A 122,860-nucleotide genomic window follows, 5' to 3' on the forward strand; every position below is an offset into this window, starting at 1 on the left:
AACGAGTGACAGGATGCATCCATGACATGCATTTATTTATTTAGGCACTTTATTTTTTTAAGCACTTTGATGACTGCCTCAATAACATTTTCTTAATTTTATTGTGATCATTCATTCCAATAATTTTTTTCCTGTGTATAGTAATATATCAAAACTTTCCAATTGCATCAGACAGATTTTTACCAGGCTTTTCCACGTCAGAACTGCTAAAGGGACGAAGATGAACTACTCACTGACTGGTTAAATTCATTAATGAGTGTCAATGTTCAGGCGATGTAACATGTTCTGGAAGAAACATCCCTAGATTGTGGCATTGTTCCTTACACTGAAAAGGAAAACTGTATTGCTAAAATGAAAGCACATGACCAATTTTCTAAAATGCTTTTCCTAGATAATTTCGTTGAACAAATGTGATTAAATCTGAGAAAATGAAGGAGAAAATGGGACTAGTAGCTAATCTCCTCAATCAATAAAGCTATTCTTTAAACTGAGAGTTCTGTTTAAACATAAAGATTAAATACATGAGTTTACTTCCACTGTTTCTTAAAACCCTTCTAAAATGACAGTAAAGGAATAAAAATGCTATAAACTCACAAGGACAAAGCACAATAGTAAAGACAACATGATATAAGAGATGTCAACAAAATTTTGATGCCAAAAAGCACAGGGATGAATGGCAACTGCAAAGCAGAGCTGAAGCCTCCGTCCATGAACAGGGGCATGCAGACAATAAGGAAATGGATTCCTAGCACACAGCCGGAGACAGGCTCAGAATCTGGAGGCATCAGGGACCTACGAAGGCGAGGATAAGGAGAGGCCCCGGAAAAAGAAAAAAGGTAGAAAGTTTGACTAAAGAGCCATTAGACCCCATGCAACAAGGCAACAACTCCTCCCTCTCCCCGCCAACAGAAGAGAAAATTGATCTTTAGAGAAACTGACCCAGCAAGGTTCTAGTTCAGAGACTTCAGGGAAATGAAGCCCAGGGTCAAGTGTCACACTAAACCCAAGAAGTGGAAGTCTACACACTCAATAGTTTAACCCCTGAATATCCCATTTGGCCCCCAGAATACTGGTTGCCAGGGTCTTATTCCCAAGGCAGAAGATTAGAATATTCTCTATCAAGGAAGTGACACAAGAGAGAAGACATTGAAATGGACATTTGGAAGTCACTAAATAAAATGACTGGAAAACTTCAACAATCACTATCTTTCCACAACACCCAGTGAGCATTCTATTGACTTGAATATAAATGAACATAGAAAGATCACTAAAGGGGTGCCTGGGTGGCTCAGTTGGTTAGGTGTCTTTTGATCTCAGCTCAGGTCTTGATCTCAGGGTTGTGAGTTCAAGCCCCATGCTGGGCTCCACGCTGGGTGTGGAGCCTACTTAAAAAACAAAAACAAAAAAAGATCACTAAACATTTAGGAAAGTCTCTAACATGAAAGACAGAGATAATAAAAAATAAAATAAAATAAATTGAAATAAAATAAAATGGCAAAAAAAGGAAAAGAAGGAAGACCATAGAGACAACGTAGGCAGCAGAAAATTTAAAACCACCTCCAAAATTAATATCCTCCGAGGATAAGAGAATTCATTTATCATTCATTTAACAAAGATTTATTGAGCATCTGGTGTATGTAAGTATTGTTCTCATTTCTGAGGATGTTGAGGTTTAAAAAAGACACAAAAGGGGCTCCTGGGTGGCTCAGCTGGTTAAGCGTCTGCCTTCGGCTCAGGTCATGGTCCCAGGGTCCTGGGATCGAGCCCTGCATCGGGCTCCCTGCTCAGCGGGAAGCCTGCTTCTCCCTCTCCCACTCCCCCTGCTTGTGTTCCCCCTCTCGCTGTGTCTCTCTCTGTCAAATAAATAAATAAAATTTTTAGAAAATAAAGTAAAATAAACACAAAAATTCCTGCCTTCGTGTAGCTTATATTCTGGTGTATCATGTATTTATGAAACTAGACAGAATGCTCTATGAGGAATAATCACCTAATTCTTAAAAAGAGCTCAAATAAATTCACAACTACTATAACCATCTCCATTCCTACTGCTCCAGTTCAGCCCCCTGGATTTTTACAACAGCTTGTAAGAGGTCTCCTTGCATCAGATCTTACCACCACTGCCCCAATCCATCTTTTTCATAGCTGCTAGAATGATTTTTATTCAACCAATGCATCTTGATCAGGTTACTCCTCTTCCTACAATCCTTTAATGGTACTTAATTACCTTTGGGAGAAAATCCAAGCTACTCAGTAAGTCATTAAGGCTCTCCATGACCTGCTTCCTCCTTATCTCTTTAGTAGCACCACCTATATGTCACCCGTATTCCATCCATACGGAATTACTGTTTATAATTCTTTAAATCTATAATGCTTCCTCTTATGCCTCCAGACCAATGGTTTCAAAAACTTATTTCAACCAACAGTAAGCAATGCATTTTACACTGTAACCCAGTGCAGTGTCCCCCCACCCACCCCACTCCCCCGGCCCCATCAAACACACTCACACACACACACACACACACAAATGGGAGGGGGGTTCATGAAAGAGTGCTTATCCATACTGTGTGAGGTGCACTCTGATATTTTCTGTTTTTTTGTTTTGTTTTGTTTTGTTTTTTTATGCTGGTCATGACACATTAAATTGTTTTCATGACCTGCTAATGGGTCCAATTCAAACGTCTGAAAAACATTGCTTTAGGTCTTTGCATATTTTAATGTCTCTGCTTGGAACACCATCACCTTTTCTTCTTCTGGCTAATTCTCTTGTGTCTTCAAGACCCAGTTTAAAGTGCTCACCCCTCTCCTCGCTGCCTGGATTAGGTATCCCTCTGTGTTTCTGTGGCCCTTCATGTACATCTGCCACTCCCTATTGCCATGGTCTCTTCATTGGTTTGTTTCCCTTACTTGACTGTGAGCTTCTAGAAGGCAGTAATAGAGTTGCTCATATGTGACCCCCTACTGCCTGGGAAACAGTGCCCAGCACAGAGAAGACCCTCAATGAATACTGGCGTACGAATTCATCCATTCCATTCTTGAGTCGGGTAAATGGAAATGTCTAAAATCACAGAGCTCCCAATCCTTATTTTTTCCCTATTTGAGTGAAGCAAGCTATCTGCAGGGATCTCTCACACATTTCTATAACAGAGCCACCTAGAAGCTTCTAGCTTTAGGCAAGAGCATTTCTCTTCTCATTATGGTTTAGAACAGCAATTTTTAAACTTTCATTCCAAGAGCCCCTCTACACTCTTAAAATCAGTGAGGGTCCCAAAGAGTTTTGATCTGAGATTATATATATATTTAATATTTTAATATTAATTTAAAATATAAGATACAAAAATATTTTAGTATTTAATAAATACTTTAAATATATATTTATATTTATCACACACATCATGTAAGCCTCTGGCAGCTCCACTCCACACTTGTCAGAATGAGAGTGAAAAAGGCAAAGAACATCTTAGGATTATTAGGAAAGCAGTTTGACCTCCCCACCCCACCTCACCCCACCCCAGTCTCTGTAAGGGTCTCAAGGCTCCCACAGGTCCTCAGACCACAGTTTGAGAACCACGAACACAGAGCACCGAAGCCATAGATATTGTTGCTTGAGGGGAAGGGGGGGGGTCAAGAAATAACACCCTCTGCTGGTAGCACCTGAGCCTCGAACTAACTGAGAGGTAAGAGAGCGTCATATGGGTCAGTTTTATTATTGATAGAACCCTTGGATAATGGCAACGATGATCCTTCTAGTACTGCACCCCAAACTTACCACTAATCATAGTGCTAACAACTGCAGCTTCCCCCTGTAAGAGCAGATTCCCATAAAACTCTTGGCACGGAGCAGTCCAATATGCACGCACCCCGTGGACAGTGGCTCTTCCAACACCAAATCTGAAAAGTCATTCTTCTATTTCTGGGGAGTAGACAATAAGGAGGGCAGAGAAAAGCTGAGAATGTTGTTAGTGGAGCTCCCTCCGCACGGAAAGAAACATCAGGAACGAGGAGGAAGTATTACCCCGTAATGCTGAGCATCAGCTCTGTGGTAGCACAGCAAAATGTCCTATCTTAACAATGTGCCAAGTTTACAAAATTTCCCTATTACCACCAAAATTCTGCCTAATCGGCTAACTTCTTTATAACATTTAATGAGTGAACCACTGACATGTGATTTATAGTCACAGAAATGGGTACCACATTTTCATACACTAACATTTGCCTATGTTAATTTCTCTGCTTGGAACACCATTCACTCTTTCTTCTCTTGGCTAATTCTTAACCTTCTACAAATCCTTTCCTAACATTTTAAATCATTTTTAAAAAATTACTTTTATTATTATTTTAAATCCATGTTAGGAATAATGTGCCTTTTATTTTTTTTTTTAAAGATTTTATTTATTTATTTATTTGAGAGAGAGAGCGAGCGAGAGAAACAGCATGAGAGGGGATAGGGTCAGAGGGAGAAGCAGGCTCCCCGCCGAGCCGGGAGCCCAATGTGGGACTCGATCCCAGGACTCCAGGATCATGACCTGAGCCGAAGGCAGTCGCTTAACCAACTGAGCCACCCAGGTGCCCAATAATGTGCCTTTTAAAAAGAACTCTAAGTTTCGGAATGTCTACTTGAACTCTTGCTGTTCAACAAAGACAAATTCCAGAATGGGGGTGGACATGGTGGTCTGTGCCTTTTTGCAACTACCAGTTTTTCTACTAGAACTGGGGAGCACCGTGACCAAAGATCAGAACTGGATTGTTTTCCATAGTTAGAAAGTACTATGGAAAGTACTCCCAGGCTTCCTGTTCCTCAAACACTGCATCCGAGATTAAGCAGCATTATACATAAACAATATCCCCTGAGAATATGTGTTAATAACATAGAGATCTAGGGCGCCTGGGTGGCTCAGTCGGTTAAGTGACTGCCTTCGGCTCAGGTCATGATCCTGGAGTCCCGGGATCGAGTCCTGCATCGGGCTCCCTGCTCAGCGGGGGGTCTGCTTCTCCCTCTGACCCTCCTCCCTCTCACGCTCTCTGTCTCTCATTCTCTCTCTCGCAAATAAATAAATTTAAAAAAATCTTTAAAAAAGAAAAATAACATAGAGATCTAAATTCAAGTCTCTGATGAGCGCAGCCAAATCTTTCCTGACAAATATGAATGATTTTGTTGAATGGATACTCTTGGCCTAAGGAAGTACCTGAACTGTTCCTTTATTTTTCCATCTGTCCGAGAGGTAAAAGTTCCTACACATAACTGTGTTTCAGGCAGGAAGGCTTATATAATTTCCATTCCAATAAATGACTCTTAAAGGGGAGAGCTGTTGATAACATTAGAATTATAGCACAGTTTGGATGTCAACGCCAGAGAAAAAGGGAGAGATGGGGAAAGAGGGTTGTATTGTTAAGCAAGGTATAAAAAAGTAAATTTTGCCATGTACTTTAGAGAAAATAATTCTTTTGGAAATGAGAATTAAGGACATTTTGATTTAAAGGCAATCAATAGTCTGAATATTTTTATAGATTCCTCTGAAAAACTTAGGATAATTAAATGAATTTTTATCTTTTTGTAAAAATAATGTTATAGTGTTTTTTGAATGAAGCAATGAGATAAAAATGTAAGACTAAAATCTTCAGAATAATGGTTTCTGAGTAAATCAAGGCAGAACTTCATTTAATTTGCAATAAAAGTGTGATTATTAAAGTATAAAACAAGAACCGTAACTGTAGGCTTCATTTTACTTTTTACATTTTCCTCTGCCAAATAAATAAGGGTATGTTTTCTCCTTGTCCTTTTCTGAGGGGGTGATCTTTATGAAATGAAATGAAATGAAATGTGCTCTGAAGGCTCTTCCTTGTCTTCTACCACCTGCACTTTCCCCAAATGGGATTCACCCGATTATTTTCTTCTGCCCAATCCCTAATACCTCGGTGCATTTACTGAGGTTTCAAGCTTCTGCTTTTGGATTTCTCTCAGTGCTCAGTCCCACTGGATGCAGACGTTTCTTAGCAGCAATAATATTAACGAAGTTAAACTCCATGGCTTATTGACTGTGTATATAATTTCCTACTCAAATACAAATTTCAAAGTTAAGTGTCTTCACCAGATAAACTGAAACCCTAGACAGCTGAGAGACACAAGCATGCCTCATGTTGCCAAAGAAAATAAGAAAGACCTGACAAACTACAGGCTGAGCATTAGACAGACACATAGAATCAATGTGCTTTTTCTCATGCAAAGAAAAAAATTAGATGCAAACTTTACATTTAAAACTGCATTGTTCCCCTTTAATCTGGCCACCATCCGAGTGGTGATCTGGATGTTAGAGAAGAGATGAATGGGAGACATTGGCAGGGATTGAAGCTTGGGGATGAATGTGGAAATGTAGAATGGATGTTTCTTTTTTCAGGCTTTGAGTTGACTGTTGTTTCTGTCTGTTTTTTAGAACTGATCCGAGAGGACAGGGAAGTCAGTGTGGGCGGCTCTAAGGAGCCTCCCTCTCTACAGCTGCGGCTCAGAGGATTACGGCGCTTCATCCACAAGGCAACATAGCACAAGTAGGCTTTGAACAAAAGTCATGGATACTATTAATGATATGGTAATCCTTAATCGAGCTACCTCCCAGTAGTGATTATACTGACATGGGAAGAATATCTAAGTCGTGGAGGCAGCCCACAACAACACTGTGTCATTGTTCACCCCAGGCTTGACCAGGACTAACTTCTACCAGCATCTCTAACGTCACCTTTCCCTCTGGAGCCTCCCCCCAACCTCTGGCCCTAGCTCCCACTCCCACCCCATCATGGTAAAAAAGTGGCAAAGAAAACCCTGATCCTAAATCTTTTTTTAGATTTGTTTTTGCAAGTTCCCACACACATTTAGTGTCGTCTCAAAATTCATGCTGTCAACTGTCTCTAGGAACCATTTCCATCTGAGAACAAGACCACACAAAGGTTAGCTCGGTAGGTCTCAGGGAAGATGTTTTAATTGTCTGACAATAGATTCTTCTACCGTTTGACTTGCAAATACTGTCCTCTTGCTCTCAGATAACACATTCAGAACTAGAGAATTTGTCAACAAATTTCCAGAATCTCCTTAATTATGATACTAAGATACCAGTGGCTTCCCCATTTGACTCGACTCAAATACTCTCCTGACTCACTCTCCAGCAGAGAAAATCTTATGAGTCACTATACTGTGGGATTCCCCTAAGGGTCGAACCTAATTCACTCATAGATAATTCCTCTTAGTATAAGGAAAGTGACTTTTATGAAGAAGAAATATAATTTTTGCGTAATTTAAGTGTGGGATAAACATGTCTACGTTAACACTTCAAATGACTTGAGGTGAAAGAACTAAGATGATAAAGAAATTTCTCTAACCATGATCCTGATCTAATTGTGTCTTTTCCATGGATCATTAATATTTTAAAGTAATGCAATTTCTCTGCCTTCCAAAACAAATCTCAACAAAACCAATAGCCACTATAATTTTATGGACACTCTCCCATATGCACAAGACGACATAGATAATCTTTCTAAACCATATAAGTCATACTCAGCGCACAATGAAGTTGTGACACTGAAAAAAACTGAATTGTTCTAACAATATTTCTGAAGAAGATCACTGTTCTAAATCACTTTTTCTTTAGTCTTTGCAAAAAAAAAATTCTTTTGGAAATCATACATAATTTTAGTAGAATTGCCATCCTTAATATGTATGAGATATATACATTCAGCCAATATATGGCTATAAAGGACAAACAACAAATTGTATACATATAGTATTTTTAAAGGATATTTTCTATTCAATATAAAGGTTCATATTGAACACTATGCCAATTTATGAAAAATTTAGAACCATGAAATTAATGTGAGTGCTGACTTCTTCCATGTTAAAATTAATAATCAACTGGTTATTTTTGGAGCTGGATTGGGGGGAAGATGGTAAGGGCATCACCATCTCTTCTTTTGACTTTGTACACGCTTCTATAGCCTTTTTCTAACTTAAAAAAATAATAATAAATGGTCCCAAAACATGGATTTCTTACAATGTCTGAACCTCTTCTTTAAGTAGCTATATTTTGTGAACTTACTCACATGAAGGTGCCTTCATAATCTCTGCAAACTGCAGACTCAAGGCTCCAAAATTCTGGTGTATGTCAAAATTGGCTACACACATTCATACATCACATCAAAGAAAAGCATAGAGGTTTTAACCTCTTCTTGTTTACCTACTTCCCTCTTCCACTCCTGAGGGGAATCGTAGCTAAACACTGCCACATCTAAAAATTAAGTATAATTTTCATTACCTGGAAAGTATAATGAGAAAAATATTGACCTTAAAGCCAAGAATGCCAGATATGCATCTTAACCTCTCTGAGTCTGTTTTTAAATCTGTAAAAGGGAGAGAACACCACCTGCCCTTGCCAGCTCATAGACCTATACTAAAGGAAATGCTCATTATTAAAATACATCTGTACAGCCAGAAATGACAGCGAACCTCCACACCACACAAATATTTTGTGTATCTGGAATTCAAAGTTAGCACATCAATTTGCTAAAAGAAAATAAGTAAATACTTCAGACTCACATTGAATCTAGATTAGCTATTTATTTATATTATTCCTGCTTTGCTGGATAATTATCTAGTCTTGCGTAAACATCGGGTAAAATGACCCGATGTTTAATTACTTTTGCTCAATTTGTTAATGAAATTATATTTGTGAGGAAAGTTTAGGTTTTCTATCACATTTACAAATAGAGAAACTAAGCACAGTCTTTAAGAACTGACTTACCTGTGGTCAGCCAATGACTCAAATAATTCCTTCTTTCCATTGTGCTGCCTACTCGAATTAGAAAGATTTGCTGTCTAATTCAGCACTGTCCAAGAGGAATACCACAGAAGTAATTGCAAAGTATGTGCAGAAAGAGTAATTTAAAATTTTCTAGTACCTTTAAAAGATTTAATAAAAAGGTAAAATTAATTTTAATATTTTATGTACCCTGATACATGCCAAATACTATTTCAACATGTAATCAAATATAAAAATCATTAATGAGATTCTTTAACTTTTTTCTTAAATACTAAGTCTTATAAATCTGGTGTTTCACACTTACATAACTTTGATTCAAGCCTACTTATATAATAGTAAGAATAGCCAGACAACATGACCTCCTTGGAATCTCTGATTCTTCTATTTCATGTGCTTCAGCAGCCACACGACACCCGACTGATTAGCACAGATAGAACTGCTCTTACTTTCTGTGCAGAGGAGGGTAGTATTAGATATGTGGGCTCTGGGATCAGCCAGTGTGGGTTTGTGCCCTGGGCTGTGATTCCACCACTGTTAACTGAGTGACAATGGGCAACTCACTTTCTGTGCGGTACGTTCCTTACACGTCAAACCTTTAATAGAGTTGGTGTAAGAATGAAATGAGCTAACATTTAGTGCGTGACAAGTACTAGGCACTAAGTGTTAACTATTGTTATTGCCGTTGTCAGACGACACACAGGAACAAACTCTTATTTGTATCCTCCCCCCAGTGAAACTTAGAAGAAACCAAACACATTAAATCTATGGCAGGGTTTGTTATGTGTTGAACTGCATCCCCCCATAAGATATATTGAAGTCCTTATCCTCCCATAGCTCAGAATAGGACCTTATTTGGAAATAGGGTAGTTGGAGATATAAATAGCTAAAACGAGGTCATACTGGCTTTTTATATGTTGGTCCTTAATCCATTAGGACTTGGATCCTTACAAGAGGAAGAAAATCTGGAAACAGAGACATACAGGGAGAACAACAGGTGACCAGAGAGCCAAGACTGGGGTGATGCAGCTGTAAGACAAGGAAAGTCAAGGACTGCCAGTCACCCTCAGAAACTACGAAGAAGCAAGGCAGGATTTTACCCAGAGTCTCCAAGAAAGCGTGTCCCTACTGATACCATGATGCTGAACTTCCAGCTTTCAGAACTATGAGAGAACAAATTTTTGTTGTTTTAAGTCACCCAGTTTAAGGTACTTTGTTATGGCAGCCCCGGGAAACTAATATAGGTTCTTCACCCCAAAGGAAGCGCTCTGTCTTACAAACAGCCAAGGGTTGGAGGACTGACAACCTGGCAATCACAAAGTCTCCCAGAGTCAATGGAGGCTTTTATAAAGTCTGGACGGTCCCATCTCTCAAGGGCTCTTAGGTTGGTCCTTAACTCCACCCATATACTTCGGAAGGAGAATCCTGCCCTTGGAGATGGTATCCCGGTAGGACAGCTGCCTGTGAAATGACTGAGCTAAGTCACAAGCCTAGAGAAACAACTCCACTGGTTCTCTAGCAATGGAACCAAGCAAGAAATACCATCATCCTGTCCGACACAGATGAGGTGGACAGTTAGCAATGAATCAGTGAATTTAAGCAGAATTTGGAACACCAGTCTTTACCATGAAATGAAATAATGCATGTAAAGCTCTTAGCATGATGTGGGTCCATTTCCAACACTGTTAGATGGAACTACCCTTGCTTTGTATAATTCAGAGCTGCAATTCGGAGTGGTGGAAAGCCTGTGGACTTTCAAATCAGACGGACCTGGGTTCCACTGGCAGGGCTCACTCACAGGCTTACGTAATCTGGCCAAGTCACTTTTTCTCCACATCTGTTTTCTCACAAGTGAAATGGAAATAATAAAGAGATAAGGCATGTCAGATATCAGATACACAGAAGTATTTGTTAATGTTAATAATGAAGTGACAGGGGCGCCTGGGTGGCTCAGTCGTTAAGCGTCTGCCTTCAGTTCAGGTCATGATCCCAGAGTCCTGGGATCGAGCCCCGCATCGGGCTCCCTGCTCAGCAGGAAGTCTGCTTCTCCCTCTCCCACTCCCCCTGCTTGTGTTCCCTCCCTCACTGTGTCTCTCTCTGTCAAATAAATAAATAAATAAATCTTTAGGGCGCCTGGGTGGCTCAGTTGGTTAAGCGACTGCCTTGGGCTCAGGTCATGATCCTGGAGTCCCTGGATCGAGTCCCGCATCGGGCTCCCTGCTCCGCAGGAAGTCTGCTTCTCCCTCTGACCCTCCCCGCTCTCATGTGCTCTCATTCTCTCTCTCTCAAATAAATAAATAATAAAAAAAAAAATCTTAAAAAAAAATAATGAAGTGACAGTCTATTATCTGGTATCCTGAATCAAGAATATGAAGAATTGGGCGCCTGGGTGGCTCAGTTGGTTAAGCGACTGCCTTCGGCTCAGGTCATGGTCCCGGAGTCCCGGGATCGAGTCCCACATCGGGCTCCCTGCTCGGCAGGGAGCCTGCTTCTCCCTCTGACCCTCTCCCCTCTCATGCTGTTTCTCTCTCTCTCTCAAATAAAAAAAAAATCTTAAAAAAAAAAAGAATATGAAGAATTACAAGAGCTGTCTCCTGTCATTACATATCCACCTACAATGGAAGGGAGTAGGCCAGGCTCACGTCAACTCTCTTTAGCACCCGTCTACCTCGCTTGTTCGCCACCTCACCCCGTCCCTCTGGCTTTGCCGAGTCAGCCTAAGTGCCCTTACACTGCTGCCTTCTGGGTGTTCAGGAAACCCCCCCGCCGCACCCTGTTTGTGTCTCTATTTCTCTACAGGCTCCCCTGTTTTTAAAAACTCTCCCTTCCTTCACTTGGTTCTCTCAAACAGCTGATCTTAACTTCATAAGGTAAAGAATACTTAGCAAGATTAACTTTTCTAACTAAGGTAGTATTCCCAAATCATTTTCTGTGGAACACCAGCCTCTAAGGTGCCCCAAGAAAGAAGGTCAAGTAAGTTTGAGAAATGCTATAGAAATTCCCCCTCCCGCCGATGCCCACTTTTGGATAAGGCCCACCAGCATCTCCTCAGCACTCCTGCTTTTACACGGAGGGCTTTCTCGTGCACGCGCCTCAGCCACAGGACATTCTGACCAGGGGCTCGCTCCACCGGCCTCTGTGCACACACAGCCAGGGTGTTTGCGCTGCCAAGGGAACCTTTTTAAAGATAAGAGTTTTGATCCTATGAAACTAGTGTTTCTCTTGAAATGTACTTTGGGAAATGCTGAATGAAGCATTAATGACCCACAAACTAAAGCATTATCCCTCTCAGAGATATCATTGTCTTAATAGCTTCTGCAAATCAGTACTTTCTGACTCAAAGAACTGGGCCCCTTTGAATGAGGAGTTCAGGCTCTACAGTAAATGTGATGGAAAATAATTTGGGAAGGGTGTGTCTTGTCAAGTCTTTTAAATCAAATCAGGTTGGTAAGTGTCTGTCTACTCTGCTGTCAAGAACTAACAGGAACTTACGGATGAGTTTCTTGGCTCAAGAGTATAGTCCTGAGACTGGAGGACAGTGCAGGAGGTGTATGGGATGAAGACAGTTATTTCCTAAAACTGCTCTGGAGAAAATAACTCTCTTTAGGAAGAAGGAGCCCATTTTTCAGTGGTCTCAGCCCAAAACATCAGATGCCTAGGATTGCAATATCCCTTAAGATATTTCAGGAATAAAATGGTCAATATTGATCAGAATTTGAAATACTCAAGCCTTGAACTACTCTGTAAACTCCATAAAAAGGGGTTCCATGATAGAGAAATACAGATTGGGAATATTCTGGAAAGCAGTCTTGCTCTGATTTTAATACAACCATTGGCAACAGCCATGTACTCACTCTACTGTCCAGGCTGGACCCCACTGGAAGGAAGTGATAAGAAGCCCTGTGAATGGACAGTACTTGGGAGGTGAGTGAGGGGATAAAAGGTCAGTGGGTGCGGGAGCGTGTTTAGCACAAGCTGGGATAGTTCATCTCCAGGGCCTGACTTCTGCCACTTACAGCTGTTCTCTTCCTGACTCTGCAACACGATTTACACTATCTCTTTTGTCATTGCAGTCACATTACCCCCTCTCGTGGCTATTTTCCAGATGTTGAGATATTAAATATTTTAAAATGAACTGCCATGGATCAATGTTAAAACATGCCACATTTTTTGGTCAACACTGCTATTTTGAAAATCTCTCTCATTTATGAAACATTAATGAATGAGCTACAAATCAGTAAAGAGAAATTTCAAATAATCCGAATTCTTCTAGGGGTCCATTCTCTGTATTAAAAACAACAAGAACAGAATACTGCACAGTGAGAAAATGTGGAAAAGGAGTACCGAGAATCCAACATGGCCATGAATTGGAGGTATCTGACATTTCCATCTTCATCAAGGGGGATTCTGTCAAGTAGCAACTCAAACTCCTCACCAGTAATCTCCACACCAAACCTGAAACAAATAGCAGTTAGCATCAGTCACCCCCCAAGTTCACATCTGGGTCACCCGTACCCACAATACCCGAAGCATATGGCTGCCATTACCGCTTTGTTACTGCTGCAGTCCTCAAGATCAAGAGCACCACGTGAATATCAGAGGTTAATCAGGGTGTTGATCGCTTCAGCTTTCTCAAAGAAAGGGATTCTACCACAGAATCCCTGCATTGGTGGTGCACAGAAACAGAAATACCGGCATGTTGAATTGTGTGTGATTGTCCTCTATAAAAAGTTATTCATTACACTAAAACACTGGTATTGCTTAAACAAGTTAACTCTGAAAGGCCTTTCAATTGGACTGCTTAGCATGAAAGAAAAGGTAGAGAAAAAAGTGCCTTTCGAAAACCAGCTTCCTAATGCTCTGGCAAAGCATTTCATAATGGCTTTAAAGACATTTTGCATACAAATATTTAAAAAGTGGCAGTGTTTATTCATCAGCAAGAAAGTGTTTTCATCTCTCAAGAACAATCAAAACATAATCCTTGAGTTACTGGCATAAATAAGAATGACTTAAGCAATAATAATGAACAAGGCATTCATTCATCATTTTGCAAAGCTGATAAGACCCAGCTGACTTTTGGAAAAGAGGGGGGATAGAATTTCTTTTGGCAATGCAATGAAAGAATAACATGAGAAAGGGTTTTTTCACCCCCATTTTCATTAATACTTCCTTGATAATTATAAAACAAAACATTAACACCACCAAGAATAACACAACAAACAAAAATGGCTTTTCAGAGGCTATGAAGAATTGTTATCACATATGTGTTTCATAAGTACTTGAATGTGAATAGTGAGGCTTTGCAGTTGGATGTCCTTTTTTCACTTGCATAAAATTAGGGGGGGAAAAAGGACAGAATCAATTATTTAATGAGACACGTAACACTTTTCCTCTTATTCCCTGTTATTCTCTTTTCTTTTACATTTCCTAGCAATGAAGTTACCGGTACTAATGAATAAATCTTTGGCATTTTCCTGAGAAGTTAAAACTAATTCTCAGGTTTTATTTGCACTTAAATTCTTAAACTCAGTACTTAAAAAAGAAAATAAACAGGTTTTTCCCAGGCATACAGGAAAAAATACCAGACCGAAAGCCAAGTGAACCGAATCCAGTTTATATCTACCACTATACAGCAATGTAATCATGGCAAAATCATTTGACGGTCAGATTTCAGTTTTCTCAATTCTCAAGTGGTCTCTAAGTTCTCTGTATCTTACTTAGTAGTTATAGAATTATGAGAGAATGAATATAAAAGTGCCTTGAAAAACAGGAGAATATCATAAAAATATTGTGTATTGTGAAAAAAATACTGTGTACTGTGTATTATTATTGATATAGAGTACAGCTTCAATAATACTCAAAAAGGGGCTCCTGGGTGGCGCAGCCGGTTAAGCATCTGACCAAGCATCTTGGTTTCGGCTCAGGTTGTGAGATCAAGTCCCACGTGGGGCTCTGCTCTCAGCAGGGAGTCTGCCTGAGGTCATCTCTCCCTTTCCCTCTGCGCCTCCTGCTCACGTTCTCTCTCTCTCCAAGTAAATAAATCTTTAAAAAAATCGTCAAAAAAATACTAGAATTTATTGCTTAAACCTAACACTGGCACAAGTAGCCCTTTCTCTCCAGAGGCCTTCTTCCCGAGGGGAATATGACATCGTGGAGAAAGCGTGCGCTTCAGATTAACTGGACCAACATTTGAACCCCGGCTCTGCCACTTAGCTATATGTGGCCTTGGGCAATTTACTTTATTCCCAGAGCCTCAGTTTCTGTGTCCATAAAAAGAAAGGCTACTCAGAAAACTTAAAAAGTTAATACCTATAATATGCAGATACTCTCTTTAATGGGAAATGTATTTGTGGGGGGGGGGATGTATTTTCTTAACAGTTAGACCACCTTCCTTTTATTGATGGGTAAAATGAGGCTTTCTCTAACCACTTTACTTCACTCCCACTTCAGTGACCTAGTTACTATATCATGCTATTTTTATGATCATTTTCCTTATCATTGGAAATTACTCTTACTGCTTTATTGACTCCTAGGTGTTGTCTGTCCTGTGTCCGCACTTCTCAAGTAAGCTACACGAAAATAGTTACCTTGCCTGTCATGCTCACCGCTGTATCCCTAGAACTTACAGCAATGACCAGAAAGTGCTCAACATGTCATAAATGAATGAATGAGTAACTCATGTCTCTTATAAGGTGATATGTATTCATAGAAAGAGGAACTTTTAAAAGCTACCATTCCATTCCATTATCCATTCTAATAAAAGGTAGCTGGATGACCCAAACAGTGAAAAATTAAAGTCAGACATGTTTGCTTTGGAAAACATTTTACACTTCGAATTAAGTGTGGATATCCTATATTCACAAATTTAACCAGACTTCTAATAAAATAATAAAGCTACATTTATTCATCCTTCTGGCTATTCAACAAATATTTAGAGACCACCTACTATGTGTTAGCAGTATGTTAAATGCTTGGAATACAGTGATAAGATATACCTTCCAGTATAACAAGGAAGACAATAAACGAGAAATTGCAATAAAATGGGAAGAATATTATGACAGAAGACATATTTTAAGGATTTTAAGGAAGCTTTTAACTACATGACCTAACTCAGACTAAAAGTGAGGAAAGGCAGCTTAAGAAAAGGATGAGCTGTGAATTCCCTAGGTAGAGAAGAAAAGAGAAAGAGCATTATAGGTAGAGAACAGGCACATTCTGGAAATGAAAGGATCTCAATCTTACTACAGCACAGAGTTCAAGTGACAGAGGGGAGAGAGACCAAGTTTGACAGAAAGATGAATGCCAAGTTGTACAGGCATTACGGTAGACCCCTCTAATCTGCAGGAGACACATTCCACGATCCCCAGTGGACAGCTGAAATGGCAGATAGTACTGAACCCTATATACACTGTTTTTTCCCATACATACATACCTACGATAAAGTTTAATTTATAAATAAGACACAGTAAGAGATTAACAATAATAAAATAGAACAATTATAATAATATGCTGTAATAAAAGTTATGTGTATGTGGTCTCCCTCTGAAAATATCACAATATACTGTAATAAAAGTTATGTGTATGTGGTCTTGCTCTCAGAATATCTTATCGTACTGTACTCACCCTTCTTTCTACTTCTCATGATGCTGTGAGCTGATAAGAAGCCTACGTGCTGAGATGACCTGAGGTGAGCAATGTAAGCACTGTGACAAGATGTTAGGCTCCTACAACCAGACAATAGGGCAGAAGGAGGATTACCTGATTCTGGACCGTGGTTGACACCTGGTAATTGAAACCAGGGAAAGTGAAGCCACAGATAAGGGGAGACTACTGTATACGCAGCCACTTTTAAGAAGTATGGGCTGTATTTGAAAGGTGTGAGAAGGCCACTTGTGATGGCCTTTCTGATGTGTCAACTTGGCTAGGCTAACAGTCCCCAGTTACTCAATTAAACACTAATCTAAGTGTTGCTATGAAGGTATTTTGAAAATATGACTAAAGTTCATAATCAATTGACTTTAAGTAAAGGAGATTATCCTAGATAATCTGGCTGGGCTTGACTTAATCAGTTGAAAGACCTTAAAAGCAGAACCAGGTATTCCCTGAAGAAGAAATTCTGCCTATATACTGCAACTTCAGCCCATGCCTGAGAATTCCAGCCTGCCCTTCCTGAGAGCCTGCCCTATGGCAGTTACACTCACCTCAACCAGTGTAAACCAATTCCTTGCAACAAATCTCTTGGTATATATCTACTGGTGCTGTTTCTCTAGTTAAACCCTAACTAAAATACTATTAAAGGATTTTTAAATCAGCATACAGTGACAACCAAATTTGTGTTTTTAAAAGCACTGAGTTGAGAGGGATTTGAGGGAGAGCAATACTTAGACACTTCAGAAAGAGGCTGTTGAAATAATTCACGTTAGAGAGCGTGGTAGCTTGATTAAGATAGTAAAAGTATGAATGAGAGAAACAATGGGCCGGGGGTACTTTGGAAGTAAAAGATACAAGACTTGATTTTTCAGTTGGATGTAGAAAGTGAAGGAGAAGTCAAGGATAATTCCTAGGTTTCTGGCTTGGATGACTGGGTAGTGGGGGGTGTCATTAACTGAGATGAAGGAACACTGGAAGAGAAAAGGTTGTGAGGGTGCAAGTAAAGATTCTGAGTTCAGTTTTAAACATGTTGAGTCTGGGCTGTAAGATATCCAAGAGGAGGTGTCCAATGAGCAGTTAGAGATATGGGTCTGAAGCTCAGGAGAGCCATTGGCTGTAGATATAAATGTGGGGGTCACTGCTATATAAAGGTGATCTGAGACTATAGGATTAGATGAGATTATAAAGGAAAATACATTCAATGAGTTGAGAAGAGGACACAGGACAAAGACCTACTTGAGGGATGAACAGAGGAAGAGGTGCTGGCAAGAGAACCTAAGAAGTCGTGAAAAAAAAAAATGGCAGAAAGGAAGCCAAGAGAAATGGTAACAGGAGCCAAGAAAACAGAGGGCTGTGAAAAGGAGTCAGTGGTCAGTCATATCAAAGCAGTCAAGAGGTCAAGCACACTATGAATTTCTATTGAATTTAGAAATAAGAAGCCAGGATGCCCGGGTGGCTCAGTCAGTTGGGCGTCTGCCTTTGGCTCAGATCATGAGCCCACGGTCCTGGGATCGAGTTCCACATTGGGCTCCCTGCTCAGGGGGGAGCCTGCTTCTCCCTCTGCCTGCCACTCCCCCTGCTTGTGCTCTCTCTCACTCTCTCTGACAAATAAATAAAATCTTTTTAAAAAAATAGAAATATGCCAATGACCCTCATGAGAGTTCTGGTAGAGTGATGGGGTCCACAACCATATTGTAGTGGGTTGAGGAGTGGAACTGGAGGAGCTTCCTTTCAAGAAGCTTAGATAGGAAGGGAAAAGGAAAAAGAAGACAAACAGGAAGGAAAGGTGGAGTCAAGGAAGCTGCTTGTTTTTTTAAAGATGAATAATATGAGCCCTGTTAAATACTGACAGGGGCAGTATCAAGGCAGAGGTTGATAACAGAAAAAGAGAGGGAATTACTTATCGATCCTATGAAAGAAGGATCAAGGGGCACCTGGGTGGCACAGTAAGCTGGGCATCCGACTCTTGGTTCTGGCTCTGGTCATGCTCTCAGGGCCATGAGATCGAGCTCTGCATTGGGCTCTACACTCAGCACGGAGTCTGTTTCAGATTCTCCCTCTCTCTCCCTCTGCCCCTCCCACTCATGCTCTCTCTCTCTCTAAAATAAATAAATCTTAAAAAAAAAAAAAAAAGACCATAGTTAGACGGGAGAAAGAATACCTTCCACTGAAATGGGGAAATAAGGAAACAATGGGTTTATAGAATTTGAAATATCAGGAACTCCCCTTTTCTAATTTCTAAATTCAATAGCCTATTTTACTGAGAGTGGGGAAGAGGAGGAAGGTAAGTGAGAGGGCATGTGTTTTGAAGAAACTGAAACAGGTGTGAAATATGCAGACTGGAGACAGGGGATACAGAGTTGACTGAGAGAACACAGTAGGGAGTGACAGAGAAAGTTGAGAGCCCAGTTGAGGTTGGTGACAATGAATTTATAGTGATATAAATCTATTCAGTAGTCTGATTTTTCTCAGTAACCTGGTACAGGAGAAGACAAGATGGACAGTTGGACTTATCCATGTTTGGGAATCTGCCACACAGATGTGAATAAAAGAAACAAAGCAAGATAGTTTATGATATTGACAAGAAAATGTCTAACGTGGGAGAATAGATTCTAAGCTGTGCTCTAGCTCAGAGAAGGGGGATGGTCAATACTAGAACAGATAGAAGATGCTAGTCAGAAATAGGCTAACAATATGTGTAAAATAGAGTAAAAGTAGGTGTAGTTATTTTTGGATAGTGACACACACTTTTGGGAGAGTCAGGTAGACATAAGAATAAAAACTAATATTTACTGAGAATTTAATATGTTCTTAGCACTGTGCTGACCATTTTACATGCATTGTCCCCATATATTCCCTACAACTATCAATTAAGTATTATCATCACCAACACTGTCCTGAGAGTATCAGTGAGATCTCTGAGGTGCCTAAAGAGGGTGGGAGAGAAATGGTCTGGAAATGAAGAGTAAGGACAATGAGCTCTTCTTCTTCTTCTTCTTCTTTTTTTTTGAGATTTTATTTATTTGAGAGAGAGAGAAAGCACAAGCAGGGGGAGGGGCAGAGGGGGAAGCTGACTTCCCACGGGGCAGGGAGCCTGACATGACGTGACATGGGGCTCAATCCCAGGACCCTGGGGTCATGACCTAAGCTGAGGGCAGAGGCTTAACCGACTGAGCCACCCAGGCGTCCCAGACAATGAGCTCCTGAAAGGGCTTCTGTGGAAGCAATGTCCTTAGTGGAGAGCCAGATTTGGTTAAACTAGATTGTAACGTTTTGAAGACATCAAGAACATAGTAGAGTTAATTCCTCCTGCATTGGAACTTCTGCCAGGCACAGCGGGAGGATGTCAGAAGGAGAGGAGTGAGAGTATGGAAGAGGGAAGAAGCCCAGATAAACATTAGGATAGGAGAACACTGAGAGGGTACATAGGTTAGACAATTGAGGGGTTTACATCATGGGTAGTATAACAAGGAAAATGGGTGTGAGGCCATATGGATTCGGACTCTAGAAGAAACCTTTAAACATAACCATCAAGCCCCCATTTTTTTTCTTTAAGATTTTATTTTTAAGTAAGCATTACACCAAATGTGGGGCTTGAACTCACAACCCTGAGATCAAGAGTCACATGCTCCACTGACTGAGCAGGCCAGACACCCTTACAATCCCTATTTTCATTTCATCACTCATTCTGTCCCTACAGGCAATGGGTAAGTAGCTTAAATTCTCAGACTGTAGTAGTAGCCAATATTTATTGACCACTTACTACATGTCAGATGTTACATGTATTAATTTCTTCAATCCTAATATTATCATCTCCATTGTACAGTGAAACCTTAAATCGCTAGTATCTGATAGAGCTTGAACTTGAACCCTGCTAACTGCCTCTGGAGCCTTAAAGCTGGCCATTTGGGTATTCTTACTATTTGAACAGGGCTGTCATTTCTCTCCCTATAATTGTCTTTCCTACATTGTACACTCTCTCTAGCAGAAGGTCCCCCCACAATCCTTCCAGAAAAACTTAAATGTTAATGTATGATATGATTATGATGTCAATACATCCATAGTTAACCTTTAACACTATACTCTGTGAGTGGATCTTGAAATAAGGAGAGTTCATCTTGGACTTTATGTAAGAGAACTTACATTCTTAAGTACCCAAAAGACCGCCTTTACTTAGAAGGCAGTCTTGGGGCACCTGGGCGGCTCAGTTAGTTAAGTATCCGACTCTTGGTTTCAGCTCAGGTCATGATCTCAGGGTCGTGGGACTGAGCCCCGCATCTGGCTCTGCGCTCAGCATGGAGTCTGCTGGAGACTACCCTCTCCCTCTTTCTCTCTCTCCCTCTCTGTTCCCCCCCACATGTGTACCCACGAACTCTCTCTAAAATAAATAAATAAAATATTTTTTAAAAAGAAGGTAGTGTTGGGCGCCTGGGTGGCTCAGTCTGGTGGGCGTCTGCCTTCAGCTCAGGTCATGATCTCGGGGTCCTGGGATTGAGCCCCGCATCAGGTTCCTTGCTCAGCAGGGAGCCTGCTTCTCCCTCTGCTCCTCCCCCTGCTTGTGCTTTCTCTCTCTTGCTCTGTTCTCTCTCTCAAATAAAATAATTAATTTAAAAAAGAGAGAAAGTAGTCTTAAGGCATATAGCCCAAAGATAGTATTTTAGTACCAATCTACTGTGTTTAAAAAAATCTTCTGTCACACAATAGCTTTATTCTGTCCTCAGGGTGGAAACCAGTCTCTGATACTTCTCCCTACAAAAAACAAGTTATTATCAGGCTTATTACTTTCAATTCCATAACAGACAATATCTCAGGAATTTTTTTAGCTCCATACATTTTTCTGTATATAATAAATAAACAAGAAAAGTGGCTTTCACACATATAAAGTAAGCAGAAATCCCATTATAGAAATTCCCCTTTTCTGTTACTTAATGGTTTTAAAATATCAAAGCACAGTATTTGTATATAGAGTGCAAGAAGTAATAAAAAATAAAAACCCAGCAAAGAAACAAGCCATAGTTGGATTCTATTTTAATATCGGTTTAGCAATCAGATTTTGCTTTTAATGGGTGATATTTAAAAAAAATCTAAAAGACTTAAATAAAAAAGATGTGGTATAAGACCTCACATTAAATGAAGGTCTTTTATTTACTCCAACATGTAACAACAATGAGAAGGCTTAAAGTTGAAGTGTTTATATATCGATTATTTTTGAGCTCTTCACTAAGGACTTCATAAATGGTATTCTTCAGAAGCAAAAAAAAACAAAAAAAACAAAAAAAAAAACCAAAAAATGTATATTAGCTAAATACATTTTATAATAGAAATAATATTATGTCTGCTATTATAAATTTGGGTTTGTTTCATTGTATTTTAGCGTTGATTCTTCAGCCAAATCCCTGGAGATAGGACCATATATTTTCCTGATCAATCTATGTTTAACTGGATACTTCCATTATTTTAGTGTGTTATTAAATCATATTTAACATTCAAAAAGTATTTAAAGATGATCTCTTTCCTCTAAAGAAGTATTCGGGGCTTGTTTTAGGACTTTAATTTCTTATATTAAGCTTTTTTCCAACTAGACCACTTTATTTTTAAAATATAGACAAGGATATACAGTGCAGGAAAAACACTATTTTCCATCACCTCTGTTCCCTTCATTATTGTAGAAATCTTTACTACTATGCTCTCTCAGAAAACATCTGGGTACTATTATAAAATAAATTCTCAGGCTCTGAAAAAAGTATTTTCCACCTTTATTTCAAAATGGAGAAATAACTTAAGCTAATGTTTTAGGACTATGCTTTTCTAACATTGTTAGATGTTAAAAGAAAAGCACAGTATCAAAAAACACTGATCAAATCCAGGGTGATGGAAACCCACTAGCCCAGATCACATATGCCAGATTTCTTGGCATATGACAAACCTGCTACCTGTCCTGAGTAACACATCTTGTCTTTTCTCTCTCCTGTGGGCCAAAGTCAGGCAGAAGTTACCCTTGGAACAAGCCGTAGTTCCCAAAGTCAATCAACCTCATGCTAGGCAATCTAGGGAGAACATCCGCTCAGCATCAAACCTGTTTGATCAAATTGGCCCAGGTGGAACCAAGCCTGAGAAGAGAGAATTGCTAGTGTAACCTGGTATGATGAACCACAAAGTAGTCCAGGGTCACTCCCAGAGGACCTCCCAGCTGCCTCTTGGACTACATCACCTTGAGATAAATATATATATATTTATATTATTTATATTTATATAGAGAGGTAAGGATATAGAAGCATACACATACATACACATATATGTGTATGTGTATATACACATAGGGCATCTTTTTTGTTATTTTTTAATTAGTTACCCTTAAAAAGAGAAGGATATTTGATATTATAGGGTAGTCCTTTTCTTATGTTAACCAAAAGGAACACAAGCAAAGGGCTTTGAATAACGGCTTTTTTTTTTTTTTTAGGGCTCTCTTAGCATGGGTAATAAAGTGGGAAGTCCTGGGTTTGAGCCCTCACTTCTGCCACTTACTAGATATAAGACTTTGGCAAGTCTCTTAATTTCTCACAGACTGTTTCTTCATCTATAAAACTAAACAGATAATCACACTTAACCTACAAAACTACAGGATTATTTCTAGGATCGAGCTGCTTAATTACCATATAAACTACTACATATAAATTCTAAGGCAGCCTCTTGATGTCAGACCCTAGTAATACTAACAACACCACTGGGTAAAGTTTGCATTCACTGGGAAAAAAAGTGGGTGGCTAGCTTCCTCCCACTCCCTTCGCATTCTTTGTTCCTCCAGACATGGGAAACTCAGTTTCTGCAGAATATGATTTAATTTCAGTTAGTGGGAAACAAAGAAATTAGATAATGAATAACAGCCCAGACAGGATACAGCTGAAGATTTGTGCAAAAGAATGAGGAGGACAGGTTCGATGCTGAGCAGATGTTCTCCCTAGATTGCCTAGCATGAGGTTGATTGACTTTGGACACTACGGCTTGTTCCCAGGTGGGTGAGCCGTAGGGCCATTGGGAGATTTCGAGATTTGGAAGGACCCATGAGATCCTGTGGGAGGAGGGTAGGGGGATTTTCCCAGCATTAAGGTGGAGATCTTACCTTGAAAAATTCTTGTACTGCACACAAGCCCCCTCCCTATTTCGGGGTAAGAGACACCGTCCGGTGCCTGAGCTGCCCGGGGATTGTGAACCGCACAGGCCTCTGGGAGAGCCCGCTGCGGATGTGGCAGCGGGGCATGCCGGGATGGGGAGGGGTATGCCGGGATCGGGAGGGGCATGCCGGGAAGTCAGCACGGAAGGAGGGAACGTGGGGCACTGGGGCCTTCAGAGGAGAGAGATGGCCCCAGATACATGTGTTCAGTTATCTCAGAAGTGAAATTGCCCTGGTAGTGTCCATTTTAGAGCTGTTCTTATAAGACAAGACAGCTTGGATTGTTTACAACCAGCATCTCTTCTCTAGTCAAAGATGTGTTTCCCCCATTGGGTTGCCCGAAGTACCTCAGCTTGGTCCAGATGGTCTGCAGGGGACTGTTTCCTGGGGCCTCTTCCCACGTTTCCCAGTGTTAACGATCCCCACCTGTACTGACTTCCTCATCCTGGCCCTTTAAGTCGTCTCTGTCTGGGCTCTAACTTTTTACAGCACTGCAGGGAGAAAGGCCTCTGAAGATTTTCTTCCACCTGGTGTAAATAATACAGGCCCTCAAAAAGTTTCCAAAATCATATTTCAAATCCCAGTGTTAACGGTTTTTTCATCTTAGACAAATTCATTTGATGCATGCATTAATTTGGGACGGAGCCCCAGCCCTAGGTGAGTGGATTACCGATGAAGTCCTATTAAATAGAACTCTGACCTGCCCGCAACACACAAATTGCAATATAGCTTCTGTGTCATTTTGAACACAGCAAAGAATTTACGCTTTTTCTTCCGTCTCTCTCTCTCATACTCTTTTTGGTATGACGGGCTGAGATTTGACAATGCACTAGATAGATTGTTGGTCTGATTTCACACTGGAGGTTTTCCCAAATGATAAGTGGCAGACTATCCCAACTCCCAGGTGAAATTATCATCATTACTCTGTTTTTCATATGTAACCTAATCTAGCTAGTTCAAAATTTAGGGCAGTTAGGTCCATCTGTGCAAATTATTACTTCCAAATTCAGCTGATCCAAATATCAGCTTCCAAATCCTGCTATTTTCTAAAAGTCTGATTTTAAATATTTTAAATATTTTAAATATTCTGTTAAGCGTACTTTAGTATATTTGAAATTTTCTCCTTCTCCCCTTCCTGTTAGTGCTTTGTGATTCTCTTGTGGGAAGGACCATCTGTAAATCAAAAGCAATTGGAGTTGCCTTATGAGATTTACAAAATATAAGAGAAGAGCTGAAGGGAATAATTCTAGTTAATCAAAAGAAAATATTTAATTGTTGAAAAAATATTAACTTTTTAATTAATAATAGGTACATAATGCTATTAGGGATCATGTTTAATATTCTATTTTAGAACAAATACACTATAATACAGAACACATTTATGACCATAATCATCACCTGTTAAGTCTGTCACTTGTGTCATTTTAAACTAACGTTTTTAAATGAAATTAAAACTTTTACTTTGGGATCACAGCTTCATAAAGTCAGAGGTATAGGTAGATGTACAAATTTAGGTACAGACATAGACTCAGTTCCATATGAAGTAGGTTTCAATGCAAATAAATTTTTCTTTTTTCAACTTTTTGTGTGTTGTTTCTTCTTGACAATATAACTTATTTCTATACTTGTTATTGACTTTTCCCCCTTAAAACACAATGGACATTATATGAGTTTTACAGAAATGTTTTGAATAGCATAAAAATATGTAATATAAAACATAACCCCCTTCCACAATAACTGCCCCCTCCATCCCCCCAAAATAACTACCTTTGGCTGCTTGATGCTTCATCCTTTCGATTTTTTTCATACGCACATATACTAACATATATTATTATTTTACAATAAAAGTATATTTGAACAATTATTCTGTCATTTTGTTTTTTCACAAGTTGACCTTAGATATGCTGTGCTAATATCTGTGTACTTAATTCTTTTTAAAAAGCGATATGGTATTCCACCATGTGGATGTCCCATCATTTATGTCACCAACCCCTTACCAATGTATATATTGGTTTGTCTAATTTCTCCTTACAGGTTTGCTTCTTGAACTGTTTCTTTCTTTTTTACTTTTCATTGCCTCTCTACCACTCCCACCACCACCAATTTGGTGTTTTCTAGTGACCCAGGGCCACTTTACTCTTTTTTCATTTAGCCTGTTTTCCGAAATGTTTTTCTGACTTTTAAGTCTTGTCTTTTCCTTTTGAATCTTCTCTTTTCATTCTCTTATTTTTTTCACATTAAGGACAAAGGTCTTCTTACACAAAATCTCTCCTCTCTGGTACAAGTGTGAGCTCCTCACACTCTTTCCAACCCCCCCGCAGTGAAGAGAAAGAGGCAGTGAGTGTTACGTTTCTGATAAGATACAAGAGACTGCTACTGGCAGGGAGTCTTGTCAAGATCTCCCTCATTCGGAGCACTCCATTCCCACGTGAACAACAATGAATGGAGATTTCACCCGCCTACCCCACATTGTTCACGTTGTCCTTTGCCCTTTCTGTCAAATCTTGGCACCCAGGAGACAGCAGAACATGTTCTGAATTCAACCCTGGGGAGCCACCGATCAATATCACTTGACTCTTCTTACCCATTAGTTGTTCTCTTTCTATGCCTGACGTGGAGTGACGCCTACGCTATTCTTTGTCATGGCCCCTTCTCAGTTGGCCCAGCTAACCCCTATAGGGTGGGATGGCTCTCTCCATCCTCTAGGCAGAGTGCCACAGGCGGGGAGTAGAGCATGGACAAAGTGCGAGGCCGAATCTCAGGACATAGGTTCTCTGACTGCTTCAGCTGCAGGCTCAGAGGCCGTGGAGAAAGTTAGTATAGTTTACCTCTTTGCGATCTTAATTACCAAATACCAAGAATATTAACTGTCCACTTGACTCATGGAATACTATAAAAATGAAATTTTATAAAATGCTTTGAAAGTCAGATTCCGCACTGAAAAAAAAAGAGGACCTGTCTGCATCTTCACAAAAAAAAAAAAAAAAAAAAAGGAAAGAAAAAGAATGTCAGATTCCAAAGAAACAGAGTTTACTGTTTTACATGTCTCTTCTCCCTTTTTTGGTGCGTATATTTCAATGACTTCCCTTTTCTTCCTTTTTCTGGTTTTGTCTGCCATACCTACCTATCCCTTTCCAGGAGTTAGTTCTTATTTATGGAGCACATAAATATATATTTGTCTTCAATGAGATCTTCTTTCAGCAGAGTTGTTTTTTGTTGTTGTTGTTTTGTTTTGTTTTGTTTTGTTTTGAGGGGGTGGGGTGGGTTCAGAGAGGAAGAAAGACATGACTATTGTCATTTTTTTAAATCCTAATTTTTTTTTATGTCACTCAAATTTCTTTTGTACCTGAAACATTCTCTGGAATGTTTTTATGATTATTAAGGCCTTCATTCTAAGTGGCAACATTCAAATAAGCAGAAAAACTTTAAAGGGAGACTAAATTCCTGTCTGATTTTAAGTGCTTAGAAAGTTAGGGTGATTTCTTCCAAGCCATAGATAAATTGGTCAGGAAAACCAAATCAAATCCCTAAACCAACTCAGTGTTTGACTCTGACCAATGTCTTAATCTATCTGTATTTGAATCTTCCAGCTTTAATATCAGTGGGACTGTGATGCCAAATGCCAATTATCTTCTAATAATTAGGTAGCAGATTATGGGTTGATTAAAACAAATCTAAGCATGACACTGAACTCCTCAGGAGAAAGGTGTTTTAGAGATTTTTCAGTTTAAAACTAAGAAATATTTTAGGAGCTTAAATCGGACAAAAGTTCAGAAAATTGCAAATCTCATCTCCCGTCATAGTTTATGGCAAAAGAAAAGCCTAAGAAATTCTATTTTAAATGGCCGTGAAAATATTTTTTTCAATTATAAAAACAGCCTTCACCTATGTATAAAAGTTATTTTTCTCTTTGTTGAAAATGGCCCATCTCTAAGCACATCTTACTATCCCTTCCTCTCCAATTTAGTTCTTCCTTCCCAAATGCATTTTAATACCGTACCAATGAATTCCAAAACTAAATTATTGTTTTGGCCCTTGGTTCTTGAAGAAGGGAAAGAAATGCAAATTTCTCTTTTTATTAATAAGTGCATAACTTCTAGTAGATTATATACAATCTCATAACTCATGTCAGCCTGAATATTCAACATCATTTGGATTTTCAGATACAACACTTAACTGTAATAAAAGAAAGCCTGAAGACTCAGAATTCAGTAGAATTATACAACAGTGGGCAACAAAATCCTAATTGAAGTGATTATAATGTAATGATCTCACTGAGTATTTCCTCTTTGCTGTACAAAGGACAGAGATTCAGGCCATCAAGTAGAAGGAAAGACTTCAGAATGTGTGACTAGTAATGGGAGACTGCCAATGTCCCAAGCTTACAGCCTAAGTTAACTAAAGGCACTTCACACCCGCAGGTTGGAAAATAAGTGTGTTAAAGATTTCAGAAGGGAGTTGAGTGTAAACAGTGTTAATCACCGGGATAAAGTTTCAAATAACCACATGGCTTTAATGAGGAGATCTGACATAAGTAGTACCAACAAAAGTATTGATTACATGTAAAATTATAGATCAAGCCTTCACATAACTGAGGTTTGAGGAAGTCATTCTAAAATTTTTTTAACAAAAGGAGGATCTTATAAAATGCTGGCAGAGGCATGGGGTAAGCCAAATGGCCCACTAACTGGTTAGATTATCCAACTTGTATTTATGTTGGTCCATTTCAGCTTGGTTACCCTGGACCCTCTAGAAAGTTACCCAGTTTGTATAGGGGATTAGGAACCAAAAGCATGAACAACCAGTGCCAAAAGAAGTCCCAGACCTAATCTCTTTCCCCCATGCCCTTCCCCCAGCCCCTGCTCTCTCCACAACCTGCCAAAATCTATATTGAATATATCTAAAATCAGATGAGTCCAGAACATGGACAGAGAATTATTGAAGAGCATGCGTTTTGGAGTTAGACAAACCTAGCTTAGAAGCCCAGCTCAGCCACTTACTAGCTATGGGATCTTGGTCAAGATATTTAATTTCTCTGAACCTCACTTTCTTCATCTAAATACTTGAATAATGAATATCTGAATAATGAATGAAAATATCTACTTCACAGCGTCACCGTGAGGATTAAATATTTTTAGCCCAGGGTCTGAATACAGCAGCCAGAAGAAAGTACCAGTAATATTACTGTTAAGTTTCCTGAATAGTCTCTCTGTCTGCTCTGTCAAGAAAAAACAAAATAGAAGGTACAATTAATACCTAATTCTCAGAAAATAACCACCCTTCCCACCAAAGAAGGACTTTGTCGGTGATGACATATGAGATACTGCATAATATTACTATTAATACCACCTTACTTCATTTTAGAAAAAGGCTTTGTGAGTGGAGACTGCCCCAAAATTCATTGGTTGCCAGTTGGATAACATTTGTAGAATTTGGAGATGGCAGCAAAATAGCCATAAACAGTTGGAGTTCACAGCACAGTTTAAAATGTGTTCTTCTCAGATTCATGAAAATGAAAACTTCTCCTTTTCGAAAGGTATCTTAAGAAATGAAAAAGCAAACCACAAACATACATGTTTGCAAAAGGACTTATATTAAAAACACGTAAAGAAGTCTTATACCTCAATAAGGACAATCCAAATAAAAATGGGCAAAAGATTTGATCAAATCCACAAAAGAAGACATACGAACGGCCAATAAACTTGTGAGAAGATATTCAACTTCCTAAATCATCAGGAAAATGCAAATTAAAAACACGGTGAGTAACAACTCTACACGACAATTAAAATGGCTAAAATTAGAAAGACTGACAATAACAACTGTTGGAGAGGCCGTGAAGCAATTGGATTCTCATCCACTGCTGGTAGGAATGCAAAATATTACAACCATTCTGGAAAACAGCTTGGCAGTTTCTTATAAAGTCTCATCCAACCCAACAATTCCTCTCCTAGGTATTTACCCAAAAGATAGGAAAAAAATGTCTACAAAGAGGCCTATATACACAAAGACCAGCAGCTTTGTCCACATAGCCCCAAACTGAAAACAACCCAAGTGTTCGTCAGCAGGTGAATGGGTAGACAAATTATGACATATGCATAGACTGAAATACTACCCAGCACCAACAAACTACTGACATGATATGGGTAAATCTCAAAAACATGCTGAGTGAAAGAAGACAGACACCAAATAAAACATACTGTATGTTTCCATATATATGTATGAAATGCTAAAAACAGGACATCAGCTGGGGGAATAGAGGGAATTGACTGCAAGGGAACATGAGGGAACTTTCTAGAGAGACGGAAATGCCCTGTATCTCGACTGTGGTGGTAGTTATACTGATGTACACATTTGTCAAAATTCATTGAGCTATAGGGGCGCCTGGGTGGCTCAGTCATTAAGCGTCTGCCTTCGGCTCAGGTCATGATCCCGGGGTCTTGGGATCGGGTCCCACATTGGGCTCCCTGCTCCGCGGGAAGCCTGCTTCTCCCTTGCCCATTCCCCCTGCTCATGTTCCTGCTCTCGCTATCTCTGTCTCTGTCAAATAAATAAATAAAATCTTTAAAAAAAAAAAAAAGAAAAAAGTTAAAAAAAAAAATTCATTGAGCTATATACTTCAAATGGGTGCATTTTATTGTATATATTGTTATCTGTGTAGTAAAGGATTTAACTTCACCAAAAAAGGGGTCTGGCCTTTTCTTTCAGCTTCTGGGAGGTAACCTCTAAGCCCTTGGAATGTCATGTATGATAGGAGTGTTTTGTTTACCTGGGGGCCTTGGATTATGCTCGTACTCTAACAGTGTGACATAGGGTTGGAGCTGGCCACATCAGATAGCATTTAGGGTGGCAACTGATCACACCAGAGAGACCAACGTTTTGAAGTAGGGTGGGGGCTTTGGGTCACACAGTATCACCTTAACCAAAGGGGCTGGAGCCTAGAGAATGAAATTAGCACACAGGCAACCACTCATGCCGGCAAAATGGAACCTCAATGAAACTCTGAACCTGAAGGTGCAGGTGAAGGTGAACTTCCCTAGTTGTCAATATTCCATGTATTAGACACAGATATGAGGAAAATAAGACATCCAAGACTCCGTGGGGAGAGGACAATGGAAGTTCCCCATTTAGTTCTTTTCCTGGATTCTGCTCTGTGCTGTTCTTCCCTTGGCTGACTGTAATCTGTATCCTTTCCCATAATAGAGCGTACCTATGAGTATAACAGCATTCAGTATGTTCTGTGAGTCTGCTAGCAAATTATCAAACCTGCAATTGGTGTCAGAAGCGAGGGTGGGCTTATGGAGAACAGTTTTCCCATTAACTTCGGAGTTTCCTAAACTCCTTGGGACTTAGCTCTAAACTTTAGCCATATCACATCTCAATAAATATAATTTTTTAACACATGTACGTACCTATGTTTATGTGTATATAAACATACATCCCCAATGAAGCACTGCTTTAAATGCTAGGAAAGAAAGAATCTCTTAAAAATTTTGAAAGTGCCTTAATATTTTGTGCTCCAAATTTTAAAGGCATAGCTAGATCTTTATAAACTTAGAAAAAATATGAAAGAATGAACCTCAACTCACAGAAGTTATCTGGGCAAAGTGGGAAGAGATAAGCAAACCAGGGGTTGTTATTTATTTTTCTCTATACATATTATTCAAGTGGTACAATTAAGGGTCATTTTTGTCTCTTACTATTTTATGAGATTTTTCAAATTAATGAAAAAATAAATGTATATTGGGCAAATTTATAAACACATAGTAATACATATAAGAAATTCAGAAATATGAAAATTTGACACTTAGAACCTATGGTCACTGGAAATACAAAACATCTAATTTCATTTATACACAGACTCTTGTTGCAGAGAAGAAGAATAATGTGGTCAAAGTGTTTAAGCATAAAACATTTTATATTAGTGTAAAAATCTGTAGAGGAAATAAAACGGAAAATAAGATGTCACGGAGAAAAAGGAGCGATTAAAGTATCCAATGTAGAAGATGAGCTGGTTTTGGAATTTTTAAAAATAGCTGATGGTTGCTATCAAATCCCTATGGTATTTTGCATTCAATTAGATTCACTTAAACGAGTGAGATAATAATTTTATTTTACAATTTCACTATTTATTGTATGCCAGAAGTTACATCTCTTCAGTTACTTAAACTTTTGTTGAATAATTTTATACAAAAACCTAAAAGTTTGTGGCTCGTGTGTATTGTTTCAGAATTATTTTAGGGGTACATGAGTAAAAGGTTTGAAGGCCACTCACATTCGCTGTAAACTACATTTGGCAATCGGTGGAAAAATCTAAAATTCGGTCTAAGCCAAGGACACTCTGCCACCTGGTGGCTTAGAAATTTTCACGGTCACTAAACAGAAATAAAAACCTCTTCTCAAATTAGGTGCAGTGATAAACTAATTCATGATATATAGAATCAGGGATGTGAATTATTTGATTACAAGGCTTATGGATACAGAGGAAGAAATAAAATGGTTAATTCTGAATATTATCATTGCAAGTCCAGGAAATTATCATTGGTAGTTTTTTACTGGGTAGGAAAAAATCTAAAATTTCTCACCTAAGTCAACTAATTTCAGAAACTCTTAAAATGCTAGTCATGTAGGTTTTTTTTTTTCTGAATTTAAAAGCAACTTTTACTTGTCACTTTATTGTGGAAAAAAAGAAAAAAATATTTTGATGGACTACATGCACTGTGTAAAAGTGAAATCACCAAAGATTCCATCATGCATAGTACTTTATTGAAAAAGCTCGTATGTAAATCCTTATTACCTGCTTTCAATGACTGTCTGAAATTCCTGTGGACTAATGATGTTTTCTTTTAATTTGTCAATCTTTCTGTCAAAAAATAAGCAAAAAATAAGAAAATGTGGACCTTGTCATAGTAAAGCCAGGAGCTATATTTCTAACTTTCTGAAAATCATTCAGCAACTCCTCAAACTTATAACATAATAAAACTTAAAGACAGTCCCGTTTCTAGGATGTGTGATTTGAAATTATATGTGTCTTCTTCTACCACATTCTCTAGATAACTTGGAAAAGATAGAAGAGAAAATATATTTTCAGGATGCAGTTTCACAATCTTCAGAGTTATTGATAACAAATCATACTGCTCATGATTTCGGAACTCTCAGTCCCTTTCATAGAGGTGCCAGTCGAAGTGTATTTCTCTCATATCTCTGTCCAAAAACATTTTCAGTGTAATAGGTGCCGTAAATAATGGCTGGCTTTGTAATTCCCTTAAGAGGAGAAAGTAACCAATTGAGAAACAAAGATAAAAACAAAAGGGGAACATCCACCTTGATTAAAATCTTACTTGAAAGTGGTCAAGAGTAAGAGAAAATCAAATTGAAACAAATTTGCCAATTTGACTTCAATTCCAATTAAAGTGGAGCTGATTCTTCTCTAGTCACAAATCTATAAAAAAAATGTAACAAAAATTATCATAATGTCTCAGGTTGAAAAGAGGATATGGTGTCAGGAATCCAGTGTCAGTCAGGTTTTTTCTCTGTTACCCTAATTTAAAACTTTGCCTTTCCCTTTCTTTGGTCTTTCTTTCTTTCTTTCTTTTTCTTTCTTTCTTTCTTTCTTTTCTTTCTTTCTTTCTTTCTTTTCTTTCTTTCCTTCCTTCCTTTCTTTCTTTCTTTCTTTCTTTCTCTTTCTTTCTTTCTTCTTTCTCTTTCTTTCTCTCTCTATCTCTCTTTCTTTCTTTCTTTCTTTTCCTTCCTTCCTTCCTTCCCTCCTTTGTGTGGTTCCTTGTTTTACTTTGATTAATTTTCCCACTGTTTGGATTTCTTAATGAAAACAAGAATTCTCTTCTAGAAGTTGGAGGGGTTATTTTGTTTGATTGGTTGGTTTTGTTTTTGGCTTGCATTATGGATGATCCTTAAAAGAAAAGGTCCAATTTATTTACATATATTATGTTAATAAAATGACATTAATGTACGTGTATATGGGGGGTGGGGGGTATAACAACCTGCATCCAAAGCAGGGCTAATGTTGCTATTAGCCACTTTATATTAACATCAGCTATAAGACAGTCTACCCAAGGAAAGTATCGTGTCTTTTTTGGTTTGCTATTCTTACTAAGCCTGCTGCCACACCTTGAATTTAGTAGGTACTCAAAAAACAAATTTACCTAATAAAATGAATAAATAAGATTATGCCCAAACTAGCTGAAGAAGCAATTATATTTCATTTTGGTTGCTGTTGGTCAATGTTCACATTATCCAACAAAATTTTAGATAGAGCTTCTTCTAAGCTGTCTTGCCTTATAGCTATCTATTTTGCTTATCATTTGGTTTAGTCAACTGAAAATGATAGTTTATAGTAAAACATACAAAATAATTTAAATATAATAATTTTTAGTGGTTAATTCAGAGTCCACAAACTGGTAGCCTATGGGTGACGTCTGGCCTGCAGATGTGTTTAATATTAACTTTTTTTTAATGAACAGATGCAGGTACTTTTAAAATTTTTTTTAAAAGATTTTATTTATTTCTTTTCAGAGAGAGAGAGCACATCAGCAGGGGGATCAGCAGGCAGAGGGAGAAGCAGACTCCCCACTGAGCAAGGGGCCTGAGGCAGGACTCGATCCCAGGACCCTGGGATCATGACCTGAGCCAAAGGCAGATGCTTAATGGACTGAGCCACCCAGGCGTCCCTAATGAACTCTTTTCTTAAGTATAATAGGCAAGTTTTGGATGGCAGCAAAATCGGACTGATATCCTCAGTTAGTCACAAATTGGGTATGGCTTTGACCAAGAACTTAATTTTACAGATAAAGGGACTGAAACAGAATGATGACAAGTGAGGAGAGAATCCTAAAGGGCTCTTCCCCTCAACAAAAAGCAAAACCAAACCCTCCTCAAAACCTTCCATTAATAATAAGAAAATTTCATATCAAATCTGGCTTCCTGGCTCTTCTGTAGAAGTCAGATGTGTCAATATCTGTACATCCTTAGTAACAACAATTGGCTATGGGTGCGTGGCCCCTGCTCTCACAAGAAGAAGCATATCGGCCACAATCCCCACTATTCTTTCCCTAAAATGGAGGCCCGTTTTCAGGGGCCGCTTACCATCCACGTAGTAGCAGAGAAATAGTTCCCTGCTGCCATTTTTCTATCAAAAGTGATTAAAAGGACCACAGAGTTCAAGGGAAAAAAATGGGAGAAAGATTATTTCTTTGAGGAAATTAAGAATATCCCTGCCTGTTTAATCTTTGAACTATAGCCTCTTCATTTACAGGACTTGCCTGGTGCATGTGGGCTTTTGAATTTGTGACCCCCTGAGATAACTCAGAAACGGAGCTCTGTCAACGTGCCAAGCCCATAATTCTAGATGAATGTGTAAATATGAATATAAACAAGATTTATTTCAAGGCATAGCTCAGCTCGAAATGCAGCTCACATTACACAAATACAATTGCAAAAACAATTAAGCAGGTTTTGAAGGGTAGTGACGATGACTGCCCTACCCCATAGTGAAACATAAAATTACAGTAATTAAAAGTGTCATACTGCACGTGACTAGCCGCCTCAGCAACTCCAGAAACAGAGTGCAGTACCTGTGGAATTTAGACTATGATACAGTTGGCATTGTTGAGTGAAAAAAACAAAGTGCAGGGGCGCCTGGGTGCTCAGTTGGTTAAGCAGCTGACTCTTGGTTTTGGCTCAGGTCGTGATCTCGGGGTCCTGGAATCGAGCCCCATGTGGCACTCCGTGCTCAGCAGGGAGTCTGCAGGAGATTCTTTCTCTCCTCTCCCTCAGCCCTTCCCCCAGCTTGCACTCTCTCCCCCCACCAAATAAATAAATCTTAAAAAAAAAAAAGCAAAATGCAATAAAATGTATTAGCACTGACCATTTGTGTATGTGTTGCTATATATAGGGGATAATATTTTAAAATTATGGGTGGACTTTTCTCTTTTATGTTTCTGAGTACAAGCCTTGAGCACTTAAGGCATCTATCCGCCAAAGGAGAAAGACTGGAGTGTGTTTCATGTGGTAGATGCTATTGCTTACTCAGTCAATAACCCTTAATTCCTCCTTCTTCCACATAAAACAGATATTGCCACAAAAGATGCTGGGGAAACGCCTGACACCTTCCTTCCTGGTCTTCCTTCCTGACCCATGTGACATGGGTATGGATAACATGAAAACCAGAGAAATCTGTTGGGATGGCTCCTGAAGAGATTTCTCACCCTGATAAAAAGGACAGAGACATGAGGAGATGTCTCTCCACCCCTGAAAGCTCCCCTTCAGGGTCAGCCTTTGAACTTTGAACTTTGATGCCCAGAGCAGCCATGACCCTGAGGTCATGAGACGGAAGATGACGAGTCTTCCTGCAGATGGCGGAGCACAAGGGTCTGGGGCCCTGGGAGCATTGTAGCTTCTACATTACAGAAAGAACGTCTGAAGGAGGTCTGAGGTAATATCTGATAGCTAATATATAAGAGCAGTGTTACACAGAAAAGAATATTCAAAGTCCTGTCTGCCCCTTGAGTATATCAGCATCCAAGCCCAGAGAATCCACGCTCACTGGGTTCCCTCACTGAGTAAAGAAGATGGCAGCTCTGTCGATGACAGCCATGTTGTGTTTGTCTTTCGATATGTGACATCCGGTGGGAGAGCAGGTAACCGAGGACAGAGGAAAAAGTGGACCCCCTCCACAACTGCTCTGTCTGGGTTCTGGGAGGGTGCACCCTCATGGGGGGGTCCCCCTAATAGGGGCAGGATCGACTGTGCATCATGGCCAGGTGGAAGGTTTACCCCAAGGTTTAGCTTTCGTAAGCTACATGTGCTGGGGCTCACGTGTTGACAGGCCCAGAAGTAACTAAGAACCCCGGTGAGGAAGTTCACCAGAGGCTGTTGCAAACTGGCTCTGTGGAGAAAGGAAAAAAGACCTGGCATGCAAAACCACAAGGACTTAACTTTACTCTTAAGTCAGGGGGGAATGACAGATTGTACCCAGGAGAGTGACATCATGACATTTGCAGTTTAGAAGGGTCATCCCTGGGGGTGCCTGGGTGGCTCAGTCCGTTAAGTGTTTGCTTTCGGCTCAGGTCATGATCCCAGGGTCCTGGGATCGAGTCCCACATCGGGCTCCCTGTTTGGCGGGAAGCCTGCTTCTCCCTCTCCCACTCCCCCTGCTTGTGTCCCCTCTCTCACTGTCTCTCTCTGTCAAATACATAAATAAAATCTTAAAAAGAAGAAGAAGAAGAAGAAGGGTCATCCCTGCAGCAGTGTGTGCGGGTCGGGAAGAGGTGGGCAGCCTGGAGGAGGTAGACCAGCTCGGAGGACCCGCTGCAGTCTGGGCAAAGGGAAACAGCCCCCCATCCCAGGCAGAGAGGATGGAGAAGATGGGAGAGACGGTCAGGAAGTAGCCTCCTCTACACTCCTTAAGCGTGAGATGAGAAAGAATGGGAGTCTGAGACGCTTTTTTTTTTTTTTAGGATGGATAGCATTTCTTTTTATTCTTGGTTCCATATTTAAAAAATAACATTGTCTGCATTTTGAATTAAGTGGAAGGGTTCAGAAAGGTCACTCTTTCTGCCTTATAATCGCAAAAACAAACCAACTTTCAGTCTGCAAGTTTTAGATACAATAATAGCCTTGATATCACCATGACATAACTGAAAACAATTCTGCCAGATTACAGATAGAGAGGAAAGGAAAATCGAGGACTATCAGAAAGCAGCAATATTAGAAATAACAGGTAACTTTGGGAAGTTATCAGCTACGAGTTTTAAAACCACAGAACTTTGGATATAAGGAAGGCGTGCGTGCATGGCTGACAGACAAAGTGAAGAAAAGCTGCTAGCAATGCAGAGTGGCAAGTCGACCCATTCCCTGAGTGAACTAAAAGGTCTAACAGCCATATATTTTAATGAAGTTACTCAAGATTCCCCCTTTCTTAAAGTAGTCCAGGAATCAGATGGGGGAAGATGGGCTAACATCATCTTTATCAAATATCTGCAAAGGTTACAAAGATAGCCAGGAAAGCCTCTGCGTGGTGAATGGAAGAGATGGCACAGAAACGAGTATTTGATTCTCCTAATATTTAGATCTTGAATTAGGTTAGATCTTGACCTGCTTCTAGCCAGTTGATCTCTGTGCAATACGTTTTTGATTCTTCTGTAACGTTCTTCGTGCATTCCTCTAGATTTCACATATACTTGATTTCTTTAAAGATCACTGCTTTTCCTCTGGAATAAGCCAATGTGGATAAGGGAGACAAAAAGGGAATTAATAAATGTTAAGATAGCATGGTTTTAAGGTTTTGATACATAACTTGAAGAAAGTTTCACAGAGCACACTGCTCTCAAGTTAGGGTTAGAGTGAAATATTCCATTTGGATGATGCAGAGGATGACATTCTTCCAGGGAAAAATGAGAACATTAAGCTTCCCTCTACTAGGCATCTTCCTTCAGGCACTGAGACTGCAGCCACCCAATAAACGGGGATGGGCAGAAAGAAGAGACTTCAAAAGTCACAGATACACTTTGATAGCTAATTTTTGGCAAGTCTGGCAATGAGAGCTTTCCATTCTCCTCTTTTCTTTGTGATGTATGTAGGAGTGAGTAGCTGCAATAGTGATTCTGGCTGTTGCCTAAAGAAGTTCTGACACAAGGCCTCAGTGTTACAAATCACATACATCCCACAGTCATAGCTGTTTTGTTGAGCAGGGGCTTTCTCTTCCACAAAGGCCAGTTTGTCTCCTTTTCTGCCTAAGAAAGCTTCCAGTTTCTCCGCTACCTGCTTTGCATGGACTGAGTTGCTTCTGCTATGGGAATCATAGTGAAATCAACAAACTCCAATGGGTTCCCCCAGCTGCCTCCTTAGAATTATCACTGATGGCTAAAAATACAACTCTCTTGTTGGGGAGGTCCAGGGGTTCAAGGAACATGGCAATCTCTGCTCGGTTGCTAGTGCACTTGATGAACTGACTAACTTCGGGGCTGATGAAACAGACATGGTCAGAACAGTCATGAAACTGACTGTTGGCAAAGTACTCAAAGGCAAATCCAATGATATGGTCATTGAGCCAGCTTGGAGGATCCAACAGTGAGACATCTGATTGCCGCAGTAGACTGTCCATATAACTCAAGACTACGGGGTCCATCTTGTACTGACCAGGGTTGATTAGAAATTCCAGAAGCTGCCTCGGGCCTCACCACCCTAACCAGCCTTCAGGCACCTCTGTATTGTCCAGAAAGTGAGAGCTACAGTCCTCAGACGCTTTTTAGTTATCTGATCTGGACAGAGGCTGAGAGACAGGAGACCTGGGAGGTGGGGCAGGTGTTGAATATGGTAAGTCTGAGGTGGAGCTTATACACGGATGCATCTGATGCTCGAGCAAAAGAGGTATGAGCTGGACATGTAGGTATGAGAGTCATCACCACGGAAGTGATGTGTAAGCTATACATGTGTATGAAAGTGACTCTAAGAACATATAAATGAGAATAGCATCTGGGCAGCGTTGCACCTAAGGAGTGAGAAGCTGGAACCCACCAAGGAACCCATAAAGGAACAGCCAGAGAGAAGAGTGGAAAACCAAAAGAATGTGACGTCATATAATAAAGCCAAGCATAAATACAGATTTAGGAAGCAGTGGGTGTTCAGTAGGTCTAAATGTTCCAAAGAAGTCATATAAACCAAGGACTGGAGAACATGCATTTTTTTTTTGGCAACATGGAGGTCCCAAGAGGCCTCAGCAAGAGTAACTTCAAAGGGAAGGAGAGCCAAAGCTGGGGACTGCAGTGTGCACGAGAGAGTGGGAAAAGCAAAGTACACTTCAGAAAGGGTTTGCCAGGAAAGCAGAAGGTAGAAAGATGCCAGAAAAGAATACAGGTTTGCAGGAGAGGTTTTTGCGATGTTTACCCAGAACTCTGGCACATTAGCAAACACAACATGGTGCAATCACAGAAGTAAATTATGTTGAAATTGACTTCTGACTTAAAATTGAGAGGCTGAAAGTCAATGCCGGCCAACGCCCTCACTCCTTTGAGGTCATCAATCAGAAATATTGGACATTCGTCTTCCGGGGGCCCTTACAAAAAGAGCCTCCGTCATTCACCTCCAGACCTCTTGCTCATCCACTGGAACTTGGTTGGTTGATTTTTCACCGAGGGTGCCTGAGTGGGTTTCCCACTCTCCGTGTTGTAAGTGAAAAGTCCATGTCAGCTTATATCTCTGGAGAGAGGACAGTCCAGCAAACAGGCACCTGATGTGTACTTGATGTGGTATGAAATCAATCTGATGACAGCAAGACTGAGAAACACAGGACTTCTGATCATCTATGTTTCAGGAAGCAACACAGAGAAAATTTCTGCCCAGTGGAGAAGAACATTTTAGGTGATCCTGAACCTAAGTCTGTTGTGGGATTGTGGAAGGTGACAGGGACGAAGCAGCACCAAGCCCTGTCTATGGCTGGCATTACTTTAAGTACCTAAATCTATAGTTCTAGTCACAAGACAACATCTAGCAAATGTTACAGTATGCATTTCCTTAAATTAATTTACATAAACATATTCTACATTACTATGCCTATTCTGCATTATAGCTATAGCTTGGGGTAATTTTTTTGTTCAAAGAATAGTATTATTTGGTCTCCCAGAACACTACAGAACAAGGTATCATAATGATATAATTTTTTCCTACATTTCAGAGAAATACAATTATTTACTTACACATATATTCACTAAGTTTCACATCAGGAGTATAAACTTATGAAGTCATAAAGTAGTACAAAGTGCTAAGCATTCTATCATTTAATAAAAATTCCTAAAGTTGTTTTCACAGTGTTTTAGAGTACTCTAAGGGCGAATCACAGTGAAACATTTGGGAGTCTCTTTCTCCTCAAATCCTAACATAAAACGTGGTGTTTATGTTAGAAAGACTGCCAAAACGGACTGCAACCTCACACTTAGACATATATGAACTTCTATCTTCCAGTCATAAACAAAATGGAAAGCACTGAGCAAAAGATCCCTCCCAAAGGAGGTTTTAGTCATTCTTTCCCATAAAGCAACACACATACATTATATATCACAGGGCCCAGTCTCAGCTGGGGTTTGGAATTTCCTTTCTTGGTTCTATCTATTGGAGGGAAGAAAAATAACCCCTTCAGTGTTGGAACACACTGTCAAGCTATTCTAAATCACTGTGGGCTAGAAATCTCCTGGGTTTTCTCCTCATGATTCAAAAACCAGTGCAGATATTAAGACAAGGCTGAAAATCATGTTGACAAGTAAATTAGGAAAAAGGAAGAAAATGTTAATAAAGAGCAAGCTGAGTGAGAGTCTCTGTGTCCAGGAGGTTGTGATGTCCTCCTTGGCCTGGAGGTCAGAAGCGGGCATCCCAAAAGCTAGTGTGCTACTCACTAGCTGTTTGACTCTGGGTCGCTCTCTGAGCTTCAGTCTCTCACATATAAAATGAAGGGATTTGACCACAGGATTGCTAAGAACCCTTCCCCTTAACTTGGAAAGTCACTGATTCTTTCTTTTTTTTCCATCAGGAAATACATGTCTTAAACGTGTCTCTACATAACAAGGCACAGAGCAGACTCAAAAATACATGTGAACTAATGAACTAGTTTGGCCACTGAGAACAAGAAGATCTTCTTTAGCAATTATTTGAGAAATTGTAGTTTATGAGATCTCCTTTGAGTAGGAAGAGAGAATGTTACACAGTAGCAAGCAGCTGGACTAAAAATATTTCTGGTTCCTGTCCCCTGACTCCAGCCCTGTTACATTTGCATGGCTCAAAAATCAAAATCTTTCAGAAACCTGAAGAATCCTTTTATTCTTCATGCCTACAGGATCCCCATGCCCAGAATGCAAAATCTGGACCACCTGGGGAATGCATTTTACAGAAAAAAAATTGCAGAAGTACAATTCCTAACAGCGAACTTCAGTGTACCTTCTGAACAAAGAAATAACCTATGCAGGTGATTTTCATTTCAGATAGGAAATAGAATAATAGAAAATAAAGTTATATTTAAACAGCTAACGTTGAGCAGAAAATAAAAGCATAGAACGTGCTGTAGACTGTGTAAAGAACTAAACACCTTTATTACTTATTTTTATCTTTGTGGAGCTCAATTTCGCCATTATTAAACCTTTAACCTTGGACAAGTTAATTTTCTATTTTTGGCTTTCTCATCTAGAACTAAGTGAAGTTTGAGGTGGGGGAAATTGGTCCGCATAAATTCTAGAGTCACCTCAAGCTCCTATGATTCTAAATGATACTACTTTTCTAGTTATAGAGGTCACAGAGTTCATACCACAAATTTGGTTTAACATGGGTGAACCTCGAGGACATTGTACTAAGCACAAGCCTGTCACCAAAGGACAAATAACTGTATGATTCCTCTCATATGAAGCATCTAAAATCATAGAAACAAAAAGTAGAAAAGTGATTACCAAGGGTGGTGGAAAAAGGGAGGAGAATTAGTGCTTAGTGGATATGGAGTTCCAGTTTTGCAAGATGAGAATGTTCTAGAGATCAGTTGCACAGCAATGCACATATACTTAATATGACTGAATTGTACACTTAAAACTGGTTAAGATGGCAAATTTAATGTTATGGATTTTTTTTTACCACAATAAAATATAATTTTGTCTTAGTTTGACAAGAAAGAGGAAATTTAAAGCCATCCCAATTTCAACGAAAATTTCTCTCAACCAGCTTGTCTACCAGGTATGTTTACTATTTATTTTTCAACAGTTAGTGAGTGCCTACCCTGTGGTGCTGTCTGCCGGGAACAAAATAATGGACATGACAGAGACCCAGTTCTCCCGGGTAAGGGAAGTAGCAATTACATCAAAGGGAAGTAAGTTCTATGAGAAGGGGACACACAGAGAGTAATGGAAGCGTAGAGAAGGAGCAAGCAAGCCAGGGTAGGAAAAGCTTCCCAGCTGAGATGTAAAGGATGAGAAGATATCAAGGAAAAAAAGAAGGCAACAACCTTCTAGTCAGCAGGCACAGATGTCGAAGTCTCATCAATGTCAAGAACAGTGCTGCAGACGGTGGGAAGAGAGGTCCCAGAGAGGAGGTGCGGAAGGCACCAGGGGCGGGGTTACCAAGGGCTCTGGACCCCATGTTCATGAGCCCGGACATTTCCTAAAGGTTCCACTCGTTGGAGAGTGTCAAGTGTGGAACGGACAAGATTAGATTTGAATTTTGAAAGACCTCTCTGGCTCTGATGCAGAGAATGGGTTGTAGGGGTTATGCCTGGTGGACGGAGCCCATTAGGGGGCTGTTGAGCAAGCATGGTGACAAAGGTCATGCTGCATTTGTAGTTTGGGACTCAAGTTTTCTCACTTAATAGCCCATAATTAGCATTTGCCCATTTCAATAAAAAAATCTGTGGTAATCTTTTCTGATGGCGGAATGGAAATTCCATGATTGGTCTAACTACTCTTCATTATTTGAATGCTGTTTCCAAGCTTTCGTTATTCTAAACCAAGTGGGATGATTATTTTGGTACAAGATCCTTATCTACATTTTTAAAATATTTTCATCAAGGGGTGCCTGGGTGGTTCAGTCAGTTGAGCATCTGACTCTCGATTTTGGCTCAGGTCATGATCTCAGGGTCCTGGGATCGAGCCCCGCATCGGGCTCCCTGCTCATCGGGGAGCCTGCTTCTCTCTCTCCCTCTGCCCCACCCCTTACTTGTGTGCATGTGTGTGTACATGCACGCACATGTGCTCTCTCTCTCTCAAATAAATAAATAGATCTTTAAAAAAAACTTCATTAATGTTAAGATGATACTAATCTCTTGCAGCAGATGGCAGAAAAGATGTAAAAGAAATGACTATAATCCAGGCATGCAAGGCAATGTTACGAAAAGGGTGTGTGTATGTGTGTGTGTGTGTTTGTGTGTGCGTGCACGCGTGTGTGTGCGTGGGCATATACACAGTTTTACTTTGTCTTAAAAAGACCATTCTGGATTCCAGATCTTCCAGAGAAGGTATAATCTAACATTCCCTGTGTTGCACAAGACAAGGGAGGCTGTAGGTTTGAGCTCCACAGTACATTGCTTTATCCGGCAAAAGGTCAAGTGCTGCAGAAGGCCAAAGCTAAAAATAAAGTGTGGCACTGGGAACATTAAAGAGTTGTTTGGAACAGTAAGGGGGAAGTGAGTCACACTAAATTAGCACTTCGGTATCCTCCCAAGATACTCTGTAACCTACTCAGCCAGGGAAGGTAGACTGATTCTTACATGAAAGTAATTTTATTTTCTTTTTATTTATTTTTTGAAAGTCGTGTTAATAATAATTCTAATAATTTTATTAACAACCACAGAGTGGTTTCGTTCCTGTAGCACTTTTGTTCCCAAAGGCCAAGTTCTCAAGGACCATCTACGGATCAAGCTGCCCCATGTCCATTAACACAGGTCTCCAGAGAGGCAGAGCACAACAAAGGTGAGGAATCTGAGTCTCCCTGCAAGTTGATCAATGGCTAGTGGATTAGAATAGCATAGCAATGTGGAGGGTCCATACAGCATGGATGTGGAGAGGATTTTGTGCACGGACCCTTCATCACTGCAATCCTGGAAATTTCTCAGGAGATTCAAATAATTACTGCTGATTGGACTGCTTATAAGATTGCATCTGTTCAGGAAATCATCAAAAGATTCCTCCTCCAGGGGCGCTTCCGTGGCTCAGTTGGTTAAGCGTCTGCCTTTGTCTCAGGTCCTGATCTCAGGGTCCTGGGATTGAGCCCACATCCGGCTCCCTGCTCAGTGGGGAGCCCGCTTCTCCCTCTCCCACTCCATCATTGTGCTTGTTCTCTCTCTCTCTCAAATAAATAAATAATCTAAAAAAATAATAAAAATAAAATTTTATAAAATTATATCATTCATAAAATGATAAAAGAATATATAAAAACAAATGCTTCACACTTAGATCAAGTATCTTTTCTAATTAGATAATCTATAGGTTCATTCTCAGTCTTCATTTAACTCAGCTTATTCATCCCTTTGAACTAAAAACCGAAGCGAATTAGGTTGATTTTGTATTTTGCTTACACTGTGTCCCCACCTTGCCTAGATATACTGGAATTTCTAAGAATCCAGGAAATGCTCTGCAGAGACTCATAGCAAAAGAAGCAGAAAAGCAGAAAGTTTGGATAAACTGCAAACTGGATAATTGAGTCAGGGAATCATTTACATGAATGACAACTATGGTACCTGATGAATCTTGAAATTAATAAAAACAACTTTAAAAATAAGAGCCCTAACCAAGCAAAGCCCATAGAACCTACCGGCCTTTGTCTTCAAGTTGGTTTAAAAAAATGCAATTCAAATGTTAAGTATTTACTAAACGCCAACTAGCGTTTCCCAGTGGGGATTACACAGATTAGTAAAACAAAGGCCCTAACTTCAAGAACTACTGTCTAGTAGGGAAAATAGAATGCCGATACAGGTCAAATGAGACAATATCATTTACAAACATTCAAGTGATTTTTTTAAAAGATTTTATTTATTTATTTGACAGAGAGAGAGAGAAAGCGAGAGAGGGAACACAAGCAGGGGGCAGTGGGAGAGGGCGAAGCAGGCTTCCCGGGGAGCAGGGAGCCTGATGTGGGACTTGATCCCAGGACCTCGGGATCATGACCTGAGCCAAAGGCAGACGCTTAATGACTGAGCCACCCAGGCACCCCTCAATTGATTTTTAAAACCATCCAGACTGGGGGCGCCTGGGTGGCTCAGTCGTTAAGCGTCTGCCTTCGGCTCAGGTCATGATCTCAGGGTCCTGGGATCGAGCCCCGCATCGGGCTCCCAACTCAGCGGGAAGCCTGCTTCTCCCTCTCCCACTCCCCCTGCTTGTGTTCTCTCTCTTGCTGTGTCTCTCTCTGTCAAATAAATAAAATCTTTAAAAAATAATAATAATAATAATAAAACCATCCAGACTGATAAACCCAAGTGTTGGTAAGTATCAGAAGCTGCATTGTGTCCCCCCCAAATTCATATATTGATGTCCTAACCCCCAGGACCTCAGAATGTGACCGTATTTGAAAATAGGACCTTTAAAAAGGTAATGAAGGTAAAAAGAGGTCATATGGGTGGGCCCTAATCCGGTAGGACTAGTGTCCTTATGAGAAGAAGCGATCAGGACACAGACACAGAGGGAAGACCACGTGAGGACACAGGGAGGAAACAGCCATCTATCAGCCGGGGAGAGAGACCTCAGACGAAACCAACCTACCAACACATTGATCTTGAACTTCTTATCTTCAGAATTATGAGAAAATAAATTTCTGTTGTTTAGGCCGCCCCGTCTGTTACTCAGTTAAGGCAGCCCTAGCAAGCTCACACAGCAAAGATAAAGGCACAGTGGAAATTGTTCTACATTGCTAGCAAAGAGACTGCCACAACTGTGGAGAGGCATGAGCCCTGGGAGCCAACACTTTCATCTGAGGTGTCTATGCTAGAGAAAGTCTCGCAAATGTGCCCAAGAAAACATATAGAAGGCTGTTCGGTGTAGCATGACCTTTAACTGTGAAGAACGTGAAACCAAATAACCCTTTTTAGTAGGAAAAGAAACTGGTTTATTTCATTCATGCAACGGAATACTACAGAGTAGTTAAAATGCCTGAATTTACGTGTGTGCATATATCAACATGGAGAAATCTCTAGGCTGGTGTTCAGTGAAAAAAAGAATATTGCAAAAATATTTGTAGGCATAACATCAGTTGTGTGTAATTTTAAAACAGAGTCTTATATATTGTTTAGGGGTATATACATATGCTTAAAGTACAAATACATAACATGGGCATGAGAGGCGTATAAGATAAAATTGTGGTTAAGAGCATGCTGTGGAGCTCCCTTGCTTACCAGTTATATAACCTTTGATAACTTCAATCTCTCTGTGCCTCAGTTTCCTCATCTGTAAAATGAGGTTAATAATAGTACCTGCCTTACTGAATTGTTGGGAAGACTACATGAGAAAATGCTTAGCTCGGTGTCTGGCTCATAGAAATGCTCAATACATATTAGCTTACTGGATAAAATATTAACGTAGTAAATAAACACATGTTTAACTATATAAGTAATATAAATGTAAACACAGCAAAATAAAATTGAGTGGTTATTTTTGGCCAAGCTTTATCTTAAAATGAAAATATTATGAAAGGCAATATACTGTGGTAGGGCAGTCTCTAGATCTTGGTGTGTATGCCCTTGAATAACGCCCTCCCCTTGAGTGTGGCCTGGACCTAGTAACTTGCTCTAACAAACAGAATATGGCAACATGATGGGACATTACTTTCAAAATGTAGTTATAGGGGCACATGGGTGGCTCAGTCGGTTGAGCATCTGACTCTTGATCTCATATCATGTCTTGATTTCGGGGTTGTGAGTTCAAGCCCTGCATTGAGCTCCATGCTGGGCATGGAGCCTAAACTTTTAAAGAAAATGAAGTTATAAAAAGACTGAGGCTTGGGGCGGAGCAAGATGGCAGAGGAGTAGGAGACCTGGATTTCGTCTGGTCTCAGGAATTCAGCTGGATAGGGATCAAACCATTCTGAACACCTACAAACTCAACAGGAGATCGAAGAAAAGAAGAGCAACAACTCTCTCATCAGAAAAGCGACCACTTTCGGGAAGGTAGGACATGCGGAGAAGTGAATCCGAGGCAATATTCGGGAGGATAGACGGCGGGGGAGGGGCCTCCGTCGGCCGCTTCTGGCAAGTGATAGAGCCGCAGAGCACAAAATCGGAACTTTTAAAAGTCTGCTCCTCCGAGGGACGTCACTCTGGTGGCTAAGCGGGGGGTGGAACCCTCCGGGACAGTGTGGTCTCAGGACCCTCGGGGTCACAGAAAGACCGGGGGTGCCTGAGTGTGGCAGAGCTCCCAGGTAATGGAGCAGGGAAGCCGGCTGCAGAGGCGGAGCCCAGGCACAGGGTCTCAGCTCGGGGTTGCCATAAACCGTGATCCGCGGCACAGTCGGGCCCCTGCTCCTCCAGCAGGGACCCAACAAGCAGCAGATCCGGGGAGACTCCCCTTCCTCCCCCGGGAGGAGCCGCGCGGGAGTGCGCCGCAGGGATCTGCTGGGTTTGGAGACTCCACCCGGGGTCGAGTGCCAGAGATAGAAACGCGCGGTCACAGGCTGGGTGAGCACGGAGTACGGCTGGAGACCGGGGAGACGGGAGTGACTGACGGCTTTTCTCTGGGGGTTCACTGAGGAGCGGGGCCCCGAGTTCTCGGCTCCTCCGCGGCGGAGATTGGGAGGCCGCCATTTTCACTCTCTGCCTCCAAAGCTGTACGGAAAGCTCGCAGGGAACAAAAGCCCCGGAGAGCAAACCCCAGCAGATTACTTAGCCGGGAGGGGGCAAGGGCGGGGCAATTCCGCCTCCGGCAGAGACATTTGGAAACCACGGCAACAGGCCCCTCCCCAGAAGATCAGCGAGAACAGCCAGCCAAGACCAAGTTTACCCATCAATGAGAACAGCAGAACTCCAGCTCTAGGGGACTACTGCACATAGAATTCATGGCTTTTTTACCATGATTCTGTAGTCTTTCAAAGTTAATTTTTTTTTAACTGTCTTTTTTTCTTTTTTTTTCTATTTGAATTTTTCTTTTTCCTTTTTTCAACCAACATCTTATCAATCCCTTTTTTTAAAAAAAACATTTTTATTTTTCATTTTTAGAGTCATATTCTATCCCTTCATAGTAGTTACCCGTATTTTTGGCTTATATATATAAGTTGTTCTCGCTTTAAAATTTTGAGATAGTTTCTTCTAACAGATCAGAATATACCCTAAATCTCTAGTATATGGTGTTTTCTATTCCCCTGCCTGATCACATCCTCTCCCTTTTTTTTCTTTTTTCTTTTTTTAAATCCTCTTCTTTCTTTTTTCAAACAACTTCTTATCAATTCCTTTTATAAAATTTTTTATAATTTCCATCTTTACAGTCATATTCCATCCCTTCATCAGATCAACCCTTATTTTTGTACATATATAAGTTTTTCTTTCTTTAAAATTTGGGAGGCACTGTCTTCTAAAAGACCAAAATACACCCCAAATCTAGTGTGTGGCACTGATCTATATACCAGCCTGATCATATTTGATCACATTCTGGTTTTTTGTTGTTGTTGTTTTGTTTTGTTTGTTTTTGTTTTTATCTTTATCTTTCTTTTTCTTTTTTTTCTTTTTCTTTTTTCTCTCTTTCCCTTTCTTTTCCCACTGCTTCAGGTCTTTTCTAATTTGTTTAGAGTATATTTTCTGGGGACGTTGTTACTCTGCTAGCATTTTGTTCTCTCATTAATCTATTCTCCTCTGCACAAACTGACAAGACGGAAAAAATCACCTCAACAAAAAGAACAAGAGGTAGTACCGACTGCCAGGGACCTACTCAATATGGACATTAGTACGATGTCAGATCTAGAGTTCAGAATCATCACTTTAAAGATACTAGCTGGGCTTGAAAAAAATATGGAAGTTATTAGAGAAACCCTTTCTGGAGAAGTAAAAGAACTAAAATCCAACCAAGTAGAAATCAAAAAGGCTATTAATTAGGTGCAATCAAAAATGGGGGCGCTAACTGCTAGGATAAATGAGGCAGAGGAGAGAATCAGTAATATAGAAGATGAAATGATGGAAAATAAAGAAGCTGAGAAAAAGAGAGATAAACAACTACTGGATCACGAGGGCAGAATTCGAGAGATAAGCGATACCATAAGCTGAAACAACATTAGAATAATAGGGATCCCAGAAGAAGAAGAAAGAGAGAGAGGGGCAGAAGGTATAATGGAGCAAATTATAGCAGAGAACTTCCCTAATGTGGGGAAGGAAACAGGCATGAAAATCCAGGAAGCACAGAGAACCCCTCTCAAAATCAATAAAAATAGGTCAACACCCCGACATCTAATAGTAAAACTTATGAGTCTCATAGACAAAGAGAAAATCCTGAAAGCAGCTTGGGAGAAGAGATATGTAACCTACAAGGGTAGAAACATTAGATTGGCAACAGACCTATCCACAGAGACCTGGCAGGCCAGAAAGGACTGGCAGGATATATTCAGAGCACTAAATGAGAAAAATATGCAGCCAAGAATACTATATCCAGCTAGGCTGTCATTGAAAATTGAAGGAGAGATAAAAAGCTTCCAGGACAAACAAAAACTAAAGGAATTTGCAAACACAAAACCAGCCCTACAGGAAATCTTGAAAGGGGTCCTCTAAGCAAAGAGAGAGCCTAAAAGCAACATAGACCAGAAAGGAACACAGACAATATATGGTAACAGTCACCTTACAGGCAATACAATGGCACTAAATTCCTATCTTTCAATAGTTACCCTGAATGTAAATGGGCTCAATGCCCCAATCAAAAGACACAGGCTATCAGACTGGATTAAAAAACAAGACCCATCGATATGCTGTCTGCAAGAGACTCATTTTAGAACCAAAGACACCCCCAGATTGAAAGTGAGGGGGTGGAAAACCATTTACCATGCTAATGGACACCAAAAGAAAGCTGGGGTGGCAATCCTTATATCAGACAAATTAGATTTTAAACCAAAGACTGTAATAAGAGATGAGCAAGGACACTATATCCTACTTAAAGGGTCTATCCAACAAGAAGATCTAACAATTGTAAATATCTATGCCCCTAACATGGGAGCAGCCAATTATATAAGCCAATTAATAACAAAAGCAAAGAAACACATCGACAACAATACAATAATAGTGGGGGACTTTAACACCCCCCTCACTGAAATGGACAGATCGTCTAAGCAAAAGATCAACAAGGACATAAAAACTTTAAATGACACACTGGACCAAATGGACTTCACAGACATATTCAGAACATTCCACCCCAAAGCAACGGAATACACATTCTTCTCTAGTGCCCATGGAACATTCTCCAGAATAGATCACATCCTAGGTCATAAATGAGGTCTCAACCGGTACCAAAAGATTGGGATCATTCCCTGCCTATTTTCAGACCACAATGCTTTGAAACTAGAACTCAATCACAAGAGGAAAGTCGGAAAGAACTCAAATACATGGAGGCTAAAGAGCATCCTACTGAAGAATGAATGGGTCAACCAGGAAATTAAAGAAGAATTAAAAAAATACATGGAAACCAATGAAAATGAAAACACAACTATTCAAAATCTTTGGGATGCAGCAAAGGCAGTCCTAAGAGGAAAGTATATAGCAATACAAGCATTTCTCAAGAAGCAAGAAAGGTCTCAAGTACACAACCTAACCCTACACCTAAAGGAGCTGGAGAAAGAACAGCAAATAAAGCCTAAACCCAGCAGGAGAAGAGAAATAATAAAGATCAGAGCAGAAATCAATGAAATAGAAACTAAAAGAACAGTAGAACAGATCAACGAAACTAGGAGCTGGTTCTTTGAAAGAATTAACAAGATTGATAAACCCCTGGCCAGACTTATCAAAAAGAGAAGAGAAATGACCCAAATCAACAACATCATGAATGAAAGAGGAGAGATCACAACCAACACCAAAGAAATACAAACAATTATAAGAACATATTATGAGCAACTCTATGCCAGCAAATTAGATAACCTGGAAGAAATGGAGGCATTCCTAGAGATGTATCAACTACCAAAACTGAACCAGGATGAAATAGAAAACCTGAACAGACCTAGAACCACTAAGGAAATTGAAGCAGTCATCAAAAATCTCCCAACAAACAAAAGCCCAGGGCCAGATGGCTTCCCAGGGGAATTCTACCAAACATTTCAAGAAGAATTACTACCTATTCTTCTGAAACTGTTCCAAAAAATAGAAATGGAAGGAAAACTTCCAAACTCATTTTATGAGGCCAGCATTACCTTGATCCCAAAACCAGACAAAGACCCCATCAAAAAGGAGAATTACAGACCAATATCCCTGATGAACATGGATGCAAAAATTCTCATCAAAATACTAGCCAATAGGATCCAACAGTACATTAAAAGGATTATTCACCATGACCAAGTGGGATTTATCCCTGGGCTGCAAGGTTGGTTCAACATCCGCAAATCAATCAACGCGATACAATACATTAACAAAAGAAAGAACAAGAATCATATGATCCTCTCAATAGATGCAGAAAAAGCATTTGACAAAGTACAGCATCCTTTCTTGATCAAAACTCTTCAGAGTATAGGGATCGAGGGTACATACCTCAATATCATAAAAGCCATCTATGAAAAACCTACAGCGAATATCATTCTCAATGGGGAAAAACTGAGAGCTTTCCCCCTAAGGTCAGGAACGCGGCAGGGGTGTCCACTATCACCACTGCTATTCAACATAGTATTGGAAGTCCTAGCCACAGCAATCAGACAACAAAAAGAAATCAAAGGCATCCAAATTGGCAAGGAAGAAGTCAAACTCTCACTCTTTGCAGATGATATGATACTTTATGTGGAAAACCCAAAAGACTCCACCCCAAAACTGCTAGAACTCATACAGGAATTCAGTAAAGTGGCAGGATAGAAAATCAATGCACAGAAGTCAGTGGCATTCCTATACACCAACAACAAGACAGAAGAAAGAGAAATTAAGGAGTCGATCCCATTTACAATTGCACCCAAAACCATAAGATACCTAGGAATAAATCTAACCAAAGAGACAAAGGATCTGTACTCAGAAAACTATAAAATACTCATGAAAGAAATGGAGGAAGACACAAAGAAATGGAAAAACGTTCCATGCTCATGGATTGGAAGAACAAATATTGTGAAGATGTCAATGCTACCTAGAGCAATCTACACATTCAATGCAATCCCCATCAAAATACCATCCACTTTTTTCAAAGAAATGGAACAAATCATCCTAAAATTTGTATGGAACCAGAAAAGACCCCGCATAGCCAGAGGAATGTTGAAAAAGAAAAGCAAAGCCGGCGGCATCACAATTCCGGACTTCCAGCTCTATTACAAAGCTGTCATCATCAAGACAGCATGGTACTGGCACAAAAACAGACACATAGATCAATGGAACAGAATAGAGGGCCCAGAAATGGACCCTCAACTCTATGGTCAACTCATCTTTGACAAAGCAGGAAAGAATGTCCAATGGAACAAAGACAGTCTCTTCAACAAATGGTGTTGGGAAAATTGGACAGCCACATGCAGAAGAATGAAACTGGACCATTTCCTTACACCACACACAAAAATAGACTCCAAATGGTTGAAAGACCTCAATGTGAGACAGGAGTCCATCAAAATCCTAAAGGAGAACACAGGCAGCAACCTCTTTGACCTCAGCCGAAGCAACTTCTTCCTAGAAACATCGCCAAAGGCAAGGGAAGCAAGGGGAAAAATGAACTATTGGGACTTCATCAAGATAAAAAGCTTTTGCAAAGCAAAGGAAACAGTCAACAAAACCAAAAGACAACCGACAGAATGGGAGAAGATATTTGCAAATGACATCAGATAAAGGGCTAGTATCCAAAATCTATGAAGAACTCATCAAACTCAACACCCAAAGAACAAAGAATCCAATCAAGAAATGGGCAGAAGACATGAACAGACATTTTTCCAAAGAAGACATCCAAATGGCCAACAGACACATGAAAAAGTGCTCAATATCGCTCGGCATCAGGGAAATCCAAATCAAAACCTCAATGAGATACCACCTCACACCAGTCAGAATGGCTAAAATTAACAAGTCAGGAAACGACAGATGTTGGCGGGGATGCGGAGAAAGGGGAACCCTCCTACACTGTTGGTGGGAATGCAAGCTGGTGCAGCCACTCTGGAAAACTGTATGGAGGTTCCTCAAAAAGTTGAAAATAGAGCTACCATATGATCCAGCAATTGCACTACTGGGTGTTTACCCCAAAGATACAAAAGTAGGGATCTGAAGGGGTACGTGCACCCCGATGTTTATAGCAGCAATGTCCACAATAGCCAAACTGTGGAAAGAGCCAAGATGTCCATCGACAGATGAATGGATAAAGAAGAAGTGGTATATATATACAATGGAATATTTTGCAGCCATCAAAAGGAATGAGATCTTGCCATTTGCAACGACGTGGATGGAACTGGAGGGTATTATGTTGAGTGAAATAAGTCAAACAGAGAAAGACATGTATCATATGATCTCACTGATATGAGGAATTCTTAATCGCAGGAAACAAACTGAGGGTTGCTGGAGTGGGGGGTGGGGTGGGAGGGATGGGGTGAGTGGGTGATAGACACTGGGGAGGGTATGTGCTCTGGTAAGCGCTGTGAATTGTGCAAGACTATTGAATCTCAGATCTGTACCTCTGAAACAAATAATGCAATATATGTTAAGAAAAAAAAGAAGAAGAAGGTAGCAGGAGGGGAAGAATGAAGCGGGGGAAATCGGAGGGGTAGATGAACCATGAGAGACGATGGACTCTGAAAAACAAACTGAGGGTTCTAGAGGGGAGGGGGGTGGGAGGATGGGTTAGCCCGGTGATGGGTATTGAGGAGGGCACATTCTGCATGGAGCACTGGGTGTTATGCACAAACAATGAATCATGGAACACTTCATCTAAAACTAATGATGTAATGTATGGGGATTAACATAAGAAAAAAAAATTAATTAATTAAAAAAAAACAAATATTTCTATCAAGTAAAACTACATGAAATTGCAGTTTTGTAGGCCCAAATCAGCCAAATATCATCATTTTCATGTTTCCACCTATATATGTGACCTTGTTCCCTAAGTCTAGAGAGAGTTGTTTCTGGGAGCTGACTTCAAAAATGCCGCTTGGTAGTTAGGGTTTTGGTGAGCTATTGCCTTTAAGTTCTATTCATCACTTTTAAAATGGAACTCGGAAATATTTTGACAGATATTTCAAACCACGTAAAAGAAAAATAACTTAATTACAACTGAATCTGTCTTCCAAGTCCTGTGCTTCTTTCATTTCTTCACCTGAAAAATCACACATAGAATAGGTAGAGTAGGGCGCCTGGGTGGCTCAGTGGTTAAGCGACTGCCTTCGGCTCAGGTCATGATCCTGGAGTCCCTGGATCGAGTCCCGCATCGGGCTCCCTGCTCGGCAGGGAGTCTGCTTTGCCCTCTGACCCTATCCCCTCTCATGTGTTCTCTCTCATTCTCTCTCTCTCAAATAAATAAATAAAATCTTTAAAAAAAAAAAAAGAAGAATAGGTAGAGTAGCTTTGCATATAATTTCGTGGCTAAATGCATAATACTGTATAGGAATATCTACATTACTCCAGCTATGGGAGGGGGTATTAAATAAGGGACTAGAAGCTCTGCTGCCCACTAGTTGTGTGCAAAGCTTGAGCAAAGCCACTCACCTTTCTGGACTTCAGTTTACATCTATATAAAATAAAGATAATAACTTGCCTCGTGGAGTAATTTGTGAGTATGACATGAAACGTTATAAAGTGGGAGACCTTTATAATTATGAAGTTGTTATAAAATTACAAGAGCTGGTTATTGTATGTTAATAAAGAGCAATGCTGTGGATCACTGAGCATTATATCTCTGGTTTGAAAGAAGCTTTGATTGTTTTCAGTTACCTCTTGCAGAGTAAGGAGAGAGCCATCTACAAAGACAGGCTTCGCTTGATCCCAACGCAACACCAAAGACAACGTGTCTGTGCTCTTGTTGACCAGTGAATGTGTTTAGTGTAGACAGACCCATCTTTCGGGGCCCTGTAAGATTACTCTGTGGGCTTAACTGATGTAAATAGGCTTCACAAGGGGATCAGATCGATTGGGCAATTACGAAGTGCCCATTTTATGATTCCAGTTGTGTGGAGAGACGGTTGAAGACCACCTGTTTCCTAGATTTTACCTATTTGCATATTCAGTGTATTCAGGCAATGTCACCTCAGCAAGTAGTCAGCGAGCATTCTTAGAAGATCTGCTTGTGCCCGGTGCCAAGACAAAGACCTGGCCACTGCCCTCCCCCTAGGGCCTCCCACCTGAGCCTAGGGGCCAGACAGGTGACTTATAATCAGGCTGTGGTAGCCAGCAGAGAAGACTAAAAAAGCTGTAGGGAAAGGGAGGAGGGAGAGAGCAATTCTAGCAGAAACCGTTTATCAGGAAGCTTTGTTGAGAAGGAGGAATTAAGTCAAAGTGGGTGGCTAGGAAGGGAAGGAATTCAAGTAGATGGACTGTTTGATACAAGAAACCAGGAGGCGAGGTGGCCGGTCACCTGACAGCTAAAGGGGGAATATGACTGGAGATTGGGGGGTGGTGATGCTGAGTGGGCTTTGAAGGCCAGCCAGGAACTGAGGCATTAGGACTTTATTCTGTAGGAAGCAGGGAGACATCCTAAAGGCCTCCAAGCAGGCACATAACGCAAACCAAGATGGAGGTCAGGTCTCCCATTTGAGGGTAGGTGGGGAGATTAAGGAACCTTTCGCTTCCCAGTGACGCGGGAGCCCTGAAAGGCAGACATCCCTCAGAGGAGACAACTTGACCTGAACTGTAAGTTCCTTGAAGGCAGGGTCAGGGTCTTAGTCACGTTTGTTTCCTTGCTGTCAAGCACAATGCCTGGTGATTAAAAAAGAAAGAGACAGGAAGGAGGGAGGGAGAGAGGAAGAACATTTGCTGAATGAATCAAATTCAGGCAGAGGTATGAATGCACTGGGATGCAGGCTGAGCCCGGGCCCCACAGGGCGAGTGTTTCACGGTCCAGAACCAGCTTGGAGAGGTCGGGCAAGAGCCTCCCACCAACCCGGAGAAAGTTGCTCTCAAAATAGAGGTCGTAGCGCCTACCTCCGTTCTGCAGGACAACTAACCGTGACCACGGACGTGAAGGGCTTAGTCCAGGGAGCCGCACAAAGCGGTCACTGAATTAAGTTTGGGGGAGATCAGTGTCCTGCAGGATGGTAGACACAGTGAAGGAACCTCTGGGGCCGGTGAAGGCCCGGAGGACGCTGGGCTTAGCGAGGAGGGGAGGCTCGTGTTCCCGCGTCGCACGCGAGCAGGACAAGGCCCCCCCCCCCCCCCCCCCGAGCCGGAGCGGACCCCCCGCCGCCCGCCCGCCCACTCACCTGCGGGCCGGCTCCCGCGGGCTCCGCTTGGGCAGGGCCCGAGCCCTGCGGGGCTCCCCCGGGGCACCGTCTCCCCCGGCTGCCGCGGCGCGGGGCCGAAGCCCGGGTGTCCGCCGCCCCGGGACCGCGCCGCGCGCACGCAGGCGCTCCGGACGCCGCGGGGGGTCGGGAGGGACGCGCGGAAGGCCGCGCCCTGCTTTCCGGGTTTCTGCTGCGGCGGTTTGGGGAGCCGCGGGTTGAGAAGGGGGCAGCAAGAATGCAGAGTGCTCCGATGAGCGCCAGCTCCCTTCCGGCCTCCCCGCCACTGCCGCCGCCGCCCCGAGATCACGCCCCTCGTCGCGCAGCCTCGGCGGCCGTCCCCGGAGTCCCTGGTTTCTGTCCCGGAGGAGGCGCGAGGCGCAGGGCGTGCTGGAGGTTGGCACCGGCCGCGGCCCCAGCGCGCAGCACGCCATCCGCACGGCGCTTCTCCGGAAGCCGAGGGAAGAGCCCTAGCGCGCGGACCCGACCCCAGCCGCACCCCGGGGTGTGTCTGCCACCCCAGGGCCCGAGCTGCCCCCCGGAGGCGCCCGGGGGCGGAGTGCGGGCGCCTGCCTGGCCCTCCCGGCGCAGGGATCTGGTCGCGCCGCGAGGTCGGTGGCCCGGATGGGGGCACGGGTGTTGGGGTCCTCTGAACCCCAGGTATGGGCCGGGCACGAGAAGGTAACTGCAAGAAAGGGGTTAATCTGAAAATAGCTCCATTCTTTGTTCTTTCTATATTAAGCAAATCATCCCGCTCACCTCTGGATAAATCAGAAAACAGCCAAGATTTACCGAGTTAGGCAGCAGGTCCTACTTCAGAAACCCTTTCTACCGCCTCCCTAGCTCTCTGTTTTCTCAAAACAACGACTACTGGCTGTGTACCTCTCTACACAGCTTCTCCGGGAAGGTTAGAAAAAACAGATCTTCTCCTTACCAGGACGTTCTATTAGCATTCCATGTTCTTTGCATTTCCACGTCAATTTTAAAATCAGTTTGTCAACTTCTACCCCCAAAAGAGCTTGCAGGGATTTTGATCAGGGTTGCATTCGATCTGTTTTGTCAAATTTATTCCTGAATATTTCATATTTTTTATGCTATTGTAAATGTTATTTTTAAAAATATTTTATTTAATTTAGAGAGAGAGAGGCGCGCGAGCGAGAGAGCAGGGGGAAGGGCAAAGGGAGAGGGAAAGAATCCCCAATAGGCTCCCCGCTGAGCAGGGAGCCCGACCTGGGGCTGGATCTCAGGACCAGGACATCCTGACCTGAGCGGAATCAAGAGGCGGTGGCTTAACCACTGAGCCACCCAGGTGCCCTGTAAAAGTTACTTCTTAATTGAATTTCCAAGTGTTTAATGCTAGTATATAGAAATACAATTGATTTTTGTACATTGATCTCTTATTCTACTAAACCTTGATACTGGATTTCTAGCTCCCAGAACTGTGAGAAAATAAAGTTTTGCTGTGTTGAAGCACCCAATTTGTGGAAATTTGTTACAGCAGCCCTAGGAAATGAATGCAAAGATATTGCAATCCTCAACTGTAATTGTGGATTTGTCTATTTCTCCTTGTAATTACATCAATTTTTGTTTCATGTATCTTAAAGCTCTGTTTTTAGATGAATAAACATATAGGATTGTTGTGTCCTCTTGAGAAACCAACACCTTTCTCCTTATGAAATGACCTTCTTCACCCCTGATGACATTCTTTCTGTTACAACTTTTTCTACTTGTTTACTTTTAGCCTATTTGTGTCTTATGTTTAAAGTGCATTTCTTATGGCAGGCAGGTACTTGGGGTCTTGCTTTCTTTTCCCATATGATAGTCACTGCTTTGACTTTATTCTTTTTGTTTACTATTTTGAGGCTTCATTTGTATGTCTTTTTAAAAGTAGGGAGGTTTTTTTCCCCCGGTAGTTTCATGTACTATTGACAAGTTTTTAGTAAAAATCAGAGACCTGGAATGGCTACATATGATCTCCCTCTAGTGGCCACATTGAATAATGTTATGAAATTCAAACTTGTTTCAGAGCACAACCTCTCCCTGGCAAGCTATGCCTATTAAACAGTTGTGTCAACCTCTTATTAATATGACTTTAGTGTTTCCCACAGCAGTGAATAAACCCCTCATGGTCCCAAGAGATGCCCAGTGTTTAAATAGTCCAAGAAGGGAAACTCGGCAATCTTGAAACCTGACAGTATAGTAGCCACCCAAAATAATTAACCATTATGGTGTTATTAATACCTTAATAAGTAATTCAGAAAATATATAATGGTTGACGTAGGATAGTTATGGAAAATAAGGAATGAAAATGATGACTTTCAAAAACATTCAGAAGACAAATAGAAAGCCTAAAGTGACAGAAATAAACATTTTAAATATGTGTAGTCATTCCTTTGCAGCTTCCTTTGAATCTATAATTATTTCAACAAAATTTAACATATCAGTGGTCATGATAAATGGACATGGATCCAAACTCTCTAGCCAAAAGAATCAACATTTTTCTTAAAAAAGGAAAAAAATAAAATATGGACGTTTACAGAGAACGTACATAAAACATACAGAATGGAGAAAAGTAAAGGGCTAGAAAAAGATTAACTAAGAGAATACAGACCAAATGACACCAGGTATTGCTCTTTGTTCCTTTAGGGGGAAAAGACTTTAAGGTGAAAGCATTAATGCAGATAAAGAGGATCACAACTTTTAATGCAGATAAAGAGGATTAAAAGTTAAATTTACTAGGAAGGAATAACAATTCAAATCTTGTATTCCTTTAAAATTAAAACCCTAAAATATGTAAAGGAAAATTTGACAGAGCTACAAGGAGCGATTGATAAGACAACCATTAACGTGGCTATGATTTTATATGGCAGACAATCGTTACAATCATATTTCTGCTAGTATAATTACTACTACTTTATATGATGAAATTCTGTATACCTATATTTCATACTGCTCCACAAAAACTATGGGAAAAGTTGAGAACTGTTGCACTAGAAATTGAAGCACATTATTTCCTATTGATTGAACAACTATTATGTTTAAGGTATCATGGTATCTTCTATATGCTAAAAGAGTAAGCTGTTGTACTTATTTCATTTAGCCATTTAAAAATGTGTTAGCTGGGGGGGTCTGGGTGGCTCAGTCAGTTAAGCGTTTGACTCTTGATTTTGGCTCGGGTCATGATCTCAGGGAGATGGAGCTCTGTGCTGATGGTGGAACCTCCTTAGGATTCTCTGTTTCCCTTTGGTCTGCCTCTCCCCAACGCCCCCCCCTCCCCGCCCACGTTCCTTTTTCTCTCTCTCTCTCTCTAAAAAAAAAAAAAATGCAAAAGCTGGAGTTTCATAGAGCATTGTAGGGAAAACTATAGCTTTCTCTAACTATAGTTATAGCCCTGAAGTTCCTCCCTCCCCCATCTCTCTCTCTCTCTCTGTCAATTAAGTCTGTGTCTCCTTCTTAAATAAATAAATGTGCTTGATGGAACAAGCAACAGTAAAGAATTTTGAAAATTATGATATGTCTTTGGTATATTTTCTTTTAAAACTAAGAAAATACTATAGCAAGTACAAATATTGGCTCAGAAACTCAACTGTGCAAGGCAACCTAATTTCTATTAAGAGACTCCATTCTGTCACGTGGTGAAAACAATTTGGGTCCCTTTTTCTCTTCCCCTTTGGCAATGATTTACATATAAATCCCAGGGATTTCTATAGTACTAAAGATGGGAAGGGAGGGGCATATGGTCTGGATCTTCACCTATCCATGCGGGCATCAGCTGCCAGGTCCTTATCCCCTTCTGGTCTTCGGTCACCACTCCATCAAGGTCATTCTTGACATTTGCCTCATTTCCAACCATGACACTCTCCAGGTCTGGCTTGTTTTCAGCTAACTTGGTTGTCCTTGGATACAAAATGCTGTTCTGCTTCTCCCAGGCCACACTGTGGCAGGAGAAACTAATGCGGGCTCTCAAAGGTCCTTTGAACCAGCAGGCTACCCTTCAGGTACTGGAATGTGTTCTCCTGTTCCCTTATTATCCTCGATGAGCTCTGTAAGGCAGTCTCTGATCTGTGTACTAACACATCACCCAGTCATTTATCTCCTGGCTTCTTGCTGCCTCTCTGAGCTGGAGGAGAGTACCGCACCCCTATTTCTCAAGGACCCACACTGACCTTCCTTTCTCCCCAGGTTTGGGGAAACTTGATGTAATCTTTGGAAGGATGGGGTGGGCAGGAAAATTTGCTTTTCTTCAGGTATTCTACCAAATCTACTTTTTATACTTGAAATCCTTCTCTTCTTTTGGAAATTCTAATTCTAATGCTACGAATAGTTTTCATTTTCTCTGCTTTCTGAATGTTTTTCTTTTCCCCTGAGGCCATGACACAGAATGTCTATCTATCTGCATGAGAAAAGGGTCATGGGATACAAATAAGCATATAGGAAAAAAACCCTCATGCCTTAAAATAGCAAAATATTGTTATTCAACAGTACAGAGGAGCAAAAATGGTCTCACTGATAACATTTATTAAACATTGATTTTAATAGTAACAGGGATTATCCTGTTGATGAAGTGAAAGCAGAGGTGCCCCTGAATCATAAAAAAGGTGGTGTGGTGTTTTAGTATGCAGGACAGAGACAGACTTACAGACTTCATTGAAATGCTTTAAAAAATGATGGGTGGGGGGTGTCTGGGCGGCTCAGTCAGTTGAGCGTCTGCCTTCGGCTCAGGTCATGATCCAGGGGTCCTGGGATTGAGCCCCACGTCGGGCTCCTTGCCCATTGGGGAGTCTGCTTCTCCCTCTGGCTACCTCTCTGCCTACTTGTGCTCTCTCTCTTTCTCTGTCAAATAAATAAATAAAATCTTAAAAAAAAAAAAAAGATGGGTAGGGGGGCACCTGGCTGGCTCAGTTGGAAGAGCAGGTGACTCTTGATATTGAGTCGTGAGTTCAAGCCCCACATTGGGTGTAGAGGTTACTTAAATAAAACTTTAAAAAAATTATTGGTAAGTTGTATGAAACACTAAATACTGGGAAAGCCAGTTCAAAAGGTACTTAAAAATCAATCACGTCAACTCCAAGTAAGTAATGGCTTTATTCACAGAGAATGCAAGTCAGAAACCAGAAGTGTCAATGTGGAAGGTAGATAGTTATAGTCGGAGGCATTATTACTACCCATAAAATTAAGCTTAATTGTGCAATAAAATACCAAATATGCTTGTTGGAGTCTTGGATAAAGTAAGGAGGAGATGCTAAGATTATGAATGGCAGAGAAGTTATGGAACTCTCTTTAGCAAGGGGGTCTACCTGTGTTAGTTGGGGATGGAGAGTGCCCCAGCTCCCCTGCCTCCAGCAACCACTGAGCTACTTTCTCCAGGGATCAGGGCCTTCCAGAAGAAGTCCCTCTCTCTGAACACCTTTTTATTTTTTATGATTCAGGGACTCCTCTGCCACCAGAAATCACATCTTTTAAATAATAGTGACTAAAATCTTTCTAACCAAACTTTTTGTTTCATAAGCATACATAAAATGTTAATAAGACAAACTTTGACTGAAGTACCCCATTGACAGTCATTCAGCCGGGAGTACAACCAGAGCCCCAGATGGACCCTGTCCCACTGCACGGGAATCGCTATGTAGACGTCAGAAGTATGTGGGTTCCTGCCACGTCAGCACCTCTCTCTAGGACAACAATCTTACCTTTCTGATTTTCCTATCACCAGGACCCTCCAAAGTTTTCAGTGTCTTAAGTGAGGATGCAATAATGCTTGTTGAAAGATTTTGAAAAAGAAAAAAGTGAACGATTGAATAAATAAATTAGGTGTTAGTGGTTCAGATAATCTCTATGTTGATGTGGAAAAGTAGGAGGAAAATGCATACCCAAGGGAGCTGACCACTAAAGGTAAGAAGGTTCTAGAATGAACAATGGGTTAAAAAAAAAGACACATTTTGTAGTTTCATAGTTTTGCTTGGCATTAGCTACAATAGGAACCGGTAGTTGAAGCATGGTTGAAGGAATCCTCATAACTTCTGAAGGTATGTGGTGTACATGTTCACTTTAATGGCACCTGATTATAAAGAACTTGTCAATTAAGATATTGTTCTTATTAGCTAAGCTACCCTGAGCAAGAATTGCAGAGAAATATTGCATTTGTTTTGTTTTGCCTTTTTGAAAGCAATGCATCAATGTGAATGTGTCTATTAAATACTTTTGAATGAAATTCAGAAATTCATGTGGGGTCTTACATGATCAAAAAAAAAATAAACTTTCAGAATTCATTCCTCTCTGCTTAATGCTGAAATTTACCATGTGAACAAATAGTAAGGTATGTTCTAATTACTAACAGTTTTAGATCTATACCTACACACATTGTCAGCACTATAAACAAATCCTTAAATGTTTTTTCTTTATTTCTTGTGCCTTTTACTCTTTAGCAGATCCCATTCTCTATTCCCAGTTTGGTAAAATATTTAAGATTCTTTAAAAGTTTCTACTAAAAATAAAAAAGACTAGCTCAATACCCTACTCTCATTTCTATACAGCCCTGTCCCCCCCACCCCGCCCCACTACCCAGCCTTTAGGACACCATGCCACATTTGAAAGCAGAGTTTTCTCTCTGATATCCCAGATGCCTTGTCCATTCTCATGCTGGCAGAAAACCACTGAGTGCTGGGATCGGTGGGTAGACACATGTTCTGCTGAGCACCATTCTCTCCCCTGCCTGTGTAAGTGATACCTGGATCTTGTGATCATAGGCAGCTCATGCTCCTGAGGGCATCTGAGGTCTCTCTTTTCTGAGAAAGTCCATGAAGGGAGAGGACAGTGTATAGATTTCCGTGGAAAACCTCTTGTCAAGGATTCCAGCTACAGCTTGCCCTACATGACAGGATAATTGGACAGAAGCCAAGAAGAAATATGATATCTTCCATTTAGAAAATATACTAAATTGTGATTAGTAAAGTCAAGTGCAACAAAGATGATAATACTTCCTGAATTAATATGTTAATATTTAATTTAATTTTAATATCTGTTAAAAATCTTCTAGTGATATTTAACTAATTGAACAACTTGATAAAAAAACGATTCCAGACATAGGAGCCGGCAAACCTTTTTTTTTTTAAGTGGTTATAGAATCACATATAAGTTGTTCTTTTTTAAAGATCAATGGTCAAATAAATGAGTCATGGTATGGTGATTTCACTAATTAAAGCTATTATAAGAACATAATATATGACAAACTAGAATTAGTAATCCAAGGCAAATAACGGAGAAAAGAAAATATCTACTTAAGAACTAGAGTTGGGGCGGGGGGATCCCTGGGTGGCTCAGTCGGTTAAGCATCCAATTCTTGGTTTCGGCTCAGGTCATGAACTTGGGGTCATGAGATTGAGTCCTGCGTTGGACTCTGCTCAGCACCGAGTCTGTTTCAGGTTCTCTCTCTTCCCACTCTGCTCCTCCCCCGACTTGCTCCTGTGTGTGCATGCTCTCTCTCTCTCTCAAATAAATAAATAAAATCTTAAAAAAAAAAAAAAGAAAGAATTAGTGTTGGGATACCTGAGAATGATATGGTATGAAATTAGACCAAAGAAGTAGGCGGGGCGCCTGGGTGGCTCAGTCGGTTAAGCTTCTGCCTTCGGCTCAGGTCGTGATCCTGGAGTCCCGGGATCGAGTCCCGCATCGGGCTCCCTGCTCGGCGAGGGGCCTGCTTCTCCCTCTAACCCTCCCCCATCTCATGTATTCTCTCTCTCTCATTCTCGCTCTCTCAAATAAATAAATAAAATCTTAAAAAAAAAAGAAGTAGAAGGAAATAGGCTAGTAGGGCAAATAGACTACTGTATCTACAAAAGAGATACATTTACATCAGAACATGAAGTATATCATCATATGGATCTGTTCATATTTAAATAAATAACAATGTTAGAACAATGTAAGAAAAAATATCAAAAGAAAAACAACAGAATGAAAAGTGCTTAACATACTGCTCTAAATATATAAAGAATTTTAAATATAAATACTCTGCTTTCACGCCATAGGCAGTCAAGGAAGATTAAAAATGGATACCAAAGGAAAACCCTGACAAACTAAAGCGAATCACATGGGATATGTGCAGTTTCATAGCAATTAAAGAGGTGCAAATTAGAACTCATAAAATGGCACAAATAACTAAAAGATGCTTTTTTTAAAGGCAGTGTTGGAGGAGGATCTGTAACCATTTGACATTTTGCTGGTGGGCTGCATTATTTCTGAAGAGCAACCTCTCAGTGTGTAGCAAGAGCTAAAAATCTTTTAAAACATTTAATCTACCCATTCCATTTTACATAAGAGAAAAGAGAAGGAAAAATCATAAAGGGAAAAATGAAATTTGTGCAAAGTACATAGCAGCATTATTTTTCCTAGTAAAAACAAGAAACATCTCTAATGCTCAAAGCGAAATGGTTTAGGCAACTGCTTAATATTAAGAGAATGGAATATAGCGCACTATTATGTGGATTAGGTTGATCCATAAAAATCTATACATGAGGCTGTAAGAAATAAAGCTAAGTGACAAATATGTCCACTGCTAAACTGTAAGCTTCTTGGGAGACTGAACCATCTCTTACTCATACTGAATCCGCAGGGTCAAACTTTGTTCCTGGTACAGGATAAATGCTCCAGCACATGTTGAATGAATGCTTGAATGGCTTTTCTATTAATGCTGAGTTCTTGACCTTCTGGCCGCTCTGACCTTGGTAAACTTGCATTTGCTAGCTTTCACACGGCTTGCCTAGATTTCTGGACTCTAGCCTGCCCAGCCTCAGATAAATGCATACCCTTTGTGGTCCTGGCACCTAACTGGTGACCTCTGCCCTACCGAGGGCTCCATACCCGGGGAGTCAGACAGCTTTAGTTCAATTAACAGCTAACGTGAAGTCTGCATTCATCGGCAAGCTTGTGGGGAAAAAAATGCATAAACGTTGTCAAATGTACAAAACTGGGAAGAAACTTGAGTGAGTCTCCCCACTCCTCCGTGCCTAGCATAAAGAGGCAAATACAGACAGGGATTCGACCTTTTCTTACTCGACATCCCAGTCACCCAGGTACTCCGACGGGAAGGCTAACAGCACTAGCCTCAAGAAGCCTCCAGCTGCCCCAGAACATTCTGCCCAGAGTATGTCCCGAGATTCTGTTGACAGCGGAGTAGCACATGAAGCCCTTTCGGGATTTACAGAAGTGTCCAGTCCCCCCTGCACTCGGGCGGATTTCCCCTTTCCTGCTGGCGCTGGATGCCAGGCCCATAAGTATTTCACGGTAGAATGAATGATTGAATGATTGAATGGCGGGAAGAGGGGATTCGGCAGGTTGCCAGATTGTGAGGTAATCACAGCATCAAGTGACGTTAGCATTTATTTTGGAGGATCTTATTAATTTGCAGAGCACACAACTCTGAATTCAGAGGCCCAAATCCAAGCAGTGAGCGTGGTGAGGGACACCTTTACAAGGAAGAGGAAAAAAACCCAGCCTGAACTCCCTTGGCCAGCAGCGGGTCCCGTGCAGGCCCGAGGTTAAAGAAAGCCCTGCTTGAGGCATCGGTCCCGTGTCTGTGTCCGGGTCGGCCCCAGCCTAAGCCTTCTTGTGCTATAAATACAGCGGCCCACATGCTGCAGAGACATGGTGTTCCCTCTGCTCGCCGGGACAGATAACATGAATTTGCCCTTTAAACGTCCCAAGCTGAAGGCACAGCCCCCGGCCCACCCCTGCCTCCCGGAAGCGCCCTCGCCCCGGTTGCCCTCTGCCGAGGAGGGGGATGGCGAGGGGGTGTCCAGGCACCTGCCAGCCAATGCGCAGTGCGCGCGCGGCCCCGGGGGTGCCTCCTCCTCTCGCGAGAGACCGGGCGGGGGATATAAGGAGGGCTGCGGGGCGAGGCGAGCGGCCCCTTCGCGTCGCGCAGGGACGGAGAGTGGGTGGCCGTGCCTGGCCGGGCGGAGGCGAGAGCGCGAGCGCGAGCGCGAGCGCGAGCGCGGCTCCCGGAGGCTGTGTGCGCCCGGCTGTCACCATGAGTGATCACGCGTTGAGCTTCCTGAAGGATTTCCTGGCCGGCGGCGTCGCCGCTGCCGTGTCCAAGACCGCGGTCGCCCCCATCGAGAGGGTCAAACTGCTGCTGCAGGTGGGGACGGCGCGGGCGCGGGCGCAGCGAGCCGGGTGCGGGCCGGGCAGGGCGCGGGGGACGCGGGCGAGCTGCAGCGGCGAGGGGGAGCGGGGCGGGCCAGCCGCAGGCCCCGGCGCCCGGCCTACGCGAAGGGGAAGGTGCCCTCTGCGTAGACAGGTCCAGCGTCAGTAGCAGATTCCTGGTGTCGGGTGGCGCCCAGCGTTCGGGTGTCTATATATGGAAACCCACCCGGGGTAGGTTACAGCCAGCCGGATCCTGCTCCTGGGACAGCACTGACCCTCCACTTAGGCCTCACCTTTAGATTTTCAGTGTCCCTTGCACCCTTTTTCCTGCATCCACCTTCTACAATACAAACCTCAGAATCATTATTACTCAAAAACTCGCGTAGTGTGTCCCATGCACCATGCTGTAGGCTGACATATATTTCATTTATCTTTGTATAACCTCTGTTAGATAGATACTATTCCCCCTATTTTACAGCTGAAGAAAGAGGTTTTGAGAGATTAAGAAACAGTTTTCAGAGTAGACTCATATTGTCTTACTTACCCTGTCCCCAAATCTTTTCCTCTGCAGTCTGGTCTCTGGTTTATCAGTCTTCTCCTCATCCTCATTCTCATCCTGTCTATCATGTTTGTCTCTACTTGCCCCAAAGGCAAGGACCCCTCAATGAGAAACTCAGCCTCCTCAATTTGGGAGTCAAAATTATGATAAAGAAAAAACCCAAATGCTCACTCACAGCAACAAACCCCTCAATAATCAATTACTTGGATAATCTGCTTGAAATTTTGCAGGCTGTAATACCTAGTGGATTTATTCTACTTCTGTGAGAGCATCTACTCCTCAGAGATCCTGGTCTCCAGGGAGATTCAGTGAGACTGAGGAATCATTATCTCCTGCCTGTCCATCATGTTTGTTATATCAGAGCAGGTACCCTTTAGGGCAGGGATCTTTAATCATTTCAATCTACCGATAAGCCCCTAGTGTAGTTCTGGCAGTGCATAAATGACTCTACAATGGAATCTTTTCGGTTTATTTGGGGAAGAACCTTTTCTCTCAAGTGCCCTGATAACTGAGGCAAAAGTGGATTTTTTTGGCTTGTGATCCAAGTAGCCAACGTACTTACTTAGATTTAGTTAATATCTGCTTGATTTCCCCATATATTTTTTTAAGAAAGAAAATCAAAGAGTTGTACACGTTCATTTGCTCCTGTCCACTTTCCTTCTCCCTCTGCTCTGGCCATCCTTACCCAATTCCTTCCCTCCCTCTCCTCCCCCCACAGGTCCAGCATGCCAGCCAACAGATCAGTGCCGAGAAGCAGTACAAAGGGATCATTGATTGTGTGGTGAGAATCCCCAAGGAGCAGGGCTTTCTCTCCTTCTGGAGGGGTAACCTGGCCAACGTGATCCGTTACTTCCCCACCCAAGCTCTCAACTTCGCTTTCAAGGACAAGTACAAGCAGATCTTCCTGGGGGGTGTGGACCGGCATAAGCAATTCTGGCGCTACTTTGCTGGTAACCTGGCTTCCGGTGGGGCAGCTGGGGCCACCTCCCTCTGCTTTGTCTACCCGCTGGACTTTGCTAGGACCAGGTTGGCTGCCGATGTGGGCAAGGGTGCTGCCCAGCGCGAGTTCAGTGGTCTGGGTGACTGTCTCACCAAGATCTTCAAGTCCGATGGCCTGAGGGGTCTCTACCAGGGTTTCAACGTCTCTGTCCAGGGCATCATTATCTACAGAGCGGCCTACTTTGGAGTCTATGATACTGCCAAGGGTGAGAGAGGGGCCTCAGGGGGTGCGGAGTGGGGAGGAAGAAGGTCCCCAGGGGTCTGTAACTCATGAAGGACCAGATATTTATTAATCTTGGTTTTGTTCTAGTCCCTGGGCTAAACGATGCTTCTGAATGAGGAGGTGGTATGGTGTGGATAAATAGCTAAAGGACTCTCCTTGTCCCCTTCTGAAATAAACTCTGGCCTTGAATTATTGAGAGAGGAAGAAGGGGAGCCTGCTTCCCCCTTGCCACAGCTCTGTCAGTGACCAAGTTGAACTTGGAGCCACTTCAACATGCCCTGTACACTGGGCACAACTCTGGCTTCCCTGGATCCAGAGGGCAGTCCCCGGCTTTGGTTGGCTGCCTGGTTGTGAGGCACCCATAATGGGCAGGTTCTTTCAGAAGGGTAGGGCATGGAGTTGGAGGTATGGTAGCCTCTTCTCCGTCCCGACTTGCTTTTGGCTGAGCTGCTGAGAGAAATCACTTCACAGCCATTTGGCTTCTTGCCTCTGCTCACAGGGATGTTGCCTGACCCCAAGAATGTGCACATTATTGTGAGCTGGATGATTGCCCAGAGTGTGACAGCGGTCGCAGGGCTGGTGTCCTACCCCTTTGACACTGTCCGCCGTAGGATGATGATGCAGTCTGGCCGGAAAGGGGGTAAGCCTGACACCTACTGGTCTCTTATTTCTCTGCCCAAGGGGCAGTTCAGTGCTCTTTCCAGTCTTCACTATTCTGGTTGTTAAAATTACGTGGTAAGAACTTAGGAAAGAAGCTTTATAGTCAGTCCCCCTTAACACTGTCAACTGTTCCTTTAGAGAAAAGAATGTGTTCCTATCAAAAAAATAAGAACATCAAAAATGAGATATTTAGAGGTGAACTTAACTAAGTAATATTATAGAGGCTGTAGGCCCTTTTCCCTTAGAGCCTGGGTACAGAAATACAGGAAACTAATTAATTAGCTAGTTTATTTAAAAATAATTGCTTTTGTTATCTAGCTGTTACAAGTTTTAGTGGGAGAGGGTGCTTTTACTGGGTGACATGGCCTGAAGCCATTTTGGCTTCCAGAGGTTGAAACATGAAACTGCCAATTTTAGCGTCGAAAAGTCAAATATTAGTTCCATTTGCTTCAACCGAACAGTTGTATCTCTTTTATTTTTTTTTTTAAAGATTTTATTTATTTATTTGAGAGAGAGAGAGTGAGAGAGAGCATGAGAGGGGAGAGGGTCAGAGGGAGAAGCAGACTCCCCACTGAGCGGGGAGCCCGATGTGGGACTCGATCCCGGGACTCCAGGATCATGACCTGAGCTGAAGGCAGTCGCTTAACCAACTGAGCCACCCAGGCGCCCCAGTTGTATCTCTTTTAACTGTGCCACCTTGGGCAATATAATCTGAGACTCTGCCCATAAAATTTTCTTTTCTCATCCCTAAAAAGGGGGACCACCCAGCTTAATACTTCCACTCCACCCCAGCCCCTCCCATTTTACATTCTGACCATGTGTGAGTTAGCTAGTTAATTGCCCTAGTTCTTTACCTGATTTTGGGTGGAAGGAGTAGGATTGACAAGAAATGCTGCCTGACGGTTACGCAAGGAAGGGGGTGTCTGGCTGGACACCGCATAGAGTTGGGGCTTAGAGCTCAAGTGACTGACTTTTCTAACACTGTGTGTAGATGTCTTTCAAAGGAAAAGCCTCTTCCTCCAGAATTACAGAGCCTTTACCAACATTTGTTTCCACAGCGGATATTATGTACAGTGGGACGGTGGACTGCTGGAGGAAGATTGCAAAAGATGAAGGAGCCAAGGCTTTCTTCAAAGGTGCCTGGTCCAATGTGTTGAGAGGCATGGGCGGAGCTTTTGTATTGGTGTTGTATGATGAGATCAAAAAATACGTCTAATATAGTTAAAACTCAAGGTCATTGGTTCCAGATCCATTGTGTGGTTTAATAGACTTTTCCTATGGGAAGTAAAAAAAAGATCTGGGATAAAACCAGACTGAAAGGAATACCTCAGAAAAAAAAAAAGCCTCACTGAGTGTTCATTAAACCACAAATGTATTTTGTATTTATTTTACATTTAAATTCCGTCAGATAGAAAATAACTTATCATACTTGTACAATTAACTGAAGAACTGATAAGGAAGAAGATAACCGAATGTGAAATCTCAATAAAGACCACTTAATGCCCCATGTTTTTTTGACTTCTTATTAACTGCTACGTGGATTTAAACATAAGACCATAAATGCATGTTCTCTAGCATGAGTCACTTATATAACTCAGTGGCCCAGCTTCTGAATGTCAGATGTTCTACTATGTATCATATGAGTACCTACAATGCTTAAAAGTTCTGGTTTTCAAACTTTGGCAGCTTTTACCCACTTTCTTTTTATCTTACCTCATGCTGTGGTGCTGGGGGCTCCAAGGTGGTGGCATGGATCCTGGCTTTCATAATCCCACCTGATTTTATGCACTTTCATGCAATCTTCAGGAACTCCGAGATTACACTAAACAGTTTCAGGAATTCTGCGAGATTAGGAAATGTTCTGTTTTAGGGCCTGTAGAGAACTGTGATACCTAGAATTTTATGACAGGTGGGCAGTATTCATTGACAATCAGCTAGCAGGCTAGTATTTAGTACCTGTTAGGCTCTGTGGAAGATGCAAAAAGACAGGAACCCACTCTGGAAGAAACTTCCATGGGGTTAGGAGAGAGGAGTGAAATGGCCATCATTATATAATGCACTGTCTAATATAATCTTGGCTGAGTAGGACTGGAAGGGGGAACATGAAATGTGGGGAGTGGCAAGAGGTGGACCTGAAAGAAAATGGCAGAGTTAGATACTTGAGTATAGAAAGTATCTGCCAGCACTTCTTTTTTTTTTTTTTTTAAGATTTTTATTTATTTATTTGAGAGAGAGAGAATGAGAGAGAGCACATGAGAGGGGGGAGGGCCAGAGGGAGAAGGAGACTCCCTGCCGAGCAGGGAGCCCGATGCGGGACTCGATCCAGGGACTCCAGGATCATGACCTGAGCCGAAGGCAGTCGCTTAACCAACTGAGCCACCCAGGCGCCCTGCCAGCACTTCTTTACGGTAACAATTTATCAAGATCTAGAGGCAAAGTCAGTTTTGGATTTGATTCTCAAAAACTAGTGAGCAAGAGAAAAAATTACAGTTTCTAGTTGGAAATTAACTTCTGGTCCAGAAGACCACAAACAGTTCATAGAGCATGAGCCTGTTAGTGATTTGCTGGAAACCAGTTCCTATACCCTAGGCAAAGCTTGAAAGGCAGGCCCATGTGTTTTATGTTTTCCCTGATGGATGGTTTGAGGGGTGCAGTGACTCTGGACCTCCTGTTCTTCACCCTCCTTTCCAAGCTCTTCCACCTACTCACTCCTACCTCCCTGGTAAAAAATCGGCTGCTTTGTTATACCACAATATCCAAGGTTACATCTCTCCTACTGTAGTGCATGTCTATGCCGATGGAACAGGCGAAGGCGCGAAAACGTTTCTCAATCCTGTCTCAAGGCCAGGTCATAAACCTTCTGGGTACATTATATCCTCATGTTGCTTTTCATCCCGTGGATGGGATGAATGGTCCAAATTCTGTTGCTGATGAAGAGGAAAGAAAAGCAGGGCAGGCTAGTAGGGCAGATACTTTTGTGGAGCTTATCTTAAAGTAAGGCCAGCAGCCCTTTCAGTATTTTGAAACCTAAGAGTTAGGTGAGGGAGGAGCCATGAAAAGCAGCTGGGAACGGAAAGCAATGAATGAAACAGGTTCTCCCAGCCCAACCAAGAACCAAACTTGTTTTCTAATCTTTTAACTGAGTCCTCCCTGGCATGGAACAGGAAACGGAGAACAGGAAACGGAGAGGAGAAGTCACCATTTATTACAAAGTACACATTATCTGCCTTGTGCGTGTGATCCAGAGGTCAGCCTCCCCGCTCTGCTGGGGTTTGCTGGGGTTACCTGGATTGTACTTGGGGAGTGCAAATTTGCCTAAAGACTCCTAGAACGGAGCCTCTGTCAGGATGCTGTCATCTGGCCAGGGACATCCTACCTTTACAAATCCCCTCAAAGGACCATCACTCTGCCAAGCTGTCACACTTGGAAGTTCTGGGAAGATGCAAAGGGTTTAAACTAAAAACTCAGACTTGAGCCTTCTGCCCTCAGGAATTCGTCATTAGTCCCCTTTCCTGCAAAGCTCTCTCCCTAAATGCAGCCCTGCTCTTACCACACTTCCCCCCCAAGAAAGTCCTTTTCATTTTTTATGTATTTTCTCCCTTCAAGCCTTACCTAGAGGCATCTTTTTAGCTATCTTATTTTATATTTTGAATCTATGAGGAAAACCATGAAGGATAAGAGGTTTGCCCATAATGGTAACTGAACATTACAACTTGCCTCAACTGTTTAAATCTCAACTATTTCCTTTCTATTTTACTTTGTGTAAAATACATACAGCATAGCTTGTGTGGAGACAAAATTGACAAACATCTACAATGTGCAAGGCTGTGAGGGAATGGAAACTCTCTGCAAGGGCAGTGGTTCTTACTTTTTTCTCTTTTTTCCTTTTTTTTTTTTAATTTTATTATGTTATGTTAGTCACCATACAATACATCATTAGTTTTTGATGTAGGGATCCATGATTCATTGTTTTCGTATAACACCCAGTGCTCCATGCAGTACGTGCCCTCCTTAATACCCATCACCACGCTAACCCATCCCCCCACCCCCCTCCCCTCTAAAACCCTGTTTGTTTCTCAGAGCCCATAGTCTCTCATGGTTCATCTCCCCTTCCGAATACCCCCCTTCATTTTTCCCTTCCTTCTCCTAATGTCCTCCATGCTATTCCTTATGTTCCACAAATAAGTGAAACCATATGATAATTGACTTTCTCTGCTTGACTTCTTTCACTTAGTATAATCTCCTCCAAGTCCCATCCATGTTGATGTAAAAGTTGGGTATTCATCCTTTCTGATGGCTGAGTAATATTCCATTATACATATGGGCCACATCTTTATCCATTCATCTGTTGAAGGGCATCTCAGTTCTTTCCACAGTTTGACTATTGCGGACATTGCTGTTCTGAACATTGGGGTGCCTATGGCCCTTCTTTTCACTACATCTGTGTCTTTGGGGTAAATACCCAGTAGTGCAATTGCTGGATCATAGGGTAGCTCTATTTTTAATTTTTTGAGGAACCTCCACACTGTTTTCCAAAGTGGCTGTACCAACTTGCATTCCCACCAACAGTGTAAGAGGGTTCCCCTTTCTCCACAACCTCTCCAACATTTGTTGTTTCTTGTGTCAATTTTTGCCATTCTAACTGGTGTAAGGTGGTATCTCAATGTGGTTTTGATTTGAATTTCCCCGATGGCTAATGATGATGAACATTTTTTCATGTGTCTGTTAGCCATTTGTATGTCTTCTTTTGAGAAGTGTCTCTTCATGTCTTCTGCCCATTTTTGACTTATTTATTTTTTGGGTGTTGAGTTTTGAGAAGTTCTTTATAGATCTTGGATATAAGCCCTTTGTCTGTAGTGTCATTGGCAAATATCTTCTCCCATTCTGTGGGTTGCCTCTTTGTTTTGTTGACTGTTTCCTTTGCTGTGCAGAAGCTTTTTATCTTGATGAAGTCCCAAAAGTTCATTTTTGCTTTTGTTTCACTAGCTTTTGGAGATGTATCTTGAAAGAAGTTCCTGTGGCTGATGTCAAAGAGGTTACTGCTTATGTTCTCCTCTAGGATTTTGATGGATTCCTGTCTCACATTGAGGTCTTTCATCCACTTTGAGTTTGTGAATGGTGTTAGAGAATGGTCGAGTTTCATTCTTCTGCATGTGGCTGACCAATTTTCCCAGCACCATTTATTGAAGAGACTGTCTTTTTTCCATTGCATGTTTTTTCCTGCTTTGTCAAAGATTATTTGACTATAGAGTTGAGGGTCCATATCTGGGTTCTCTATTCTATTCCATTGGTCTATATGTCTGCTTTTGTGCCAGGACCATGCTGTCTTGGTGACCACAGCTTTGTAATATAGCTTGAAATCGGGCAACGTGATGCCCCCAGCTTTTTCTTTTTCAACATTTTCTTGGCGATTCGGGGTCTTTTCTGATTCCATACAAATTTTAGGATTGTTTGTTCCAGCACTTTGAAAAATGTCATTGGAATTTTGATTGGGATGGCATTGAAGGTATAGATTGCTCTGGGTAGCATAGACATTTTAATAATGTTTATTCTTCCAATCCATGAGCATGGAATATTTTTCCATCTTTTTGTGTCTTCTTCAATTTCTTTCAGGAGTGTTTTGTAGTTCCTAGAGTATAGATCCTTTACCTCTTTGGTTAGGTTTATTCCGAGGTATCTTATGGTTTTTGGTGCTATTGTAAATGGAATCGATTTTCTAATTTTTTTTTTTTAAAGATTTTATTTATTTTTATTTATTTGACACAGAGACAGAGATAGTGAGACAGAGAGCATTAGCAGGGGGAGCGGCAGGCAGGCAGAGGGAGAGGGAGAAGCAGGCTCTCTGCTGAGCAAGGAGCCCAATGTGGGGCTCGATCCCAGAACCCTGGGATCATGGCCTGAGCTGAAGGCAGCCGCTTAACCGACTGAGCCACCCAGGCGCCCTCTAATTTCTTTTTGTTGCATTGTAAGTGTATAAGAAAGCAAACTGATTTCTGTGCATTGATTTTGTATCCTGCCACATTACTGAATTGCTGTATGAGTTCTAGTAATTTGGGGGTGGAGTCTTTTGGGTTTTCCACATAAAGTATCATGTCGTCTGCAAAAAGAGAGTTTGACTTCTTCTTTGCCAATTTGAATACCTTTTCTTTCTTTCTGTTGTCTGATTGCTGTTGCTAGGACTTCTAGTACTATGTTGAACAATAGTGGTGAGAGTGGGCACCCTTGACGTGTTCCTGATCTTAAGGGAAAGGCTCTCAGCTTTTCCCCATTGAGGATGATATTCGCTGTGGGTTTTTCATAGATGGATTTTATGAACTTGAGGAATGTTCCCTCTATCCCTGTACTCTGGAGAGTTTTAATCAGGAAAGGATGTTGTATTTTGTCAAATGCTTTTTCTGCATCAATGGAGAGGACCATATGGTTCTTCTCCCTCCTCTTATTAATGTGTTCTATCACACTGATTGATTTGTGAATGTTGAACCACCCTTGCATCCCGGGGATAAATCCCACTTGGTTGTGGTGGATGATCCTTTTAATGTATTGTTGGATCCTATTAGCTAGGATTTTGTTGAGGATTTTGGAATCCATATTCATCAGGGATATCGGTCTGAAATTCTCCTTTTTGACGGGGTCTTTGCCTGGTTTGGGGATTAAGGTAATGCTGGCCTCATAGAATGAGTTTGGAAGTTTTCCTTCTGTTTCTATTTTTTGAAACAGCTTCAGTAGAATAGGTATTATTTCTTCTTTGAATGTTTGGTAGAATTCCCCAGGGAATCCATCAGGCCCAGGACTCTTGTTTTGGGGGAGGTTTTTGATCACTGCTTCAATCTCGTTACCGGTTATTGGCCCATTCAGGTTGTCAATTTCTTCCTGTTTCAGTCTTGGCAGCTTATAGGTTTCCAGGAAGGCCTCCATTTCCTCCAGATTGCTCAGTTTATTGGCATATAGTTGTTGATAATAATTTCTAATAATTGTTTCTATTTCCTTGTTTTAGTTGTGATCTCACCCCTTTCATTCATAATTTTAATTTGGGTCCTTTCTCTTTTCTTTTGGATAAGTCTGGCCAGTGGTTTATCAATCTTATTAATTCTTTCAAAGAACCAACTTCTAGTTTCATTGATCTGATCTACTGTGTTTCTGGTTTCTAATTCATTGATTTCTGCTAATTTTAATTATTTCTCTTCTAATGTGTGGCTTAGGCGTCGTTTGTTGCTTTTTCTCTAGTTCTTTAAGGTGTAGAGTTAGTTGGTGAATTCGGGATTTTTCTATTTTTTTGAGTGAGGCTTGGATGGCTATGTATTTCCCCCTTAGGACCGCCTTTGCAGTATCCCATAGGTTTTGGACCGATGTGTTTTCGTTCTCATTGATTTCCATGAATTGTTTAAGTTCTTCTTTGATTTCCTGGTTGACCCAAACATTCTTGAGCAGAGTGGTCTTTAGCTTCCAAGTGTTTGAATTTCTGCCAAATTTTTTCTTGTGATTGAGTTCGTTTTAGAGCATTGTGGTCTGAGAATATGCAGGGAATAATCTCAATCTTTTGGTATCAGTTGAGACCTGATTTGTGACCCAGTATATGGTCTATTCTGGAGAAAGTTCCATGTGCGCTCGAGAAGAATGAGTACTCTGTTGTTTTAGGGTGGAATGTTCTGTCAATATCTTTGAGGTCCATCTGGTCCAATGTATCATTCAAAGCTCTTGTTTCCTTGTTGATTTTCTGCTTAGATGATCTGTCCATTGCTGAGAGTGGAGTATTGAGGTCTCCTACAATTAACATATTGTTATCAGTATGACTCTTTATTTTGGTTAACAGTTGGCTTATGTAGATGGCTGCTCCCGTGTTGAGGGCATAGATATTTACAATTGTTAGATCTTCTTGTTGGATAGACCCTTTAAGACTGATATAGTGTCCTTCTATGTCTCTTATTACAGACTTCAGTTTAAAATCTAATTTGTCTGATATAAGAATTGCTACCCCAGCTTTCTTTTGAGGTCCTCTGGCATGGAAAATGGATCTCCATCCTTTCACTTTCAGTCTGGATGTATCTTTAGGTTCAAAATGAGTCTCTTGTAGACAGCATATGGATGGGTCCCGTCTTTTTACCCAATCTGCAACTCTGACGTTATTCTGATATTCCTCCCTCTGTAGTAAGGAATGTCTTCCCCCAAACTGCCCTTAAGATGGTTTCCTTGGTTCTAAGATTTGCAAGTTTTACTATTACATACCGGGGTGTTGGCCTGTTTTCCTTGATCTTAGGAGGGGTCCTCTCTGCCTCTAGGACTCCAATGTTTGTTTCATTCCCCAGATTAGGGAAGTTCTCAGCTATGATTTGCTCAGATACATCTTCTAGTCCTCTCTCTCTCTCCACTCCCTCTGGGATTCCAATTATTCTGACATTGGAACGCTTCATGGTGTCACTTATTTCTCTGATTCTATTTTCATGGATTCTGAGTTCTTTTTCCCTGGCCTCCTCTTTTCCCTTTTTATCTATTATATTGTCTTCCAGGGCGCTTATTCTCTCTTCTGTCTCAGTTTCCCTAGCTGTTAGATTATCTAGATTGGATTGGATCTCATTGATAGCATTTTTAAGTTCTGCCAATTCACCTTTTATTTCTGCCCTTAGAGACTCTGTGTTGCCATTAATTGATTTCTCCATTCTAGCCATTGTCTTCACAATTGCTAGCCTGAATTCCATCTCCGACATCTTGGTTATATCTGCATCCATTTGTAAATCTGCAGCATAAGTCATAATCTCTGAGTCTTTTCTGTTTTGACTAGTCATTCTGTTGATTGGTGTTTGAGGGAATGTATAGAGTCCAAATTATTGACCAGAACCCAAGCAAGATGCACCTGTTTTCTTGGGACCTTAGGGTTGCTGGCCTCTTGTTTTCCCAGCCTGTCTTCTGCGGGAGGGGCCTGCCGCGCTGTTACTCAGGCAACCCTGTTCGGGCGGAGTTGCCCTGCACCTCTGTGGCGGGGGATGGGCTCAGTGGGAATCAGTTTTTGGGGCTTTTGTTCTCTGGCGGCTTTCCCTGGGGACTTTCCGCGTCTCTTCCGCAAGTCAGAGCAGAAGAGACCATTTTACAACCCTCTGCCTCAGAGCAGAGAGATCGCAGTCTGTTCTTCAGTGAGCTCTCCAGGCCACACCGTCTCCGTTTCTGTCTGTGCTGCTATAAACCGCAGCGGCCTGGGTTGTGCGCCCCTCCGTGGCGCTCCCAGTCCTGCCTCCAGGTCAGAGCATGTCTCTGCCCTTTGTGCTTCTAAAACCGCCAGCCGCTCCCAGTTCGCGCGCATGCGACCCCGCTGCTCCGGGTTTCCGTCCCGGGGGCTGCCCTAAAGTCCTTTCCCCGCTGCTACCGGTCTGCGAGTCTGTGCCCCGTCCGCAGCGCGCGAGGCTGTCACTCACCGGCGGTGTAGGATCCCCACGGCCAGGCACCCTCCCGCTGCCGTTTTTCCTCCGATATCTGCCGGCAGAATCACGGCTCCCCGCTTTGTACCTCAAAACCAACCACCTGTGATATTCTGTTTGTGAGATCCAGATCTTCTTACATCTCAGGCTGGGGACCAGTTGAAATAGGGTCCCCTACTCCTCCACCATCTTTCCCCCTGGTTCTTACTTTTTTCACTGTCATGTGCCTGGAACCCAGAACAGTGCCTGGGACACAGACATTGTTTAGTGTTTAGGCAGTGATGTGCCTTATGAGGAAAATGTGTGTCAGATAAGCTTTCTTCAAGCATGATACATATACAACAACCTATAAAGAGCTGTTGAAGGGGGGCACCTGGGTGGTTTGTGGGTAGAGCATGTGACTCAACCCGTGTTGGGCATGGAACCTAATTTTAAAAAAAAGCCAGTGGACAAGCAGGGAAGTGACATAATCAAAATTCCCATTTTAGCACTTTGTGAAGAATGGGCTGGGGGCAAGGAGATAGCAGCGGAAACAAAGCAGGAGCAGTGGGACCACCTGAGGACTAGGGACTGGAGTGGGGTTAAAAGGGGGAGGAGACCAGGCTTACCCTCAGGCTTCTGTCACTGGTGTGGAAGGACAAAAGGACCACGTTCCTCACCATCCCCTACCCTGTTAAGGACACACTGGGGAAGAGAAAACTGGGCTGCTCCATTTGACAGCTGCCCAACACCTTCAGGCTCAAGATGAGCACAACTCATTTGGCAGTTTCACTGTAAGATCTAAGAATTCTCTTAAAAAACCAAGTGTGTTTGTGGTTTATAAAGCATTTCCATATTGGCAGACTCTGAAAAAAACTAGAAAAGGGGTTCAAAGTATTTACAATAAAAATCTGCTTGAAGGCACTGGGGAGCTAATAAGGCACGTGAAATTATGGGGCCAAGGCCATGATTTGGAGGAAGACAACCCTGAGAAATGAGCCTAGTATCTGAGGGTCAGTTTTCTCCGGGGGGGGATCTTCAGTATGTGGAAAACAGAGCCGCAGGGATGAGGAACTAGAAACAGAGTTTGAAAACCTCTTGGGGAAAAAATGACAAAACCCAGAATCCAGGGCCTTCTGAGGTAAACATCCATGTGTTACCCCAAAGGGTAACACTGTAACAATAAGAGAGTATGGGAAATATAGCCCCTGTGGTCACTGATGCCCACTCCATCTTGTTTTAACATGATTTGAGACTTCAAGCACCCTTGCTGCCTGCCAGGAGCAAAAGTAAATCCTGTCTGGAAGAAAACACCATCCAGAGCAGGGGTCAACAAACTCTTTCTCGGAAGGACAAGACAGTAAAGATTTCAGGCTTTGTTGGCCAGATGGTTTTTGACACAATACAGCTTTGCCATATTGCAAAAGCAGCCCTGGACAAGAAAAATGAAGGAGGCATGGCTGTGTTCCGGAAAACTTATGTATGAACACTGAAATGTGAATTTCATATAATATTCACATGTCACAAATATTTCTTCTAATTTTAAAAAACCATTTAAAAAGGTAAAAGCCACAAAACAGACACTAGGCTGCTGGCTCATGGGTTGTAAAGTTGCTGACCCCTGATCTAGAGTTTCAAGTTTTTTTCTACAATTTTTCGTATAAAACTTTATCATAACTTTAAAACATCCTATTAAAAATACATTCTAGGGGCGCCTGGCTGGCTCTGTCGGTTAAGCATCCAACTCTTGATTTCAGCTCAGGTCATGATCTCAGGGTTATGTGATTGAGCCCCATGCTGGGCTCCACTCTGAGTGTGGTGGAGCCTTAAGATTCCCCCTCTCTCCTTCTCCCCCTCCCATGCTCGCAGGCATGATCACTCTTAAATATATATATCTATCTTTATCTATCTATATATGTATATATATGTATATGTAGACATATATATATATGTGTATATGTAGATATATATATATTCTAAAAGAGCCCATGGGTTAAAAAGTAGAAATCACAGGGGCACCTGGGTGGCTCAGTTGGTTAAATGACTGCCTTCAGCTCAGGTCATGATCCCAGGGTCCTGGGATCGAGCCCCGCATTGGGCTCCCTGCGGGAAGCCTGTTTCTCCCTCTCCCACTCCCCCTGCTTGTGTTCCCTCTCTGTCTCTGTCAAATAAATAAATGAAATCTTAAAAAAATAAAATAAAATTAAAAAAAAGTAGAAATCACAGTGGAAACTTGAAAATATTTTGAACTTAATGAAAAGAAAAATACCATGTTATCAAAACTGTGGGAAACAGCTAAAGCTATGCTCAGAAGAAACTGACAGCCTTCAATGCATCTACTGGAAAAGGAGAAAGGCTGGGGGTCTGGGTGACTCAGGAGAGCATGCAACTCTTGATTTGGGGTCGTGAGTTTGAGCCCCAGATTAGATGTAGAGTTTACTTAAAAAAAAGGCTGAAAATCAGTGAACTACACATCCATTTCAAGGAATTAGAAAAATAACAGCAAATTAAGCCCAAAGAATAAAGCTGGAAGCCGATAATTAAGGTAAGGGTATCATTCATGAAAAGGAGACAACATGCCACATGAACTACATAACTAAATGTGAAAGGCAAAACTTCTGGAAAACAATATAGCAGCATATCTTCATGTGCTTGGGTAAATGAAAATTTCATAAAATCCAACATTTAAAAAAAGTACTAACTATAAAAATATAAAAGACTGATAAAGTAGACTAAAGTAAAATTAAGCATTTCTGTCCATAGACATCATTTATAGTGAGAAAGCAAGCCAGACTGGGAGAAAATATTTGTAACACAACTCACACTGGGACTGTATTGTATCCAGAACATGCAACTGCTCCTACAAGTCAACAAGAAATGGACACTTCCACAAAAGATACCCCAATGGCCAATAAACACGAAAAGGTGTTCAATCTATTAGAGCAGTGTGATCAAATCACATGATAATACTGCACACACACCCACCCAAATGGTTAAATGGAAATGACTGACATTAAATGTTGGTGAGGACATGGTCAACAGGAACTAGTTAGTACACTTGTGCTGGGAGAGTAAACTGGTACACTCACGCTGGAAAACTCCATGTGGCCTCTATAACCTAGCAACTCCACTCCTAAGTACATGCCAACTAAATGCAGGCTCATGTAATCAAGACACATCTACAGAAAATCTTCATATTAGCATTACTTGTGGTAACCGAATACCTGGCAACCACCTCAAAGGTCCGTCAACCACAGAATGGATAAATAAATCCTGGTATGGTAATATGCTAGACTATTATACAGAAATGAGAACAAATGAATTAGAGCGGCATGCAACACCATGAAAGAATGTCAGAAACATAATAAATATGCTCCGTAAAAGCAGGCAGACACAAAAGAATCTAGTTCTATTCGTATGACAAAAACAGGCAAAACCACACAAGCGTGTTAGAAGTCTAGATAGTAGTTACTTTTGGCAAAGAGCGTCATGACCAGTAGGGAGTGCCGCCCCCTCCCCCCCACCCGGGGGATCTTGTGAGTCCTAGCAATATTCTAACTCTGGATCTGGTTAGTGGTGATGCACGTGTTTGCTTTTTAACAATATACAATATATGTAACAGCAACAATTTATGTTTTGTGCCTCTTTCTGTAATATTTACATAAACAGTTAACAAAATCTTCGGAATGCCATTCTCATGTCCCTCTCACATTCCCCAAAATATAATTTCAAATTGTATCTTCTCAAATTAATGGTAGAATTAAGTTTTTCTAGTTAGTATACATAACTATATGCAAAGATGATATATTTACTTAGTACCAGGTTTTTTCTTCATGATATAAAACATTCTCAGAATAAAATAAACAAAGCATACTGCAAACTTGGGAGATCAGCTATAATTTCCAAATACATGAAATAAATGTGTGATTGTTGGTAAAGACTGTCACTGTAACATAAATACCTTAAGAATTTGGAACCATAGTTTTTAATAGTTTTTTGGTGATTAAAATTTTTTTTTACCATCTTACAACAGTAGATGTGAAATTAGGTCCCTAGGAAAAAACCCCATGTCTCATTATAGTAAATTAATGACATGTTACCTCTTAAGTTTTACTTTGTAAAACAGTAAACTCTTAAAAACATCATCTTAGAATATTTAAATAGTGCAACTTACCTGAACTTAACGAAGTATACTTTGAAACAGAGACATAGAACTTTAGACTGCATCATGGTGGCTCCAGAAATCTCTCAGTGGCTTAAAAAAACAATCACCAGAACTTTAAAATCAAAACTTTCTGCTATGACGTAATCTTATTTGCTGTAAGCAATCTTGAACTCTGCAGTTAGGAGCTCAAATACACTACTGCTGGAACTGCTCAGTGATTTATTCCAATGGCATCGTTGTTATTAAACCCTCATAAAAAAAGGTCCTAAACTGATTTATGAGGGTTTAATAACAACGATGCCATTGGAATAAATCACTGAGCAGTTCCTAAACTGATGTTTTAAAATCAAGTTTTAAAAAGGGTATTTCTTGGGGCGCCTGGGTGGCTCAGTCGTTGGGCGTCTGCCTTCGGCTTAGGTCATGATCCCAGGGTCCTGGGATCGAGCCCCGCGTTGGGCTCCCTGCTCCGCGGGAAGCCTGCTTCTCCCTCTCCCACTCCCCCAGCTTGTGTTCCTGCTCTCGCTGTCAAATAAATTAAATCCTTTCTAAATAAATAAATAAATAAATAAAATTCCATGAGGCTTTAAGAGTGTCCAATGCAGCATTATAGCAATTTTACAGAACAAATTAGATGATGTGGTTTGAAGAGATAATGACCAACAATGTAATTATAAGCAAACTCTTTCCCACATAAATGTCATACTTTCAAAGATATAAATAGCTAATACCCTCTCCTCCTTCCAACTTCATTCTAATTCTTAGGCTTGTAAAAGCACATAAAAGTTATTATTCTAATTTTTAAAATGGGAACAATAAAATGCAGTTGACACTTCTTAATTTATGGGAAAAAAAAGAAAATGCATTTGAGAGATGGGTACAGGATCAAACTCAGTTATCTTTAATCCTTTCATTTCTTTCTTCACTATGTCAAGCTAATTCTTCAGGCCTAAAACATGTAACAGACTGGGAAATTAAAAAAAAAGTTGATTTTTAAGTTTATTACTAATTTATTCATGGAAATAAAGTAGCCATTACCATTAAGAACATTTTTTAGGATGGTATACAATCACGTATAGGTTAAGATTTTGGCTTTTAAGATATTAAACATTTTATGAATTTAATTAAAATAAATTCAACTTGTGTCTCCAACTTTCTATTGGTCATAATACTTTTCATAGTGTGCAGTATTTGAATCTGAAGATGAGAAGCACACAAGCATCACAATGACCTCTTTTTAAAGTTGTCTAGATATCCATTTTGGACATTGGGTTAATGGTTTGAAAACAACTGCATTACACCACATTTATAAGCAAAACAGAAAAATTTTATTTGGAGAATGCAGCTTTTTAATGGAAATTGAAAAAAAAGTAGGGAAAGTGTGAGATAACAGCTATCCCTTAGGAAATAATCTTAATAGTTCAAAATCTTTCATAAAATCTTATTAAAATTTAGGAGGCAGCATTAGTTTAACATTTGACAGATATGAGAATAAATCTCAGTAAGAATCTTGCCTAATAATATTAGATCTTGGATTAGTATAATTTCTAGTTGCAGATGTAAATCTTCAAAGAATGTATGTATTAGGTCCAAGTGAACCAAATATATAACAGTGCTAGATGATCCTTTACCTTTTTATAAGTTCTTGAAAATGAAAATAGTATACTTATGATTCCTTCGTAAAAGTGTCCCTAAACCATAACAACTTCAAAGTACCTTGACTTTTACCAGAGAATAGCATATTCAACTCCTAACCTTCTATTTTTACTTATCATATAGGAATAATAATGACAACAGAATTATAAATTCTGCCTTGAAAAGATGAGTATTGTTGCTCTTCCCAACGTTTACTTCAAGTTGAATCCCTGATATCAGCAATACTTAACCTCCCTTGTCAAAGCAGTAAAAACTAAAGGCATTAAATTAGTATCTAAAATCAAAGTATAGCTTTATCTATAAAATTTTGTGTTGTATCTGGACATAGGACAGCAAAGGTCATATAAAATATATTCAGAGACCAATGTCATTATGAATGTAAAAGGTTTTAAAGGTTTCATATATACATATATTTTTCCCTAACAACTTAAAACCCAATTTTTAAAAACTGGCTTACAATATCAGGCAGGTGTCCAAATGCTGAGTTTTAAATTCAGCATTATCTTAACTCTTTGTAAAGATAAGTTGTTATACAAACATTAAAAGTGCAATAAGCTAAAAACACAACAAAACAAAACACCCTTGGTTTAGTATAACTACAATTAATAAATAAAGCAAAGCGCTAAATGATCAAAGAACCCGGTCACCAGAACACAGCATCAAATAACAATGAACGAACATTACAGCATAAAGAAAGCAGCGAAAAATCTCAGCCAGGTTGTGGTCATGTGAATTTTTTTTAACACCATTGTTCCCACACTTCACAGGCCCTATCCTAGACAAAAATCCATCAATACCAACTTAATACCAAGAAATTCTGAACTGATAGTTTAGCAAAATGCAGTCTGGCTTAATGCCCAAGGTGGTTAAGAAAAATAAGTTCAGGAAAACATGCTACAAAGCTTGCGCTAACTTGGAAAAATAAACAACAAATATTATTGTGGCTACAGATCAAGAATTTGTTTTAAAAAAAAAGATTTGGCATTTAAAATGGAAACTTTCCAGTACATTCCAAAGGTATACTGAAAAGGCCAGTAATGAAACAATGATGACCAAGACAGCAGAAGCACCCACAACTGAGATCACTTTGTTCTATGAAATGAGAGCCCACAGGTTGACAGAAAAATATTCTAATTTCAAAAGTCAACTATACGACACCCTATTTGCCATTACTAATTCCATTAAGATTACTAGGATTTCAAAAGTGGCATTGTAAAAAATGGTACTTCCAGGATTCAACCCAAAAGCCCAAACCAAACAATACAAGAATATTACATGACATTTAAAGGAGCCTCAACAAATGTGTGATATTTCTCCTTTACCATTTATATTTTAGTTTTCTTTCTCAGCTCTTAAAAACTGTAGTTGGAATTTCTAAAGCTTCAATACCATGCACTTCTTATCTTCTCTCTCAATACAGCAAACACTAAACATAACACAACTTGTCAACAGTATCACTTAAAACACTGTTCAGACACAACTGAGGATCTGCTTCTTCGCTCCTCAAACTGGTGGTGCTATTTTGCTCAACAACTATTTGCTTATGGTCATATCTGGTCCTTGGACAACCTATTCACAGTGTAGTGGACTGTAGCTCTAAAGTCTACCTCATTTTTCAGAATCATCAGTGGTATTTTACCTCAATGTGTAAGAATATGGAAGAGGGCCTTCCAAGTTGAACTTCCTAATACTCACAGTTTGAAATGGTCTGGAATGGTTGATCACATTTTTCAGATCTAACTCAGCACACCTATACAGAGGTAGTAGATGCCTTTGGTGAATCACAAGGACTGCCCTAGCACAAGCTTCTCTCAATCTGCTCACCAAATCTAAATCAGCTCCCCCAATGAAAACAAGTTCAAGTTCTGTTTCATAATAAGAAAGTGTACAATCAAGTCTTACAATCAAATTATGAGTTATACCATCTAAATTCTGGAGCAAAGAGAAAAAGTCAAATTTAGGAGCTATGCTCATGGTTTAAAGCTTCTAAAAAACCACATAAAACAAGAACAATATCGTTAACATCTTGGGTCCAATGTGCTATAGCAATATTATCACAACTGTTTCATCAGTATAAGAGCTGAATCAATTTCTATGTTGAGAAAATATACATGCATACTACCATTTCTCTATCAAATACATATACATCTCATAGAAACACATCCTCATAGGAAACACTGATTTTACACTGTCTTTTTGAGAACAATTTTGCATTGAATTACAATAAAATTACAACTCGTTGTATATCTTAAATTAGAGATGTTTACACAGAGAATTGTAGTAATGTACAAGAGCACTTCAATAAGAACTGGATGAACAATGCTTAAAGCAAAAAGTTTTTATAACCAAGCTGTACGAACATTAGGGGGCTTAGGTCTTAGCAACAGGCCACTTGATGTGTCAAAAACTGGTCGCTCACTCTTACAACTGAGACCACTGGTAGCACTGGAGGTTCTAGAAGCTCCTCCTGAAAATATATGAAGAAAAAAAATAATTTTATTTAAACTAAATAGATACATCATCACCTGATAAACTTCCTCTCCTAATTTAAAGTCCAGAATAATTTTTTCTTCCCTATCTCACATGCATTTTTATTAGTCTAATATAATTCTCAAACAGGAATGCACTTCAGAATTCCCTGTAGAAATTAAACATGTATTAATAAACATGCCCAGACTCTACACTAGGGGATTCTGATTCAATAGATTTGGGATGGGAATTAAGGTTTTAAAAAGCTGCTCAAATGATTCAAGTGAAAAAAACAAAAAAAAACTTTGTGTAACCACTTATGAATTTATTCAACAAATAATTTACCACATTCAAGGCACAATGCTAAGTATGAACTACTGGAACAAGAACCTACCCTAGTCACTAATTATACCAAGGAAGTGATGCTTGAAGAATGAAATGAATGAATGGAATTACTAGTCATGTGAGTGTTTAAGACTCACATGAGCACTGGGGAGTTGGGACATTTTATGTGGGTCCAACGTTCTTCTAATATTGGCTTCTCTTTTTTATAGTTTAGAACGCATCCGTGAAATAACAGCACAGACTTCTGTACATGAGAATGTCCGGCCTTTCTGTGTGTCACATACCCTAGCGCACTACGTGGTCACTGCATGCTACATTCTCTGGGATATACCATGAGCTGGGTGTGTGCTGATCACAGATGAACCATCAGGAGGGATTATATCTGATGACTCTACAGACTAATTCCTGTTTTAGATATCCAGTGAGGAAGACAAAGTACATATAAGGGCTGGAAGATATTAACAATAGTTCTTAACTGGTTAGGGGGAACGTTTCAGCAGCTTTTAAACAGCGTTATCTACTCATTTCTTCCTTTAATAAATGTAATGAAATTAAGTCTTTCCATTATCGAAGACACTACTGATATTTTCAACTGTTTTTATAGGTTTCTTTCCTATGCTGCCATTACATGCTGTGAGTGAAGCCTGAAATTAAGTGAACTAACAAAAGACAAAACATTCCAGTGAAAAATAACAGTGCACTCCAGAAGTCAGCTATTTTAAACTCTATCCAATAACACGTTATATATATATATATATATATATTTTAAAGATTTTATTTATTTATTTGAGAGAGAGAGAATGAGAGAGAGAGAACACATGAGAGGGGATAGGGTCAGAGGACGAAGCAGACTCCCTGCCAAGCAGGGAGCCCAATGCGGGACTCGATCCAGGGACTCCAGGATCATGACCTGAGCCGAAGGCAGTCGCTTAACTGACTGAGCCACCCAGGCGCCCCGCACGTTATATTTTTTAAAAAGGATGAAATACACAAACATAAATACAAAATAATTCTGAATATGCTTACTTAATGGGCTATACTGGCCAAGAGTTGATCTCACTCGTCTTGAGGATGGTGATGAGCTGAGATAACCCATATTGCGATGATAGTCCATCAGTTGGTCAGAGCGTTTCATACCAACTGTTGGTTTCACAGCTTCAAGCCTTTTCAATAAAGCCTTCATTTAAAGACAATCAGTTTGAAAGTCAATGTTAGGTAAGTATCAATAAACAGTAAGTTATAGTAATAACTTAGCAAAATAACAGCAATAAGTTTTTAAAAAGGCAAATACTTTTAAAAAACTTTTAATTCCAGTATAGTTAACACAGTGTTATATTAGTTTCAGGTGTACAATACAGTGATTCACCAATTTTATACATTATTCATGTGCTCATCATGATAAATGTACTCTTAATCCCCATCCCCTATTTCATCCATCCCCCCAGCCCCCACTCTGGTAACCATCAGTTTGTTCTCTATAGTTAAGGGTCTGCTTTTTTGCTTGTCTCTCTTTTTGTCCTTTGTTTTGTTTCTTAAATTCCACGTATCAGTGAAATCATATGGTATTTGTCTTTCTCTGACTTATTTCGTTTAGCATTATACTCTCTAGATCCATCCATGTTGCAAATGGCAAGGTTTCATTCTTTTTAATGGCTGAATAATATTCCATTGTATATATACCACATCTTTTTTGTCCATTTATCTCTCAGTGGACACTTGGACCACTTCCATAGTCTGGCTATTGTAAATAATGCTGTGATAAACATAGGGGTACAGATATTCCTTCAAATTAGTGTTAAATAGGAAAATACTTGATAGATCCTTATATTACAGATTTTAAATCACTTTTGAGATACTATATGAAAAAAATATACTTTCAGAAAAATCTAAGGGTCCACCTCTCCTGTAAAACCACTATGATTTAAAAACCCTGATCACAGGCACATCTCTCTTTTACGTCAGCTTACAGTCTTAGGAAAGGTGCTATAAGCTGAAATTCCTAAACCACAGAACGGACATAATGGGACTAATATAATGCTAAAAGCCCAGTGTGTTCAACCCTAGAAATCACCATAAACCTATCTAAACTACTATAAATTCGTATATGATTACAGAGCCCTGGCTTTCAAGCTGTTTACTTTCCATTTGGGCCCCAACATAGGACACTGAGGAGAGGCCAAGTGCCCAGGGCTCTCAGGTCCCCCACTCCCACTATCGGCCCCTCCATGCTTTCCATGTCACCTGTTTTATATACTTTATATACTAAAGATTCCGCATCAAATTTAGTTTGGAAGAAAAAGCTTTTACTGGTAAGAAGTTTGAAAATCAACTACTCTTGAATGTAAAACTTTTTTTTTTTTAAGATTTTATTTATTTATTTGACGGAAAAAGACACAGCGAGAGGGGGAACACAGCAGGAGGAGTGGGAGAGGGAGAAGCAGGTTCCCCGCTGAGCAGGGAGCCCGAGGTGGGGCTTGATTCCAGGACCCTGAGATTATGACCTGAGCCGAATGCAGACGCTTAATGACTGAGCCACCCAGGCGCCCTAGAATGTAAAACTTTTAAAAGGATATATAAACCAACTAGCCAAGGCAACATAACATCCAGTAACATGGTATTTTAATATGATTCAGTAACAGAATCTAATGAGTAACATTCCAAATTTATTTTCTTTCCTCACATATGAAGGTGGAAAGTTTCTTTTGCTTGATTTTGACAGGCATTGTTGAGAAAGGAATATTTAAGCAGACCAAACGGATCAAGGAACTGATCTATGGTTGTTTTATTATCTCTTTATTGAGTTAAACTATGTCTGTAGCAAGGTGATCTTCATTTGAAAAGAGAATGTTGTTCAGCACTTGGATTCTCGTTAAAAAAACAGCCTCGTGAGTTCAGTCACAGGACAAGTTTTCTCACGCAATCTGTTTTTTCCTTCTGCCTCAACTGAGGTTTTTTTGTGGCAAAATATACATAAAATTTACCATTTTAACCATTTAAAAACATACAGTTCAGTGGCATTTGGTATACTCATGTCATAATGAACCATGGCCACCAATCATCTCCAAAACTTTTTCTCAACTTTGTGTTTGCTCTTACAGTCTCACCCCTGCCCTTCTATTCGATTCGGTGTTCTGAGTAATTCCAGAGAAGTGTAAGATGGTGGTAGAACAAGTCAAAATATTCCGGAGGACAGCTGTTTAGAGAAAGGAGAAGGAAGGTCTTAACAGAAATGAACTGAGCCTGGAGACAAATGGCAGAGGTACAGAGCACAGGAAGCAGTAAACTGACCAACAGAGAGCTCAGCCTGCCAGCTTTTGTGTGTGTGTGTGTGTGTGTGTGTGTGTGTGTGTGTGTGTGTGTGCATGAAATGGCCTTTCTCAGTTTTTAGTCTTCCAAGGCTAGAACAGACGTTAGCTCCCTCAGGAAGCCAGACCCAACTAGCGTTAGTGGTTTTCTTTGCTGAGCCGACAGTTATGATTTAAACACGGTTGCAGGGGTGCCTGGGTGGCTCAGACAGTTAAGTGCGACCCAGGGTCCTGGGATCGAGCCCCACGCTCAGGGAGCCTACTTCTCCCTCTCCCCTGCTTGTGTGCCCTCAAATAAATATAATCTTAAAAATAAAATAAAATAAACACGGTTCCATCTATAAAGTCCATGGTCTTGCCACATCAGAGCATGTTGTCCTTCTCTCGTTGCACAAAGAGAAGCTGTATAATTTAGGGGCAAAACCTCCTAAGATTATACCTTTTCTACCTACAATGTGTAATTGCTCTGAGCTCTGTAAGACACTGGAAGGAATATTAAGAAAAAAATATAAAATACTGCCCTGTAAAGTAATTTATAGTTTGGGAAGAGAACACTACTGCGAGACATTTACAACTAGCTAAGAAACCTCCTATGCACCACACTGTCAGTGCATTCTACTGGGCAGAGCCACACTGGCTGTGCTGAGTATCCTATTAACTACTCCCTGAGCTGTGAACGGTAGGATGGAGAGGACGGAAAACTTGCTATGTGCAGTTAAACTACTAATTTTGATTTTTTGCTGGTAGAAGCCTCATTATTTTTTAGATAAACTAATTTCCTAAATTTACTTGGCTAGATGTATGTTTTTTTTTTAATTTTAAGAAAACTGTAATGCGCATTCATCAGATGTAAAACATATAAAGTCATTAAGATCAAAATCAGTTTTGAAATAAGTTGACAATAAGGCAAAGAATAAACCCATTCTGTTGGCCTGATATGTCACTTACCAAGTTTATATGCAGAAACTTCGGGAAACTGCTATCCAAACACATGGAACATATCATATATGAGTTTGTATGTCTCATAATAATATAACGAGCTAAGCAAAACCTAAGGGATATCAAATAGAAATAGCTCTTGCTTATAGAGACTATCAAAATACGGAGTATTGGTTACAGTCTAAATCCTAAAATCAAAAGTAGATACATTTTAATCTAGTCAACTGTTTAGAACTTCTGGGTACAACTTAACAATGACAGTTTAAAATATTTTAACATTTGTATTAGTGACCAGAAATATAAGTTCCCTAGTCAGAAGGACCTGGATTCAAATCCTGGCTCTGCCACTGATTACAGACAACATGACTGGATATGGATATTAACAGTGAAATAACTTCCAAGAGTCAGTTGTAAGCAGTGAGATAATGCATATAGAATGTTCACAGCAATACCTGGCATATAGTACAGTTATTAAATATTAATGCTATTATTAACACTGTTTTGTGTATTTTCTAGTTGTTTGACATATAATAGTATTATCTTCCTAGCTAAGTTATAAATTATATGACACGACAATATTTTATATATATTTTTATATTCCTTCCGGTGTCTTACATAGCTCATAGCAGACATTAAACAAATTTATGTTTCATCAATTGAGAAATGGCAAGAATGGTTACTTAACCAATTTGTGGTTTATAAAATCTTAGAACTGCTACTCTAATCAGATTCTAACGAGTCCCAAAATAGTTTGTCCAAAGATTTCTTTTCTATTTAGGAAGTATCATTCTTTTTGGAAAGAAAACTAACCCAGCCTGAATCCTGTCCTCTTTGGAAATAGAAAGTTAAAAACAAATGAATATTATGTTAATGATTTCTGCAGCAGAGGAGAGGCGCTTTATTTTTCTGAAGTGATAAAGCAAAGACCCTAAAGGACATTAAAGGGTAACAAGCCTTCTATAGTCAGGGAAAACCAGAACGGTTCTTATTTTTCTACAACTGAAGTCAAACTTAGTTATCATTAGCTTTTTTCTTCTGTGAAAGGAGACACAGACAATAACCAAAGAAGGAAACCCAGACTGATGTCAGAGCAAAGGTACTGAGATTAATCAACACTCACACTTGAATCCTTACACTAGGGATGAGATTTACTATAAATCTTCATTTTTGTGACAACATATCACTCTCCCCTTAATTCACTTTTTTTTTTTTAAGATTTTATTTGAGATAGAGCGAGCTCCTGCGAGCATGCACATGAGCATGGGAACATAGGGGAGGGGCAGAGGGAGAGGGAGAAGTAGACTCCCCGCTGAGCAGGGAGCCCTACCTGGGGTTCCATCCCAGGACTCCAGGATCATGATCTGAGCCGAAGGCAGACACTTAACCAACTGAGCCACCCAGGCACCCCCTTAATTCATTTTCTATTTAAGAGGTCTAAAATTCCTCTTCTGGACTAGCAAAGAACAGAAGATGGAAGGAGGATTTTATTTTTCATTTAATGTTTTTAAGAGTGGTCTGAATTTTCTGAATTTATATATGTATTACTTTTACTTTAAAAATATTTTGGGGGCTCCATTTGAACTCTAGGCTCTAATCCTTACACATTCCTTCAGGAACCTTACTTCTTTCCCTGATCTTGCTTCAATTACTCCTCACCCCCTTCTTTCACAGCTCAGGAAATTGATATACATTTGAGATAATGAAATAATCTCATTTCTTTTGGACAGTAAAGAAATATAAAGTAAGTACCCTCACTCACATGACCCCCTTGCCTTCTGCTAAGATTATTCTGGGTGTTCTTTCATGAAAATAGGATTCATATTATATTTAAATGAAGATAAGGAGGTATGCTTTAACAAGAATATGTCAAAATTCATGAATTAAAAAATGAGTCCCCTTTTTGGAAATTAACAAGTTCTTATAGAGTCTTTATGTAGCAAGCACGCCCTCTATTGGATAAGATTACTTTTTCTTTTTTATTCCTTTTATTTATTTCCCTTGTGAATGAGAAGGAAAGGCAATTATTTGCCTCTATAAACATATAATGAAGACTGTGAACTTCACCAGAAAGATTAATAGTATGCTTTGAACTCTAAAGCACAGCATACTCAGTTTTATACAATATCTTTGCCTTTTTTTTTTTTTTAAATTTATTTGAGAGAGAGAGAGAGAGAGAGCACATGAGAGGGGGGAGGGTCAGAGGGAAAAGCAGACTCCCCACCGAGCAGGGAACCCGATGTGGGACTTGGTCCCGGTACTCCAGGATCATGACCTGAGCCGAAGGCAGTCGCTTAACCAACTGAGCCACCCAGGCGCCCCTGCCCTCCTTTTCTACCTACTCAACACAGAATGATTTGTTTTGAATGGTCAGTCTAAATAGCCTCTGGATGGCTAACAAGCTCAAGAGAACTGGAACAGAACTGCTTTAGCCACTGTGTCTGTCAGCCATCTGCATTGGTCTCTATCACTAGAGATGGAGTAAATGAAGGAACACAAATCATAAAAATGTAAAGGAATGGACCCTGCTTGTGCAGCACATTTGACACATAACTACAAAAGTGCTTGTGTGTGTAGATATGTGTATGCATGCATGTGTGTTTGATTATGAACAGGCTAGCAAACAATAAAAAGTTTATCAGCTCATACAGAGGAACTGTTAGAGCTAATGTGGACCTAAATAAGGATTTGGTAGGTAGCTGATTATAAAATAAATAAAATCAAGAGTTTATAAAAGCAAGCGGTTAGAAAATGTAATAAAAAAATCTCATGCACAATAGCACAGAAATATATAGTTTTGAAGAAAACCACACAACTTTGCTAAGGTAGAATATTAAGAAGGGTTGAATTAAAAAAAAGAAGGCGGCTTGAATAAATGCAAAGACATACTATGGGAGGGTAGTATTTTAAGAGTGCCAAACACTCCAGTTAAAATATAAATTTAACACAATTCCAATGGAAATTTCTAACAGATTTTTAAAAAAGAAAAATTAATCAGTCATTATGAAGAATTGTAGGAACAGCCAAGAAAAGTTTTATTTTGTTTAGAGACTGAAGAGTTAAACATAAATGTGAAGATGAGTTCTCCTCGTAATAACAAATAATATTTTATAATAAAATCTTTATTTTGCTGTTCAGCTTTAAGTTACTTTTTTTCACTTCCGCATGAATTAGTTTTTCATTTAGAGCTGCAATGTCCGAGGTCACTAGCCACATGTGGCTACACAGCATTGAAATATGGCCAGTCCAAATTGAGATGAGCTCTAAATGTAAAATCTACAACAGAGTTCAAAGATTTGGTACCCAAAAAAGTAAAGTATCTCATCATTAATTTTTTTCACTGGTTCCACATTATAACATTTTGAATTTATTCAGTACATAAAATAGTTTACCAGAATTTCACCTGTTTTTTTGACCTTCTTAATGTGACTACTCGAAAATTTTAAATTACACATGTGGCTCACATTATATTTCTACTGTTCTCAAATACATCAAATAAGATCTATCAAATGGGACAAAAATATTGCTCACATATACAAACTACTAAGTATGCAAAGTAAAAAGAACAAAACAGTGGTAATTCTCCAGTTTATGAAAACAGCTGAAATGTACAACTGATTTAAGGGATGATGGAATCCATAAACAGAAGCTAACAGGTTTCATCCTAGTCATACACAGAGTAGCCATTATATATTAATGGTTTCAACTGTTCAAAAGTAAACCCAGGTTCCTCAAAAAGATAAAACACAGAATTACCATATGATCCGGCTACTCCACTCTTAGATATACACCCAAAGGAACTGAAAGGAGGCACTTGAACAGATACTTATATGTCAGTGTTCACTCCAAAATTATTCACAAATAGCCAAAAGGTGGAAATCACCCAAGTGTCCATCAACAGATGAATGGATATTCAAAATGTGGTGCATACATATAACGGAGTATTATTCAGCCAGAAAAAGGAAAGCAGCTCTGATATAGGCTACAACATGAATGAACCTTGAAAACACTATGCTATGTGAAATAAGCCTGACATAAAACAATGGAATATTGTATTATTCCATTTATACGAAATCTAGAATAGGCAACTTCATAGACACAGAAAGCAGATTAGCAGAAAGCAGATTACTTGAGGGGAAGGGGGAAGAGAGAGTTATGAAGAGATACAGGGTTTCTATATGGGTGATGAAAAAAGTTTGGGAAATACTGATGGTGCCACTGAAATGACCACTTAAATCAGTTAAAATAGCAAATTTTACATTATATATGTTTTACTATAACTTAACAAAATTAATAACCCATTGAATTCTATGCCTTAAATGGTTATGGTATGTGTATTATCTCAAAAAGCTGTTAAAAAAAAAGTAACCCCCAAACTGGTAACCCGCATACACTCCTGCTACCTGTCTGACCTCAAGCAAGTGCCTACAACCCGTGCTGCCTCCTTTTCTCTTCCATCACAACACTATGTCATTAGGCTGCTATGAGGATTAAATGACCTAAAATTTGTAAACTAGTATGCACTATGTAATTGCTTGTTAAATAAAACAGGCTCCAGAGTCATGTGGGAGAGTAAAAACAGACAAAAAAGGTAAACCCAAATGTTCATGACATCATTTCAAATTTTCAAAACTCATGAATGAATCTTGGAAAACTGCTACAGTCATGTGCAGAAAGCTATCCTGTAGCTCATTACCCACCAACCTCGTTTCAACTTACTTTGCTGTTCCCTACTCGTTGCCACATGCAGGGTAAGCCAGACTTCACTGTTTTCTGTAAATACATCTCCCAGCTCCCCAACTCTTGAAATTAGTGATGGCAATAAAAATTTTTTACAAGAGTTGGTACAAGTTTGGGTAAGCATATGGTTAAATAGGAGTTTTTTACTTTTTACTTTGCATACTGGTGATGAAATATAATGAGGATGAATTCTGAAAACTGTTTCAGTCATTTTAAAAATAGCTTTATCAATTATTTTAGCTCCGAATGTACGTGCTCATTAGGGTCTAATTTTAGTTTAAGACAATACCTGTGTTTAAAATCTTGGCTCAGCCCTTTACTCAGGAGCTCTGTGTCCCTGGGCTAGTTATCTTGTCCCCTTTGGTCTCAGTTATTCTATCAGTAAAATGGGGATGAGAACAATACTCACCAGAAAGAATTATTGCAGGATTCAATAAGCTAGTATTTGGAGACACTTAGAACAATGAGTTTAGTTTAGAGCTCAGTAAACATCAGCAATTATGATGAATGCAATTTTATGAAGAAAATGATACGCTACGAAGAGTAGTCTTTAATGTGAAAATTTTCAACAGTCCCCATATATATTCCTTAGAACACCGAAGTGTTAACTTTGTGATTTTTAATAATCAGTGTCTTTCATACATTCAAGTAGCAGCCCAATCCAGTGAAACAGATTTGGCTAGTGACTGAATACTTCACAGAAGATACGTGTATCTGACCCATGGAATACCATTTCCCATACTACTGTCTGACTTAACATACCTAGCCAAACAAGAGAGCTTTCAGTATTTTCATCTAATGTTCCCTTATAAGATAGTCTGATGAAAAAAAAAAAAAAGGCACATTGTACCTTCCAGCTCATTATGTATTTCATACCATACATATCTATACTTACTTTTACATAATTAAGTTCGAAAATGTGGCTGTATCTGGTTTCCTATAAGCTGGCCTTACAAATCATTACAATTCATTTTCTTTGATGACTAAAAAATTTTACTTACCAAATTTTCTCTTTCAATCCTTTGTTGTTCCCTCTGTCTGTTGAGGGCACTATGATATAACTTAGGGGGATGAACAATCGATCTTCTAGGAATCGTACTTTTGTTTCCTGATTTTTCAGCCTGTCTTGACAGTTCTTTCAAAAGCCTCTGATTTTCCCTATCAATCTGTCTCACTTCCTCTCTTGTGAAAGAGTAGTTTTTCCTTGGTGCTACCGAAGGCTGATCAAAGTGATGTTTTTGTGGTCCTTTTTTATCTAACTGCAGAAATGCTAAAGAAGTGAACAAGAAAAGGAAAAATGACTAAACAAGGAGCACGGCAACATGGTGGTGCATAGTGATGCTTAACTCTTAAAAATGGAAACTATATTAATTCATGAAAAGGCATGTATGAAATAGTGTTAATGACATCCAGACTACAATTATGTAGAAAGAAATTCAGAGGCAGCTTAGAATTTTACTTTCTATTGGATTCTTTGGGAATAAAAGCTATACACTGAACTGTGAAAATATTTTAATAAGAAATGTAAATGGTATGAGTTCTAAGACAGGTATATTTTATGGAAAATGCCCTTGTCATGTCCATTTTATGTTTCCGTAAGGCAGCTTCATAGTTGGGAAGGTTAGAAACCTCTGGTTGAGTGCATCAACACACAAGACTTCAACTTAGACAGTTTTTGTTAATTGGAGGGCATACTTAAAATATAAAATGTTCTCAGCAATGACTGATGGAAACAACGGTTAAAAACTGGCAAAAACAAATCCAGAATATTCTAAACCTTTCAACTTAATCTGAAAATACTTTATGGTCTTAATATTAACATTAAACAAATATTTCTACAGTAAAAGTCAAACATTTTATTCCTAAGTAAACATAAGCCAAAATGAATACATCATATAAAAATTTAAAAAAATATTTTGCATACTACTTTTATCAAATGAAATTTTATTAACATGCTTAATTTTTAAATTTCCATAACAATTTTCAGTAAGTCACAATTACTAAATGTTTGTTAAAAGTTTTTAAAAATATTAAGCTTGCTGAATGCTTCAGCTTAACTCTGTACTAAAAATGAGTATATTATATCAGATTAACTGGAACATTTGTTTACAATATTTTTTTAAAGTAACTATTATTTGTTTTTACTTGAGTACCTTTAATTCTTTTACTTGCTCAGCATTTTACACTGTTAAAAGCAGAGGGCTGTAAGGGGAAGAGACATTTTTAACCCCAATTTTAAAATGTGACTTGTGCAGAAAAGTCAGATCATTTGAACAGGTCAAAAGAACTGGAAGTCTACCTCCCTATGTTTAAACCAAAGACTATCAAAGATTACAGAAACTTAAAAAAAAAAAAGATAAAAACAGTGGCTTTCTGATAGGAAAAATGAGAGAATTAATGGTTGATAATTTCTTGAAAATCATACCAAGTTAATGGCAAAACCTGAAGAACACATTTAGAAAGATACAGGTATGCTGTACATAATTCAATTATCTTGCTTCCGAGAAATGCACATTTTGTAGACTTTAATAAGGTTTCTAGATTAATGTAGCCGCATATGAAAGCCTTTAAAATTGAATTTTAAAGAGAATTAAAAGTTATTTTCCTAATGGCATTTAAAAAAAGTGTTTAGGGGCACCTGGGTGGCTCAGTGGGTTAAGAGTCTGCCTTCAGCTCAGGTCATGATCTCAGGGTCCTGGGATTGAGCCCCATGTTGGGCTCCCTGCTCTGCAGGGAGCCTGCTTCTCCCTCTCCTCCCCGCTCGTTCTCTCTTTTGCTATCTCTGTCACTGTCTCTCTCTCTCTCTCTCAAATAAATAAAATCTAAAAAATAAATAAAAAACAGAGTTTTTAGAAGTAAAATAAGGCAATAGCAAAAATATAAATAAAGGAAGTTCAATCTAATTCATTAAAAAAAATAGCACTCTAACTTTCCATGATGGAAAAAGTATATACGGAATACTACTTATATTTAGTAGTATATACTGATATCAGATATCACTATTACATTTTTCTAAAGTGGTTATATGCTTTAGTATGAGGCAACCTCAAATACTTGGTCCATTATTTTTTCAATTGAGATCTAAAAAAATTTTTTAACGTGAATAAACTTTCAAGAATACAAACATATTTATATAAACACGTACATATATATTTAAACTCACATATTTAAGAAACATTGTTTTTTCCTAATTTTCTTTAATGAAACAATTTTGTCCAACTCTTTATAGTATTTCAATATCATGCCCATCATCACTAGATCCACTTACTGAGTCAGTCATCTAACACAAATCACTCACTAGAAGCATCAGCTTTACTTTCACCTAGGCTGACACACAGCATTTAAAAAATTTACGTTATGCTATCATTGGAAATTTTTTTCCAAACTATATTAAGTCCTTATTCATATATTAGTTCTTAAAAAAAAAAAAATCCATCCTGTAGGCATATTCATGATCCCTATAAAAAACAACAAACCAATGGTATAAATTATTTTTTAAAGGTTTAAAGAAAAAAATCCAACACTTGTAGTTAAGAGGTCACAATTCAAGGAATAATCAAATTTACTAAATTTCTTTGTCTTCTTTATGAACAACTTGTCAGATGAGAAATTCTGGGACATTCTTCCTGTCCCCTTCCTTTGAATCTGGGCAGGCTTGTGACTGTGCGGACCAAAATGATACAGCCCAAAGTGTGACTTTCAAGGGTAGGCAAAGGAGGAGATGCAGTCCCCCACCACCCTCCCACCTTGTTTGCTGGAATACTTGTGCTTGGGGTCCTGAGTCACCCTCTTTGTCTGACTAGCCTGAGGCTGCCATGTTGTGAGGAAATCAAACCACATAAAGGGCCATGTGTAGGCATTATGATCCTAGTTTTCTGAGTCATCCTAGGTTGCTGCCTTACACATCTAAGTTTTGTGTTTTGTTATCAGAGCAATAGTAACTAATACAAAATCTGGTACCAGGCATTAGGGTACTACTGTAACAAAAACCTAAAATACATGGTACTAGCTTTGAGACTGGTGGCAGTAGGGAGCTGGAAGGGTCTGGAGGAGATGGTCAATGTAGAGGATGAAGTGGCAGAATTTTAGCAAAACTGTTGGCTGTGGTAACAAGGAAAATGGGGAAAATACCTGCCACTGGTGGATTTGGCTAAGTAGATTCCCATGAAGGATGCTGGAAGGATCAATGGTTTATTTTATCCAAAATAATGAAAGAGAGAGAGAAGCTAAAAAAAAAGGGAACTGATCAATTTTTAGTCAAAATATAGAGAGAATACAAAAGAACTAGGACTTAGGTGGCTCAAAAATTTATCTACTACTCCTTCCTAATCTCTCCTGGCAGAAGACTGTCCAAATACTCAAAGAGCTATGACTGAGGAACCATGAGTGAGGAGGTTTAGCTGCACTTGGACCAGATTTAGACTCTGGAAGGGCGAGGTGGGGCATGGTGGGGGAGTGGGATCTTTGGAAAGGGGGAATGTGTTTGTGCATCTGAAGGAAATGTAAATCAATGTGTGGCCACAGGCTGAAGAGGTTTTGAAACCTGTCCATAAACTTGACAGTCCTCCCATTAGGATGGAGGGTGTGTGTGTCCCTCCCTCTTAAATCTGGTAAGTAGTTTATAACTGTTTAATAGAATATGGGAGAAATGATGCTATGTGACTGGCATGGTCACATTCTGAGGCTAGGTCATAAAAGGTGATGAGGTTTTTGCCTTGTTTCCTTGAATACTGTACTTGGAGCCCTGAGTCACTATGTTAAGAAATCCAGCTGTATTGAGGCTGCCATATGTGAAGCCAGGACACATGGAGAACCGCATGTGGGCCCTCTGCTCAGCAGTTCTGGTCTTTTAAGTCTCGCAATCCCAGACACCTGACATGTCAATAAACCAGCACTTAGAGGACTCCAGTCCCTACTGTCAAGTCACCCCCGCTTCTGAGTCTCTCCACACCCCAAGTGTTGGGGTGATTTGTTTTGTAGTAATAGTAACTGGCATTTTATCACTTAAAAAAAAATACTGTGTAACAGACAAAATACCTGTGGACCATGCTCAGCCCATACACAGGCAGCTAATTTTGGTGTGTATGATATAATTATCAGTCTTCCACAGTGATTATGGCTTTGCCCATTTCATGATCTAGTTCTGTTTTGCTTTTGATCACACATTTCAAATCAATGGCTGGTCAATAATTTTGGTAGATTTGGTCAGCTTATTAATGTAAAACACTTCTTTGTCCCTTTCGTGCTTTTCCCATCTTGAATTCCATTTTGTAAACTATTAGGATTGATACTTCCATTTTTTCCTCTTTATTTTCATTCCCCTAGTATAGGAGTATAATAGTATAATTTAAAATGTCTTTATAGTTTGGATTTAAATTCTTAAAGATGCTCTGATGGTATCTTCTGGTAAGTTAAAACCATCTACTTACACTGTTTGATCTCTTTCTACAATCTTCCTTTTTTAAAATGCTTTTTTGTGGGAGCCCTTGGTGGCTCAGTTGTTAAGCGTCTGCCTTCGGCTCAGGTCATGATCCCAGGATCCTGGGATAGAGCCGCATCGGGCTCCCTGCTCCGCGGGAAGCCTGCTTCTCCCTCTCCCACTCCCCCTGTTCCCTCTCTCGCTGTTGTCTCTGTCAAATAAATAAATAAAATCTTAGAAAAAATAAAAATAAAATGCTTTTTTATTTTTTCCCACTTTTACCCCTTTAGGAAGACCTTGCTAATTTTTTTTTCTCTAATACACTGCAAATGATATATTCTAATTCTGTCCTCCTAGATGTTCTTAAATTTCTCGATATCAGGACCCTCCAAAGAATGTTTATGTGAGTCACATTTATCAATATTTACCATGTTAGAAATAAAAAAAAAAAAACTAAAGATATTAATTCATCTGAAAATAATAAACCAATATTAGGTTAACATCATTCTTTTATAAAAAAACAAAAAGAAGTTAGTGAGGAGAGTGGCAGAGTTTAACAATTTTGCAAATATTTTAATGCCTGGCTGAATAGAAGACAGATGGATGCTCATATCTGCTTCTGCATTCACTACAGCATGCTGTCATTGTAGTATAGCCCCTGGAAAATCCACTATGCACGTGTGACAGGTGAACGTAAAAGGCAAATCATGCCTTAGTTTTATCAGTGAAAATAGTGTTGTCGTTGCAGCTCTTCTCTAAAAATCACTGAGCTCTGTTTCAAGTTTACGTTCTTCATCTGTGAGTCTGGTGCCTCCCTGTTGATTTTAGCTTTTCTCAAAAGCTGATTAACACTTGGTAGTGAGTTGAGGAGATCTGACACTTCCTACTCCCCTATCTGAATCCTGTCTGCTGCAGCCTGCCAGTAAAGGGCTAAGACGTGCCACAAGGGAGGATGGGGTAGGAGTCAATCCCAGGACAGGCAGCTTCTTCCTTACGGAGTAAAACAAGGTCCATACCTTCCCCCTTGAGTAAGGCACTTTGCTACATTCCCTCCTGTTTTGGTGTCAGTTTAGCAGTAAGTTTAACCACTTTCTTTACTCATCAATGTTTCCTCAATCCCATTTCTTTCTCTTATATTAGTTTTTCTTCTCAGAGTACATCTCTAATGATGTATCTAAGTATTTCATACAGAATCTAGGTAGTCAAATTTGAGGTGGTGCATTTCTAAAATTTACTGTCTATTTTGCCCTCAAGTTTCTTCCTAAACTGACCTAATTTTACCTATACAAAGAATGAAACATATCTTCAAATCTAGTCATGTCAATTTATTCACTATTCTCCAAATATCAGACTCATGCCATAACCCAATATATGAACTTCTGTTTACTCCACTACTCCATTTTTATAACATCCGCTCTGCCTGCCTATTCAATGCTTTATAGCTCAAGGCCAAAGAACCAATTACAACCACACCTTTTCAACATTTATATAGCAAAAGCAGGCTTGGGGTGGGAGTAGGAAGTCCCCCAAATCAGCCATGTTATTGAGCTCTTTAAAAGAGGCTGAAATATTTAGAAATTCTACTAAATTTTCAAGATCTACTTTAAAGTCAGATATCAGATAAATAAAGTCAAATATCTAATAATGCTGGCCTACACCAATCTTCCCTTCTAACAGTTCTCACAGAACCCCATAGCCCAGAATTTAGAACAAACCTTAGCAACCTGTATCAACTGCCTCATTCTACAAATGAAGAAATTGGGGCACAGAATAGTTATTGCTTGTCTATGGTCACATGGATAACACTCAGAAGCCAAAAGTCTTCTGATTCCACTTCTAGAATTTTCTTCACCTCACTATGTAAGTAACCAAGTTCAATACTGTTTCCTATTCTCTGGCCTATAATAGGGATACTTGATTTTACATTCTTTGATTAACCTTTGTTTCACAGGCTTAATATTTTATAGTTCAAATTCACAAACTTGTTAAGACGTTATTTATTTTTTTTAAGATTTTATTTATTTATTTGACAGAGAGAGACACAGCGCGAGAGGGAACACAAGCAGGGGGAGTGGGAGAGGGAGAAGGCCTCCCGCGGAGCAGGGAGCCCGATGCGGGGCTTGATCCCAGGACCCTGGGACCATGACCTGAGCCCAAGGCAGATGCTTAAGGACTGAGCCACCCAGATGCCTCAGTTAAGATGTTATTTTAAACTGTTGGCTGTACAGGCATCCCCCACTATCTGGGCCCAATACTTCAATAACTAAATTTTTTCTTCAAAACAATAAAACTATTTCAATGTATCTTTTCAGTTAAACTAGTGACAATGTTTAAAACTGAGAGGGTGCTGTGTTCCGACTTCAGCTGTTCTCTGATAGGATCACATCTTCTGCTCATAATCTGTGAGATGGGCTATGCATTATCACTCTTGTCTTCTTCACGTTAAGTGGAAAAGGTTGTGAGGACATTAGCTGAGCCAGAGGCCTAGAACAGCCCATAGAAAAGAAGTTGAAAGTGATAAAGCGTCTTGAAAAATGAGTGCAGAAAAGGAATAGCTTGGCCATGCATTCATCTCCCTCTCACCAGGTCCAACAATTTAGTTTTATGAGGAAAACAAAGAAAACTTATGAAAATATTCTTGGATCTGAAAAACAGTGGGTCAATCGAGCATGAATAACAATTTTGAAAAACTAAAGTAATACAAAGAAATGCTTTATGCTATAGACTGATAGCTATAATTAGTGTTTAAAATCTTTTACTGTTATAAAGAAACCTTTGTGGATTATTAAGGACTCCAGTAACAGATGTACCAAGTGGCAAAATGCCACCTTTGTTCCTGTGCCTTTAAAAGCTCTGAGCAGTACTTAAATCAGGTCACTCAGATCAGGGCTCCCTACCATGCAGCAGTATGAATAAATTTTCCTTCTACATTTAGCTCAGTTTCTGTGTTGAACAATGTTTCAGTGCTTCATTTACACTTGGAGAAACTGTTCAGGGATTTTGGGTGGGAAAAATACTTAGGCTTTCCATATCCAACAAAGTTTCAAAAATGAATTAGGAATAGTGAGGGATACTTGATGCTTAAACCAGAGTCACCCAGTGCCCCTGTATGCAATGCATATTAAAGTTTGAGAAACTCTGGCCTAGTGGATAAAGTTGGTTGCCAATTAACATACACTTCTACTTTCCTCCTTCTTAATTCTTAACAAATCTCCCCACCCCCACTCCCTTTTAAAATTTATTTATTTATTTATTTATTCATGAAAGTCAGAGAGAGAGAGAGAGGCAGAGGCAGAGGGAGAGAAGCAGGCTCCCCGCCTAGCAGGGATCCCGATGCGGGACTCGATCCCAGGACCCTGGGATCATGACCTGAGCCGAAGGCAGACGCTTAACCGTCTGAGCCACCCAGGCGCCCCCCCCACTCCCTTTTAAAGACCCCTACCTATATCCCTTTCCCTGAAGCCCTGTCCCTAAGGGGAAGCTGACCACCCTTCTCCTGATTCCCACTCCTAACTTCAGGGTGAGTCTGGCCCATAATAATCCTATTCCTCTTGCCAATGACTGTCTTACAAATAGGAGTATAACCCAATTCTGGGCAATGAGACATAAGCGAGTCAGTTGAAAGTGCTTCTTTAAAGCTTCCTCCATTCTGAGAGAGCCAGAGGAAGAGATAGTTCCCTTTCTCTGGACATTCTCATGTCTGGATATAAATTACTAAAAATTGCTGCAGACATCTCCCACTAGCCTAAGAATGAAGCAAACACTACAGCTGGGGAACAAGTGGTAGAACCTGGGTCTCTGAGGACATTTTTGAGCCAATGAATTGGTCAACTCTCAAGCCTAGTCTATCTATGGAATTCTTGTTAGGTGAGAAACATTGTTTCATTAGGAATTTCTGTTTCCTGCATCCAAAATGATCCTGATACAAAGAGATGATCATTGATAGTCCTGAACAAAAAGCTCAGATATCACAAATTATTTTCCATTAGATGGCTTTTTAAAATCTGACAATTCCAAAAGAGTGAAGTGTTTTCTTCCTAAAAGAAGCTTTTTATTGGATGTGTCCCCTCTCTCTCACCCTCTCATTCCTAGGATAGAGTGGTCCTTATAATCTGTGGAATCAAGGGGTGCCTGAGTAGCTCAGTTGGTTAAGCGGCTGCCTGCAGCTGAGGTCATGATCCCAGGGTTCTGGGATTGAGCCCCACGTCAAGCTTCCCTGCTCAGTGGGGAGCCTGCTTCTCCCTCTCCCTCTGACCCTCCCCCCCTTGTGCTTTCTCTCTCTCAAATAAATAAATAAATAAAATCTTTAAAAAAGAATAATAGTTTGTGGAATCAAAAAGTATTATAAAAATAAGAATTGGAACAGTGGGCCCTTAAAATGCAAATTATAATTTAGTCAAATAGTATTAAAAAAACACAATAAAACCTGTAAGTCATATTATACATTTTTCACTAATTTTCTGTAACATTATTTTTTTTCAATACCCATTTGTACTTTTTTCAACCTAATTGTAAAGAAAAAAATTTTTTTTAGATTTTAATTTATTTGAGAGAGAGGGAGAGCACACATGTGGGGGTGGGGGGTAGAAATAGAGAAAAGGACAAGCAGACTCCACACTGAAGGCTCAATCTCACAACCTTGAGATGGTGACCTGAGCCGAAATCAAGAGTCTGATGCTTAATCAACTGAGCCACACAGGCGCCCCTAAAGACAGTTTTGAGATACTTTATATGCCAAATGTTAGGCTGCTACTTTTAAACACATATAAATCACATTAGAAATTAAGAACAACGCAGCACTAGAAATAACACAGAAGAAAAAAAGCAAATATATTAGATGCACATTATTAATACAAAGCATTAGTGACCAGTCTACATTATCTCATCAGATAAATTTTTATGGTTTAATTTCAAACACCTTCCAATTTTTGTATTACAAATACTATTTTTAAAAACAATTCTGTTGGGGTGCCTGGCTGGCTCAGTTGGTAGATGATGTGACTTGATCTCAGAGTTGTGAGTTCAAGTTCCACACTGGGTGTAGAGATTACTTAAAAAATAAAATCTTTAATTAATAAATAAATAAATAAATAAGTAAAACAATTCTGTCAACTCTGAGGAGAACAATTGACAGTATTTTTTGGTGATGATACAATCTGAGTGTTTTAGTAAAAATTAGAATTTTTGGTAAACTTGAGTTTGAAAGCTTCTCAAAAGCCTTCTGATGAGATAGGTAGTGATATTAACAACTATAATTTCTATATAGTGTATTCTGAAATATGTCATTTGTAAACTCAATGAACCAATAATTTCCAAATAACCTACACATCCTGTTACAAAACCATGAAAGGGGAAAAGACACATTCAAAATTAAGATCAATGTTATAAAATAATACACTACGAATTAATTAGTCTCAAATTTCACATTGTAACTAACATTTAAGAAACCAATACCTGTGGAATCTTGGTATCAAAGAATATCTAAAATTAACTGAAAAGGGCATTAAAATACTCCTCCATTTTCTAAAGATCTGTGTGAGGCCAGTTTTTCTTCACATACTTCAACCAAAATATCAACAGCTGTATACAGAAGACGCTATGAGACTCCAGCTATCTTCTATTGCCAGGCATTAGAGATTTGCTAATCTCATTTTTTTTTTAAGATAGTTATGTTTTATAAAACCTACTTATTACCATTATTGGTTTATTACCATTATTCTCAGATGAATTAGTATTGCTTAGATTTCTAATATAATTTCTAATATGATAAATATTTATAAATATAACCCACATAAACAAAAGGCTCTCTGGGGTCCTCAATAATTTTTAAGAGTGTAAATGTTTCTGGTCCAAGGGCCAAAAAGTTTGAAAATCATTGTGCTAGAGCACTGGGGTTGGTCCTGGAAATCTGGAAGAGTTGAAGATAGACGAAGTCCTCAACGTGATCACTCATCAACCTCATGAATCATACAATTGATCTTACAGATTAGAAAGTAGCTCTAAAATTTTTTTTAAAAAGTGAGAATTTTTACAGTGGATGGCTTGACAAAGAATTAGAGATTTTCCCTAAAAAAGAATATTAATCAAATATATTAGCAATTATAATTTTGATGGTGGCACAGATGTATTCTATGTCTTTCAGATGCCAATCTAAGAAGAGGTAATTGTTAAAAAATCAAATGTCAGTGAAACATACAAAATACACTTCCTAACCATCGTAGCTGTGCAACAACAGAAGTTTCCTTGGTTCCTTCAATGACAAATACTGCCTATTTTGTGCCAACAGCTGCTAGATTTGGAGATTCTAGCAATGACTAAGACCCTGCCCTTATGTGGCTTACCCTCCAGTGAGAGAAATAAGCAAGCAAACTACACTAATTCCAGGGTCTGATAAGTATCCTGATGGAAGGAAACCAGGCTTTTGCGACAGCCAAGGGGAGGGATGTGAAGCTACGAAAGACAGAACATCCAGAAAAAAGTATCTCTGAGGAGGAGATATATAAACCAAGACTTGAGAAACAGACAGAAGGTGTCTATGCAAAGAAAAAGGGCAACAGTAAGTGGAAATACCCCATAAATACAAACTATCTGAGAATAGTAAGAAAGCACTGTGACTGAAGCAAGGTAATGAAAGATTTTTTTTTTTTAAAGGAGATGCAAGCAATAACCACACTATGTAGAGTAATGGTTTTCATCAACTTTAACAGCCTATTAGACTAACTGCATCAAAATTTCTGTGGAGCCTACGCATCAGTATTTGTTTTGTGTTTAATAATTTAATAGTCTTCCAGGTGATACTAATATACTGCCTGGGATGAGAATCACTGACATTGACAATCACTACAATAAGGAATTGGATTTTATTCTTTTTTTTTTAAAGATTTTATTTATTTGATAGAGTGAGAGAGCACAAGCAGGGGGAACAGTAGAGGGAGAGGGAGAAGCAGGTTCCCCGCCAAGCAGGGAGTCCGATGTGGGGCTCGATCCCAGGACCCTGGGATCATGACCTGAGCCGAAGGCAGACGGTTAACCATCTGAGCCACCCAGGCGCCCCATGGATTTTATTCTTAACGTAAGAGTGAGTCCGCTGAAGAATTAAGAAGGAAACTAGTAAGACTAGTTTGTTTGTTTGTTTGTTTTTTAAAGATTTTATTTATTTATTCATGAGAGACAGAGAGAGAGGCAGAGGGAGAAGCAGGCTCCCCGCGGAGCAGGGAGCCTGATGCGGGACTCGATCCCAGAACCCTGGGATCATGACCTGAGCCGAAGGCAGACGCTTAACCGACTGAGCCACCCAGGCGTCCCAAGACTAGTTTTATTTTTAAAAGATCACTCTGGTTGTTAGCGGAAGAAGCAAAGGGGCAAGAACAAAAAAACTCAATACTGAAAGTTTTAAGAGATTGAGTGGAGGGAGTGGAGGCGTAACAACTAGATGGTGATGGTCAAATTCCAAAAGCCTGATTTTTCAACACACTAAACAGTCAATAGGTACAATCAGAGCAGAGAGAAAAGAAAACCTACAAAAAAGGGGGCAAGCGTAAACTCCTCCAAAATACTTTACCCTTCTGACTGTGAGAATCATTTGACTACATAAGGGATTTGTTTATACTCTTCTTACATTACCACCATATATAAATTATGTACCTAAAGATTTGTTCTTTCAACAGCATTTCAGACAAAGACAAAGAATACTATTTACAATTTAAAAATGTTATCTTCAAATGACCTAAAATCTAAACTGCAAACCTATTACAGTTACATTTACTAGTGTAAAGGTAAAGTTTCAAGTTGTTTTTACTTCACGTGGAAAAAATAGTTTCTTTCACACTAAATAATAATAAATTGATATGTTCAAAAAATAATAAATTGATATGGAAATACAGCAATAAAAATGTTTACTAATTAAAAAATATTTATAGCTTACAAAAAGATATACCATGCTCATGGATTAGAAGATTAATATTCTTAAAATGTCATACTACCCAAAACAATCTACAGATTCAGTGCAATCCCCATCAAAATACCAATCGCATTTTTCACAGAGCTAGAACAAAGCATCCTAAAATTTGTATGGAACCACAAAAGACCCCAAATAGCCAAACCAATATTAAGAAAGGATTAAAAAAACATGGTATTACACTTCTTGATTTCAAACTATACTACAAAGCTATAGTAATCAAAACAGTATGGACTGGCACTAAAACAGACACACAGAACAATGGAATAGAACAGAGAGCCCAGAAATAAGCACACACGTATCCAGTCAATCTAGGACAAAGAAGACAAGATTATACAATGAGGAAAAGACAGTCTCTTCAATAAATGTGTTAGAAAAACTGGAGAGCTATATGCAAAAGAATGAAACTGGACCATCTTACACCATATACAAAAATAAACTCAAAATGGATTAAAGATTTGAATGTAAGACCTGAAACCATAAACTCCTAGAAGAAAACATAGGCAGTAAGTTCTCTGACATCAGTCTTTGTAATTTTTTTTTGGACTAGTCTCCTCAGGTAAGAGCAATAAAAGCTAAAATAAATATGATTACATCAAACTAAGAAGCTTTTGCACAGTGAAGAAAACCGCCAACAAAATGAAAAGGCAATCTACTGAATGGGAGAAGACATTTGAATCATACATCTGATAAGGGGTTAATACCCAAAATATATAAAGAACTTACACTCTCAAAAACTACCAAAAATAACCTGATTAAAAAATGGGCAGAGGACCTGAGCAGACCATAATGAAATATTGCCTCATACCTGTCAGAATGGCTAAAATAAAAAAGACAAGAAATAACAAGTGTTGGTGAGGATGTGGAGAAAAAGAATCCCTCATGCACTGTTGGTGGGGATGAAAACTGGTGTAGAAGACAGTAAGGGAGGTTCCTAAAAAAAAATTAAAAATAGAAATAGCATATGATCCAGTAATTCCACTACTGGGTATTTATCCAAAGAAATAAAAAAACACTAATTTGTGGGACACCTGGGTGGCTCAGTTGGTTAAGCATCCAACTTTTGATCTCAGCTCAGGTCTTGATCTCAGGGTTGTGAGTTCAAGCCCCACACTGGGCTCCATGCTGGGCGTGGAACCTACTTAAAAAACAACAAAACAAAACCACAACAAAACACTAATTTGAAAAGATATATGCACCCCTGTTTACTGATTATTTATTATTTACAGTAGCCAAAATAAGGAAGTAACCCAAGTGTCCATACATAGATGAATGGATAAAGAAAACATGGTATATATGTACGATGAACTATTACTCAACCATAAAAAAGAATGAGATCTTTTCACTTGCAACAACATGGATGGACCTAGAGGGTATAACACTGAGAAATAAGAGAAAGACAAACACCGTATAATTTCACTCATATGTGGACTTTTAGAAACAAAACAAAGAAAAAAGACAAAAAAAATACTCTTAAATACAGAGAACTGGTGGTTGCCAGAGGAGACTGGGTAGGTGGATGGGTGAAATAAAGAAAGGGGAGTAACAGTACACTTGTCATGATGAGCACTGAGTACTGTATAGAACTGCTGAATCATTACATTGTATACCTGAAACTAATAACACTGTATATTAATTACACTTTAATTAAAAAAAAAGGGGGGGCGCCTGGGTGGCTCAGTCGTTAAGTGTCTGTCTTCGGCTCAGGTCATGATCCCAGGGTCCTGGGATTGAGCCCCACATCGGGCTCCTTGCTCCGCGGGAGATCTGCTTCTCCCTCTCCCACTCCCCCTGCTTGTGTTCCTGCTCTTGCTCTCTCTCTGTCAAATAAATAAAATATTTTTTTTAAAAAATTAAAAAAAAAAAAGGGGGGGAGGGGGCAGAGACCTGAGTAGACATTTTTCCAAAGATGACAGGATGACATACAGATGGCCAACAGGTACATAAAAAGATGCTCAACGTAACTAATCCTCAGGGAAATGCAAATCAAAACCACAATGAGGTACTACCTCACACCTGTCAGAAAGGCTAAAATCAACAACACAAAAACAACAGGAGTTGGTGAGGATGTAGAGAAAAGGGAACCCTCTTATACTGTTGGGAATGTAAATGGTGCAGCCACTACAGAAAACAGAATGGAAGTTCCTCAAAAAATTAAAACCAGAAATGCCATATGATCCAGCAATCTACTTTTGGATATTTATCAAAAGACAATGAAAACACCAATTTGAAGAGATATACACACCCCTATGTTCACTGCAGCATTATTTACCACAGCCAAGATACGGAAGCAACCTAAGTATCTATCGACAGATGAATGGACAAAGATGTGGTATATATACACAGTGGAATATTACTCAGCCATAAGAGATCTTGCCATTTGTGGCAACATGGACAGGGAGAGTATGATGCTAAGTGAAATAAGATAAAGACAAATAGACCATATTTGTCTTTCACTTGTATGTGGAATCTAAATACCAAAACAAAAGAACAAAACTAAACAGACTCACAGATATAGGAAACAAACTGTTGCTTACCAGAGGAGAGGAAGGGTTGGGGGTGGGGAGGGACAAAATAGGTGAAGGGGATTAAGAGGTACAAACTTCCATTTATAAAATAAATTAAGTCACAGGGATATAATGTGCAGCACAAGGACTAAAGTCAGTAATATTGTAATAATTTTGCATGGTGACAGATGGTAACTAGACTTATGATGGGTATCATTTAATAATGTATGAAAGTATTGAATCACTGTGATATATATACACCTGAGACCAACAAAATACTCTGTGTCAATTATACCTCAAAAAATTTGTATCTTAAAGGAACTGAAACTTGAATTATGCTATTTCATCAACTTGGTAATTATTTTCAAGTAATCCTCTTTAACCTTTAAGTCTGAATAGTTCCCTACAGTTTATTCTGAAAATTTCATTTGCCAGCATTTTTGCCACTTTCTCTGATATGAAGACAACAGGTCAGGTTATTTTAACTTTAGCACTGTTGCCTTTCTTAAAGAAGAAAGTGAAATAGATCTTACACACAGCTCTCAAAAGTGAAAAACATCTGGCTCCACTTCTCTCATTTCTGTTACCTATCTGGTCCCTCTAGACTTTATGACTTTGTAAGACACTAAAACAGAATTAGGGCAGTAGTTTCTAGTCCTAATTAGCTTTTCAATATTATAACTAATGATATTCAAGGTATTTTTACGGTAAAACAGGATATTAGGTAAAGTTACTACATCAATTATCCCAAACAATAAAATATATCTAATAGAAAAATCAATGCAAATTCATAGCATTTGATATTTAAGCTCAAAATACCATGAAGTTTAATATCTAAGTCCAATATATATAGCTTTTAAAAAGAGAAGAAAATTACCTTTCAACAGATGATTGAGGTCCATTGTGTCATGTAAGGCTTTTTGTTTATATCTGTGGTCTGAACTGGAATCTAACACTGAAGATTTTGATGTGAGATCAGGCCCATGTTTTTCTTGCCCTTTTTTGGTTGATTTCATCGATTTTGAATTATTTTTTAAATCCTCAACATTTCCATATACTTCTTGACTCACGTTTTCTTGCCTTTTAACTTTTACTTTTTGATCATTTGATGCTCCCAGTTCAAAAGATTGAACAGGGCTGATGTCTGGAGTTGACAGAGGAGTGACATCTGTCACAGTATCTTCAGATTCCTCATGGTAGTCATTGACTGTTGGTTTAGTACTTGAAGGCTGTGTTCCTGTTGATTTCATTCCTGGTTTATATTTCTGTTTTGGTGACAAGTGGGTTACACCACATAGACGTTTCTTTAATGATGGCGATGAATCAGAAATACAGATATCAGACCCTGCATCTGAACAATCTGTGCCTGAACTTGAAGATGAGGAGGACAAAGAGGAAGAGGAGGAGGAGGAATTACTTTTGGAATACTTTTTACTTATGTTTTTTTTAAAGTTATTAGGTAGTTTAGCTGACTTGGACCTGACATGTTGCTTTTTCCCATCATCACTGCTTTCCTCTCCATCTGTATAATAATCATCTTCACCTTCTTTTATAATTTTGGGACTTCTACTTGGAGTGGGCAAGTGTATTTTATGCCCTGTTGTAGCATCCCACAATTTTTTTGATCTTGAAGTGGTCAATGATAAAGAATTTCTGGTTTGCATATTATTATTTTCTACAGGGTGGTGTTCTGGAGTAATTTTCTCCTTTATTGCATTTTCCTTCCTTTGTATTCCAAATTTCAAGTTTACATCTTCTGTATCTTTATCTATTCTCTCTTTAGGGTCATCATTTTGCTTGCCAAAAACTGAGTTACTTTCACATTTCTCTGCTTCTTCAAAGTCACTGTCAAAGAAGGAATGGTCCACTTCACCTTCTGATATATCTATAAACCGATCCATGATGGTAAAAATATATCTGAAAAAGAGGCCAGTGTTACCATCAAACTAAAGAATAATTTCCCAATACTTTTCACTTTTTATAGTAATTGCATATCCCAAACTGAGAAGTTTGATTATAGAGAAACATGACAAAAAAACACCAAAAAAAATAGTAACTCAGTGAAGCAATAATCAGGCTACATGGGTAATAATAAATTGTACCAGTGATTTGAAACATAAGTAAGTCTAATAGTTCAGTTCACAAGAGTACTCAAGGCAAACATATCACAAACATATACCTAGGTGAATTATCCATACACCTAGGTGAACCCTAAGGAAAATCTACCTTCTGTAAGTACAATCGAGTTTAGAATAAGAAGGGATGGTGTTACAACCTCCCCACATCAGCTAAGCCATCCTGAATTTAGAATTTGACCTCTAATACTATTCTCCACTAAAAAACACACAAAAAACCCCAAAAAACAAAAACCAACAATCAAAAAACCATAACGACTTGGAAGGCAGCTGATTCTATTTTTGGAGGGAAAGAAAAACAAGGGCCTAGAATATCTTACTGTTATCAGAAGGCACAGTATTCACATATGCCTGATATCGTGGTAATACAACAACAGCTCTAGTTTAAAGGGGCTTCCACTGTCCACACTGAACAATTCAGTACTGGAAAACAAAACACACAAAATATACTTAAAAATGAAAAAGTACTTCTGTAGAAAGCTATTAGTCCATAAAGATATTCAAAAGGGCAAATAATATGAGGTACATTAAAGAAAGGTATGTATAAATTTCTAGTAATATATAGCCAACAACCCAATTATGCACTCAGTATATTCAAATTATGATTAATTCTACTACAATAAAAAATTATGTAATCTGTATTCTAAATCAGCCATAATACTCTGGAGCCTTTAATTGCTTAAGTGATCCCGCAACCTATAAAACAAGTACAAACATGATTTAAAAGTCAACCAAATTCATACTATTAGTAATAGGTTAATAAGACAGATTCGAGGTATGTGTGGTAATACATTTTATCATCATTGGGTAACTTTTTCTGCCTTTAAGGTTTTGAAGAATTTAAGAGATTCTGACATATTAAACAAAAAATTTAACTATTTCTATCAACTTTTAAATGCTTAAGGAAATCTGATTAATTGAATTAGTAAGTTAAGACTTATTAGATTTACTACAAATGTCTAAGTGCTTAGCTAGACTTCCTTTATTAGATGTGTAAGTATCCCTTGTCAGGGGTTCAAGGTACTTAAGAAAATAAAATACACCAAAATTGTAATTGTGCTGTTCATAAACAGTATAGAATGTTAAGGGAAAATTAAGCTAAGTGAAGATTAATCAAAGTACAAATGAGTTTTAAAATTCTAACACATTATTAGATTTAAATTGAGATATGTAAGCAGATCTTAAAAGTTTAAGAAAAATCAGATAACTTATACCTAAATAATAAATACAAGAAACATTATTTCCCATAGCACAGATCAATGCCCTCGTACGTTTCAAAACTCAAATCAACAGAAGGATGCCTCCTCCACAGATCCTCAAAGATATTTAATAAGGTTTCAGATGTCATATTTATCCACATTGAAATTAAAGTTTACTTTCTTAATTTATAAAAACTGAAACTTATCTCCTTGGCATTTGGCAATTAATTTTCAGAGCCATAAGAAAGTCATAAGCCTTTGAATCAGTACTTTCATTTCTGAAATTCATTCTAAGAATGTAATACTAAAAAGAAAGAATGGTGTGCATTATAGTATTACCTGTAATACTGAAAAAAACTTGAACAGAAGAGTATTATGACTCCATCAAAAGATTATTTATATCAGGGGCCAGCAGGCTACTGTGCATGAGCCAGATCTGACCTGCCATTTGTTCTTGTAAATAAAGTTTTACTGGAACACAGCCACAGGTGTAGATATTGTCTCTGACAGCTATCACTATAACTGCAGAGTTGAGCAGCTGTGACAGAGACCATATAGCCCACAAAGCCTAAAATATTTACCAACTGACCCTTTACTGAAAGTTGTGGACCCCTGATTTACGTGATATATCAGCATGAAAAACGCACAATACAAAACTGTTATCCACACTGGAATAATAATACAATTTACACATTTAAACAAAAACTAGCGGGGGAAAGGGCAAAATTAAGTTGACCTGTTAGAAGAAAACCAACAATCCCACTGCATTTTTAATATTTCCATTACTGTTTTTAGAAGAGTGTCCCTGCAATAAATTAAGCAAGTAAGTGATGACCGAGAGTCTGCACAATGATAAAGAATGAACGGAGTCAGACACACTCAGGCTCAAACTTGGTTCTGCCACTTCGCAATTGTGTTTCTGGGCACATGTACAAGGATGTTCATCATAGCACTACTGTTTGTAATAGCAATGAGTTAGGAAAAAACTCAGGGTCTAATAAGAGGAAAACAGATAAGCAAAATGTTGTATAAGATATACTATATGTCCGTCAAAAAGGATGAGCTGAGATATACAAAATGTTTATTAAAAGAGAATTAAATGAACAATTATATAAAACTTAAAACACACATGATACTGAATTCCTCATGGGCACAAAATTACATAGCATGGACTGGAAGGACATCATTCAACAGCTAAGAGTATGAGGCTGTAAGGGGAGAGAAAGGATGAAGGTGAAGAAGCCCACAGGGGGTAAAAAATAAAGAACCTGGCAGAGGCCTGTGATCATTGGTCTTCACATCACAAACAAAGAATAGGACTGAGGGGTACCTGGCTGGCTCAGCAAGTTGAGCATGTGACTCTTGATCTCAGGGTTGTGAGCTGGAGCCCCATGTTGGGCGTAGTGCCTACTTAATTAAAAAAAAAAAGATTATGACTGATCATTGTCAATCTAATTCTGTTCACCTGACTTCAAAAAGGAAACCAACAGATCAAAGCAGCCACTGAATGGTGGATAGCTCTTATAAACATTATTTTGTCATTAAATTCCCAATAAAGTTACCCTCTTTTGTAAGGTAATTAACTCTTTAATCCAAATGTCAAGGGATGGAATAAAAAAGGGTTGCAGGTATTTTTTCTCTCTCACTTTGTTACGTGGTTAAGAATACCTTTGTGATTAAAGAAATTTGGGGGGGGCACAGGGCGCCTGGGTGGCTCAGCCTGGTTAAGGGTCTCTCAATTTCGGCTCAGGTCATGATCTCAGGGTCGTGAGATCCATGATCTCAGGGTCATGAGATAGAGTATGGAGCCTGCTTAAGATTCTCTCTGTCCTGCTCCCTCTTGCCCCTCCCTCCACCTCTGCTTGCCTGTGCGCTCTCTCAAAAAAAATTTTTTTTGAAGTTTCTTCAAATTTTAAAAACAAATGGTTTCATGGCAGTGCCCAGAGCATAAATTTCCCTAGTCAGTTTAAAAAACAACTCTTTCAAAAACAAATCATCCAAATCATTCTCACTACCATGCCTCAGAAAAACTTGTTTACATTTTTCAGGAAATACACAAAATTACTAACATAACTCTCATTTGTATTAGTGCTACTATTCTAGTACAACTAACAGCTAAAATGTATCTAAGTTTAAGAGGTTTTTATCATTCCCATTTACCAATGAGAAAAATGAAGCAGCGCAAGAACTTGCCCAGAGTTACATAGCTTGGTAAGTGGCACAGCCAGGATTCTAAGGCAGGCATAGTTTAAGGATGTTATTAATCACTGTTTATTCTGCTTCAGAGTAAGGTCCTTAAGTAAGATCTGTTTGTTTTTAACCTTTAGAATACATTGCTGTGATATCTATGATTTATCTGATAGTGAACTGTCAGCAAGATAACAAGATGTTCTCACCACTGGGACTTTTAAAGGAAAATGGGACCTATTTAGCAATATGGATTTAGGAACAGAAAAGGATGGTCTGTACAGTTACAATTAGATACACATGCCAGGGATTGCCACATATTTTGCTGGGATTTATTTGCTATGTAGCAGTTTTCCACTAACAAAGTAAATGGGAACAAACCTCACTGGAACCATAAATTAAACCAGTAGTAGCCTTGAGTAAATTAAAAAGCGTTAATCTAGGTAACAAGAATTCAGAACTTTAACTTATGACCCTCTCTATCCCAATCTGAGCTTGTGACCAAACCACCTTTCCAAAGACAGTAGTGAGTTCCAAAGGTATTTCTGACAAGGAGAGTGACAATTCTGGAAGTCACTAACTTGAAATGTTTCCAGCATGCCTCCTCTTTATGTGTTTGGCATATCAAGTCAAATTTTGTGATCCCTGATAACCTTGAGCGAGACCTATTTAAAGTCCCCTATAAAGGTGCATGGCAAAATAATGCAAGTTAGAGCTAATACCCTTCCCCTACCCTCAGAGTTCCCCAACAGTCCTGAAAGGAAAAAATTTTACCCCCTTACATTAGGAATGAAGAGACTAAGGCCTAGCAATTTAAATGCCTTTAACAATTTAAATTAGTTTGTATCAAATATGCCTTTTACAACTTCAAGCTTTACCGAATTTGTGAATTAAAAAAAAAATGAGATGGACAGTTGAAAATAAGGATTCAAAGGTTCTGGATAAATGGAAAAGAAGCTAACGTTCATATAGATTTTATTATGTGCCAAGCACTGTTTTAAGCACTCTTTCATTGATCACTTACCATGGATTATTTTCACTGACCATTTAATACTGGTAACAACTCTGAGGCTAGAGACAAGGAAACTGAAGCACAGAGGTTAACTGACATGTTCAAAGACCACATGGCTAGAAAGCAGCAGAGTCAGGATATGAATCCAGACAGTCAGCAGTCTTACTGATTCTGCTATACTGAAACAAGCAGAGGAAAATTAATAAGCCAAAAACCTAATGGGGAGGTATGTTTGAAATAGCCAAATAATAACACAATAATAGCACAGACACAGAATGAGGGAAGGTGAGGAGGGAAGGTGCACTGTGGGCCCCAGCTTAAAAGAAGGTTTACTGAAAAAAGACTTGGGAGCTTACCAAGTGGCAAAAGCATGACTTAGAAATCAAAAGATTAAAATGCTCTTAAATCATACCGGGATAGCGGGCGCCTGGGTGGCTCAGTTGGTTAAGTGACTGCCTTCAGCTCAGGTCGTGATCCCAGGGTCCTGGGATCGAGTCCCGCATCGGGTTCCCTGCTCTGCGGGGAGCCTGCTTCTCCCTCTCCCACTCCCCCTGCTTGTGTTCCCTCTCTCGCTGTGTCTCTCTCTGTCAAATAAATAAATAAAATCTTTAAAAAAAACAAAACCAAAATCATACCGGGATAGCAATATGCAGTCTTAAGGTAACTTGCATTATATACTGCTTGGTCAAACTACTTCTTGAATGAAGCATCTAGCTCTCAGTGCTATGGTGAAGAGTCTAGAATCTAAGTCATGATCAATGGTTCACAGAACAAGGGATTCATAGCTAGTAAAAGTAAGGGCTAAGAGAAAGGGTATGGTCAGATATTTAAAGGACTGTGATATGAAAAAAAATTTTTAGAGCTGTTATTTGTAGTTCAGAGGTAGAACTTGCATCAATGGATGTAATATATAAGAAACCTGTTCTTAAATCAACCTAAGAATTGTTCAAAATGGAATGGGCTACTTTCTAAGATTATGAGCCACGAGTCACTAGATAACGTTGGAGCAAAAACTGAATGTCCACTTGTTGGGATGCCACAGAGGGAATTCATGCATTAGGAGGATATCATTTTCCCAACCATAACATTTTATGAACTAGGTCTAAATCCCAACATCTATTTGTAATCCAAATGATTAGGTAGTTCTTTGAAATGCGTTTTTCATAGCTAACAGTTTGTGCCTTATCTCCTTACCAAACAGGGAACTCCTGGATCTTGCTCATCTTTATATCCCCAGTGCCTAACGTAGGATCTGACAAATATTAGACATTCAAAGAATGTTTATCTGATGAAGGAGTTTGTGGAGTTAGGAGACTTAAGATTGAACTCTAGTTCTGCTCTTTGCTATGTAAGCAGAAAAATCACTGCTTTTCCCTGAGCTGGCTTCTTGACAGTTTCCCACAATCGTCCCCCCCCCCCCCCGCCCCCCACCACACACACCAGAATTAACCATCCCCTTATCTGTATTTACAAGGTTGATGCAGTCCTCAACAGTTAAGGACCCACCTTACTGAGTCGTCACAGTTCATGAGAGGTGGCACATAACACCTGGGAGACTTTTCAGGCATAACATCCAACAGATAGGGTTATTATAAGGATTTAAGCTCTCTGGTGATTTAACTGAATTTATGGGAAAATTATCCAATGATCCCATCCACTAAGCAATCCTTCCGATAACGCTTATTTCAAAGTTAGTGAGATTCAATTTACACTGGAAAATAAAAATGTGGACTTAAGATTGTGAAGATCCTCTTTACAACATATTGTGAAAGGATAAAACTTAAATGATAATTCCTTTAATAAGTCTTTGGGGCTCAATGAAAACCGGTATTTGTCAAAGCTGCCTGAGCGTCACCTGGACACTCACCACCCTTTGTATCGCTCCTGCACGGCCAGCAACAGAAATACTAATGCTTTTTAAGATACATCAGGAAAACACAAATAAGAATCTGGCATTTTTTAAACTGTCATTTTGTTACTGTGACATCACATTATTTCTGTAATTAGGTGTATAATACGGTCCAAACAAGATTGGGTCCACGAAAATCTCGGCCCAGAGTAAACACCCGTTTTCCAGGGACTTGAGTCAAGGGCCCGTTCACCACCCCCTCCTGACCATCCCCTTTCCCCGCCCCGCACAGGAGACAGAAGATAACTGAGAGCCCCTGAGGCTCCGGAGTTCAGAGTCGAGTCCTCAGAGGTGGGCGGCGCCGACCCGAACCCGGCTCCCAGTGACCACCACTTCCCGACTCAGGGCCGATGCCCCCAGGCCATCCCCGAACGCATCCTGGAGGTAGGCCCGGCGGTTCCCATAGGGGCCGGCTGGGGCTGCGGGCGGCCCCACGGACCCGCCGGCCGCGGGCTCGGACGCCTTTGTTGTGGTTACACACGCCACTCGAGGGGCTGGCTGGGCCGCAGGGCCGACGGAGCAACGGGCTGGGGGTCCCGGCCCGCCCGCCTTTCTAACCTCCCGCGCTGGCTTCCTCATACCGACCCCGAGTGCTCGCCGCTGCCTGGGCTCCAGAGAGAGGAAACGGATCCCGAACGGAGGCGAGCGTGGCGGGCGCGTCGCGGGCGAGGAAGAAGGGGTTGCTGGCACACCGCTTACTTGGGTGCCGTGGCCGTCGCAGCCGTCTCGCACGCCGCCAGCGGCGTTCCAGGGTCGCGCGCACGCAGCACCGCGCGCACGCAACCCCCGCACGCGGCTCCCAGCGGCACGGCTCTTGCTTCCGGAGGCGGAGAGAACGGAAAGGGAAAGGAGGGGGTGCAGAGGGAGCGGCGCGAGTACCGCGGGAACTGGATGGAGGCAGAGCGTGCGGCTCGGCGCCTCCTCGTGGCTCCTCGAGGAGGGCGTCATAGAGCGCGGTGGGCCCGCCGAAGGCCTAGAGAGGCTCGAGCGCCGCGCCCCCTTGCGGGAGGCGGGGAGGGGGAAGCCAGGCCCGCGACTCCCGAGTGGGAAGGGACACGTGAAGAAATAAATCTTGGAGGCCGTTAGTTGCCCAGTGCACCGTTAAGGTCTTATTGCTACCGTCCTCGCTATTAATGGCAATGCGGGTGGACCTAGTTGTTACGGTGGCTGATTGAGAAAGTGGCTTCAATTATCTTGTAAGTCTTTACCAAAACAACAGCAGTAGTAAATGGGGGCAGCTGTGACTTTGTCATTCTTTTTATCAGCAAAGCTCAGATCAAAGAACCAGTTGGTTCTATGATCCAAGAGCTGGTAACACATTAGAAAGTCCTCTGACTACTGGTGAATGAAGTGGGTGGTTAAAACAAGAAAAAAAATCTGTGGAATATGCTGAATGCCATAATTTTTCGGATTTGAACTCAACAGGCACACAGTAGGTGGGGTAGAATAATGGTGCCCCAAATATGTACACTTCCTAATCCCTGGAACGTGTGAATAGGCCATTTAACATGGCAAAAGGGACTCGGTGCTATGTGGTTAAGGATCTTGAGATGGGAAAATCAACCTAGATTATTCAGGTGAGTTTGATATAATCATATAGATTCTTAAAAATGAGAGTCAAGGGGCGCCTGGGTGGCTTAGTTGTTAAGCGTCTGCCTTCCGCTTGGGTCATGATCCCAGGGTCCTGGGATCCAGCCCCGCATCGGGCTCCCTCCTCAGCGGGAAGCCTGCTTCTCCCTTTCCCACTCCCCCTGCTTGCGTTCCCTCTCTCGCTGTGTCTCTCTGTCAAATAAAATCTTTAAAAGAGAGTCAAGAAGTTTGGAGCCATTAATAGGAGTGGTGGTCGTAGAAGCAAGAGGTTGTAGCGTAGAGCACCGTGACTGTAGTTAACAATACTGTACTGCATATTGGAAAGTTAATACAGTAGATCTTAAAAGTTCTCATCACAGACAAAAAACGTTCTCAGGGGTGCCTAGGTGACTCAGTCAGTTAAACCCCCAACTCTTGATTTCATCTCAGGTCATGATCTCAGGGTGGTGAGATGGAGCCCCATGTGAGGCTCTAGGCACTGAGGCTGGAGCCTGCTCAAGATTCTTTCCTTCTCCCTCTGCCCCTCCTCTCACTTTCACTCTCTCTCTCTCTCTAAAAAAAAAAATTCTCATCACAAGAGAAGAAATATGTAACTGTGAGGTGATGGATGTTAACTAGACTTATTGTGGTATTCATCTCAATATATACATGTATTATGTTGTACACCTTAGACTTATATGTTGTTATATATAAGTTATATTAATAAAACTGTAAAAACCTCCAGAACAGAAAGAATA

At 40.0% G+C, this 122,860-nt stretch overlaps 2 protein-coding genes and 1 pseudogene across 4 annotated transcripts; 1 reads left to right on the top strand and 2 right to left on the bottom strand.

The window, feature by feature from the left end:
* Positions 1-38,118: 38,118 nt before the first annotated feature.
* Positions 38,119-38,789, bottom strand: LOC110584217 (annotated as a pseudogene).
* A 27,684-nt stretch (positions 38,790-66,473) lies between these two features.
* Positions 66,474-70,712, top strand: SLC25A4 (solute carrier family 25 member 4). The gene is made up of 4 exons (XM_021694230.2): positions 66,474-66,763; positions 68,046-68,532; positions 69,049-69,189; positions 70,268-70,712. Exons 1-4 carry the CDS (start codon positions 66,653-66,655, stop codon positions 70,423-70,425), a joined length of 897 nt encoding a protein of 298 aa, XP_021549905.1. The 5' UTR covers positions 66,474-66,652; the 3' UTR covers positions 70,426-70,712.
* A 15,572-nt stretch (positions 70,713-86,284) lies between these two features.
* On the bottom strand, positions 86,285-121,324 carry CFAP97 (cilia and flagella associated protein 97). Of its 3 annotated transcripts, none has more exons than XM_021694167.2 (5): positions 121,233-121,324; positions 112,969-114,008; positions 97,210-97,478; positions 88,254-88,404; positions 86,285-86,880 (listed from the first exon to the last, which is right to left on the bottom strand). In XM_021694167.2, exons 2-5 carry the CDS (start codon positions 113,990-113,992, stop codon positions 86,753-86,755), a joined length of 1,572 nt encoding a protein of 523 aa, XP_021549842.1. In that variant the 5' UTR covers positions 113,993-114,008; positions 121,233-121,324; the 3' UTR covers positions 86,285-86,752. The 3 variants fall into 3 exon arrangements, with proteins under 3 accessions (XP_021549842.1, XP_021549843.1, XP_044767659.1); XM_021694168.2 differs by lacking the exon at positions 121,233-121,324 and adding an exon at positions 121,119-121,211; XM_044911724.1 differs by lacking the exon at positions 121,233-121,324 and having other exon boundaries at positions 86,285-86,877; positions 112,969-114,049.
* Between the last annotated feature and the right edge of the window lie 1,536 nt (positions 121,325-122,860).

Source organism: Neomonachus schauinslandi, chromosome 2, assembly GCF_002201575.2.
Source record: "Neomonachus schauinslandi chromosome 2, ASM220157v2, whole genome shotgun sequence".
NCBI lineage: Eukaryota > Metazoa > Chordata > Mammalia > Carnivora > Phocidae > Neomonachus > Neomonachus schauinslandi.

Excerpts from the sequence above, each read along its gene's own strand:
- SLC25A4 (XM_021694230.2), top strand. The coding sequence starts at position 66,653 with ATGAGTGATCACGCGTTGAGCTTCCTGAAGGATTTCCTGGCCGGCGGC. Across the intron at positions 66,764-68,045 it reads GGGTCAAACTGCTGCTGCAG|GTCCAGCATGCCAGCCAACA; the intron begins GTGGGGACGGCG and ends CTCCCCCCACAG. Across the intron at positions 68,533-69,048 it reads AGTCTATGATACTGCCAAGG|GGATGTTGCCTGACCCCAAG; the intron begins GTGAGAGAGGGG and ends CTCTGCTCACAG.
- CFAP97 (XM_021694167.2), bottom strand. The coding sequence starts at position 113,992 with ATGGATCGGTTTATAGATATATCAGAAGGTGAAGTGGACCATTCCTTC. Across the intron at positions 88,405-97,209 it reads GGATTGAAAGAGAAAATTTG|GCTTTATTGAAAAGGCTTGA; the intron begins GTAAGTAAAATT and ends CTTTAAATGAAG. Across the intron at positions 86,881-88,253 it reads TGGCCAGTATAGCCCATTAA|GAGGAGCTTCTAGAACCTCC; the intron begins GTAAGCATATTC and ends ATATATTTTCAG.